The 144,179-nt window shown below is 45.4% G+C and overlaps 1 protein-coding gene across 1 annotated transcript; it reads left to right on the plus strand.

The window, feature by feature from the left end:
- The first annotated feature begins 14,715 nt into the window (after window positions 1-14,715).
- Window positions 14,716-82,058, plus strand: LOC142803317 (membrane metallo-endopeptidase-like 1). The gene is made up of 10 exons (XM_075888442.1): window positions 14,716-14,878; window positions 18,057-18,338; window positions 22,992-23,129; window positions 34,673-34,852; window positions 47,478-47,613; window positions 49,888-49,983; window positions 56,293-56,571; window positions 63,754-63,951; window positions 69,693-69,928; window positions 81,720-82,058. Exons 1-10 carry the CDS (start codon window positions 14,843-14,845, stop codon window positions 82,056-82,058), a joined length of 1,920 nt encoding a protein of 639 aa, XP_075744557.1. The 5' UTR covers window positions 14,716-14,842.
- The last annotated feature ends 62,121 nt before the right edge of the window (window positions 82,059-144,179 follow it).

A 144,179-nucleotide genomic window follows, 5' to 3' on the forward strand; every position in this document is an offset into this window, starting at 1 on the left:
AATACAGAATTAGAATTTAGTATAAGTAAATCTAGCGAAACGGCCACATGCGCATCATGAGCGTAGCATGTAGTCATGTCGTTACATCACACGCATATCATGCTTATCATGTTTGCACCAGTCTCATGCCTTCGTCATCTATTCACGTCCTGTTATACGAAATTTTGTATAAGCAAAACGAGCGAAACGGCTACCAGCGCATCACGAGCGTGGCATGTAGTCAAGTTGTTGCATGACACGCACGTCATGATTTTCATGGTAGGGCCGGTCCCTAGTGTTCGCTATGCAATAATTTTACACCATACCAATTTTGCTATATGTCATGTGAACGACACCACTCCAAGAGAAGCACGATCATGAAATGTAAGTCATGACATTCATTACATACATGTGATGATCGCATTTATTGAGAGTTCGTCAAACAGTCATGCTATGTTATACCAAATTGCGTATTGATACCATTATCCAAACGGCTGGGATATCTAAAAAAACTCAAGTGGCTAGATAGATTGATAGATCATCATCATCATCATCATCATCATCATCATCATCATCATCATCGTCATCATCATCATCATCATCATCATCATCTTCATCATCATCATCATCACCATCATCATCATCATCATCAACTTCATCATCATCATCATCATCATCATCATCGTCGTCGTCGTCATCGTCGTCGTCGTCGTCGTCATCCTGACTACGCCCACTGCAGAGCAAAAGCCTCTCATAATCCGCCAATCAACCTGGTCTTGAGCTTTCCATTGCTACGTTGTACCAGAAAACGTTTGAATCTCATCGGCCCACATAACTCTGTCTCCCTTTCGCGCGTTTGCCTTCTCTGGGAATCCAGTCAGTTACCCTTGATGACCATCAGTTATCCTGCCTACGTGCTACGTGGCTGGCCCATGTCCAGTTTTTTTCTTGATTTCAACTATGATATCCTTAACCGCGGTTCTTTTCCTGACGCACTCTTCTCTCTTCTTGTCTCTTATGGTTAAACCTATCATTTTTCTCTCCATCGCTCACTGTGTCGTCCTCAATTCAAGCTGAACCTTCTTTGTAAGCATCCGGGTTTCTGCTCGGTAGGGAAGTACTAGCAAGATGCAACAATTATATACCATCCTGTTGAGAGAGAGCGGTAATCTACCGGTCATGATTTGAGAGTGCTTGCCAAATATGCTCCACCTCATTCTTATTCTTCTGGTTACTTCAATCTCGTGGTTCGGCTCCGCGCTTATTACCTGTCCTAAGTAGGCATACTACTTAACAACTTTCAGCGCCTCTCCACGCATCACAAAGTGCTGTTTTCTGCCGAGATTGTTGCACATTACTTTAGTTTTGCGTATAATAAATTTCGAACCTACTTTTCTGCTTTCCGTGTGCAGTTTAGTAATCATGAACTGTAATTCGTCCCCTGACGTACTCGTCAAGGCAATGTCAAGGCATGAACTCTTATCCCTAACCCTTCCCAGTCAAGGGTCCTGAATACCTCTTATAAACACGTGGTGAATAGCATTGAAGAGATCTTGTCTCCCTGCCTTACACACTTCATTATTGAGATTATTTCCCTTTCTTTATGAGAAACTATGGTGGCTGTGGATTCTCTGCAGATTTCTTCAAGTATACTTATGTAGGGTCTTTCGATGCCCCGATTCCGTAGTGCCTGCATTTCTGCTGACGTCTCGACTGAGCCAAACCCCTTCTCGTAATCTATGAAAACTATGTATAGGGGTTGGTTGTATTCAGCCCATTTCTCTATTACCTTATTGATAGTGGGAATGTCGTCTATTGTAGAGTAGCCAGTACGAAACTGGTTGGTTCTTTGGCTGATTGAACTCTAATATCGTCTTATTCCTATTAACTATTGTTTTGTAAAGATTTTTTAGAGAACAAAGAGTAATCTGATTGGCCTGTAATTTTTCAAGTCCTTGACGTCTCCTTTCTTATGAATTAATATTATGTTGGCGTTCTTCCAAGATTCTGGTAACCTGCTCGTCAAGAGACTATTTGTATATAAGCTGACTAATTTTTGTAATATAATTTCTCCGTCATCTTTCAGGAGGTCCATTGTTACTTTATCCTTACCAGCTGCTTTGCCCCTTTTCATTCCTTCCAGGTCTTTTATTACTTCCCCTGTCGTTAGTGGTAGGATGTCGAATTCTCTTGAACTGTTATAGTTTCTCCCTATACCATCCTGGTTCTTTTGGCTTCTGTACAGCTCTCTGTAGAACTCCTCCGTTATCTCGACTCTCATATCCCTATTAATTATATCATTGCCTTCCTTCTTTCTCAATGCATACATTGAATTTTTTGCCTAAGCACAAGTCTGCTTTCGCAGCTTTTAAGCTTCTGCTGCTCTTTAGAGCCAGCTCAATTCTTTCAATGTTATACTCTTGATGTCGGCTACTTTACGCCTATTGATTACCTTCTAAAGCTCAACTAGCTCTATTTTGTCGTTTGCATTTGAGGCTTTCTTTCATTGTTTGACGTCTCTTAAAAAGAATTTTTCGTCTCCTGAGATTGTTTGCTAGTTCCCCGTCTTAGTGACTGCACTTCAAACTTCAATTGCTCACTCTATGATTGCATTAGCGATATTATCTTTCATTGTGTCAGCGCTAACGTCGGTTATCTCATTTAGTACCTTGAATCTATTTCGAAGCAAAACTTTGAATTCCTGCATTTGTCTTCTTACCGCCAGTTCATTCATTGGCTTCATGCGTATCAGTTTTTGTCTTTGCCTTTTTAAATCTAGTTGTATACGAGCTCTTCTCATTCTATGGTCACTGCATCTCATCTCACCAACTACTTCTACAACCTGTGAAATGTCTGAGTGTGCACCCAGAATGAAGTCAATTTCATTTTTAGTTTCCCCATTAAAACTTCGCCACGTCCAATTACGGTTAGCCCGTTTTTTGGAGAAGGTATTCATAATCCGTAAATAAATACGTTCTGTGAACTTTACTAATAACTCTCCTCTGGCATTACTGGAACCAATGCCATGTTCCCCCACTGCATGGTCTTCGGCCTGTTTCTTGCGTACTTTAGCATTAAAGTCGCCAATAATAATATAATACTGTGTCCTTATTTTATTATTGGCTGACTCTACATCTTCATAAAAGCGTTCGACCAAATGATCATCATGGCTCGATGTAGGCGCATAGGCCTGTACTATCTTCATATTGAACCTTTTGTTAAACTTAAATATGATATTTGCCACCCTCTCACTGATGCTATGGTATTCTTCTGTGTTGCCAGCGATATTCTTGTGTATGAGAAACCCCACTCCTAGTTCTTTTCTCTCAACTAATTCATGGTAGCATAGGACGTGTCCATTCTTCAGCACAGTATAAGACTCACGTGTCCTTCTAACATCGCCAAGCCCTAATACATCCTATTTAACACCCTCTAATTCCTCGAATAGCACAGTTAGACTAGCCTCAATAGATAGCGGTTTATTGTTGAAAGTAGCCCTGTTCAGATTCCAATGGCGGCCTGTCCATACCCAGAGATTTTTAGCACCCTCCACCGCGTCATAGGTCTGACCGCTGCCTAGTACAGTTACTTCGCAGCTGCTGGGGACGGAGAACCTAGGGTTAATTGCTGTGTTCTTGGAAGGTTGTAGCCAGGTACTGCACCAGGGTGGCCAATCCTGCTCTGGTGAGGTAGTGCATTACCATCAAATGGTTGCCAGTGAGGCCGCACCCAAAACCTTCTTCTTTTAACAATTCTTTGCTCATGCGTTTTAAGTAGATCTATATACAATGGTGAATGGTTCAACATTTCTATTCGAAACAAATTTTGTCATGTCATGCTTGGCTGCTGCGCTCTGTCTAAGTATATGGTCTGTTGCACTTTTCGTGTCATGTAGGGCAAATGCGCGACGTCGCTAGCGCTTCCGGTTGTGACATCATATTTTATCTATTTATTTATTGTTTTTTGTTGTTAGTTGTCTCCTTCTCACGTAGACGGCGATGGTAGCAACGGGCCGCCTAATACTGGTTCCATGACCTTCTATGGAATTTACGCTACCACTTTAAATATACCTTGCAGTTGTGGCAGACACTCAGACCTCCGGACCTGTTTTTTTGGGGTGAAGCTCCTTACACCGTAGGTCATGCGTCCGCGATGTTTGTAGTCATCGTCGTAGTAGTAGGTAGCCACTTCCACAGCCGGACTAGAAGAACAGCCAGACGCACTCTTTTGAATTCAAAAAGAATCCCGCGCAAGTTAACCATAAATAAAAAATATTTGTTTCTGATAAAGTAACCTACAGAGACGAGTACTGCTGGCTTAATCAGCAATAAAATTTGCCTCGAATTTGATGCCAACTGAAAAAAAAACTAGTAACAGAGCAACGCACTTTGAGCACAAAATGTTGTCACGTTTAACTCGTTCGGCGTAACCTTCTTGGTTTAGCAAGGTTTGGCGGGGGTTGGGCCAAACTGCCAGGAACTAACGGTGGTGAAAGGTGGGAACTAGATGCGAGGCGCAGGCCGTAAGAGAGTGCGTGCGTGCCGCTCCTCTAGTCCGGCCGTGCCACCTCCCGTTGAGTCCTTGGAATTTCCGCTGGATGGTGGTACTTTCATACGATGAATACATGATGAAAATATGCAAGATGATGGTATTTGGATTGTTCACTAGATGGTCGGACGGATGAACAGACGCACAGACGCACAGGCAGACAGATGCACGGACGCACAGCAAACAAACGGATGTGCGAACGGACAGGCGCAGAGATAGACGCACAGACGGACAAATTGGCAGATACACGGAAGGACGGATGGAAGGATGGACGGAACCAAGAACGAACGGACGGACAGAAGCACAGATTGACTGGCGGATGCTTCGCCTCACCCATCATCATGCACATCGTGGGTATGCTGTGGTTGTTTTTTATTGGCCCGGCGAATACCAGTTCCTCTATGTTTGCACTATCGGTGCTCTTCTAGAGTTGTGCGAGGCACATCGATGCGGAAAGTCTCGGGAGAAAATAATGCATGCGTGCTTGGTGCCACGTCTGCGACTAGGTAGTTGACGTCACTCACAACACAATGTATGGCACGCATGCTTGAGTACGACGCTGAGAATGGCGTAACTGATAGGTCAAAGAAGACCGCTCATGACACCACTGTGGGACAGTTTTTTGTTTCTTCTATCCATATGCAGCTTTTGCTAAAAGAGCAGCTGCATAAAATGGCTCTAGACAGCACGCAAAGAAAATTTGCTTTGCACCGAATAGTCCTCACTTATTTTTTTTGTTGGCTGATCCTAAAACATCAGTTCTTTTGCATTACTCCGGTGAAACCCTAAAATAATTTACAGCCGTTGTTCTCCATTTATCTCAATATTGGCAAAAATGTTAGGTGTTGTGCTGGCCAGACGTTGGGCGTTGTGTTGGGTGTTGGCAGGACAGTGCCTCGGCTTTGAGACAATCAATGCCAAACTGAAGCACTTGCCAGCGTTATTGCGGCTTGCGGTTAGTTCAGCGAAACCTTGAAAACGTCTTATTGATTTTTCCATCATTTTCATAAGGTGTACAGTATATATAAAGACGGCAGTACAAGTGAATAGTTCGAACACTGAAGATTGCAATATAAATCAAGAAAATTGTTTTGGAGTATTGACGGGCAAGGTTTTAATGTAGGTGAAAAACAACATTGGACTTACAAGGCAGCCTTGACGCACTGAACTCACAGTATAAATCAGGATACCGAAGTCTTGTTCATCAGTATTTTTGTACTACTTTTCCGGAGTGCCAAGACAACAACGTCCGCGATTGTCTCACCAATATTATTATGCTCCGATGCTGCAAACAACCCAAGTTCGCTGACATTACTTGAGTGATAACTGAAGTTGGCCAGTGTGTTTACCAAATACTCGATTTTCAATCAACCAGCTGTTTATTGTCAATAACAAATTAGTTCATAAAGAGCTTTGGGCCATTTTATTCCTCATGCAAGTGTACAAAGCTCGATATGCTGCAAGCAAGAGTCAGAATTTGTTTAAACAAGTTTGTAAAATGAAAGTAGTTTTGGTTGCAAAAAACATTTGATTCAAAGAAACACAGGAACAGTTTCTCTAGAGGACCAAGATTTTTTTTATGCCATGGCTATGCGACTTTATATTCCGTAACCAAGTAAAAACATTAAACCAAGGTTTTCTACGTTGTTTGGGGGTGGTTTGATTTAGACAGCAAAACCAATTGTTCGTCCAAATTACTTGTTTCCAAATTGCTTTATTGGTTTTTAAATCTTGCTGAAATTACCCGCTGTTCTTTATAAATCCGTAACTCTTTTTGTCAATATCTAATATATAGTTTTTCTTTTGATTCCTATAATTTGTTTAAAAGCCGTAAGCAATCAAATTAAAACTATTTCGATCTTTGTTTGTTTGTAGCCTCTAATCCCTGGCTCATACCAACTCTGGGGGATACTACCCACATCACCACCGCTTCTCCTTTTCCTTCTCCTTTTCCTTCCCCTCCTCCTCCTCCTCCTCCTCCTCCTTTTCCTTCCCCTCCTCCTCCTTCTCCTTCATCTTCTCCTTCTCCTTCTCCTTCTGCTTCTGCTTCTGCTTCTGCTTCTGCTTCTGCTTCTGCTTTTTCTTTTTCTTTTTCTTTTTCTTTTTCTTTTTCTTTTTCTTTTTCTTTTTCTTCTTCTTCTTCTTCTTCGCCTTCGTCTTCGTCTTCTTCTTCTTCTTCTTCTTCTTCTTCTTCTTCTTCTTCTTCTTCTTCTTCTTCTTCTTCTTCTTCTTCTTCTTCTTCTTCTTCTTCTTCTTCTTCTTCTTCTTCTCATCATCTCATTGTTCTTACCCCATGCAGGGGATTGGCCAAGTGTTAGGTGATTTTTTTTTGTTCATTCGCAATACTATTTGTATCTGCTAGATATTGTTACCCAACAAATATTACTGAAAACTAATATTTAAATGTTTAAAATAATGAAGAATTTAGCTCTATATTCTTTTAGTATGACTAATAAGTTCCTATATGGCACAGTAAACATCCCTGTGACTATAGCCCAGAGTAGCGGCGCCGAATTATAGAAAAACTGCTTCGGATATTTCCAGACCCAAGTTTCGAAAAGGTGGTGCTATGAATCTTCTTTTCAATGACGTGCACCGGCAACAGGATAGAAAGTAATGACTAATTGTTTCCTCGTCCTTACAGAAGTTACAGAGAGGAGACAACGCTTGACTTGCTTTATACAGGTAAAAGTTGAGAGAGGTAACCCGGCAGCGAAGTTTGGTTATGACCACTTACAATATTCTCGACCACGATAACTCATTCCGCCAGGGCAATAATAGGTGCTTATATTCCGGAAAAGCTGTCAAGACAATAAGGTCCGATGAGTATTTTTTGAAAGTTAAGGTGTGAAATTGTGCAATTATAATGTATGTTGTCAGGGGGAAAACCAGAATATTTGGCATCAAAGGCGCCGCGTTTGCTAAAGAATGAGTGCTTTTATTTAATAACAAATCCTTGTGCCCTGGTACCCAAATTAAGTGGAGAAATTGTAGGCGCGCTGGAACTATTATTCTGAAAATCTTTAGAAGAAGCGTTTCACCAGGAGCAGAGAGAGAAGAACACACAGATAATGAGTCCGGGATGATTGCTACTACTGTATTGAAACTGGGTAACTTTTGGGGAGCTAATATAATGACCATAAATTATGCTATAAAACTGGGATAAAATTCGGCAGTTGTAACGAAAAAGACCAGTCAAGTTGAGGGCAGAATATCCCTACGCCAGCTTTTTCCTCAGTTTGCGATGCCTCCGTTGCAATAACCACATTCGTTGGCAGATTATTTAGATGCTACTGTTATATTCAATTTAAAATTCGCTGAGGTAATAATTTCGCATGGTTCGGAAAAATATTGTGGTGGACAATGTCTGTGAATTTAAGTTCCATGGTCCAACGACGCACATAACAAGTTTGTACATTCAGGGAATTGAGTGTGTTTGTGCAAATATGATTTGTGGCTTGCAGAATCTATACCAGTGCTCGGAGAAAAATGCATCGGGATTGGAGATGAAAATTATTATAGTATGGTTAAACAGTGTTTGGTACAACCGCTAGAAAGTCTGCACCGTAAGTAGGTTAAATCGGTTTAACAGGGGTGGTGTTTTCGCTTCCAGGTAAGATACTGCAGTCGCCACATATTTTGGAAGGCCTAAGCACAGCTGTAAAGCCTCTCGCTCTAATAGGACTAGTGGCCGAAGCTGGTATGCTGGCACAGCAGAAAAAAGAACACAGCCGAATTCTAATACCAGTCGTACGTACATTTTTTAGACCATCAAAAGAGCTTTTCTTCTCATACCCGATCTGCGGCTGCTCAGCCAGGGCAATACACCCATTGCCCATACTCCTTTTGTTGTGATATAATTAATATGAGCTTGCCAGTTTAGTTGTTCATTATATGTGACTCTGAGGTATTTTAATGATTCCACTTGCAGGATATCCTGCAGCATGTAAGTCAGAGATATTCTCACCGGATCGTTAACCGGAAAAAACCAGAATAGCACACTTATTGGTATTAAGACTTAACTGCAGTCCATCTAGCCACTTCTCGAGTTCACTCAAGTACGGCTGTAAAGTTTTGTAAAGGCGATGTATGTCAGCAGCCATGCTAGAAAAAAGCAAGGTCGTCCGCATCAACATAAGTCTGCACCCCTGATTGAAAAAGAATAGTACACATCAAGATGTTGAATAGTGCTGGTGAAAGTACGGATTCCTGTGGCACGCCTCGGGTCTGCTTATGCTTGCAGGAAGAAAAGGCATCTTTAACGCAGTAAAGCTCTCTTTCCTTTAAAAATTCTGTCACCCATGCTATGATATTAGAAGGGACTCTATGGCACCGTTAACGAAATATTACACAGAATGTTTGACACTATCGTATGCTTTACTGATGTCTAAGGTAACTAACGCAGCGTACTGTTAATGCAGCGTATGTGAATCCGACTTTCGAGGTCTACGTGCGCATTCTAGATTGAATGTCCAGATCTTAATCCGATTTGGCTGGGGCTCAACAGCTCGTCATTTCCAAATCTTATATACAACCATGAAGGACACTTTCAATAAGATTCACTACATTTGATGTAAATGCTATTGGTCTTGTATTGTCGATATTATAATGAGCCCCTTGTTTTTCAAGCAGTGGTATGATTTTAGCAGTCTTTCACTCATCTACTATCCATGTCGTCTTAGAGAGTAGTTCCTTGAGGAGTTCCTGATATATTATTTTTACCATTGAGTCGTTTGTAATTGCATCAGTCCATGGTGCTAAGTTTGGCAACCTTAACATATTGTGAACTAATTCAGAAAATGATACTACTGTGTACTTAAAAATGGCTGGTTTATAAACCGATGGTGGGAGGCGCGTTGTGAATCTATTTTTTAACCCTTGAGCTAATTGCTTAGGTGCTTCCTGTACTTCCTGCGAGGTGTAAACCACTGAGTCCACATTTCCAGGCATCGGAGTTTTTTTTTTTACAACGTAAGAAATTGAACAGTGTTCCATTATTTTTTTTTAGTTTGGAAGGTAGTCAAAGTGATTATTAACATATCCCTCTTTCGCTCGTGATACTTTACGTTTAATTGTTGCTGCGATGAATTGATAACCTTTCCAATTTTGTGGGCTCTGATTTTTTATAAGATGTTTCTTTGCCGCTCTTCTCCTTCTGTAGTCCCGCGTACACTCACTGTCCCACCATCGGCTTGGTGGCGCACTCTTGGTTGATGCCGACGTAATCACAATTTCCGAAATGTTTTTTGATAACTCGAAAACAGAAAGAACGTTCTTACCGAGGTCTGCATTTCTATCACAGGATGCTACCTTAATGTTAACGAGAAAACAGCCTTTAAACTTTTTATAGTTCACCAGGGTTGTAGAATTTCTTTCAAACGATTTAATGAGACACCCTATTTCAAAGTATACCAGAAGCTGTCCATTTTTCGAAGGGAAATTGACTGTTCTCCAGGACTTCAGCGAAACATTTCTGCTACAGAACGTCAGATCTGATACAGATTGTGCTCGACCACAAACAAATGTAGGCTGGTTCAAGTTTCGGCAGGTAAAAGTTTTATGCGTAATCTAGTACCACAGAAGAATACCAGCAGAGTCTGTTCTAAAACCCCACGACACGTGATGGGAGTTGAAATTGCCAGTGACAATTATATCCTTTTTGCAGCTACTTAAAACGCAGTCCAATTGTTGTGTATTGTGTGCGCCTGAGGGCAAATATGCATTTATAACCAGAGAAAGGGCAGCATCCTGGCATTTTGATTTCATTTGCCAGAATTTTACAGTCAGAGGATATAAACTGAAAAGCCATACTCACTGTGTGGCAAAATTTGTTTGATATAACATAATTACACCACCCCCTATTGAAGGCCGATGTAACCGAAATATTGGAAAATTTTTGAAATTATATTTTTAGGCGTAAACCAGGTTTCTTGCAATGTTATTTTGTCGGGATTTATTGGATTAACTCTGCAAAATGATTCTGTTGAAGCGGAAAACAAACAACGACAGTTCCACTGCAGAACTTTTAAAGTATCTATGGTAATGCGTGAAAGACTTCGGCAACGACTCTTTCCAAAATACTTTCTTCAAGAATGCGGGCGGGATTCGAATCACCTTTCTTGGTTTTCGAATTGGGGCACGTAGATTTTAGAGGGGACCCAGTTCGCCTCTAGCGCCTGCTATCATGGCTAATTTCCATCTCATCCTGAAATTCTACTTCATTCGAGTTGGAAGGTTCCGGTACAGAAAGCTTTGGATTTGCCGGACGTACCTGCTGCGCTGCTGAATTAGACACATCTGCGGCAGCTGCTGTTGTTATGGAAGACGTCAGATTGGTCATCGATGCTACAACTTTAGAAAGTAGTTGTGTCATCTTTGAGATAACACTTGCGAGACACACTCAGTTACAGTAGTTATTATCTGATCTAACACCTTCGACATTGCTTTTTCAACTGATGACTCAACAAGTTGCAAAAGCTTGGCTTCATTTATTGACTTTTGCCTCGCAGCAACACCAGCATAACCGAAGGTCCAGTCTTTGACAACAGCAATGGCTTCTAGTCGTGAACATTTTCGCCTATCCAATATTTCTAGCAGTTTGATTTCGTTTGACCTTGCCTGACAATTTATGTAATCAGCTGTATGGTATCCTTCACATAGACAGCACATTTCCACAGTGCATTTATTGGGGGGAGGGTTAGCACCTCAGGGTCGGCATCGGGAACCTGATTTGCAACCCCATAGGCTGTGGCCAAAACGACAGCACTTCCGGCACTGAAGAGGACGAGAACCTAGGCCTTCCACACGAAAGATGAGTGGCCATATTTTCAATTCAGATGTGCGAAAAGTGCCTGCAAAGGTAACACTAACTAATTCTGTGGGAACTTCATCACCATTCACTACGCGGTTACACCGGTATACGGCTATGATGTCAGCATTCGACAGCTTCTATAGAGTCTCGGTTGGTGACAATCGAGAGTCAACTGCTCGAAAGATTCCCTTTGTACATGCCAAATGAGGCGGAATGAACGCACTCACCGGAACTGACACAAATGCCTTGCAATTTAGAAGGTCCGCTACAAATGATGGATCTGACGATCTAGATACCACACCACTTCTTCACGGTCGAACGTCCCTTATTAATTGAAAGTGCGATTTCATGGCATGGAGCTCCGCCTGAACAGCTTTTGGGTTGTTCAGCCTGATGAATTCTCCACTAGAAGAAGGCACCAGCGCAACAGGGATGCTGTTAACACGACTGCGAAGAAAGTATTCCAACGGCAGTTCATCATCAGGCAAAGAGGCTGATCAATTGATTGATTTGCGTGGTTTAACATCCCAAAACCACCAATTGATTACGAGAGACGCCGTAGTGGAGAGCTCCTGAAATTTCGACCACCTGGGGTTCTTTAACGTGCATCCAAATCTTAGTACACGGATCTACAACATTTCCGCCTCCATCGGAAATGTAGCCGCCACAGCCGGTACTTGATCCCGCGACCTGCGGGTTAGCAGCCGAGTACCTTAGCCACTAGACCACCGTGGCGGGGCCTGGAGGCTGATTGATTGATATGTGGGGTTTAACGTCCCAAAACCACTATATGATTATGAGAGACGCCGTAGTGGAGGGCTCCTGAAATTTAGACCACCTGGGGTTCTTTAACGTGCACCCAAATCTGAGCACACGGGCCTACAAGGGGCGTGGAGGCTGACCAAGGGTTGCGCCCTTGGCCAGGAGACGAGTTAGTCATTGGCATGGTTGTAATCGTCTAAATGATAGTAATCAATACCACTCAGAAATTAACACCAGTCAAATTCACCCAAGACTCGGACAAACCAGAGGTCAAAGTCCCAGCTCAGCAGTCTGATTCAGTTCAAAGCCTCGCTGCTGTGACTCTTCTTTTCCTACGACGAACAAGGAATCTACGAGGACTAGAAACAGCACTCCCTTGTTCTTGTTCTTCTTCTCTTGTGGCTCATATCCACTGTCTTGGCCGATCCCCCAGCGTAGGTGTTGATGATGACCTCAGATGGATGGCGCTCAACCACATAGGGGAATGGGCGAAGAACCGAGTTTCAGGATACTTAAATGAAGCTAAAACCAATCGAAAAAGTAGTGTACAGATGAAACTGCGAAAAAACAAATATTTTTGCTGACCAAGGGGTCAAACCATTTCTTGTTCCTGATAGACATAAATACGAACTATAAACTAAGGATCAGAAATGGTTAGGGTTGACTAGCATGATAATCTTTTTGTTTCCTTGATGTAGTCAAAAACAGCAGAGATTACATGCCGCAGTTTCTCGGCTGCTGTTTTCTTCTTCTACTCATGAAATGACGGCGGCCATCACTTACGCCATCACCAACGGCGTAACAAATCCTGCGTCCCCTAGCTTTAGGCGTGGTGAATAATGAGAGCTGGTGTGAAAATTATGTAAACTTGTTCTAAAAGTTGGTGCGAAGATATAAATAATTTGGTGTACAGTGAGTGAAAAGTAGCTGCACCAGTGCCAGAAGAAAGTGGGAGTAGCGAGGGGTGCTCGCCGAGTAGAGGACGTAATGCTAGGATAGTCGTCCACCCGATAATCAAATAACGTATTTTCCCTTAGCCAACCCTAAGTTCCCACTGAAAGAGCAGCGTCACGATGGGCTGCTTCTGGTAGTGGGTTATAATCATCCTCTAAGGCTGTTATCATCATCTAAATCATCCTCCCTGTTTTAAACCACGTCAGTGGTAGCTGGTGAGTGTTACTTTCTCTTTTTTTAAGAACGCTTGTTCTATTAGCGCCGAGAAAATACTTCGCCTCCTGATCATCGTTTTTTTTTCCTGGAAGCTCCACACGTACTCCCCTCAAGCATGGTGATGTGATCCATTTCTTGGCTGATTTGTGGAAAGCTTAATGAGCAAGCAGCACAGTATGTGCACAGTACTATGTAACAAAACTGGTATCGATAATTTTTATCCTATTGTGGTTCCAATGACAAACAGTGTGCTTTAACCAAAAAAATATCACTCACATACAATAAGCTCTAAGATAGGATACTTTATGCGTGTAACAAACCGAGAGGTTACGGTGTAAGGGCGTATTTAAGAAAGCAGCAAATTCTTGATATCATCGCACAAACTAACGCCTAACTAACCAAAGAACGTTGCTGCACACGTCTGTCTACGGCCGTCATGGCTGGCCTCTTGGAATTCACTGTCACCTATATATGCGGACTGACTACATTGTCAGGAAACGAACCTTGCGAATGTAGGTTTGATCAAAGTTCTTGCCTAATGTTTTCTTTAGGCGTGCGTCGTGCATTGTTAATGGAATGGCAGGTCAGTCGGGTGCACGTATGCATACTCAATACACACTGCCGCCATGCGCGTTTTAATTAGGTTATGCACGTCGAAAATGTGCATGAATAAACGCACTAGAATCCGGCACTGCTGCTGTGCATACAGATTCTCGTGGAAGCGGTTTGACAAAAGAGGATATTGTTTAGTTCAAGAGCAGTCGTCAACCTGCGAGAAAGACGGGATACGTGACATCACCAATTAGATCACGCATTGCGTAGAAGAATTTCCTGGACAACCTAAGTTTTTAACGTATTGCAAATTTTTTTTTTGCACTTCAGCGTGAGTTTGCAAAACAGTTTTTGCTTCTGTAGCTTGAGTTGGTTTTTTGTTACAACGAAACTGGGCCGAAGAAGTTGTGACATAATTGTTAGCTTTATGCCTATTATAGTAAGAACATTGCACTGTAAGAGCTTGCCGTCAAACTAAAGAGTGGGCCTCATCAAACTCAGCATCAATCAATTGCTTCGTAAACTGCACGTTTTGAGCTTAGGTTTTAATGACAAAATGACGCAATTGAACAGACTGTCTGGAACACTTATTCAGGTCTTAAACTCACGTTCAACTGGTTTCTACACCAGTAAAAAAATTTATTAAATTTACTAAAGTGCAGATTATGCAATACTACACAATACGATAGAAGAAGCAAAGTGAACTTTGCTCCTGTTTCTGTCTGTCTATGTTTGTTCCACCGTGCAACTTTAAAATAAAGTAAGTTATCAGCTCAGTATTCAGTTAGTCATGCATTTATGTTTCTTAGATGTGCGAGCGGTTGAGAACTATAGGAACATGCATGACGTATTTACAACAAGTGTTTACCCTTTGACATTAAAAACCAGGATCAGGGAGGACTCGTACTGAACCAGCGCCAACATCTTGAAGATGAAAATGAGAAGAGGAACGAGTGCTGCCTCATCGTATGCTTTTTTGTGGGATTGGGACTGTTTTGTTGCTTATTGTTGCTGGGAATAATGTTCTCCAACCAGTCCGAAGACGATACTAGCAAGGTAAGTGTTCTGGAAGCATTGACATTGGTTAGCGTTTTCCCCTCTAAGTAGGCGTATGGATTTAGCTTGTGAACATGCAAACATGTGTCTCGCGGAAATTTGACGTAATGATCTTGAACGGAAATTACACAGGTTAAAGCTTAACTGTCTCATCGTTATACTGGATTATTTGCTGTGATTTTGCCTATACGTACACAGAACAGTGTCGGTAACGCTGTTAGAGATCAATTACGTTATCATCACTGACATTGCGTGACCCGCCATCTTAAAATTGCATTGACAAGTTCCTGTCGTGTCGACATAACAAAATATTAAGTGGGCGTATCATTATAAACACTTATCTGGTACCTCATAATTTAATTTTATGTTGCGTCTTCAGCCTAGACAGTTCACCTTAAAAATATAGCCATAATTTCTTTACGCAACGTCACCAACGCTGATGAAACAGCATACCTGGTGGCTTTTCTTTGCTACTTGGGCTTCTCTTTCGTATAGTGAATTCTATTAGCAGGTGCCGGGCATTTACGGTGCCAGTTGTTCTCCTACATGCGGAATAAGTATGCTCCATAGACAAATATCGAGCGTTTCTTGTATGACTTATTGGCAGGTCCAGGGCAGCTCTTTCACCAAATACACTCCACCAAGCAGGTCTCTCTACTCCATGAACAGCGTTGGCGTCGAGCGGAAATTAGATGCAGCCCGCACCTTCCCAGAGCATGGCGTGCAATGCCACTGGCGGGGCGAGATGCCCGAACATGACCGTTCCCTCTCCATGTGCACGTGATCTCGAAAACTATAGAGTGACATAGTGAATATTGCGCGGAAAGCAAGAAACGCTAGGCGCTTACTGAGGAAAACGTGTGCTAGCCCACCCTACCATTTTTTTCTTGCAGGGTTACCTGTGTTATATTCGCAGATGTCCGTCAATTGCACTCTGCCAAAAAAGAGTGCTCCAGCGCATAGGTTGTTCGCCACTCTGAATTTTCAAATTGAATTCACCATTACAGTGCTGTATAAGCCCGGCTATATCGCGAAAAAAAAAAAAACGATGGCGATCTTCCTAAACAGCCATCGTTAAAACCCGAAAGTGAAACCTTTCTTAACAGAGGTAGTTAAGGGTTTATTGTGCACTGTTTCAGCAACAGCAACAAATCGCAAAGTTATCTCAAAGACGGCAAGCAGCTCGCGGCGCCGCACCTTTATGGCACCGCCGTCTCTCTCTCAGAACTGCGATGCCTGGCGTACGTGTGCTTCTCACTCTGTCTTCATTTGATCAGTCCACAATACCTGACGTTCTGCTCCTAGCATTCTCTTCAGTCGTTCACTATCCTCACTTGCTTGTACTGTGCTTTTTTTTCTCCCTTCCTTCTCTTAGCTATTACCATGCTGTGCTATATATGCATCCTCTCCCTGTATATGCTTAGCTCTCACCAGCTGCTCTATGTCCTTGCGTACGTAGGCAATGGTTCAACGTGTAAATCGAACAGCTCCGCTGCTTAAACATTATACCGCACTGTTATATAACTCAGTATCCACAAACACTGATAGGTTTTAAGTTTTCACTGTTGCTGCGTGCGTGGCAAGTCTTTGAGGCCTTTCACGACAGCACACGTCTTCACAAGAAGAAAACCAGCTTAGAAGCAGCGTGAGAAGGTGAAGCCGTGGGGTGCGAGGTGCTTCGTTTGTTGCTCTTGGCTGATGACCAGTTTCTTCGGATTGTTTGCATTTCAACGCGCATGGTCTTGAGGAGCCCATGTCCAAGCAATTCAAGACTCGTCTGTCACGCTGACCCTAAGCGAAAAAATATATCGATGTAGACAAAGAATAATGATCAAGGTTGGATGAAGCATTTATTCGATAAAGTACGTGTGGGAAAGCAGTATGGCACAACAAATAATTCATCCCATTGCTACAGCCTGCTTTGAAACATTCGCAATTAGGGCGTAAAAGTTAGTTTCTCTCTCTGTCTTGTGAAGCCATAAAGCCATCCGCACATGGAACGCTATGCGTGCAATAAGCAGCTCATTTGATCCTCCGCCCAAAAGAATGACTTGGTGCTTCAGTCGGCTACCGTACGACATGTTCGCCATGTACGCTTACGCTAACCAAACCTGTGTTACCGCCGGCAGCCCTTGTGACTCATGCTTTTTACAGCACCTCAAACTATACTGCGAGATCCCTTTAAAGATTTCTTTTTTTATGGTAGTGAAAATGTATTTCTTGTAGACGCTATTCTTCAGTGTCGTCCGCAGGCTTCACATTCTGCGATTATGCTTAAAGACGGTACTCACGCCGAGTCATCTCGCACTTTCACGTTCCATGCTAGCGCAAGTTCGCTCGAAAGCTGGTCTTGACTGAGGCTTTCTTTTTCCAGTTCAGGTACTAAGACGGGCTTTTTTGCTTAATCGTTCGACGAAACATACTTTGGTGCTTGCGTCGACGGAAAAAGAAAACAGTGTGATGACACACGAGAAACTTTGAACGTCAATGACAATTGCTCAGGCATAAAAGTATAGTTCTTCATTGGGTATAATTTTTGAAAGTGTGATAGTGTTTGTTTTCTGCTTTGCATGTGCGCATTCATCCGTTCATCCATCCATCCATTCATTCGTTCAACCGTCTGTCTTCTGGTACACTTCAATTCTAACACCCACTTACTACGTATCATACACTAGTATATTGATATGGTTGTTCGTAGGCATAAATATATGTAATCGCCACGATATAGATGCTTCATGCGTTAGAGGCAGAACGAATGTGTATAGGGGTATAGAGTCCTTCGGATATTTTCTCCAGCTGTCGGTAAGTGTACTTTGGCAACCATCCGCTGCACAGAAATGCACACGCACGTTCAAATTGGGGGCAAGATGCGGCAGCAATCTGGTCATGCTAAACTTGATATATGTACTGAGAGCAGCTTAATAGTAATAAAATTTTCTAATAGTGCATGCTAGAAAATACATGTTTCAAGATTCCCGCATATTCGTACGAGAACAGGAAGCTCGTTACCTGAGGTAATTTATGTTAAGAAGAGATTGCCAAATAAAAATTGCTTTTAGTTTTGTTCAGATTGAACTTAGTGTAATTGGTTCTGTCGGGGCAAGTACACTTTTACATAATAAGCAAGTGGAGAGTCTCCTTGTAACCGTAGTGCTCTGTTTCTGACCCTAACGAACAGGTTGACACACTGCCGTCCCTCTACGTTCCGGAAATTTCTGTTCCTCGAAGAACACGACCATCGGAACAGCCCGGACTGCCCGGAAGCAATGCCTCAGTGACATTACCAAAAGATTGGCGCCAAGTCCCATCGCCTCTCCCCTCAGTAAATGAATGTTCAACGTGTGGCTGTCGGACACTGGGACAGCAAATACGAGAGAAACTTGACTACAGTATGGATCCGTGCAATGACTTCTACAAGTTTGTCTGCAACTCTTTCAGAGGCCACAGCGAGTTTGAAAACGTAAGAAGAAAGACCACTTTCGTTCACCCGTTTACCTAAAACCAGAAGAGAAAAAAATCACCGACTAAGTGCTATGAGGTCAATAGATTATTCATATAGTTGATCAAATTATTTCTCCCCTTCTTTACAATTGGTTCGCGTTGAATATATTTTATGACGTAGGCATGAAGGCTAAGAAAGCGGCAGTGACAGCATTAAGTATTGAACAATTCGATGGGCATAAATGCTGCCAGTATGTTCAAGAGCACCAAAAAAAGACAGACTAGTAAGTGTGAGTGCATAGTTAAATTGACAACAACGATGTGCACTGTGCATGATATGGCGATTAGCCTAATCAGATCATAGAACACTAAATGAAAACACTAACAAAACTTCAATATGTTACTGACAATAAGAAGCAGCTTGTTTTTCGCGAAAGATAATCTTCGTAGTGGTGTTAGAAACATCATTGCGCGCTTCACGACACTCCTGCCCCACTCTCGACGTGAAAAACAAACGTCTCGGTGCTGCAACGATGGCATGAGACAGAATGAAATTTATTCTTTTTCTAGTCCGGGGATGTCAATGTCCAGAACCTGCTATGTCAGGGATCAGCAACCTACAACCCACGTACCATATGCGGCCGATGGCATGACGCCGTCAGAATCCTCCCTGCCCTTGTCACCTCTCGACTGTAAAGAGGCTTTTTGGCAATCACACTAAGCTGATTTTTATTACAGTTTAAGCGAACGTAATTTCCAACTCTTTCTGTGCCATGTCGTCAATACCACCAATTACTTCTCTTTAACTGCAAAGCACCACCTCCCCCTTTCCCGATTTGACATCCGGCCTCCAGCATTTCGACTTCACGCCAGTTGGCGCTTCACCTTGAAGGTTTTCCAGCATCTTTAGATATCCTTTTACACATGTGAGAATGGACAATTCTGGAGAAATTTGTTCCATCTGAGGTTTGTTATCGTGCACAGAAATCACGCAGTTTGCGGGCATGTAGCATTTTTAAAGTTTCAGTTGACCTGCTGCTAGGGCATTAAAATGATGGGTTATCGAAGAGTGCCTATTTTATAGGTTCAAATATAATTGTACAAACTCATTCTCAATTTGATCTATTTCAGTAGATTCTGTTCGACTTGTATTCGAATATTTGGGTAATAATTCGCACACCCTGACTACAATACTGTCACGCAAGCACCCTCCCAATTCTTCATTATTCTTGTGATACTAGAGAACATATTGTATATAATAAACGAAATCTTATACAAGCTTTCTATTGGGCGCCCTTTATTAGAAATAAGTAACGCGGAAGACTTTAGGTAGGTCACACGTACCATACGACCGCCCTACACGATCACGGGTCCGCGTCTTACAGTCACGCGTCTGCACCTAAAAGTCCTACTAGATATTGCGCTTGCTATAGCTTCATATCCACGATACTTCAAGGATTCTGATACTCGCCGCGACAATTGCATTTTTGATAGAGGCAAAATGCTTGAGGCCCGTGTCCTTAGATTTAGGCAGACGTTAAACTACCCCTGGTGGTCAAAATTTCCGGAGCCCTCCACTACAGCGTCACTCATAATCATGTGGCAACTTTGGGTTTTAATACCAAAATATTAAAGCATTTTTAGGCGCTATCTTGAACCTTATCACGCGGCACACTATGCATCTTCTGCTAGCTACATTATTAATCCTGTGACGCCATCTCAAGGCATGGAACATAGATAGCAACCGTGGAACGACCAATATCAGCCGAATAAAGTCGTACTATGACCCCTTATCTCTCGCTTTATGGCTCAACTGGCCATAGTGAACCCTCTTTTCGCGAAAATTTCATACAAAAAAAATAAACCATTTGCAGATAAAGGAGCAATGTGTAGATGTGAAGCAGTGGGTGCTAACGCTTACCTTGGCGGTGGTGTTGACACTGGCAGTCATCGCGGCGTTACGCAGAAGAAAAATCTGAGGAGTCACAAAAAGCGCAGTGATAGATTGGTGTTTTCTACTGGAACATGTCAGTCGCTGCTAATGGACAATGCGAGACGGAAGACTTCGATGGAACACAGAGAGCCGCAGTGTGCATTTAGATAACGCACACACTGCGAATTTCATTTGTTGACCAAGGCACATGAGAAATCTCCCAACGCCAATACTATGGAGGTCCAGATCCTGTGCCTATGTACACGAGGTGGTCAGGTAACAGTTGTGCAGCGCGAGCCTTCGGTCTTTTAGGGCAAGAAACTCACTAGTAGACGCTGCCTGCGTCGGCGTGTCGAGCAAAGAGAGGGGAGAGTGCAGAAGAGGACAGGGAGGAGACGAACAAGGGCATTGGTGGTGTAAGCGCCACGGGCAGGGATGCCTCGAGGAGAGGGAGTTGGAGCGAACGTCGGCTCGAAGCAACGCTCACAAAGGCAGTGCCTGCGAGGCACTGCCTTCGTCGGCGTTGCAAGCTGAGAGAGGGGCAGCGTAGAGAATAGAGGGGGAAGGGACGTGCTAGCGCAGTGACAAACGGCACGCGGCAACGGCGTTGCACGCAGAGGGTTGTCTAGAAGAGAGAGGAGGATCGTGCGTTGGTTGGCAGGCGCTGCCTGCGTCGGTGTGCGAGGCCAGAGAGGGGCGAGAGTAATAGAGAGTGTGGGGTAGGGGACGCACATGGGCAGTAAGTGTGGTTACGGCGCATAAACGCATTCAACTCTACCATACGGTTGCTTCGCATCAAGAAAGTGTATTGATAGTTGTTGCTATGCACGAGATTTTTATAAGTTTTATAACGCAGATTCACGGTGGCTTGATACTGCTGCATTTAGCGCTGTGCGTTGCTGAGCTCCGCTGAAGTTTTGTGTCTCACGCATCTCGAGGTACAGATCTCTTGCCTGTTGTGCAAAGGGGGGCTAGAGAGCAATCAGAGTGGGAACAGAACCTAAATAACTAAATTTTAATAAAGGTTGGCAACAAATCGAGAATACTGAAAGTAAGGTCACACAAGAAATAGCGTGAACACGCAGGGCTACGTTGAAGCAATGTGAGATAGATATAGCATACCACGTGTGAGATATCCACGTGACGGGCATCGCCACGGATTCGGTACTGTTCAGGCGCTCACACTTTATCATATGGCGACATACCCTTGCCCTTAAAGCCTAATGTTTTTATGTGTGTGTAATAAATGTTTGCCGCTAGGTGGGTGTTGTGTATCAAGTAAAGTAGTGTCTTGTAGAATGTGTTGTTATGTATCCCGCGGTCGTAACTGGTTGTGTCACTTGCATATGTTATTTCGAGCATTTTATTTATCTTAAAGTACGCTAACAAAACGTACGGTTGAAAAGTAAACTTACCGCGATGCAATACTTAAGAGTCTCCGAGTGAACCTCGAACAGAGTGTGTTCGTGAGCTCGAGATTGGCTGCGAGCCATCATGGCTTTTTTCTCACTCAGAATACTGCTCATTGCACTGCGGAAGCTTTCGGCACTTCGAATGGCTTCACAGCCTCCAAGATCGGAATGCGCTTTGGTCATGCGGTGACCTCGTGCGATTACATCATCGTGTGACATATGTGGCGTAATAGTAAAGTTACCATAGCCACAATTTTTGACTATAATCTCGTCGTGACGCCCTCGGTGAGCCGTGATTTCTGATCTAATAGTTTTTTGCGTCATTCGTGTTGATGCCAGTGGTCGCCTGTCTCTTTAATGACGAATTTAAGGGTTTCGTTTTCTTGTCACTATTAACTTGATAGAAAATATTCAATTTTACGCGAGTTTGACGAGACATATCTCGGATGTCATCTGGATAACAAAGAAGCACATTCTTGAGATCACTCTACCAGTTCAGCAACGGTCTCCCGCACCTCAAAATGGTTCAATAAACCCAATCATTAAAATTTTATTGGTTATTGTTGAAGCTATTTGAACTTTACCACAAGTGAACTCATATTGCGATATGGGCTATTATTAAGTCTAACTCTTAACGTCAGCCAAAACCATATATTGTTCTTTTCAAAAAGCTGTTTATTCCAATAAGCGGATGGGGAGCACCCAATTAGATGTACTTTGGAAGAGAAATCAGGGCATCTCCAGGAACTCGTGAAAACTGACAACAAAAACAGGGCGTCATACTTAACAGCCACTCATGCTTCTGATGCTTGGAACAGCAACGGGAATAAAAAACAAATGCGAATGCTGTAAAAAATGACCCAAAATTAAAAAAAACCTAAATAACAACTTTAAAAATGAGAAATATAAATACTGAAGGTCGCCTGTAACCATATGCATACCCAAGCGTGTTCCAAGCAATTTTTTTTTCCAAGTTATCACTGTGAATCACTATGAAATGATGCAGATCTCTCCACTATGGCTCTCTCATATTCATATAGTGGCTTTGGAAGGTCAAAACCTACATATCTATCAATCAATCAATCACCGTGAAATAAAAAGGCAGCGTTTTCCAGTGCTCATAGCATATTATTTTTCGGTAATTGTTTCGGTTAGCCCTACCTCAACTGCGGAAGGCAGCGGTGCCTGATAAAGAATTGACGTTCAACCTATGTAAATGTACCGTGTTCCGTACAGCCAGGTAAACGTCTCCGCTGAAAAATGCATATTTCAATTATTTCCATTTTTATTCGAATTTAGTGGCATGCTTTTTTGGTCTTCTCTACAGGCTCAAGAAGCCGTTTACTTGTACACCCAATTACGCCTCACCGTTCCGTTTATACCAGACACGAATCAACTGTCATGGCAGAAAGCAGCTGGCATGTACCACGCTTGTTTGAATTTCATGGCGGAGTACAAACCAGAGGTGAGTGTAACAACTGTAGAACATTTACTGCCAAATATTCTTATAAGTCGATAATTGAGTGGACAGTACATAGAAAGAACCTCCTCCTGGACTGCGCATGGCTGTAATCGAAAGACAACTCTAAAGGACTTCTACTGAGGAGGCGAAGCGGCTACGGCGCTCAGCTTCTGCTCTGCCAGTATTTTGTTCACATAGATGCAGGCAAAATTCTGATGGCCCATGTACTTTACGACATGAACGTTGGTAAAGACCAAATACCATTGAATTTATTTGCAGCCTTGCAAATATGCGAGAGCGAAAGGCAAACAATCATACTAGCGAAAACCCTGCTCCCATAAGGTGAGGTATATTTGTAAATAACTCGCGCACAAATCCCGCATTTCTACGAAGTTAATGATGATAAAAGTGCTTGCTCTAGAGGTTAAATTTGGTGAACCGTGAATCCTGTGTAAATAGGCTCAATTATTAACATATAAAGGCGTGACAAGAGAGTTGTTGGGGTGTGATTGTATATACACGTTATATACAGAATGTTTATTATTAAGATATCAATTTAATATATAGAGATACTTACACATTGATGAAATATATACAATTTGTTCAAGAGCTTGTTTACGGATCACATAAGCTCGGATGAAGGTTTTGCTTTTAGTTCAACGGTTTTGTGATCCGTAAAATACAAAGCCAGATGATTTGAATTATAGGATGTAGTTCAAAGTTCGAGAAGGATCCTGGTGACGATCCACACTGTAGCCTCATTCCGAGCCGTCCGCGCCGCCACCTTGCCTTCTGCGGTGTTCATAGTTGGTACCGGTATCGACGCGCACTGAGTGATGTCCGGCGAAAGAAAAATAAGCGCGCCAAAAGCGAGCAATACATGTCGGCGTGGTCATATAGTGATCTAGTGATCTCCTATCAAATTAGATCACGCGTCGAGAGCAGCACCCAGAGAGCGCTTGCGCCCAAGGAGGTTTGAAAGAATTGCTGGAGTGGAAACTCCGGCAATGCCTTGCCAGCAAAACTGAAGCGAGATTTTACCCTGCCAAGATTTCGGAAACATCCTCTTTTCTGGTAGTGCCCACTTAGAGATAAGGTGGGTTTGTTATGCTAGTTTATATGCTACCTTATATCTATATAAAATATAGTTGTTCCCGTCGAAACAACACACAGAACAATATGGGTGACTGACTTGCAATGAACTTTGCCTCTAATTAGAGGCGTTTACTAAGCAAAGCTTAACTCTAAGAAGTATTTGAAGCACTATGTGACCCGTAAAAGTTTCTACAATAAACTTGTTGGGCATGCGAGAGAAAAGGTCAGTTTTTAGTAGCTGAACGGTGGTAGATTATCATGCCCCTTGTAAGGTGGCCGCTGCAGCCACCATCTCGCGTATACGCACAGTATCACTCCTGGGCAATAATTTCCACTCCAGCCATTTTTCAAACCTCCTTGTCCGCGCTCAAGGGCACTGCTGCACCTCTAGCGGGAGCAATGAGCACTAGAGTTCACACCGGTGAAACGACGAGAGACAACCTCTCAGTAAAAGCAGCAAGCTCCTAATACTTCCCCATCTACAATACATTACAGCCTTAGAATAAAGACAACCACAGCCTCTCGAACTCAGGGGCGCATGCCACTCATCTGTTCAAGAAAGTCGTGGTAGGGCGTTTATGTTTACGTTTTTACTGCATTTTTGCCGCTAATGTAATTATCACGCATATTAATAAATTGAATGGTATTGACTATGCTCTGTTCACAACAAAAAGGAAGCAGAAGCTAGAGGGCCTGTGGCCTCACGAAGGCTTCTGCTCCTACGAAAGTTTGGCACGCAGGCCATACGAAGCACAAGTCAATAAAAAATAAACTTTAGATACATATACAACTGAATGGTCACAAAAATGAAACTGCATGCATATAAAGAAGTATAAAAGCGAGAAGAATAAATTGAAAGTTCCTTGTACCTTAAATAATAAGTTCGGCTGCAAGATGGTGTCTGAATCTTCGCTCCAAATTTATATGAAGTCATAGGTTCCAATTGAAATCCAGCAATACTAAAGTGTGTGTCTATCGAATATTCACCTACCCAAAATGCATGAACGGGATTTCACCTTATGTAAATGAGCAAATACGACTGAATTGAGCATGTGCGCAAATTCTTCGGTGGGTGAGCGACGGTGATGGTGGGGCTTACATTTATTCGTCGTTGTAACTGCTTATTCTAATGCCTCAAGTGGGGAATAAACATTCACGTCATTTATCACTATTATGACTGTATTTACCAATCAAATTTAGTAAGACGACACCGTTGAACAGATTATTTCGCTGAAATCCTGGCATCCCCATTGGTTTCAGCATATGTACTTGCTTTAGGCCGGAAAATTAGTGATGTCAGTGAGGGAAAAGTTGAGAAATAAGCAAACACAACAAGTGACAAAAACGTTTGATTTGAAAGAAAGTTGAAATCAGGTCTTTTGTGGGCTAAGCAGGTGTTCTACCGCAGAGTCACTTGATTACTTGAAGCTGGTACAAAAAGAAAAAAAAAAACTCTAAGATAGTTGTGGTAATAGGCATGTAATAGGCATGGTATGTAATAGGCTTGAGGCGTGTGCAGAGAATGAAACGAAGCTAGCAGCTGAAAAGGCAATGCGTGGGGCCTTTATTACGCGACTGCGTTGTACTCTTCTAGTTCTGGCGCCTTTCGACTTTTTCTTGAGCACCACACAAGAAGAGGAGGAGGATGGCGTGGCCACAACGTAATTCTAACTGAATTACAACTGATTATTTTAACATAATCTCCAAAAGACTTGAAACAAAACCGACACCTGCTGTAGGCACGCTATCCTCGCACTACCAAGCAAAATGGCAAACAACACTTAACAATGCTTTCTTTTCTCTCATGAACATGCTGAAGAACCACTGCATCGATCAAATTGAAGGATTTTTTAAAGAGTTACATAATATACTCCAATGAAAAAAAAATCTGGCACAGCTTGTCAAAAATCAAAAGAAAAAAACTAAAGCCGAAGCAAAACCACAAAATGATTTGAAATCAGGGAGCCCTCCTCCGAGCATCCACCCTCTTCCCACAAACAACTGACCGCACAAACAGAGAAGTACCAAGCACAGCTGACACCTCCATACAAATCGAACAGCAGTCCAATGTCGTAGACATTTCAAGAACGTTGGGTCAAAAGAAAACAGACAGCTTTAGTAAAAAGGGCCCAAACTTTTGTTCAACCAACAAAACAATACACGAATTCGAGCTTTTGTTCAACCAACAAAACAATAAACGAATTCGAGCTTCACAGAGACTTCACCAAATTCTTACGACGAATGCGCATTAGTTATCGTTTCGCCGAAAACGACGGAACAGGAAGAGGTACTACAACACTTAGGGCTCAATGTACATGGATCCCTGAATCAGAACAAGCAGTTTAACTTGACTTTTATCGTAAACCTAATACTACAGAAATAATAAACTAATGTAAAACAGCTAAACAACCTGAGAACTTGGCTGCTTCAGAAAGCTGCATTATTTCTAAGCTCAAGTCACGCGGAGACATTAAATTTAGGAAGGCTGATAAGGGAGGAAGCATAGTAATCTTTCCAATAGAGAAGAACAAGCACGAAGCTTACAGACAACTGAAAAACCCTGAACACAACCGTAAATTAGACAATGATCTTACAGAGCAATATACACTCAATTACCAACTGCTTTAGACATATTTTGGCGGATAAACTGATATCTCCATCACAATCTAAATTTTAAACCAAACAGCCAAGGAGCGGGGTGGTTCTATCTTCTTCCGAAAATTCGTCAAATACCATCCGCAGAATTATACAGTAACGATATTCCAGGGTGCCCCAATATTATCAAACAAGAACACCTCAACCGAGAACCTTTCCATATTTCCAAACCTTTTCTAGGTGTAATTACAAAGTCACTATTGTATTTGTCCAAAATATACACCACCTACTGAGAATAATAGATGAAATTTATAAGAACAACGCTCTACCACAAGAGGCCATTCTCGTCACACTAGATGTAACCACTTTATATACGAATATTCCTATCCCCCAGGGCTTAGCTGCAGTTGAGCTAACATTATCTTGACAGAGCGCGCAACATTGTGCTGAAGTACGTTGGACACTACTGGAATTAGTACTGTCAAATAACTACTTTGAATTTGAAGAAAACTACTATCTTCAAATACAGAGAATGAGAATGGGTACCCCATTAGCTCCAACCTACGCAACTATATGGATAGAAATTCTACAAATTGAAATCCCGTCTCACTATGAGAACAAACCTCACACATACCTTCAGTACATAGATTGCATTTTTATTATATGGGTACATGGGCAGCGAAACCTAGATAAATTCACTTCATGCCTAAACTCATTGCATACAAATATAAAGTTGACCCCTGATACCTTGAATCAGCGCATCAGATTTTTAGACATGGTCATTTATCTTGAAAATGGCGCACTAAAGAGAACTTTGTATAAAAGATCATTTCACTAGCTACAATACTTAGATTGCACAAGCCACTACCCGAGACACTCTAAACAGGGCATTTTAAAGAGTTCGGCAACAAGGTTACGCCGCTTATGCATAGAAAACGAGAATGATACGTAAACAGACTTACCGTCCGAAAAGGAACACTATCAAAAACAAACCATCCTAACGCATTCCTTTTCAAAGCCTACAGACGCACTGGAACGGGACCGCAATGAAGCACTCAAATCACGCCCTAAACCACAACAACAGCAACTACGCCTTTTCTCACTACGAAGTTTGCTAATGCACTTTCTAAGATAAGCAACATCCTCACAAAATACTATCCAATTTTAACAACCGACCGGAAACTCGAGAAAATCTTTCCCGAACCACCTAAGGTCACCTACAGGCGCAACGCTAACTTTAAGGACATGCCTGTTCATGCAAAACTTAAAACAAGGACTAGGACATAGTCTTGTCCCTGTGGCCGGCTCAGATGCTCCACCTGCAAACGTATACAACCAGCTACCAGCGTAAAAAAGCACAGCATCTGCTTACATTCACAAGTTGACATTGAGCTTCACCTGCACTTCAAACAGCCTAATATAATTCACTGTCTTGAGTGTTCCATGTGTAGAAAACAATATATAGGCGACAATGGGCCACCGTGCAGACACAAAGCCCAATTTACCAAAAGCGATAGCAGGTCACATCAATCAACAGGACCACCATTTAGACCAAGCAAAGCTTTATGTTCTACAAACTAATTTCTGGTCACGACGAGAGCGAAAATACATGGAATATTATTGGACACACAAATTGAAGTCGCCACACTCATTAGGAATCAATGTAACACGTGGCAATGTGGAATCGCTCAAAACCATAATAAAGATTCGGCAATATATAGAGACAAGATACGTTCACTCTTCTCATACACATAACCGGTATTACATAAAATCTCTCATATTATACACAATGTACTAGTAATATTCTCTTTCCATTTTTTTCAATTTTATCATAGATATGATTGTGTTTATATACAACTACAAAATTTTTATTACCTAGAACCTTTCAACCACTGCTTTCTGCCCTCTTTCCTCGCTTCTAAAACCAATCCGGATGCGCATCGTCAAGGTTAATGCCAACCTAAAAAGGTCTCTGCGTATACTTCTTTTTCATCTGTTAGGCCTAACGTCCCACCTACCTCCATCCCGCCTTATAGTTTCCCTTTCCTTTTCTTTCTTTTTGTGTTTTTCTCATCGTCGCTCATTTCCTTAGCATTCTCAATTTACATTTTTCTCAGCCAACAAGCTGCCGAATTCCTGCGACAATTCCACTGAGCGGGCGACCTACAAGGACACCGGAGGCATATTTTCTCCACTAACCTTCCCCATTGACCACATGTTCTTCCGAGCCATCCGTAATCGCTTATCTACGACATCTTGGCAATTAAAAAGTACACCGCCTGCTTCTCCCTTCTTTTTTGTAACCGTTTTCTTGTTATGCGTCGCACTCATAGTTATTCGAGAAACAGGCGTAAGCCACTATTGTCGGTAACGCTTTGTAGCGGCCGGACGCGCCGACCGTCTGCAGACTTCAAACTTTCAAGCCGTTTCCTTTTTTGTGTCTGTAGCGCAAATCGCTTTGAAGCGCAACCCTCCTACTTGCGTGTTCCCTCCTACAGAACGTGCTCGCGTTGTGCCGCGAAGTGGACGAGCTAATGACAGAGAGCGACAAGGTGGGCCACATACTCAAGGGCATCGCGGACGACGCTTTCAACTTGCTCGCGTACAACAACGTCACGACCGTCGATATCATATAAGAAATGCCGCCGCTTTGAAATGGCCAAAAACCGCCGAGTTCGACATCAATTTTCATGGCTCCCTAACACGGCTGTCACGTCAACCTGTACCGATCTCGTTGCCGCACCACCCTTGCACGAGAATGTCACACGCATCGTTCAGCGCGAGATTGAGGCAGCGCGTCTGGCGCCATTTCATGCACTTCCGCTCGACCAGGGCACCGTGCAAACACCTCCGGCGGTGTCAATTATTCAGGCAGTTGTGCGGCAAGAAATTGCTAACCTTGGTTTTCCTGTCACCTGCTTTGTCTGCCGACCGGACTACAGACCGATGCCAATAAATGCACCACGCCATGACCCATACACTCTGCCCAGATCCCGTAATCCGATGCAGTGGAGAACAACAGAGGAAAAGCCAATCTGCTTCCGCTGTCACCGAGTTGGCCATGTCTTCCGCTACTGCCGCAGCACTTGGACGCCCCCCCCCCCTCCCCGTTGGAGCCAATTTTCTTCTTCTCCTCAGCCACACGCGGACTCCCGTCGGTATTCGCCTAGTCATGAGTATCCTGCTTCCTAGCCGTGAGTCTCCTGCTTCCGACGCACCTAACAGCCGCTCTATCGTGCGTTCACCGTCACCGCAACGCCGCCGTTCTCCGTCGCCCCAACCCCGTCGCTATCCCTCGCCGACTAACTATGGATCTTCCCGGATGGAAAACTAGATTATGCAGCTCCTGGAGGTAGTGCTGCATCAAGTGCGACTGACCCAAATCCTCCGTTGACGCTACCTACTAATAAGAACTTGCTGGAATTGCATGTGGACGGTCTTTATTTGACGGCTTTAGTTGACACTGGCTCAGGTGTCTATAATGAGTGCTTGTCTGTGTCGCCTCCTGAAGAGAAGTACTCACGCCTGCCGCAACACAAGCCGTCCTTGTTGCCGATGGTGGACTGTAGCCCTCATTGGAATGTGTACCGCTCGTATTAGACTTGCCGGCCGTGGTGCTCCTGTTTTATTTACCGGGCTAGACAGTTGCCCTCATGGCGTCATTTCCGGGATGGACTTCTTATCGACGCATTCTGCCCTGATTGAGTGTGCCACCGGCACTCTCTATTTAAAACATCCTCTTCTCCTGAATTCTCATCCTGAACCCCCGAACAATCTGTGCACCACTGACTTCTTCCGGATACCGCCTAAAGCTCTCACATTCATCGAAGTGGCAACACCCTCTCCCGTGCTCAACGGTGATTATATCGTGACGCCGATTACTGATGTTCTACTGGCGCGTGACATTACTGTCCCACACTCCATCGTAACCATGGCCTCTAACCAAACACATTTACCTGTTATCAATTTTGGTTTTATAAAACAATTGCTACCTCAAGGAATATTCGTCGCCACGCTAAGACCCTTAATTATAGACCAGGTAACCTGCTTTGTGGAAGACCTATGTCCCGATCACCCGCGTCACTCGCAGGATGCCACGCGCCTGGATGCAACCTTACGCTTCATAATCGCCCCGGACCTCGAACCTGAGAAGTCAGCCACGGTTTGCCGCCTTATGGCTTTATACCACGACATATTCGACATAGACAGCCATCCACTCGGCCAGACTTCACTCGTCAAGCACCGCATTAACACAGGTGATTCCCATCCCATTCATCGGCGACCATACCGGGTGTCTGCCACCGAGCGTAAAATAATTCACCAAGAAGTCACCAAGATGTTAGCCAAGGGAATTATTGAACCCTCTTCGAGCCCATGGGCGTCCCCCGTTGTGCTCGTTAAAAAGAAAGATGGCACGTGGCGCTTCTGCGTGGATTACCGTCATCTGAATAGAATCACGAAAAAGGATGTTTACCCTTTAAAACCCCGCATCGATGACGCTCTCGATTGTCTCCACGGCGCCCGATACTTTTCCACAATAGACCTACGTTCCGGCTACTGGCAGATTGCTGTCGACGAAAAAGACCAAGAGAAGACTGCGTTTATAACTCAAGATTGCCTATATCAGTTCAAGGTTATGCCGTTCCGGCTATGCAACGCCCCAGCCACGTTTGAGCGCATGATGGACTCTCTGCTACAAGGGTTCAAATGGTCAACATGTGTTCGTTATCTTGACGAAATCGTTCTATAATCCCCAACGTTTGAGACCCACCTTCAGTGTTTCTCAGCTATTCTGGACATATTCTGTACCGCAGGCTTTCAATTAAACTCGTCGAAGTGCCACTTCAGACGCCAGCATACTGCGGTGTTGGGCCACCTTGTCGACGCATCTGGAGTGCAGCCGGACCAGGAGAAAATTCGTGCAGTCACCAGTTTTTTGTACCCCGGTCAGTCAACGACGTCCGGAGTTTTGCAGGACTTTCTTCCTATTTTAGAAGGTTTGTGAAAGGTTTCGCAACCATCGCTCGACCTCTCACTGAGCTTCTCAAGAAAGACATCACGTTTGCGTGGGGTACCGACCAAGCTGCTGCTTTTTCTCATCTAATCACGCTTTTGACGACTCCACCCATATTGGCTCACTTTCACCCATCCGTTCCGACAGAAGTCCGAGCCAATGCTAGTGGTCACGGGATTGGAACCGTCTTAGCCCAACGCCAACAGGGACACGACCGAGTTGTCGCCTACGCTAGCCGCCTCCTCACAGCTGCTGAGCACAACTATTCCACAACAGAGCGTGAATGTCTCGCTCTTGTTTGGGCAGTCTCAAAGCTCCGCTCATATTTATAAGGCAGAAATTTCTCTGTAATAACTGACCATCATGCGCTATGTTGGCTTACGTCACTGAAAGATCCTACTGGCCGGCTCAGGTGCTGGGCTCTGCGACTGCAAGAGTATACCTACACGGTGACGTACAAGTCCGGACGCCTACATCAGGACGCCGACTCTCTGTCCTACTACCCGGTTGCTGAGTCGAACACTATACTTGACACCGACACCGGCCCTTGCGTCTTTTCTCTTTCTCAAATGACATGCATCGGGGAAGAGCAGCGCCGTGATGCGTCTTTGCGTGTTATCATTGAGCGCCTCGAATCACCATCTTCCAATCTGTCCCATCGCTTATTCGTGCTCCGCGATGGTGTATTATCGCCAAAATTTGGAGCCAGATGGACCGGCCCTGCTGCTTGCTATTCCGAAACACCTTCGCTCGGAAGATCTAAATGAACTTCATGACCTTCCGACTGCTGGTCACCTTGGTGTCTCACGCACCTATGACCGAATACGCCGACGCTTCTTCTGGCCAGGGCTTGCACGCTGAGTCAGAAGATACGTTGCGGCTTGTGAGAAATGTCTGCGCCGCAAAACGCCATCGACACTTTCCACCGAACGCCTTCAACTACTTGACATTGCGTCAGAACCGTTCTTCCGCGTTGGCTTGGACCTACATGGCCCTTTCCTCTTGTCTTCCTCGGGTAACAAGTTGATAGCTGTAGACACCGACTGCGCCACGCGTTATGCCGTCACACGAGCTCTTCCAATAAGCTGCACCACAGACGTCGCCGACTTCTTCCTCAAGGACGTGATTTTGCAACACGGAGCCCCATGGCAGCTGCTTACAGACCATGGCCGCACCTTTTTGTCGAAGGTGATAGTCGACATCTTGCAGTCCTGTCAAACGAGACACAAGCTGACTACGTCATACCAGCCGCAAACCAATGGACTCACGGAGCGTGTAAATCGAACTCTTACAGACATGCTCGCTAAGTATGTTTCTCTTAACCACACCGACTGGGATCTTGCGTTGCTGTTTGTCACATTTGCCTATAATTCTTCGCGCCATGACACTGCCAGTTGCTCTCCATTTTTTCTGCTGTTTGGCTGAGAACCATTTTGCCTCTAGACACCGCCATACCGTCCCCTGCGGGACCGACCAGTGAATATGCCATGGACGCTATCACTCGGGCCGCTCACGCACGCGAAATCACCCGTACTCGCCTTCTAACCTCTCAAGAGAAGCAACGGCGTTTGTATGACCAACGACACTTCGACTTACACTTTCCGACCGGTTCTTTGGTCCTGCTCTGGTCTCCCACCCGTCAAGTTGGCTTCTCAGAAACACTGCTTACTCGCTACACAGGTTCATACCGAGTCCTTCGTGTGCTTACTCCTGTGACATATGAAATCGGTCCTGTCGCCCCATCGCCTTCATGTGCCCAACAGGCTACCGATATTGTACAAGTTGCGCGCTTGAAGCCCTACCACTCTTATAGTGACGTTGACATTTAGATGCGCCGAGACGGCCGCTCTGCCGCCGGGGATTTTGCTACATGCATGCAAATTGAGATTCTAGCGGGCGACGTGCGTTTGTGCCTGACGAGGACGACGAAGAGTGGTCTCCGCTCGGTGTCTGGTCTACCAGTTACGCCGCTGCTGCTTCTGGTTTGAAATACATTTCATCCACAGCCTAGTAGATACGGTGTCTCTCTTCCGTAACAATATGAAGAGGCAACGAACGTGAGAAAACTTGCTGCAGACAACATGTATCTTGACTTCAGTAACAAGCAGGAGGCCGATAATATTAGCGAGCATATCACAGATCGAGTTACAATCTCCAAAACAAGGTTCTGATTGCGTCGGGAGAACTCTCACGTGGTGGCTTGAAGCATTAAGGTCTTCGACAGTTTGAAAAAACAAAATGGTGGATGTTCTACGAACGATAATGGCTAGTTACTTGCTTTGCGCGCTTCTTCAGGTTTAGCAATAGTGCAGCGGTGGTATCTAGTGCGGTATTCAGGACCACACCAACCACTACGGAAGTACGAAGTTTTTCATGCTTACACTATGCTCCCTAAGCTCACTGAATAAGGTGCCAAAATTCTCTTTCAATACCCTCCAAATATCAAGAAATTCAAATGCCGCGGTCAGCCATCTCGCGTGTGCGGTGCTTGCGACGCGCGAGCGCCGCGTGCGCACCTAAATCTGGCCATAGCCAGCTTGGAATAGGACTTTAGAACGGCCTCAAGCAACAAGGTGATTTCGAGTAGTACGCGTGCCCAGAATTCTTTTATTCTGTGCGTTCGACATGAAGCGACTGCTCCTTTCTCACCTTCACATGTTTCAATGAGTCATGTGCACGTTTTCAAGAGATCATATTGAAAAGAAGGCTAAAATCGTGCCCCACCTTTGGTTTCTCAGATCACCCCATCATTTTACTTACATAAAAAACTTATGGACGGATCACAATATGCACCGTACTTACGAGTTTATTCTTATATTTAAACCTTTTTTTCTTATCGCAGACGCCATATCTCGTCCAGTGGCTAGTTTCACTGGGCCTGGACCTTCTAAATGAGACTAGACTGGCGAATGTCAACCCTGTGAAGATGATGGTGCGCGGCTCTCTCGACCTCGGAGTGCAAGTCGTGATCGCCATTTTTTTCAACGCGAAGTACTTTCTTAATGACAAGAGAGTGATGCAGGTACGTAAAGAATTCCTCCACTTACGTTCATGCGCAGTAAAGCAAGAAAATCAGTACATAAGGCTGCTACAGGTGGGGTGGCAGTTCGTATGAACATACGTTACAATCCGGAGAACGGAAATTCGGATTTCAGCATAAACATCACCACGTGTGCCCACTCTGCTTAAGTTATACTCATGATATAAGTATAACAATATCTAGTTTGGTCATTTGGTCCTTTGAATAGCGTTGACCCTTTTCAGGGACGTCGGAGACTTCTGGAGTGTTTATTGATCACTGAAGTTCCCACACAAACTCCGGCTTGAGTGGCTGGTTTTAGTACAGCAACATATGGTAAATTTCGTGCACTTTAGTCAACGATTTTGTCATCGAAGCTCTGCCCAACGCAACGTATTTATGAATGAATTTCAACCTTTTTGTCGGCTAATAGGAGTTTATTTACAATAGTCAGCAAAATGGACGATCTCCCCGAAGGGAACCATGATGGGATGCGAAGCAGCAGAGGTGCGCACGACGCGCACTCGGCTAAAACGGGCGTCGACGCAAGTGCTGTAAGAACGGTTTGCAGCTAAACACGGTGCAGCCTTTGTTCCAGTAAACGTGTCTTTGAAACGCAAAGACATGGGATGCGGATTTAGTATCGCGGAAGTTTTAACGCAGATAAACGAGCCAAAAGAGTGCTCCCACTCGACGTGTGGTCAAACGTTCCGGACAGTGAAGAGGGTGAAGCGAGAGAGAAGTGGGTTGCGAGCAGGCGGGGGAGCAACACCACCTTGATGTGTTAGGAGGAGCCGGCAGCTGCAGCAGGTGAGGGAGATAGTGACGTCAATGCACAGCTGCGACTTGACCTACTTGGTAGTGTTCCAACAACTGCGGCGGGGAGAACGCGGTGTGCCACGTTGGTACACAGAAACGGACGGACAGTGTTACACATGCTAGTCAAATTGCTGCTCCGTATCGAAAACGTAGTTATGACGCAAGCGGAAACCACGTAGCGCTGATTTTTTGCAAACTTGAACGGAAGGCAAGTTATGGTTGTTTGTGTGCAGCCTTCATATCTTCTTGGTTCCTGAGAACAGGTTCTTCTTGTCGTGAAAACTTAATGAGCAAGTGCTGGTAGCATAGCCCTTGCCCCCTCCCCTCTTGAAAACGTTTTCGCCATGACACACAAACCGCAAATGACTATATGTCAGCCTAGTCGAAATCTAAAAAGAACCTGAAATGGTTTTTACGACTTTGTACTAACATATTGGGCCGGTTGACTAAGTCATAACGGTCCTTTAGAGACTGATTTGAGCTCTCCGCGAAAAGTGCAATTTATTAGAACGCTTTGAGGCTGCAAATTGCTACAGATCGGTGGAGATTGCTACAACTTGGCAAAACACGTTTTTAATCGCTCATTATCAACAGAGTCACATGCTCTGCTCCATCAAACCACTGCGGCTGCTGATTTGATTGGCTCTCATGGGCTGTAGAATGCGCAGAAAATCGACTGGTAGGGTGGGGGCACATTTCGGTGCAGATATGAACACTTGGTGATCTTCGTTATGGTTGCCAGACAAGTGCGTGCTTCTGGGCGCACTGTGTGATGGCCTCCGAGACTGCGCGCAACTTGAGGGCGCGTGATCTCGAAAGTCTAGAGCGGCAAACTTTCAAATCGCAAAGCGCGCTCGTGAGAGTTCTGTGATCACCAGTGACGCCAGCGCACATCATGAATTGAGGAAGCCAAGATGAGGCAAGACGAGGGTATGATATTGCCACAGAGATTGCTCCTACTAATTATTTTACAAACAGGACCAACGGGACGCTATGTGAGCGTCTACAGTGCCTCGCAACTAACGAGACGCTATGTGAGCCTCTACAGTGCCTCGTAACCAATGAGACGCTATGTGGGCGTCTACTGTGTCTCACGCCTGCTCACGCATCTTGGGCAGAGCAGCTCTTGCCTAGGGTGGAGGAGCACGAGCCGGGAAGACTGACGGAGTTGTTCAGAAATGGACGCGTAGGTGGAACGCTTTTAGCGGACTCTTCTTTGTGACATAGCTACTTTTCTAGGCACAAGTTCGCCCTCAATAAATCATTGTGCGTGTTCGCCCTCTTGTATTACGTGACATTCTGGTGGAGGTGCGGGGTATGATTGGAAGTCCCCTCGGCGTAAGACAAAGAAGCCCTGACCCCCAGCGATTGGAGCCTGGCGAACTTACTCCGGTACACCAGCGTTCAAGTCGCCGCCTCCGAGGTGAGTCACCGGAATTCGGACCACTCCTCACTACTCCAGCAATATGGGCAGCGGTAACCGCCAATTACGGAGAAATGGCGAATCCAGCTTCAACATCTGATCTCATCGTGTCTCCCCCGTGCTTACCTGAACCCTTCCACGGTGACGCGCACGAAGATGTGGAAGACTGGCTGAAGCATTTCGAGCGGGTCGCAAGGACGAATACCTGGGATGAGGCGAGGAAATTGGGCCGCGTGTACTTTGCGTTGGAAGATGGAGCGAGAATATGGTTTGAGAACCACGAAGTGTCAATAGCGACGTGGGAAGACTTACGGCAGCAGTTGCTTGCTGCGTATGCCAGCACGGATCGCCGGGAAAAGGCTGAAAATGCCCTTCAATCAAGAAACCAACGCACGAACGAGAGTGTCAGTATGTATATTGAGAACATGTCCCGCCTCTTCAAACGAGCCGATCCAAACATGACCGAAGAAAAGAAAGTGCGCCATTTGATGCGTGGAGTCAAACAGGACTTATTTGCAGGCCTGGTTTGCAATCCTCCTCGTACCATTGCTGAATTTCGCACAGAAGCCACGACCAGAGAAAGAGCACTGCAGCAGCGTGCTCGTCACTACAATCGTAATGCCGGTAGTGAGCCCGTGGGCGTCCTTTTGGCAAATCGAGACAGCAGCAGCGAGACGCTGAGGAAGCTGGTGCGTTCCATCTTCAAAGAGGAGCTTCGTAACATTCTCCAACCGCAAGTAATGCCGACAGTTTCATCTCTCACATCCGTCATCCGTGATGAAGTTCGGCACGCCATTCTTCAGCCGGAACCAGAAGTGCAACCTCGTCGACTTCAACAATCCCTGCAGGAACGCCATGTATTAACGTACGCAGACGCTTTACGCCAACCTGCCGTCCATAATGCCTCGTTCGCGACTTCCCGCCAGTCAGCTTCGACCAGCCCACCTTTTCTTGGAGAGCAGAGACCACGGAAGAGCGATGTGTGGCGCACACCTGACAGGACACCGCTCTGTTTTCACTGCGGAGAAGCTGGACATCTTTACCGACACTGTCCATACCGAAGGGTTGGTCTGCGTGGGTTTTCTGTGTATGCTCCATGCCCGCGTAATGGTGAAAGGCCTATAGAAATAGAGGAGTACTTTTCAAGGCACGGATCTCTAGCCGCTAGCTTCCAGCACCAGCCAAGGTCACCAGCACCAAATCGTTATCGATCGCCAAGTCAGCGACGTTCAATGTCACCACCAAATTCACGAAACCATCGGTCAACAAGCCCGCGTCAGGAAAACTGAAGCCAGCGACCTGGGAAGCAAGGCCGCTGATGTCCGACAGAGCAAAGATCCTCCGTCAAGGCCCTAGCGAAGCAGTGACGAGCAGAAAATGACGACAAGTATAAGTAAAGAAAAAGCTTCTTCAGACTTGCGTGTTACTATGGACGGGCGGGAATATAACGCATTGGTTGATATTTGTGCCGAATATTCAGTCGTAAGCTATGCAATCGCAAAAAATTGAAGAAAGTTGACGCCTTGGAGTGGACGAAAAATACGCACGGCTGGGGGCCATGTGATAACACCTCTGGGAAGATGCACCGCCAGGATCGGCATTTAGGGTGCCACTTATGTCGCTGATTTCGTAGTTCTGCCAGAATGCTCGAGAGACGTAATAATCAGAATGAATTTCTTGCTAGATAATGGCGCCATAATAAACCTGCAGATTTCTAGTATTTCTTTTTCGAAAAAGCTGGCCATAGACGAGGAGACGGGAAGTTCTGCATTGCGTGTTATCGACGGCGACGTAACCGTGCCACCATGATGCAGCGTCCTGGTTGGCGTAAGGAATGATGCATTCGTCGACTCTGAAGGAATAGCGGATGGCAATGTCGAGCTGCTGCTAAAGAAAGGTATTTGCATAGCTCGAGGCATTATTCGCTTACGTGGTGGGCTTGCCAGCGTACTGCTCACTAATTTCGGAAATGAAATTCAGCATGTCGCAAAAGACACTGCCATCGCTTTTCTACACAGCTTTACTGTAGTTACCGACTTACGTGCCATTGCGTCAGAGCCGCCTACTTCGGAAACTACGCATGACCTTGGAACATCAGTTTCAATCAGCCGAAGTCTATCGCCAACCGAGAGGAAAATCCTGGAAGACCTGATAGATGAATTTGCAGAATGTTGTTCCACCTCATCAAAAGTACGTCGCACACAGATCATGAAGCACAGGATTATGACAGAGGAAACAACCAGGCCAGTGTATCAAAACCCTTACAGAGTTTCGCCGAAAGAACGAGAGGTTATAAAGAGCCAGGTGCAGGAGATGTTGCAGGATGATGTCAATCAGCCATCTAGCAGCCCGCGGGCGTCGCCGGTAGATCTCGTGAGAAAAAAAGACAACACGTTGAGATTCTGTGTAGACTACCGGAAACTAAGCAGCGTAACCAAGCGGGATGTATACCCCTTACCGCGTATTGATGACACATTGGATTGGCTACGGCACGCCAGATATTTCTCTTCGCTCGACTTAAAAAGCGGATATTGGCAAATCAAAGTGGATGAAAGAGACCGTGAAAAGACCGCTTTTGTAACCCCGGATGGCTTGTACGAATTTAAAGCACTACCTTTCGACCTCTGTTGTGCGCCAGCGACATTCCTGCGCGTGATGGACAGTGTATTCATGGGGCTGAAGTGGCAGTCATGCCTAGTCTACTTGGACGATGTTGTGGTATTTGCTGCGACGTTTGACCAACATGTAGAGACTGCGGTCAGTGTTCAGGCTCTCCAGTCGCCCGGCTTGACAATCAAACCAGAAAAGTGCCAGTTCGACTCCGACAAGCTTCGTTTTCTCGGACACTTAATCAGCGCTGAAGGTGTTGGCCCTGATCCTGACAAGATTGCGGCGGTCGCAGGATTCCGAAAGCCCAGAAAGAGGTGCGTCGACTTTTGGGATTATGCGCTTACTACAGACGATTTGTAGAAAATTTCTCGAAAATCGCCGAACCTCTAAACAAACTCACAAAAGACGAAGAATCATTCGCTTGGGGTGCAGAACTAGAAACAGCTTTCAACGAATTGAAGCAACGTTTGCAAAGCCTGCCGATTCTTGCCCACTTCGACGAGATCGCTGACACGGAACTCCATACAGACGCAAGCAATATTGGTCTCGGCGCAGTACTCGTACAATTGCAAAATGGAGAAGAAAAAGTGATAGCTTACGCCAGCCGAACCCTTTCAAAAGCCGAAAAAAACTATTCCGCGACAGAAAAAGAGTGTTTGGCAGTGGTATGGGCAATCAGCAAGTTCAGACCATACCTCTACGGAAGGCCGTTCCGTGCCGTCAGCGACCACCACTCACTTTGCTGGCCGGCGAACTTAAAAGACCCGTCAGGACGTCTTGCCAGATGGAGCCTCCGACTGCAAGAATACGACATTACTGTAGTATACCGGTCTGGGCGAAAACACACCGATGCCGATTCCTTATCACACTCGCCCTTTGACTCTACTCCTTCAGAAGAAGACGACTCGACACTTCTCTGTGTGATGGAAGCCTCAGATATTGCGGAGTATCAACGAGCTGACGCAGAACTGCTCCCATTGATCAAACACCTCGAAAGGCGTGCCGACCAGGTCCCACGTGTATTTAAGAGAACATTATTTTCATTCTGTCTCCGTGAAAAAGTACTATACAAAAGGAACTTCGGGCATAAAAAAGAGAAGTTCTTGCTCGTCGTTCCGTTAGCATTGAGACCCGAAATCCTAGAAGCTTGTCATGATGAACCATCGTCTGGTGACTTGGGCGTCAGCCGGACATTTGCCAGAATTCATCAGAAGTATTACTGGTCCGAGCTGCTGGCGTCAGTGCAGCAATATGTGAAGACATGTCGCGATTGTCAAAGGCACAAAAGACCACCACTGAAGACGGCCGGCCTGCTCCAGCCCATAGAACCACCTGCTACACCATTTGAACAAGTTAGAATGGATCTTCTTGGACCCTTCCCAATGTCATCATCAGGCAAGAGGTGAATCATAGTCGCCACCGACTACTTAACGCGGTATGCTGAAACCGGCTGGCTTGAGCGAGGAACGGCAGCTGAAGCAGCCAAGTTTTTCGTGCACAGCATAGTTCTTCGACATGGCACCCCAAGGTAGTAATCACCGACCAAGGAGCAGCCTTCACGTAAGAATTGATGCAATGTTTGATGATAATGACGAACACCAGCCATAGGAAAAGCACTGCGTACCATCCCCAAACGAAGGGTTAACGGAACGCCTAAATCGCATGATTGCTGACATGCTGTCGATGTACGTGGACTTGGAGCATAAAACGTGGGATGAAATCCTGCCTTACGCAACGTTCGCCTATAATACGGCCCTCCAAGAGACCACCCGCGTCATCACATTTCAGCTTGTCTATAGTCGCATAGTCAATTCAACTCTCGGCTCCATGCTCCCAGTCGACAATGACCACTAGGAGCCATCTGACGTTGACGAATTTCTGCAGAAAGCTGAAGAAGCGCGCCAGTTGGCAAGGCACCGAATACGTCAACAACAGTTCAAGGATGCGGACTAGTACAACCTGCGCCGCAGGAGAGTCAAGTACCAGCCAGGTGATCAAGTATGGATCTGGACACCAACACGACGCCGCGGCCTGTCAGAAAAGCTCCATCGACGGTACTTTGGTCCATACAAGGTCCTTCGCCGGCTAGGTGACCTAACCTATGAAGTAATCCCTGACGGATAAGAGCACTCGAAACGGCAAAACCATGAGGAGGTCGTCCACGTTGTCCGCATGAAGCCATACCACGAAAGAGAAGGAAACATCTACACCCTCGACTATTAACCTTCCGAATTCACGCATCGAGACGATGCGCATTTCGGAGGGGGAGTAATGCCACAGAGATTGCTCCTACTAAATATTTTACACAGAGGACTAACGGGACGCTATGTGAGCGTCTACAGTGCCTCGCAACTAACGAGACGCTATGTGAGCGTCTACAGTGCCTCGTAACCAACGAGACGCTATGTGGGCGTCTGCAGTGCCTCGCAACCAACGTAACGCTATGTGGGCGTCTACTGTGTCTCGCGCCTGCTCACGCATCTTGGGCAGAGTAGCTCTTGCCTCGGGTGGAGAAGCACGAGCCGGGAAGACTGACGGAGTTGTTCAGAAAGGGACACGTAGTCGTAATGCTTTTAGCGGACTCATCTTTGTGACATAGCTACTTTTCTGGCGACAAGTTCGCCCTCATTAAATCATTGTGTGTGTTCCCCCTCTTGTATTGCGTGACAATATAACTGTCCAAAGCGGCCTCGGTACAGACCAAAGGTCCCTAGATAAAAGAAGTTTCCAAGGTAGCGTCACTTCTTGTTTTGTGCACCGTCCTCCCAACTCTCGAGCCTACTCCTCTTTTTCTTCGTCTTCTGTGTCTGTGACTGGTGAATTCGTTGCACGCACCGTTGCCAGTGCATAGTGGTGACACTTATTATAAGGCAAAAGTTTGAAAATGAGCGCGCATGCGCGTATTGTTGCAATCAGATTCTTGGCGCGATGAAAGACGAAAGAGAAGTGTTTCACTTAGCATCAAGTAAGCCAACGGCCAAACTATCCTAGAAAGCTTCGTGGTGCATTTCACAAAAAGGCTTTCGTGCAACGCCGTCGACGTATGTTGACGCTGGTTTGCGAGGGGAACTAAACGCCTGGAGCCGCTCTAGTGCATGCCCGTTGTTACTAATCAATATCTGTGTCTATGCACGTACAATTCCATGCAGCGTGTTTGATGAATGCAAGTGTTTGATGAATGCACTCTGGGATACATTTCACGCCAGATCAGCGGAGCGCATGAGCCACTAGAACGCCGCATAAAAAAGCTGAAAGGCGATGCTTGTCGACCCCCTCGACGCCACAACTCTCAATTGATATTAACTTGCGTACAACCACAGTACGGTACCGCGGTATCTTCTTTAATCACCCAGAAAACACAACATGCAGCACGATTACCTACCATCGTGATTGCGTTAAGAAAAAACTGCTTCGCGGCGCTACTATTCATAACCTCAAGTATTTGTTCCAGTTTGGCCGCGTTTTTTCCTAGCGTGTGCACAAGCAAGCCATGATCACTTGTCACAAGGTCACCACAAAACTCTGCTCTTTGGCCACTGACAGTATCTAGCAGGAAGCGCGTTCAGTGTGCCACAGTATATGCACAAGCAAAACACACTCGGAGAACTCGATGAACTACGATCAAGGAGGTTAAATTAAGTTGCTCGAGTAGGGACTCTTGCCCACAAGTGAAGCCGTGCTAACTGTAGGATGGCGGCTGTAGCAGTCATCTTACTAGGGGCAGCATGAGTGTTGGCGTTTGGCAATCGAGAAGGAGCGTTTATCTCGCATGCCCAACGAGTTTAACGTGCCAACCTTTTCGGGTCAGCTTGCGCTCAAAGTGCGTCCTTGTGACACTAGTTTTCTTTACTAAGGCTTGAGTCCAAGGCAAATTATATTAGAGAATTATTTATCAATACTATTATCTGCGAAATATTTTTTTCGGAAACAACTATGTTTTAATTTATAATAAGAGTAGCCTTTAAACTAAGAAATTGAGCTGGTTGATGTCTAAGTTGGCACCACCAGAAAATAGCGTGTTTCTGAAATCTTGGTTTGGCAAAATCTGGCTTCACTAGTGCTGGCAAAGCATTGCGGGAGCTTCAAATCTAGCGTGTTTTTTTCGTAGCGTTAGCTACACTGGCCTCGCTGAGCCAATTTTGCGTGGCACTGGTCTGCCTATGCGCAATGATGCTCCACCGCCGCCGAGTGTGGTTCATCCCCTTTTCCTATCCCAACAAGAGAGGCTTGGGTGGAGCACCTGCTCGACAGCTCTACCTTGGCTGCACAACGCTCCTTGGTGGAGCGCGCACGGGCCGCTTCCAGCTCCACTGGCGTCCCGGAATAGGGTCTTGCCACTCTAGCACGCCGATGGGCCACGTCGGCACTCTCTAGTAGACTTTTTCTGAAATAAATGTTTTTTACCACCACCACCATCGCCGCTAGTGTGCGCGCAATTCGATGCGCTGCGCAGACGATCAGTGGTGTCACGCACCGGAGCCGGCACCTCTCTCGCACTCGGCTGCGGCCGCGCGCGACTCGCCGCCGCCGGTGTGGGCTTTCCAGAGGAGTGCCGTCATAGCCTTGGTAGACATATGGACGCCGACGCGCGCGCCTTCCCTGTGCAGTCACCATCTGACACTGCGCTTGAGCCGGTTGATAGCGCCTCTGACTGGCGTTTCCCACTGTGGTATAGCCATAGAGAAGGAGAGTGCAAATGCTGCTCAACGGTGCAGTAGAGCGGAGGAGCTTAACTCATCGGATCCCGCAGTAGTTGCCCGGCAAAATAAATATACATGTGCCACATAGTACGTATATTGTGTGTGTGTCATTAAAACAGCTGTCAGCATGATGTCTGGAAAGCTAAGAATAATCAGCTGAACTTTTGATAACGTTACGTATATCCTGGCATAGCTGAGGTAAGCCACTGACATTTTTTTTCAACCTCATTGGCTACGGCATACCGCGTGAGACGCCATGGGTAATGGTGTGACAACGTTGCCAGTTGAGTAACACAAATTCCGGTTTTTGTGTAGCACCGTTTCTATAACCATTTCTATAACTTTTGCACAATTTCTATAAGTAAACGTTTATTCTACGTCTCATTTCTTCTATTTGGATATATTTCCATCTGTTCGGCAATGCCACTGAATGAAAACATTCCCCTTTTATTGAAGTTGTGAACCTTCTAAGGGGCGCTCCAGGCAAGCAGGTGAGGAGAAAAAGGGAGGGTGTTGCTACTACGCAAATTTGTTTTATCTGGGGACCTTGGGTACACGGTGTGTTACTAAATTTGCGGAGTGTGTGGTTTGACGATGCGATGACCTAAGCGACTAAAAAACTTCAAAAAATTATTTCAGCGTTTCTTTAGGATCAAAACATCCCCCCTCCCCCAAACAAACAAAAAAAAGCTGAGCACACCCCTGGCTAGCTCGGTTAGCTCAGGTGTTCTACGTGAAAAGTGCGCACCACAAGTACTGCTTTGTTTGGATACCTTCAGAGCAGTCCTTCTTGTCCTGATATCGCAATAAAAATCTGTTGTTTGGCATGCATTCATTTTAGAGTCAGGGTTGCTTCCGGTCTAAAAAGCTTGATTTCATGGTATCCCTACTTGAGCGTGCACATTTGACATAACTTCACTCGACAGAAGTACAGCTCTCTCTCTCTAATTAGGACAATGGAAGAAGGCAGAAAAGGGTATGATTATTTCCTGTTAAGCTGGAACTTTGTGTCTACTCTGTAGTTGTTCCTGTGGTTATACGTTAATGGAAAAATGAAATTTTCTTCTATTCACTTGTATTTGAAGTGCACTACATAGAGCCTCATAGGCAGCGTCATTCTATTCGCTACAAGTTGAACTTTTCACGTTTACTTTTCATGCCCTCCATCCGATCGCCTGCGATGTATACGCTCAGCGTAACAACCACATAAACGCAGCCGATTACTTCGCGAAACAGAAGCGCACAACTTGTCAGTTTACAGGAAACGTCAAAGTAGGAATGCGACCTTTCGAAACCAGCAAAATTCCAATATTGCAGACAATTTATTTGAAGCAAACGGTGTGACAATTGAGCGAGACTGAAAGAAGCTAGTAGAAAATAGATGCCTGAGAAAAATGGTCATCAAAAGCGCTCATCCGACCTAAGCTGACAAGGTCAGAAGTTGAAAACCGCGCATGGGGAGATTGTTTTAAAAACAAAGGATTTTCAGAGAGTTAAGAAAATGTCACGCGACCTACGGGTCATGTGAAGTTGAGAGCTGCTAAGCGGTGAGGCGCTATTCTACAGTGCTATAAAAGTGCAACAGGTCACTCTACTTAGAGCTGGAGTAGCAGACTAGAATGCAATTCAGATGGTGGACCATTTACAATTGTATATTTACATAAAACGCGTGGTGAAAGATTCGTTCAAAAAGAAGATTAGGATGTGGTGTCACTGGCACTGTAATGAACTTTTTCACAAGAGCAGGATTCGCCACCCTGGTGTGGTACTTCTTACTTGGCCATTATATTCCTTGAGAATGCACTAACTAATCCTTGTTTCTCCGTCCCCAATGGTTGTGAAGGAACTCTCCAAGTTGGCGGTCAGGCCTGTGACGCAGAGAAGGGTGCTACAAATCTCTGAGTCTGGACAGGCTTCCTTTGAAATATGAACTTGGCTACGTTCAACTCCAGAATGCTCTCTAATGAGGCCAGTGTAGTTGGGCCATTCGAGGAATTAGAGGGTGTTAAATGGTATATATTAGGGCTCAGCGATGTTAGGAGGACACGACTTATACAGTGCTGAAGTACAGGCACATCTTATGCTACCGTGGTGTATCTAGTTGACAAAAAAGAATAAGGGGTGGGGCTTTTTCATGTACAGAAATATCCCTTGCAAAATGAACGAATATTATAGTATCAGTGAAACAGGACAAGCATCATAGGTTTAACAAAAAGGTACACAATGAAGTAGGTACAGACCTCCACGTATACATCGAGCCATGGTGATCATTTGTTTGAACGCTGCTCCGAAGGAGTAAAGTCCGTCATTAATAAAGTAATAACACAGTATACTATTCCTATGGGCGTCTTTAACGCCAAAATAGGTAAGAAACAGGCCGAAGAACACGCAGGAGGGGGGGGGGGGGTGAATATGGCATCGGCTATAAAAATGGCAGAAGGGAGTTATTAGAAGAGTTCACAGAACATAGTAATTGATGGATCTTAAGTATACCTTCTTCGGGATGCAAACTAGGCATAATTGAATGTGGCGAAGTCCTAATGGTGAAACCTAAAATATAACTATTTCTATGTGCAACCCCAGGCATGGCACAAATGTACAAGTAGTTGGCGTGATCTGATGCAGTCACCATAGTATGATAAGAACTCATATTCACCCAGATAAATAAAAAAAGCAAAGGCATGAACTGATACCAAGAAGCCAAATAATGAACTAGCAGAGCGAAGGAAAGACAGGAACAGAACACAGTTGGTTTGAGAACAAACTGGGGTTAGGGACATCGTAGTCAAATTCAAGACTAAAAAGTGAGCATGGGTCGAGAACGTAGTGCGTAGGCAGGACAACGGCTGGTTATTAAGAGTAACTGACTGGATTTCCAGAGAAGTCTAACGCACGAGAGGGATACAGAAAGTTAAGTGAGCCGATGAAAATAAAAAGTTTGCGGGTATAAAATGGCAGCAGCGCGCACAAGAGCGGGTTGATTGGCGGAGAATTGGAGAGGCGTTTTTCCTTCATCGCGCGTAGTCCAGATAATGATTATCATGACAAGCGTTCATTTCTTCTCGTTATTTTACAGCTTGATTCCGCTGAAGACCACTTGAAGTACTTTCAACGCAACATGGATCATTATACGAAGTTTGTGTTGCTGTATGGTGCGAAGCCGCCTCTTGACAAGCAACTCGCGGCGAAGATAAAAGAATACGACGACGAACGTGAGACGCATGCAGTTTTTTCCTACCGGGGCAGATTATCGTGAATGGTGCTGCTGCTACGTGCACATCGGCCATTCTGCATAAGCTAATGCTAATGCTCGTGCTGCCTGGTTACCCATAAGTTGTATAATTTTCTAGTTTATTTTGCCTGTGAGCTCATTTACAAACAAGAAACGCCTGTCGGTGAAAGTGGTACGAATGATAGAACACTTGCTCTTTCGCAACAAGAACAAGACCAGAAAATTGTTGCTCGTTCAATAATGCACCATGCCTGTGGAAATGGAGTTTAAGTTTACGCATGCTTGAGGAAATGTGGGCTTTCAAAATTTTCTTCTGTGAAATGTGTGGTTACAACACTGATTGTTGATAAGCCACTTGACACATAAAAAGCGTAGAACAGTAGGCCGAGGCCAGACAGAGAGTGAATTAAAAGCACACAAACGAAGCACACACAATCAGCCGAGCTCATTATCACTACACAGGCACAGGCAAACAGGCAAAACAGAAGTGATGTCACAGCCCAGCAAATTGAAACGACCTCACTTTCAGGTTCTTCACCGGTAAATCTGAACTTAGATCTCGAGAAAACAAAATGATTTTTGTGAAATAGATCTAGAAGAAGAGATCACACAATTCATGATTTCTTTTATGAATTTTAAAGGCTTCCCGAAGCTCTCCTCTAAGCCTAGCCCCATGCCCACTTATCACTCAGCGCTCTTTTAATGATGGTCGGCATACGCAGCCTGAAACATAAGCGGCAAGGGTGCTTCTAATGAAATTTCATACGTCGCAAGCGTGTTTTTTTAGATTATCATTGAGTCAATGTCTCATTTTTTCTGCATACCAAGGTTTGCATGATGAACGCATCTTAAACACCACCTCACCCTTACAGGCAACATAGCGCTTTGCGTGCTTCTTGGTGCCAATTTTTCGAGCGAATCAAGAACATGTAGGGTGATCTGGCACAGATGTACTTTTTCACCCCATGCAAACTAAGCAGCTTCTGCCGATAAATGAATTGTGGTCATCCTGGTCGACGTTTAGTGAACTTGTCGAAATTGGCAGATCCCACGTGCCGTGGCAACCGATGTTATGCGTAGCACGAATGGGGAAAGTTGATATGTCACTTTAATATCCACACACCGTTACGAGGTGGACTTGAATAATGCCGTAGATGACTTTTATGGCATGATTATCATGGTTGGATGTGTCAGTTACCTTCCTCGTCTATTCATGTCACGTGATACCAAATTTACTGTCACGTCACGCAGCTAGCAAGACATCCGTGAGCGCGCTATGAGGATAGCACGTGGCCACATTTTACATGACACGCATACCAAGATTATCATGTTTGGCCGTGTCATTTACTTTCGTCATTCATTCGCGTTGCGTAATGCCATATTTGGTATATTTGAAGCTAACGAAAGAGCCGTGAGCACATCATGCGCGTAGTAACTTGTCTTGTTCTCAGATGACATCCATCTAATGATTATCATGTTTTGCACTAGTCATGTATTTTTGTCATTTATTCATGTCTCGTAATACCAAATTGAGTAGCTGTGAAACCAAAGAAACGACCACAAGCGAACCATGAGCGTGGCGTGTAGCCACGACAAGTCATAACATAAAAATCATGACACACATGTCATGATTTCCACGTAAGGGTCTTTAATTTATGTTCGACAAGCGGTCATGTGCACCTTACCATTTTTGAAAAATTTTATGTGAATGATACTACCACAACAGCAGCAAGACCGTGATTTGTACATCATGACATTCATGGCATAAAACTTATGATTTTCAGGTTATGACTACTCAGTTATGTTTGTCATACAGTCATGATATGCCATACCAATATTGGTATCGATATCATAGTCGAGACAGCCAGGAGACATAGACGTCGTAGGTGGCTAGATAGATAGATAGATAGAAAAGCTCAATGTCACTGAAGTTCGCTAAGAAGTGCTTCGCATTTAAAAACAATATCAGCGACAAAGTAGCGCTGCATTGTGCAACTGCAACCAGATTTTGTTATAACTGAAACAAGACTAGCATTATCATAACTGCATATCAATTTTTTTGTATATTTGTAGAGAAAACAGTTTCAATGTTTAACGGTACTGCCGACCTTGTTATGGCATGAGCTCTCATTTTATACAAATGGGTAAACTCTTATGAAAAACTTCCCGTGGTGCGATGTGTGCTATCCATGAGAACGAAAGCGTTAGTTCTATTTTCTGTAATATCTAACTTTCTTTGTCACTTCTTCTGCAGTTGAACTCTTCGCATCCGACTCAAACAGTGATCAAAAATTCGTGTCCACTGACATTTGGAATCTCGGCACTCTCACCAAACCATACGCTACTTCAGGTAGGAGGATGTTTTTTATCTCTTTCAACTACTTTTAGTAATTTTGCGTTTCGTACACTCTGAACATGTCAATGCGCCCAATGGTAAATTTGGCGAGCCCCGCAATGGTGGTCTAGTGGCTAAGATACTCGGCAGCTGACCGCAGGTCGCGGGATTGAATCCCGGCTGCGGCGGCTGCATTTCCGATGGAGGCGGAAATGTTGCAGGCCCGTGTGCTCAGATTTGGGTGCACGTTAAAGAACCCCAGGTTGTCGAAATTTCCGGAGCCCTCCACTACAGCGTCTCTCATAATCATATGGTGGTTTTGGGGCGTTAAACCCCACATAGCAATCATCAATCAATCAAATTTGGCAAAACAGTTCGTTTAACAATATGAGGCAGGCTGGGAGAAAAACTTGAGAAGCATCTTCACAAAATTCGACCCCTGAATGTGTATTTTCGCGTGTTTACAACACACTAGTCTGCATCAATAGCTAGTTCAATGAGTATATCAGCAAAAAATAGGCACAAAAAACGTGCAGCAACAAGATAATTAGCAACAATTCAACTCTTTTTCATTTAAAATTTACCTTATAAAAACAAAGTAAAGCTCACGTTGCAAATAGTATTCGCCAGTCTGTAGATAGTCCAATGATACACTCTAAGCCAAAATTCGGCAAAGTTGGACTAACTGCAGTAGTTAAACCAACGGACGAACGGTTCATCCAACAGGGACTAAATGCGTGGCAGTGCGTGTCGTGCGCAAACGCCCGGCAATAAAGGGACCAACAGGGAGGGCAACTGCGCCGCGATCGCCTCCTGTCGATGCTGCACTGCAATGCTTGGCGTGGTCGGGGATCATGAAAACAAGTTATATAGGCTATATGCCACTGTGAAAGCGAAGCACTATCAAACGAATAGAAGATGTTGTGAGAGGCAAGTAGTACAACACGCAGTCAGTGCACACAACAAGCGCCCTCGCGTTTTCACCATGCCGGCACGCGCGGGCCGAAAGCAAGTGAAAATTGCCGAACACGTGCAATGTGGATAACTCGCTTAAATGTGCTGAATTAGTTCGAACTACGATGAACACTGACAACGCTAATAAAAGGAAGCTGTTCATCAGCGGTCGTGTACCCACACAGTGACCGCAACTTCAAAGTGATATGTAGAAAAAGTAGGCTTCGCACGTCATCGGTATCAAGCTGGCTGCCGGTGTGAGTGCAATGCAGGCACAAGCGAAGGAAACGTCGCGTACAAATTCACAGAAAATGTAGCTCAGACGAACTTATGTCTTTTTCTCAATGCGACAATCGTTATCAAAAATCCAGCGTGTAGGCGATCGTGGACACGACTAATCGTGCGGCCGGCGGTACACAGGGAGCGACTTACCAGCACTATGAAAGAACCGTGCCTGCGAACGGTCTCGTCGCTCTAAGTATACAGATATCTACATCACCCGGTAAGACACCGCGAACATGGGACACTTACCTATTGTTCATTTGTGACAACAAAATAACGACGACGAAAATTCCACGCGAGCCGCATGTTGCGATCGTCGGTGGTCGTTTAGCCGTACTCATTGTAAGCCTAGCGACGCCGTCGGCAAGCCGACACGGTGGCATCGGTGGGGCGCCTGGCTGCTTCGCCGGCTTTCCCGCACAAGCGCCGCTGCTATCTTTGTGTTTTCGGACTCGCGCACCAGCACTGCGAACGCTGTTTCGGCCGACATGATCGAATGCCAGCTGATAATTCGTAGTCTCGGGCTGAAGGCATGTTGAAGATTAGATGGATTCATATAAAAGATCGGTGCGCATCAGTGCTACGAATCAGCCCGTGTAAATTTTAGCGTTACGGTATCAATGTTTATTGTTTTTTTAAGCCGAGTAAAAGTTGCCCACTGGCACTAGATGGGAGGTCAAAATACTGTGCTATATATACCGGATAGTCTGTTCTCTGTAGTATAGCGTGGGTAGTCAGTGTTTGCGGTGTTTTACTTTGATATAATAGTGCGTATGTATGTGTGTGTGTGTTGCATGAATAACACGCTATGTTCCTCAATGCTGATTAAATTGAAGTAAACATGAAATATACTCCACAAAAGCAGTGTCGCCATTTTTTCTGCCATTGGTCCAGACGGTTCAACTGTTAGTCCCACTGGAGCATTTTACTGCGACCAACATTTAAACCAAGTGGAGTAAGTGCATGGGGTAACAGTTGAACCCTTGCAGTTACTCCCACAATTAGTCCAAAATTGGTTCAAAATCTGTGGCAGCGCAATTAGACCCCTAAAGGACCGATGGCATACCCCACTTTAGTCCTTTTCGGCTTAGAGTGTAAACTTGCACTGGCGGAAACAAAGGTAGACGCGTTAGGTTTTTGAAAAACCAATTCGGTGAGATCATAAAGAGTGCCACATATTGCATGAAAAGAATGTATCATAGCATTATTATAATCTAACTATCATGCTAATGAAAAAACGGCAATAAACAATTTGATAAAAACTACACACATCTTTACTAGATGATCGTTGCGACAGAATGGCCTGAGTTCTGCATAACTATAGGAATCCTGGTAGCTTGTGTCTTGATATTTGTCTACTGCAATTAGTGCGACAAATGCTACTTTTCAGGTTTCTTGATGGCGCATTGAATATTACTAAACTTTCCTTTCGAAGAATGCTAATTGAGCGAGGAAATGGCCTCATTCTGTAATTTTTTTTGTTTGCTTAGGAGAGGGTATAAGAAAACAGACCATTTGCAAACGTTTATGTTGGTGAACTTTTGTGGCTTTTGTGGCACAACAGCTTGAATAAGCGATATTTTTGCCATGTTGTCTGGCACAGGGGGCTGATGGGGGCTGATAAGTGGGGAGAGCCATGGAATCTAGCTTGTAGCCAACAATACTTGTGATGTTGGCAGAATTCATGAATGGACGCTGCGCCACATGATCTCCACAGGAAGAAGACGAAGCGATGTTTGGGAATCGAGTGAAGCTTTGAGTGAATCTTCTGCTTTTGGCTTTCTCAGCTAGGCCCTTCAATACAGTGTTGACCTTGCCTACCTCTGTTATGTCTTCGTCGGTCTTTCCCCACAAGGCAAGCACGTATTCAATATAGGTGACGTACGACTCATTAGAAGATTTAACTTGCGACGCGAGTTCTTGCCTGTTTGCCATTTGTCGAGCAACTGACCAGCCGAACAATTCGCGGAGCCTCTGGTTGCACCCGTCTTAGGTCGTCAGGTCTTCCTCATGCGTCTCGTACCAGGCGCGCGCGGTACCTCGTAGATCGAAAATGCCGATGGCCAGCAGAAACATATTATCCCGCCTGTATTGTTTTCTGATGCACTCGTACAAGACCAGCCGCTTGTCAACATCGGTTGTGTCATTGCCGCAAAATGTACCAGGATGGGCAGAGATCACAGGGGACGGAGCAGGCCTAAACTGGGTGGACTGCACGCTGTCTTCAGGCAACTTGGCTGTACGAAGGTGACGTCCGCTGCGAAGATCGAGAGTCGGAATGTTAGGATACTCGCAATCTGTACCTAGAATATGTAACGGGAAATATTTATTAAATTAACGACATTTGGGTTTACACTGCACACAGCGCACAGGAATGTAGGACAACAGGGCCGCTCTGGCTAAGCTCTACAACAATGTAGTCTTCATTCATTCTGCGTAGTTTCGGCACCGGTGCTTGAGGTACCTTTCTACACCCGTTAAAGTACGGTACCAAAGAAGTGGTGTTTGAAGGGTGAAAAGTAGACCAAATGCTCTTGTCACCTTTCAACGCATGATGGATTCTCTCATGCACGGCTTCAAAGTCTTGAACATGCTTGTGCAACTTGGATGATGTCACTGTTTGTTTACCAATATTCGGAAGTTAAGCTGAGTGAATCTTCACTCTCCACAAGTCTTGAGGTATTCCGCAGCGCTGGCCTACAGCTTACAACCTCCAAGAGCCGTTTTGACCGTCGTGAAATAACTGCACTTGGTCGCCCCGTTAACTCAAGTGGTGTACAGCCTGATCTCGTCAAAATTCACGCAGTGACACTAATTCACGTTTCTTGTTCAGCTAGAGAGACTGACATCTTCCTCAGATTGTGTTTGTAATTTTACAACTTCATTCGAAATAGTGGATATACTGCACGTTCTCCCACAGAACTGCTAAAAAAGGATGCGCTTTTACTCGAGGTACGCATCAAACTGTGCGTTTCCGGCACTCATTGATCCCCGAACAACATCTCAAGTAATAGCCCACTTCGATCCGTACTCCCGGGCAGAAGTCGAACCGACGCGATTGTCACTGATCATGAAATTTGTGACGTGCTCGCTCAGCGTCAACACGAACTTAATTTCTTCAACGCCCATTACAGCAACGCAGTTTCCTCAACGGATAATGACTGAATCACTGAGATTGAGTGTCTTGCTCTAGCTTAGGCTGTTAAGTTTCGGCCATGCCTTTTTCGCGTCAGATTGCTGTTGTACGATTTACTCGTGACTAACTATCATGCGCTTTACTGGATCTTTACGTTCAAAGATCCCACTGGCCGCCTTCGTCTTTCTGCCTCCAAGAATATATTTTCTTGATACTTTACAATTCCGGCCACCTTCACCAACACGCCGAATGTCTGTGACGGTATCCGGGGGATCCACCCGACGCTGCATAGAGAGCCACCGAGGCTTGCATATAGTTGATATCAGACTCCCGGGATATAAGCTTTACGTGCTGTCATCGGGAGTTCAACTTCTGCAACCCCGTGCACTTCTCACAACTTGTACTGCCTTGACAGCAGGGGGCTATAAGGCAACATTGTTGCCTTGACAGCGGGGTGCTATAAAGCAACCTTGTGTGCCAGATCGCCGTGATCACCTCCTACTTGTGCCCTACTACTTGCGGACGGATGTTCATTGTAAGGTTCATGACGAACCTAGCACCGTTCACCTTCGAATGGCACACACTTGTGATCGCGTCCGGCACGGTATCTTTCTGGCTAGACCTCCATTGCACAGTTTATGACGACACACGGCGCTCTTCATATGCGCACTCACGAGGTGCTTCGGCCATGTACAAAGAATCTGGTGTGCCTCCTTAACACTGGGAACCTCGGGTGAAGTATTTATGAGCATTTCAGTGGCAGTGGTATAGTTGGCAAAGAAAAAAATAAAACATCCGGTTCCTGCTGCCGTACAGCAAGAACCGGAAGCTCTGTCGGTCACTTGCGTATTCGCACCCGTCGCAATCATACAATCACTACTCTCTGGATTGTGGGATCGTCGATAAGCAGCGATCATTGGTATTGCTGTGGGATCATGTACACAGATCACCTGTATGCTTTTGTAGCGACGTTTTGTTATTGCACCTAATAGATGTATATAAACGTTTCTCGCATGACCGTACTCGTCTGTAGCAACCGAGGTATTCTGCTGCTAATCAATAGTGTGACAGCGCTACTCACATCTTCGGCAGTGAGAAATGGGCCTTGATATTGGTTGATATGGCAGTTTACAGTCCCCGAATCACCATAATAGTATGAGAGGAGCAAAAAATGTTTTAGCAAACATCATGAATCATATAGGCAGAAAGAAAATTACAAGGATGAACACGCACATGGCAAGCTTCACATAGCCCCATTTTTAATGAGGGGGGTTAGGGGCTCCTATTCTAATTAGAATACTTCCTCCATTCTGCGTAAGGGTTGTATTTGTGCTTTTTTAGGTTTTCTCCTAATAGCGAGACACTATTCTGTCCACGCAGAGGAAAGCAAGTGCGACAGCCATTAGAAAAGCGGCAATGCCTGTTTCCTAACGTAGAATAGGGCGAGCGAAATTCGCAAATCATTTAAATTCCTCCTCCCCTCCCCCCCCCTAAAAAAAATCTATTCATATCGGCAGCCGGTTTCCCTTGCATTGTTCTTGCTTTATTTTACATAAACATATGAACAAAATCAGTGTTTATTGTTTTGTTAGAAATAATCTTAGTTTTACCTAAAATTCTATTTTATATCTAATTTTATAATGACTCCTGAAAACATTCCTTCCATGGGATTGTACCGTTTAGCCGTTAGCTTTACTCCGTTTACCAGGTGCTCTTTCTTATATATAATCCTACTAAAACTAGAACATTTCAATCGCATTTGGTTTCCGAACAGTATAAATAACAATTATTGGAGATACTACGTAAATTATTAGATCACATGTATTCATGTTTGCTGCTCCGCTAAACTGTGACCTGCTTGATGATTTCAGGAGATACCGACCTGAAAATGATAGCGCTCCACTAGCCAAATAATGCCATGTTTTTGCTTTCTCTTGCACTATTGTTTCCAGGCGATTGGAGTGCCTACATATCGCAATACACGAACGGCACCTATACTTCTTCAGACTCCATTTTCTACCGACTTCATCCACTTGAAGTTCTCGGCAAACTATTTAACTCCATGGGTGAAAAAGGGCTACGGTACCTCGTCGCCTGGAAGTTTTTTTCGTACTTGGTTCAGTTCACTGAGCCTTACATGTTTCTTCACGGTTTGTCTCCCAGCGTGGCTTGTTACGATCACGTTCGAAAAGTCATGGATCTGGCGGTCCTAAGCCCCTACTTGGAGTCGGGTGAGTCAACTTTATTGTGCATCTTGGTTAGCGCCATCATTGTATCGTTGCCAAGAGAAGCAGATGTAATGTGAAATTTTTTGTCGTGCGCAAGCTGGGTAATGTTGCGCCATTTCGACTCACAGGTACGTCAGTCCGCGCCGCCATAATTTCATCGCTCGTCAACGCACTACCACAAGCGCAGCGAAGCGATCTTCCTTGGCTTTTTTACTTGGCGCGACTTGTCATATTTAAAGCAAAACTTCGTGAAATGCGTCGGGCGCAGCGCTCATGTACAGCTTTCTTTTTTATGCATGTGCATACTCATATTCAATATGGTTAGTCTACTCACACGTGAACAACTCAATCGTATCTCACCACAACGTCATCACTGTGTCTAGTTGTCACTGCGGTATCCAGTACAGCAGCTACGTACAATTTTTTCAATTGTTCAGATCCTGTAATGTGCACGCTCGCCGGGGCCACAATTCTCGTAATACAAAACAACTAACTGTAGGAAAGTGTGGCACTGTGTGGACACCGCATAATGCAGGTCACGCTGCACAGCCCCCCAAAAATTCATCTCGACAACATGTACCACGTAAATATTTGTGTGTAGTGTACAACTTTGTCAGTAGTTTTGCGGAAATTTGTTTTTCAGATGAGGATGTTCAGCTATACGTCCCATACAGAAACCGTGCTGTCACAGTACATTGTCCGAAGTGAAATTTATTCGTCTTTTTCGCAAGTGACGTCCACGAGCTTACTCTTTTAAACTTGGTACTCCCGAAACAAAGCTATGCCACCTTCTCTCCTACTGATCCTGTGAATGCTTGTAACCGCGCTCACAGGACTGCCAGAAAATGAGGTGCTCAAAATTGTGTTGCGTGTGCTACCTCTTCATTTGTACTTTCGTCTAAGACGCAAAGCACTGGCACTAGTACTGCGTTTAAGGCATGAAGACGTGGCCTTCCACTAGTACTTACTGCGTGCTCACAGAAGCTGTTGAAAGACTTACATTGGCAAAAGTTAGGCATACAAGTTACTGCCAACTCTCCGAGCTTTCCGTTCTGATTTGAAACTTTAGTTAATAGGGAGCGACTTAGTAACCTGTGATTGGCTGCCGGCATTTCATTGATTAGTAACTGAGGGGATGAATTGCGACTCATGACTATTTAACTGATCGAAAAAATTGGAGTATTTGTGACGAACACGGATATGCAGAAATATAAGCAAATGTGCAAATATCTAGAAAATAAAGGGGTTCGCTATGGGTAGTGGGTCATTGGAGGTGGCAAAAGAAAACGTCTACTAAAGGTTGGTAGTCACCGCGGACCCCAACCATGAAACTGAAGTAACTAGAAGAATAGGAGTAAGATAGAGCACACTCAGCAGGCATTCTCAAATAGTGCATGGTAGTTCACCACTCTCCCGCAAGAGAAAGGCTGATATCGATTGTGTCGAAGTGATTGACGTGACGTTAAGGTAAAAGAAGTGAGCAGGGTAGATGAAGTAACCACTATCACGTGCAGTTTGTTTCGTTAAAATTGACGTTTGTGCTCTCACTAATTGTCATTGTTTCGCGGGCCATAATGTAACCTTTGAAAGCCAGTGTAGTGCGCATGCCTGGTACGTCCGCTACATACACGTAAAATCCCAAAGTGCAAAGTGTACGAAGACGTCAGTGCAACACGCAAGGCTTGGGTCTAAGCAATAACAAAATGCAGTAGAAGCCGCCACTCGCGTAAAGGCTTTTATTGCCCTCAACCACCTTCCTCAATGTGCGAAATTCGCTGCAGTTTTTAAAGCTACTACATGCCAATACATGTCTCGAATGAGCTCTGCCATGTGTAACATATGTTTGGCAGGTATATTTTTTGCGCATGTGTAGTTAATTCAAAAGTTCATTAGCCTAAGGCATCAAATTGCTGAAATAGTAACTTCAGAAGGTATATTTTGCGAAGGAGTTAGAATGGTAGCTCACTTCAATTCTCCTTGGTGAGTGTAGTCTCAAAAGCACTATATTTAGCTAATGTATCACCTAAGTTGCAGCATTAACTACCAGTAGTTTTGCGGTCACTTATGTTGGGGTATCTCCCAACCACAAGCATTGAACGGCAGATGTTGAAACACCCCACATTGCAAAACATCATTGGATGTTTGTAGCTGCGGCGTGCGCGCTAACTGTTTTGCAGTTCTAGCTCACTCCAGCAATTAGCGTAACAACAAAAAATGGCGTAACAGGTTTTACGTATTCAGCTGCTGTGACAATGCAGATGATACGATGCAGCCAAAAGTGTTCCTGAAAATGAATTTAGCCGAAAGCGCAATAGAAGATTAACGCTAAGGCACTGAGAGAAATGTCGGTTCACTTCAGCTGCTTGAAATAATCACATTTAGAACAAATCTTAGCCTAATTTATACCAAAAAGAACGAGGCCTGCTCATTACGTCGGCCTATTCTAGCAAGCTGTCATGGAGATAAATGCTCTATTCTATGCCTGCAAATTCCTTTACTTTACCGTTTTTTCCTAGTGCCTTCCTCAACTGCATTTCTTATACTTGTACCCATTCTCTCACTCTCACCGATATCTGATGTAAGGACTCTCTGATTTCCGCATTCATTCTTTTTTCTTGGTGAAAAGAGGATGACAGGAGTCCATACTTGCTGCATGGTTTATTCACCTGTCACCGTATATCCAATGGAACGTCCATAGTTACCCGTTGCACTGCACACTGCATGGTACTTGACTTGATCTCTAGTGATCTTGTATACGTTCGCGTTTCGGATGTAAATGTTAGTGCTGGTAATAGTTTGTCATGTCTTTTTTTTACTTTTAGGAAGCCGTACACCTCTCAAAGAGTAGTGAAGCTTGCACATAGCAAGATGAACTCTTTAGGGGGCGTAGGTAGAAACGTCTTTTGGTTGAGGGATGGGTGGAACCTCTTTGATTTGAAGGGTTGTGTGTGTGTGGGGGGGGGGGGGGGGTAGGCACAAAGATGGAGTCTGGTGTCATTTTGGGCTCACTATGGTATCACAAAGAAATTCGGTATAGAAGGGGAAGAGCATGGGCCAGTTCGCCAATGCCTGGCCACGCCACTGGTACTCATGAATAGGCCAGGCAAGCAACATTCTGCTTGTGAATCTGTGAGAGCATAAAAACCATGTATGTGTCTCTTTGGCTGATTGATGTACAAAAAATGAAGAGAAAGTCCTTCATCTCTATGAACTGTTGTGAAATTTCACGCTCAACAGGGAATGAAGCATAGATGGCGTTGACACACTGTGGGTAATATTTGCCATAAGGACGCATCACTGGTTCAAAAGTAAAAAAAAACACCACTGCGTAGACAGCTCGCAATCTCTTAGAGCAAGGAAGCGTGGAACTAGTGTGATTACGCCACAAAGTTTCTTCTTTCATTTTTTTGCTTTTGAAGCTGAATTCCCTTCACAAATTGTCTAACACCATATTTTAAAGCCCCTTTCACGGAACAAAGAGCAAGAAGAAAAGAGAGAGTTTACAACGTGCCTAAATATTTATTTATTTCGTATATTTATTCGATTATTTTGATTACCCTCAGGGCATACAAGGCGTTACAGAGGGGGTAGGTGATACAACAAAAATGCACTAAAATAGAACATAAAAATGCAAGTCAGTGAGAATACATGTTCTAAAAACAAATAGTTATTCAAGGCATATAACGTAATCTGTCAGTCCAGCTTTGAATGATGATGCGTCTTCAATGCCGGATATGAAGAAAAGAAGACGGTTCCACTCTCGACTGGGTTTTGGCAGAAAAGAGTCGGAGAAAACATAAGTGCGACACAGACGAGGGAAAAAATTATGCTCATGATCAAGACGTGACGTTATGTATGACGGTTGCAACATGAGCTTCTGTTTAATTGAATTGTCCAAGTGAATTTTTTTTGAAAAGGCATAGACGAGACATTTTTCTTCTAAGCTGCAAATCAAGTTGTCCGAGATCTGATTTCACTAATAAAAGGCTAGCTGTGCGAAAATAGTTTGACCTAATGAAGCGTGCTGGTCGATTTTGAATGGAATCAATAATGGTTTTTAATATATTTGACTGGGGTCCCAAACAGAAGACGCATATTTGAGTTTAGGTCTTAGGAGTGTTTTGTAAAGTACCAATTTTAAGTGGCATGGGGCATTTGAAATATCTTCGTGTATGTACGCGAGTGATTTATTGGCATTGTTAGTGATGTATTGAGTGTGTGAATGCCAAGAAAGATTATTTGTCATGTGAATTCCGAAATATAGGAGGTTGCGTATTCGTGGTTGCTGTTATTGATAGCATAGCTGAGAGGACTGTATGCATCACAGCGACGGGAAACAGTCATAATCTTGTATTTCGGAGGATTTATTAGAATTAGCCATTGTGAGCACCACTTTGATATGTTAGCTAGATTGGACTGAAGAATGAGGTTATTATGCAGACTAGTTATTTCACGGTACACGAGGCAATCGTCAGCGAAAAGTTTATAGGAACTAATAATAACAGTAGGTAAGTCATTATTATATAAAAAAAACAGCAAGGGACCCAAAACAGAGCCTTGAGGATCGCCAGACTTAACGTCAAATTGGGAAGATACTGCATCATTAGCGTTTACAAATCGAGTACGGTTAGTTAGAAAACATTCTATCCACTTCAAGATGTTAGGTTCAATAATAAGAGCACTCAGTTTAAGAAGTAGTAAGCGGTGGGAGACCTTGTCAAACGCCTTAGCAGAATCTAAAAAAATACAGTCAATAACCTGTCCTTTATCTAATAAGGATGAAATGTTATGCATAAACGATTCAAGTTGCGTTTCGCAGGAATAGTTCTTGCGAAACCTATGCTGAACTGAAGTGAAAAATGCGTTGGATTCAAGAAATGAAACGAGGTTAGTAAATATGACATGTTCGAGGATTTTGCAAGGAATGCTAGTGAGCGAGATGGGTTTCTAATTGAGAGGAAAATGCGGGTCACCTGATTTAGGCAGTGGCACCACCTCCCCACTTTCCAATCTGCAGGCACAGTCGAGCACACAACAGGTTGGGTCAAAAGGTACATAAGATATACAGAGGAGTACACAGAAATAATTTTCGAGAACTTGAAATTAATTTTATCAGCGCCACAAGAAGACGATAATTTTAAACCATGAATTATTTCCAAATACGCGCAAGATCAACTACAAGTGGATTCATGGGGAAAAATCGTTTGTGCACAAGTGCGGCTCCGTGTCAATATAGCTATCAAAAAACGATTTCGCAAAGGTATCATTTAGCACAATGCAGCATTATTCGTTGCTCTTAGCGCAGCCATCAGAAGCTGTAAGAGATATGCTAGTCTTCTTTTTTATTTGAATAGTGCTCAAAATTTTGATGGATCAGTAGAAGGAAGTGATGATACATAAGTATTGAAAAATACGACTTTTGCTCTTTTAACGCGATGCGATATGCACGCAGTGCGTAAAAATAAGCATTCCAACGGATAGATATTTGAATGCTCCGCCGCGGAGGTCTAGTGGCTAAGGTACTCGGTTGCTGACCCGCAGGTCGCGAGATCGAATCCCGGCTGCGGCGGCTGCATTTCCGATGGAGGTTGGTGGTCATATGGTGGTTTACGGACGTTAAACGCCACATATCAATCAATCATAGGTGTTATACATGCGTTATGCAAAGTGAAAGAGGCATTTTTTCTTCTTTGATAATCTTTGTAGTGTCATTGAAAACCTAGGGGAATGTTTCTTTTCGGCAAGCCTGCGCAGTAGAATATATTTAGCAACCAGTGACGTGGCTTTATTTTCAAACAAATTCCATTTATATTCTACGGTACGGCTGAAAAATTTTGGCATGTACTCGGTAATGTACAGTGAAGCTCATTGTTAATTGCCATGTAATCACCTATCGCGTAATCTCTGATCAATTTTAGAGTGCTTTTCTCGCGTGTGACGTGGCCGTTTACAAAAAAATGTAAAAGATAGTGATCGCTTATTCAGGGTAAACAAGTGAATGAAAGTACTAAGTTATGGTTGTTGATGAGCACGAGGTCGAGAGTGTTTGACGAAGTAGCGTTAGTTCTAGGAGGTCCAGAAATAAGTTGCGTAAAATAAAATTTAAGCACAAGTTAATAAAACAGTCGCTTTCGGCGGGCGAACCAACAACAGAGAGTATTGCGAAGCCCAGTTTACTTTGGGAAAATTAAAATCACCCAGAAGAAGCAAAGGAGAGTGGGGAAATTCAGAGACTAGAAAATTAACAACGTCATGAAGTTATCGCAGAAAGCATTTGGTGGACGATAACAAGCACAGAGCAATATGTTCCGTTGATTTAAAACAGCCTGTATGCATACTAATTCTAAGGACGTCGTAAATGCAATCCTCGCAGGCACTATATTATCGACGACAGCAATCAGTACGCCACAAGCCGCTTTTATATCATGGTTGTGACGGTACGCAACACAATTCTTCTCGCACTGAAACAACTCCTCGCTCAAAATTTTATCCGTTAACCAGGTCTTCGTCAATGCAATCACGTCAGCAGCAATTGAATTAAGAATAGGGGCTAGAGCGTCGCATTTATTGATTAAACTGCACACATTTGACAACAAAAAGGATATCCCTTCGAAATACTGGCTGCGTGGCTCATGTCTGTGTCAGGAAAAAGAACCGCCGGACCGGCGTTTGCAGCAACCGACGATAGTTCAGTGTGACTTGGAGCATTGCCAAAATGCAATACACAGGCACTTCCGGTGTCGGGGGAGTAAACGTAACCCCTTTTGTTTATGTTTAACTTGTTGTACCTCACCGAGAAAACTTCGCCGCTTTTCTTGCCGAAATCGTACCGCTTTGTCCTGACAGTACTGGTTGCCTTATAAAAATCTTCGTTTGCGGAAACATCAATTGCTCTTAACTTACCTCTAGAAGACAGAATGGTTTCTCTTAGTTCACAAGATGAAAATCGAACAATGATAGGTCTGGGTATTTAGTGACGAAACCGCGAAGTCTGTGGGCCCGGGAAATTCCGTCATCGCTTTTTAGGTTCAGCTCTAATGCTGAATTTAAAATCGAGTTACTTTTTCTTATGATTGTGAGCCATGTAAGCTATGCCATGAATTATTAACTTAAGAGACTTTACTATACCGTATTCAATAGAGTTTCATCTAAAACAATCTGCTTGCGTGATTCTTTCCTGAACAGAGGTTCCAGAGAACGTGATAAAACAGGCAAAGGACATCGTCTACGAAATCCGCAATTCCTTCCTGAGGACCTTGAGATCTTCTACCTGGATAAGCAGTGATTTTCGTGAAGCGCTTATAAGGAAGATGAGGAAGATTGTGCCCTACGTGGGAAGTCCTGGACGTCGATTAAATTCTGCGTTCATCGAAGCATTTTACAGTCAGTATTCATAAGCATACGCATCCCTGGTACTGTAAATACGTAAGCGTGCGCACAGGGGGGTTGGCGGGAGGCCGTGTCACTCTTCCTAATGAAGTAAGCCAGCGCCGATCCTCTCTTCCAGCTCTGCACAATTTTGCCTCCAGCTTCAAATCCTAAAGTCATCATACATTTGTTTTGCGGCAATCGTGGTCGAAAAACTGGCATTCCATTACAAGAAGTCTTATTAAAAGCGAAGTATTTTCTTGCGTACTGCAGGCACTTATCTATCTATCTATCTATCTATCTATCTATCTATCTATCTATCTATCTATCTATCTATCTATCTATCTATCTATCTATCTATCTATCTATCTATCTATCTATCTATCTATCTATCTATCCAGCCTCATACGTCTGAATTCTCACGTGATCACCCCTTATTTTGGGATAGACCAAAATTAGTATAGGGGGGGGGGGGGATAAGATGGTTTGACAACTACGAATCGCTGGTCATCACTTGAGTAATGTCACAATCCCGTCCGGTACACAGTCGAACACGTTTCGCCAAACAGTCACACATACTCGCGAGTGGGTATGTGCCATATGTGATATAGACACTTTATGGCTACCTAGAACGGCGAGAACACGCAGGGGTAATTTCAACGCATGAGCGTTAAGAAAAAGCCGACATCGGCAGCGTTGACCCCACGAATGCAAAGAATAAAAGTGAGGGTTCGAGCAGGATTCGAGCCCTATCATTTTGTGTGGCACTGAAGTATTCTACCACGCAGCCACGTAGATCTCGGAACTACATTTGAAATAGATTATAATGATTCTGAAGCGTCAATTGTGGTTGCAGTGCTGGCCAATTTATGAACATTGCATATGTACTCCCTTTATACAGCAGTCACGACGGGATAACGTCAATAATAGTTAAGTGCCACGGTCTGAAGCTGATTTATGTGGCAGTGTTCTGGGCGACCATACTCCCGAGCACCAGCATTTGATATCAGCTTATAACCGCGTCTCATGTTGATACTATCTGTGTTGCTGCTGGCATCGTGACTGCCAGTGGCCACAACAGGTTATATAATACATATGCGTCTGATTAACGTGCGTCTTTGCGTGTATCTTTAGGGCTTCTTCGCATCTCTATAAGGCCACTTCGTGACATTTGGCTGGATACAAAACTACAACAAAATGACTTTCAATGCGCATGCTTCACTTGACTTCGACTCCCAAGGTATGCGGAATCTGCTAAATGTAATAATTATTTATTACTTGTTTATTAGCAGGAAAGTTTTTTATTGTGGAGTCCACCAACACTTCTCTAGCGTATTTCCGTCACTGATATGACGTTGTAAAAATGCACAAACACGATACAAATAAGGAAGGCACAAGTCGAAAGATATCCAAATTTGGAAAACCTGGAATCAAGCTCACGACCTCTCAAGTCTACGGCGTATAAAGCGGGCGTTTAACCGACAGCACACGGCCGGCGCATTTGAAAAATATCCTTGAGGTGGGTCTTAGGGCCGTTCCACGCGCTTCCTGCACAGCCGCAACGCACGTGCCGGGACCCCTACCGCACGCAAGCGGGGGACGAATAGCCCAATAGGCGACGCTGCGGAGGTTGAAGTAGCGTCGCCAATTGGCTCATTTTCCCCCTGATTGCGCGCGGGAGGGGTGCCGGCACGTGCGTTGCGGCTGTGCGGGAAGTGCGTGGAACGGCCCTATACGTTTCACATTCCTTCGCTCTGCGCCTGCGTTCTGCGTTGTCGGAGTGGATTGCCACCTAAAAGCGGATAATCTACAGCAATATGAGACTAACGCCGACAGCGAACGCTGTGGTAGTCTTAGCACTACGGCGCCTAGACATTGTCTATTGCAATAGGTCGCGAAAGCTCGGGCGAAAGGCAGTTGAAAAGTTATTCCCAGCGATATCAGCATGGGGAGTTATGGGTGCTGTGATTGAAGCACGACTATGTTTGGAGAGAACAAACACTAATAGTGATAAACGAAGTTCAGTTCAATGTCGTAGCAATCAATACGTTTCGCAATGGAGAATTGTTTTCGTCAACAATAATATGTAAATGTAATGAACAAAAAATCATTAAAATTTTTAGTTTACGGAAAATCTTTTTTTCTAGCGCCCTCTACTCACGCTATCATTACTCAGTAAAGCCCTCGCGCTACATAAGTTACATGGCAAATCCCGCCCGGGAAATTAGTGTGTAAAGACACGCCTCTCACGTGTTTTAGTGTTCTGCGCTTGCTTGCGTTCTCTGTTGTGTGCCAAATTGTCAGGTGCGTTTATCATTAGTGAACGTCTTCAGTGCAGTGTCCAATGGGCAGCGGAACGATGCGAATCACATTTAATTTCGAGTTCATTCGTCGTTAGCTGCGGAAGCGATGTGCTGTGCAAGGATGCAGTAGCAACAAACATATGCTTAGTGACCCATCTCTTCGAGATAAAAAACAAGGACAATGGTTCTGAATGCACTTCTCGCTGGACTTTCATCTATCAGTATTCCTGTAGCCCGGTTTCCTTCTTGAGCATGCAATGCCTACTATTCGTGTTATTGATGAGCAGATTGCCAAGGTATCCATCACGGTACAATTCGCATGTCTTCATTCGCATAGGTTGCGGTAGTTTATCGCGTAGGTTCGCGTAGGTTGTGCATTCGCGTAGGTTGCGCATAGGTTGCGGTAGTTTATTGGAGAATATTGCCCCCGAAAATGAAAAAAAACCATAGCGGAAAGAGTGTCCGCCGCTTTTTTGTTTTTATTACCGTTTTTGTAGTATAATAAATTTGAGTTATTGTTAGAATCGAATAAAACTAAAATGTCATCATTTTCGCGTGACTAAGCGTCATTTCTTCCTGATAAAACAGAAAACCACAAGCATTGTGCAAGCTAAAGAACCTGCCTATGTGTGAAACAAATAAGCCATGCTACAGATATGACAGGATATGACAGGACGCTTCTACGCAGTTGGTTGCTTTCACTCATTACCGGAAGACGCAACGAACGGCGAATAAAAGTCCGAAGAATCAGTTTCCTTGTAAAACCGAGACAAAGTGAATGGTAGTACACTTAAACGTCACTATTTATTCATGAGTCTTAAATAGATTAGCTGGCGTTGACTTGAAGAGCACTCGTGGATAACTCGCTGGCGATCGCCTTAGCGCGAGTCCTTAGTGATCAGGGGCCTATGAAAAGCAATTTGAATTCAAAGTTAGCGCTGGTGCACACACCAAAAAACGTGCTTTGTTCACCAGCTGTTGCGTCACATCCACTTAACTTCTTGTTCCACCACACGTGTTTTATCCTCACAGAGATGGCGTTAAGCCTCATGACAGCTGATCAACCGCCATTTTCTGAACGTATGGACTTCTATGAAGCCTTTGCTACCAGTCTATATACCTATTAGCCAGGATGCCACCATTCAGACAGGCCCTGGCATCAGAGTGCCTAGCTAACGCCGTGTAGGTGGCCTCGGCCCGACTTGAAATGGATAGTAGAGTGGCCTCGAGAGGTAGCTTCGACAAAATTTCCAGAGTTTATTTCGATGGTCACAAATGCAGGCTGCATTTCTGATGCACTGTAGGCTCTGGTTTGACTCTGTGACTACGCAGTAACGTGCTTTGTCTTACGAGTTGAATAGGTTTGAGTCAAGTGTAGGCTTCATCTTCTGCGTTCTGCTTGTATGTGCAGTTTAGCGCAGCTTTCATAAGCACCAATGGTGTATTTCTGCCATCTATTGATATGAGTGCGATAGCACCAGTTGTGATAACTGCTGCGCTAAGCGTCACTGAAAGACAACGGCGTTCACGGGAGAACGTCGTGCAAGTGAGTTTGGTGGTCCAAAAAACACGCCGCAGAGAAGCGGGAGGCCTTCGCACGTTCGCGACGCAAGTTGAAAACTCTACCTCTCGAGTTTGGGAAGTTGAGCGCATCGCAACCGAACTGGCTGCCACACAGACAATCGCATCTTAGTCTTTTTGTCGAAGCGACTTAGGAGCAGGTCGCTGGTCGCCGACCCGCCAATCATGCACTCCTCGCTGCAGTGGACCATGGGTTGAAAAACGAAGGAGCCAAAAACTATATATTCAGTTTCGTTAGTATGATTCGCGAACACCCGTGGTTCAAGTGTGCTAGCGTGATGATCAGGTGCGTTCGGTGCAGTGTCTCCGGAAAATATATGCTGGTTGCTAGTCATTGGTTGTGTTGGATAAGGTGTAGCACATGGCGACAACATGGGTTCATCAACATCTAAGGGTACTAGCGACTAAACACTAACAGACATATATTGTATATCAATACGCAATAAATATTGAACAACTTTTCATAATAAAAGTTGCATTTTTGTGGATTATAACGATATTCTTATCAAGAAGATTACCTACAATTTGCTCCGAATGCGCCCCTTTTCATTGCGATCTCTCACGAACATGTAGACAAGTCGTGGCCTCCGGCGGCGGGCCCAGTAATGACCGAGCGCCCAATGCTTATAGAAACAATGGTAGAAAATTTCAAAGGTGAGATAATGAGTGAGATCAATTGATTGCAGACATATGTAGACAACATCTACGAGATATGAAGGGCAAATATAACCTCGAACATAATAAAAAGCTTTAGGTCCAGCCGGGCGATTAGAATGATGTGTTGCTCCTCGCGGCGCCGACATCAATGCTGGATCAATCTATAGAAACCACCACCACGAGTTTGTTTTAGGTGTTGCTGGCACGTGCCTTGCGCTTGCGCTACCTGCGATTTTCTTCTCAGTGTTTGCGGCTTCAAGTGCGCTGGCTGTGCTGGCTGTAGTGCAGCGCGCGCTCATGCATATTCTCGCACTCGACATCCCAGTCACAGTTTTTCGGGGTGACGTGGCCAGCTGTGCTCTTCTTTACCCCGATACTGTTACTGCCTAGTTCCGTGCTCTTTTAAACCAAAACTCGCACTAGGCACACTGAAAACTTCTCTAAATAATTCACCATAGTGCACTCATGCAAACGAGGTTTCTCATCGTGATCAGTGGGTCATAAGATACGTATTGTAACAACAACGATAAAAAAAACATGGCGCGAAAACTTTGTGTGAGGGCTCCTTTAAATCAGCCAATGGCTGATACTCGGCATGAGATGCTGTGATTTTTGAACATGAAGCGTGGTTTGTCAAATAAAGAAAAATCCATTTTAAACTGACTATGAGAATTAATTGTACGCTCAGCTCCGTGCGCTGCGCTCTAAAATTGTGTTCGCGTGTTCTCGGAGCCCTCGACTTCTGATCAGCAGCATTTCCTTAATGAGCTCGAAAAATCCTTACATGTCCCTTATGAACGACAATGGTTAGAAGAATGGCTAATGAAGTAATAGTGCTTATTGTGTGCTTGTTGATACAACGTGTCCGCGGGATTCATGATACGTAGTTCTCACGTATTGGTTAACAACTTCAGTTAACAGAACATGTAAATCTTGATCGTGAGTGTTTTTACGAAAGGGAAATGTCTCTAGGTGTAAACGTGGTTGCGTACAGTACAGAACAGCAATAGTTGTACAAGCTCTCATAAACACAATACAATTAGCACTACTGCTGTGAAGACAGTTCTCACCTTCGTGCAGCTCCGAATCCTATATGACAGAGGGATCAGTGACGTTATTTTTTCTTTGTCCTGTCTCTTGAGTATGCAGGTCTACGAATCTTGTCTCGTTAGCGTTGCCTTGACTGACTGATTATTTATGGATCCTCTCACGCAGAACCATACCCGGATGCACCACTGGATGCACCCCTTTTCCCGACCTGGATAAAGGCTCTGGGTCTCTCTTCTCACTACATGTGGATCGACACGACGACACCGTTGTACGACGAAACTCGCTACAGCCCATTTTATTCAGAAAATCACAACGATTTTGCTATACCGACAATATCTATGTTTCGTCCATTCATGTATCCCAATGGTATTGCCTCACTGAACTATGGTGGCCTCGGACAGGTACGCCACATTTTTTAATTAGATTTCACGCGCCTATAACTAACTTAAACGTTATCATTTTTTCAGAACAATTTGTGGTAGATTGTAATAGCAGTACAAGAGTACTGCATATGCCAGAAACAAAACTTATAAATGGCTGTCTGGAGGGAACACATTTTTTACGTTATACATGAGCTATTTTTTGAGTAGTATCGTATGTTTTTTTTGCACGCGCACACACACACACACACACACACACACACACATATATATATATTTATATATATATATATATATATATATATATATATATATATATATATATATATATATATATATATATATATATATATATATATATATATCAGGGAAAGAAATGTATACGTAAGGGCTCGTTTTTCATGTTTACACAATATAATGCGATCTAACAGACAATAATGCCAAGGAAGGTATAGGGGAAGTTCTTAGGCCTATTTTAATGTAAATGAGAAGAAAGAAAAGTGGGTGAAAAGATAACTTGCCGTGGGCAGGATCCGAACCTGCGACCTTCGAATAACGCGTTCGATGCTCTACCACTGATCTACCACGACAGCTATCCCCCCAGCAACTTTATCGGGTATCTATGTCAATTTAAACGTGAAAGTGTCAGTCATTTGTTGGAGTGTCATTTGTAAGAGTGTCATTTGTTTCCCTTATTCATTAACGAGGGTCTCCTACTGGCAGACGTGGTGCCTTTAGGTTGTATACGAGGGACTATTTGGTCAGCTGCCAGTTAGTAATAAGTTCACGTTCTACGTGACGCCAAACAGGCTCATAAAGAATGTGCCACACTCGCCGCCATGGCTACTAGTGGCGCTGACTGACACTCCCACGTTTAAATTGACATAGATACCCGACAAAGTAGCTTGGGGGATAGCTGTCGTGGTAGCTCAGTGGTAGAGCATCGAACGCGTTATTGGAAGGTCGCAGGTTCGGATTCTGCCCACGGCAAGTTATTTTTTCACCCACTTTTCTTTCTTCTCATTTACATTACAATTGGCCTAAGAACTGCCCCTATACCTTCCTTGGCATTATTGTCTGTTAGATCTCATAATATTGTGTAAACATGAAAAACGAGCCCTTAAGTATACGTTTGTTGCCCTTATTCATTAACGAGGGTCTCGTACTGGCAGACTTGGTGCCTTTAGGTTGTATACGAGGGACTATTTGGTCAGCTGCCAGTGAGTAATAAGTTCACGTTCTACGTGACGCCAAACAGGCTCATAAAGAGTGTGCCACACTCGCCGCCATGGCTACTAGGGGCGCTGACTGACACTCCCACGTTTAAATTGACATAGATACCCGTTAAAGTGGCTGGGGGGATAGCTGTCGTGGTAGCTCAGTGGTAGAGAATCGAACGCGTTATTCGAAGGTCGCAGGTTCGGATTCTGCCCACGGCAAGTTATTTTTTCACCCACTTTTCTTTCTTCTCATTTACATTACAATTGGCCTAAGAACTGCCCCTATACCTTCCTTGGCATTATTGTCTGTTAGATCTCATAATATTGTGTAAACATGAAAAACGAGCCCTTAAGTATACGTTTGTTGCCCTTATTCATTAACGAGGGTCTCGTACTGGCAGACTTGGTGCCTTTAGGTTGTATACGAGGGACTATTTGGTCAGCTGCCAGTGAGTAATAAGTTCACGTTCTACGTGACGCCAAACAGGCTCATAAAGAGTGTGCCACACTCGCCGCCATGGCTACTAGGGGCGCTGACTGACACTCCCACGTTTAAATTGACATAGATACCCGTTAAAGTGGCTGGGGGGATAGCTGTCGTGGTAGCTCAGTGGTAGAGAATCGAACGCGTTATTCGAAGGTCGCAGGTTTGAATCCTGCCCACGGCAAGTTATCTTTTCACCCACTTTTCTTTCTTCTCATTTGCATTACAATTGACTTAAGAACTTTCCCTAAACCTTCCTTCGCATTATTGTCTGTTAGATCTCATTATATATATATATATATATATATATATATATATATATATATATATATATATATATATATACATATATATATATATATATATATATATATATATATATATATATATATATATATATATATATATATCCAGAGGTTGTGATAAGAATAACGCGAGATGCCTGTCCCTTTCATCAGAAAAACCTTTGGCCTAGGCACATAGGAAGCGTACCCTTGGGACTACGTCATACGATCGTACGCGCCAAACATAATTCAGAGTAAACAGAAAAACAGCGAGATTAAGCATTGCAAAAGGAGAGGCCACTTTACGTAGGCGAAATTTAAAGACAAGACGGCCTAGTACGATAACAAAGACGCCTTTTTCTTCATTGACATGAAGTACACCATCAGTGAAATTGCCGCGGTGACGATACAGTACATGGATACATGTGCTGAAAGTGCCTTGATAGTCATAGGCATTTTAAAACACAACAACTCTACCTGCAATAGCCACGACGGAGGCACCCTAACACCATTCCCCCTATTAGAACCAGAAGACCGAAGGCTCGTCTCGGGTGCAGTCACCGACTTTCACAGCGAGACAACGAATGTGACAAAAATGGAGAATCAATACTGGAGCAACTTCAGTGAATAAATCTGCAGTGCGGATCACTGCGACAGAATCGCATCACACCGAACGACTGTTACACGCTCCCAAAACGTTTTGTGGAGCGAGATACAATCAGCTTTCTGCCCTGCTTTCCGCTCTGTGCAGCACAATATCAGTAGTACTTACAGCATTGTGATTCTTCCGCTAGCACTTGCGCTCTTCAGATCCCGAGCGTCACCTTACAAGCAGACGCCCAATGGTCTGTCCACGTGCTACCTGCGGGGGGGGGGGTGCGGAGGGGGGGGGGGGAATGATCGAACTGCGATGCTCTTTCACCTGTGTTTGGGTTCAGCAAATGTTTTGTCGCGTGCGTTGCGGATGTGAGAGTAGCGCTTGGACAGGCCCCAACGGCGCAACCGTAAGAAGACTCGCGGTCTTCCGTGTACAACCGCGAGTAACTCAATATGTTTGCGATACCGCCCTCAACGAACACGGCACAAAGTGCTCTCTACACTGAACTCAACCCACGCCAGGGCATGTTTAATGACCGTGTGCTTTTTTTCATAATTTAGTGAAAATGCTCACGCACTCACTGAAATTTTAACTGAGCTTAGGACCTTGAGTATTATGCAGTGCTAATGTAGCAGACAGACACGCTGATGAATACGCTCCAACACCTCCTAAACAGTAAGCATGTTGCATATACGAGCTCATTTCGATACATGGTCGTTTTCTTAGTGGGCTGGTAAAGAAACGTGTTCTTTTTTGTTTTGTTAGTTTTTAAGTCGCGTTGCGTAACAAAAGGAGGACATGAGACTTTTGACTTCTCTGTACCGGCCATTTTTATGGGTATTAGCTTACCTTAACAGTGTTTATTTTTGGGCTACGTATGCAATCAGCCCAAGCAGGCGGCACTTCAACGCTTTCGAAAAATCGATAAATTGTTTTAAATAATTGTTTCCCGAAAAGCAGTTTTGGTGAATGCACTCTTCTGACAGCAGTGGTTACATGCTTTTTAATGTTTTAACAGTGAATAAATGCTTACTGAATGGACCTAGCAAGCAACGCTGTGGCTCTGTGCGTAGAGCAAAGCACTGTTTAGGGCCTGGTAACATATATTATTACGTTTCTATCATTTCGTCTTCAGTTCAGGTTATATTGGCGTGATTTCCAAAAATACGACAGCGAAAATAAGCGGCTGTTGATATGGCGTCAACGGTGTGATTCATACAGTCAAGATGTCCACGAGGTTACGCTATTTCCCGAAACAGTTTGATGCACCATGTGAGCCTTGGCGCGAACCCTGATATTCAGAAGTGCTTCGCCTATCAGGAAGATTAGCGTATGCGTGTTTTGGTATGTACTTGCATGAATGGCTGATTCTTTCTCTCCTTGTTTCCTTCGTAATTTCATTCTTTCTTTGTTCTTTTCATCTTCCTTTATTTCCTTCTTTCCTTCAGTCTCTCTTTTCCTTTCTTCATTTGCCTATGTGATTTCATTTCTTCATCTTTACTTTTTGGGTTCATCGCGGTGGTGTAGTGGTAACATTGATCAGCTGCTGACCCGAAGATAGCGCATTGAATCGTAGCCACGGCGGTCACATTTCCATTTCTTCTTAATGTCAGAAACCAGCACGCTATGTGATGTCAGCGCACGTCAAAAGCACCAAATGGTCGAAATTGCCGGAGTCTTAACACTACTCTATTAACCTTCACAATATTGTTGCTTTAGTAGGTTAAACTCAAAGTGTTAGTATTAGTAGATGTGAAAGCCCCGCTGCGGTGTTCTAGAGGCTAAGGTACTCGGCCGCTGACCCGCAGGTCGCGGGTTCGAATCCCGGCTGCGGCGGCTGCATTTCCGATGGAGGCGGAAATGTTGTAGGCCCGTGTGCTCAGATTTGGGTGAACGTTAAAGAACCCCAGGTGGTCGAAATTTCCGGAGCCATCCACTACTGCATCTCCCATAATCATATCGTGGTTTTGGGACGTTAAACCCCACATATCAATTAGTAGATGTGAAACAGCTCTTTGACTATTCTGTGTAACGATGTCCCTCCGTACGAAACGCCCCGTGCCGCAGGCGTTGGCGGGGTGCTAAGTAGGTTACGCCACTGATGGGCGTTGACGTTACGCTTCCCTAGCAGTGCTCGCTGACGTCCCTCTCTTCTTCGCCTGCCGTGAGCTTCCCGCGGCGCCCGCAGCTGCTCCTCGTTGGTTCGACCACAACACCAGCCACGACCGCCGTTCGCTAAACAGCCGACTTATTGGTTCAGACGGGATAAACCGGACGCGCCTAGTACGCACTGAAACACGTCTTGTCACCTACAAGACCTACACCATCCATCGCTTCAAATCAATCTTCCAGCGCTCACCACAGCACCCATTCATGCGCAGTTCAACCCGTCGTGCCACTCGCGCGCAACGCTACCCATCAGGGTTCTCTTAGGGGAAATGGTCCAACCTTTTTCATTTCTTCCGCATATTCTTTTTACCCGGCTTCCTTCTTTATTTATATTTTTTGCATAAGCTCGGTGATAATCATTGCTGAAAACTTTGCATAATATATATATATATATATATATATATATATATATATATATATATATATATATATATATATATATATATATATATATATATATTCTCTGACGAATGCCATGCCACGGTCGAAACGTAAATCTCTAAAGGAGCTGCTTGTTTTCTCGTACGCGCACTAGCTTTTTTTCTTATACGTACCAGTTCCACTGAAATTTGCCACTGAATATTGTGTGTGTGGGTGTGTATGTGTGTGTGCGCGCGTGCGCGCGTGCGCTCGCGCGCACAAACAACCATACGATACTACTCAAAAACTAGCTCATGTGTTACGTAAAAATTGTGTTCTTTCCAGACGTTTTTTCCGCGCATACCAGTAAATATTTTTACATGTGGAGCATGTAATACTAGGGTCTAGTCATGCGCCGTCGCCGTCCACAGCCTCCCCTCCTCCTCCGCCAGCCATCTGTGCATCGCTTTATCCTCTCAACACAGCGCGCTCTGCACTCGCTTGCCCCCTCCGCGCGCCGCGCGACCTTTAGTTTCACGTGCGCCAGGTGTATGCTAACACGCGCATGCGCAGGCTGGGGCCGGCGCTTGCTACAAATAACAGAGTGTCGGGGTGCGTCGCCCTTCGTCGGTTGGTTTGTGCGGTTGCTCCACGTCCGATGTCGCTGGGGAAAATGTATGCTTACCAATCCGCAAACACACTTATTGACGACCCTTCCAAAAGCATCAGCCAATGTGTTGGCGGAACCGCAAGCGATTCCGAAGACACTTCGTCGATGGACAAGGCCGCGCTGTGAAGAGCTTGCGATGCGGAACGCAAACGTTGGCGTCGAGTGGAAGATCCCCAGCTCCGAGAACGTGAAGCAGCTGCGAGAGTTCAGCGTCGAGCGGAGGATCTCCATCGCGAAGCAGCTGCGATACGCCAACGTCGAGCGGAAGATTCCCAGCTGCGAGAACGCGAAGCCGCTGCGAGGCGTAAGCATCGGCAAGAAAATCCGGACAGTGAAGCCGCGTGCAAGCGTCTACGCCGCGAGGCCGATCTCGATGCCACCCGCGAGCGCGCCGCGATTACGGCGTGGGGACCCAAGCAGTACGCCACGCACAACCCTTACTTCAAGCGCGACTTCCTCGACGGGAGGTTCGGCCACAGCTGCTAGGTGTGTGATCGAGTTTGGTTCGACAACAAGTTGACGTGGATCGGCAACATTCAGACGTTGAACGCCACCAATGACGTCGACGTTGCGAGATACGCTCCGGCCGCGTGCACACACGGGTTCCAACGACCTGCGAACGGCGTGGGAATTTACGTCAAGCGTGATGACGTCGACTCCGTCGAAGACCTCCAACTGCAGCCCGGCGCTCAACAACGCGCCAACGGCGAGAACTGTGTCGCTAGCGTCTGCGGAGTCGACGTCATGACGATTAACCTCGCGCCCAACCTATCGCGTGCCGCTGTGGAGAAGTACGTCGACGAAGTCGGGGAATAATACCTAAAACAACTATCACAATGAGGACATTTCGTGATAGTTGGCGACTTCAGCGTCGACGTCATCAAGGACGACTGGGTGGTCGACTACATGGAGTCATGGCACTCGCTGAAATGAGCAACGAATGACGACAAACATCATCCGACCACTGTTCACGGGACGTGCATCGACCACGTCTTTGCAAATTTCGACCTTCTACCGCTGCAACCAGACCCACTCAGCCTTCACTTTACGGACCATAAAGCCATCTTGCTCAAAATACCCAAAGCGTCTAGTCAATAAATTGTCTTTCGCAGCATACGTGCGTGCGCGTTCACTCGTGTTTACTCATAACACACACGCATGTCGCAAACTACAAACCACATTTATCGCAGTTCAACATACATGCTCCGCATGCTCGCTAGTGCTCTCACTCGCGAAACTGCGGTAATTTTTTGAGTGAATTCTCTTTATTTTTACACACACACACACACACACACACACACACACACACACACACACACACACACACACACACACACACACACACACACACACACACACACACACACACGCACACGCACACACACGCACGCACGCACACACACACACACACACACACACACACACAGAGAGAGAAAGGATGAGCGGTCAATATTAAGAAGCACATCTGACGCACTCCGGTGTCAGACAGCCGCGACATAATAAAAATACACTTCCCTGACGCGAACAAAGCTGCAAACTGGCCAAAGTCTTTATATGAAATTTTCTATGTAAATGAATCTTATATAAAATAATCTTATTTTGGTACCCTTGTAGACGGCATCAGCGATGCCTCTCCCAATGATTTCCTAATTTTATTAAATAATAATTTTGATAATTACAGCGGCATGTGCGTGCTCATCATCTTACTTCTAGCAAATGGGCCCTTAGAGATTGCATGTTGTGGCCTGTCTTTAAGGAAAGTCCAGCTTCATCCCCTTTCTAAAATAATTCTTGAGATAAGTTGGCATTGTTTTGTTTTTTTGATTTGTAATGCCCGCTCTCTTTTAAACTAAAAACTAACCCTAGTCGTTGTGAACATTTTTCAAAGTAGTTACTGTATGAGCATGTATTTCTTCAAGACGAACAGCTTCGAGCACAAAATAACGGAAAGTTCACTACAGCAGAGCGTGCTCATCCTTCCCCGATTCCTCCTAGCTGAGCACGTTTTTTTACGGTGTGAGTGTTGTGCTTTTTTTATTGAGAAGAAACTTTGTGCTTTGAACGTAGCTTGTACGCGCTCCTCCAGTGCGTCTTCCTTTCGTGCGTCATTTGTGCTTGAGCAACGCGCTTCAAGTTTAGGTCTGCTTGTCGTTCTTTGCATGTCATCCCAATAAGCTGCTATCACATTCATTGTATCCCTCTTGCAGCAAAACTGAGTTCTTTAAAAGTGTACTGCACAGCGTTTAACAAAGGAAAATAATTTTATGTGTTCAGAATTATTCTCGCAATCTCAGTACTTTGACTTTGATGCATTTAGGCCAAAACAACCATTTCATCCGCAAAATGTCATTGACTATTGCTACCTTCATGGTGGATGAAAAAGCAAGTCATTGCTGTTGCGCCCATACAAACATTCATAAAGCAAACTCGTATATCAATTGCGTCCAGCCACTTAAAATTATTGTTTATCAACAGCTGAATTACTTTTATCGTGTTGATAAAGATTTTTTATTACAGATGATTGGCCACGAGATTATGCACGCATTTGATGTAAGAGGCATACACCGCCTTGAAGGCTACGTACCAGATGATTCGGAGGAGGTCATAAAACTATACACAAAAAAGGCGTTGTGCTTACGGCAATCTCACAAGTCTGTTGTGAGTAGAGCAATCGAGCTCTCTTACCTCTACGAGTCTATCTATACATTCGTAGGCATTACTGTCTGTTAGATCTCATTAATATTGTGTTAAAACACAGAAAAACGAGCCCTTAGGTATACACTTCTTTCCCTTATACATATATATATATATATATATATATATATATATATATATATATATATATATATATATATATATATATATATATATATATACTTTTTTGCTAATATAGCAGTCATTATGTCTTTCAAAATTTTTGCCTTAAATCTCGCTCCTCACTGAGATGAAGCTACATGCCACCACCGGCGTTCATGTTATGGGCAACACGAGAACTCACCTGCTGAAACAGATTTCCGCGAGCGGGAATATTGAAACAAGAATGACATAGCGGTATCAGTTAGGAAGTGGTTGAGCGTCTCATTGTTTCTTTCCAGCACAGCCCGGCAGGCATATATAATCAATCACTTCCGAAGGGCAGTACACTTTTCGGGTGGGGAATGAGAACGTCGAATGCATCGCGGAAGCGCGCAGACAGACGTAAATTATATGTGGAATCTTTCACGGAAACTTTTATTAAATTCTATCACAGTTGTCAGCCGAAAATACACTAACTTTTGTATTGCTTCAAATGCTTCAAATGTATAGGTAGTGCATAGTTGTTTTACCACATTGAGGCACCTAATACAATCGGTGTTGTCGCGCCAAATAGTCAGTCGCACGTTGATCAACACACGATAAATCCTTAGAAGTTACACGACAGAATTGCACGAGTGAGACGAAACACAGCGAAAGTGAAACAAATGCCAGGTGTCGCCCCAGTTTGCGCCACGATAACTGCACGGTTATCGCAACATTTACCACATCATATTGAAAACATTTCTAAGATAATGTGTCTCAGACGCACCCAAACATACCGACATGTTACCTGCCACTATATCCTCTTTATCGAAACGTTTTGATTTTCCTTCATAATAACATTCTTCGAGTAACTTGCATAACGCAATATTTCGTTATCTTCTCAAATTTTCAATCCACCGACATGTGTTGCACATTCACTAGCAGACTAAATGTCCACATCTGCATTCTTAATACTTATTGCCAAGCTAAAGCTGCTGCTTGGACAAGTTGGTACACAAGACTGATTTACTAGTTCAAAGCAGTGAACAGTTGAACATTTAATATAATGTTTTTGAGCATCACCTTTAGTCTCTTCCCTAGGCTCTCGACACAAATATGGAACCTATTGAGTGACGCCTATTGCGCGTTTCAACGTACAATTTCACGTGAATTGTCTGGTAGCCTCTTGCCACATGGTCATCCTTTCCACTCATGCGGCACTATGAGAAGAATGCTGCGTGATGACGATGGAACGCCTATTTTATGCCAATTTGCATCATTATAGTGGGTCCACTTTCGCACAAGGAAGACCGAAAGTGGCCCCATTAGGGAGATTTAGCGGACCACTTGTGTATAGTGGCACACAGTTTGTTAAGGCATTATTTCGACACGCTTCTGTCGCGCGGTGTTCTCGGCAATCAACAAATTTTCGGAGCTGTTTATAAGCGTCAATACTAAGGTTTCTCAAACAGCAAGAGGCTGCATCAAAAACACGTTTGGATGGACGTAAAGTGTACAGCAGGCATCGTTAATAAAGTACAATTCAGAGGTGTCAGAGCGCCAGTACAGGTGGGTCACGATGCTGGCTAATGTGAAGGGAAGCACGCACTGCATAATGAGTGACGAGGGTTGAAATGTGCTCAGTACGCGGCCCTCGTCTCTTGTAAGTCAATCATTTTAAGATATTTGACTTAGCACAGAAGAACACAGACACACTGTAAAGCACAAATGAACAAAATGTTTGTTGTCCCTATGTACATTTTCTTGACTGTGCGTCATTCTACGCTAAACTAGAGCCATGCCAGAGTACGGACAATGTATTTCCAAGCACGCATACTTTTGAATCGCTTGCGAACCAGCTCTCCATTATTTTGACGTTGAGGAAGCGTCATAACCGTGTTGCATGCAATGTACTTACTCGACGCATTCTTGTAATAAAAGCATCAATAACTGTGAAGCACCTGATCGCCTGTATATATTTTGGAAAAATTTTCTGCGGGACGTTTTAACGGTTGTCATAGCAGCGTAATTATGATATGAGGTCACCATCACTGCCATATTAATCGGCATAAACACTTTATGTTATGCTCTCTAAGCCTTCTCTCTCTTGATTACTCGAGTTCTATTTCTCGTCAAATGTACTGTTTTTCTGGTGATATTTGATACAAATATTTAAACAGCCCAATTGGCAATAGAGGAAAACGGTAAAGAAATTTTATAATAAAGGTACGCGTACTTGCTGAATATACGGTGCACTATACTGGACAGTCGTGATGCAGACGTGTGTTTAAAAGCGCTTCCGCGCAGTACATGTGCTGTACCTCAGGAGTTTCATACCTCAGAAGATAGACATCTGCTTCAGCGTTTTCACCAGCTCATAGTTCACAATCAATTTTCGATTGATTTTTTGTGTTAGTTCTGATGCATGAACACGTATCGACGTCACTTTTTTTTGAAACTGCTGTCACCTAATGCAGATCTACTGTGATCACAACATCCCTCAAGAAAGAACGGATAGCAATGATGGGGCAATCTTGTTCCCCCAATAGAGGCATAACACGTTCGCACTGTAAAAACGGTTTTTCCTAATTATTATCAGATATTTCATCGCATGATAGAAAGTACCGTTCGAACAATTACATTTTTTTTGTTCTATATGTAAGTGTGTAAGGTGGCTATCTTGACTGACATTTTTCGCGCAATATTCCAACGCCTAAGTAAAGTAGTTTTCCTAATCACACTTATTATACTGCTCTGATATTTCGGCACCAGAAATATCTGTGCGAGTAAAAGCGAATTATTTGACGTTCAGTCACGGTGTACGCATTTTAACTTACTACATGCTTCTCTTAAAAAATAAACCTTTTTGTTTTTAAATGTGCTACTCGACAATTAGGTGTTAGTAGATGTAAAGGACCTGGTACGAATTCATAAGAGATTTCTGATCAAATACCTATGCATTAAATGTGGTAGAGAGAGTCCGCATGAAATAATTGCTAACCACTCGTGTCCGCACCTAGCGATGAAGTGCATCTTGCCATGGCTCAACTGTTCAATGTAAAAGCGTGTTTTTTTGCGCTATTGCATAGATCACCGAAAGCAAATCTCGTGCAAGTTATAATCGTCGAAGATGCAACTGTTTCACTGCTTATCCACATCTCTTAAAAAAACCATACTGTGTTGTCGAAATGGCTCTAATGTGAAATATTGGTGAAGTACATATTAAATAAAATGACCCCAATTTTCCAGCTCTTGTTAACTGGCCAGGAAGGAACACTAAACGATGAGCTAGACAGCGAGAACCTGGCTGACCTCGTGGGCACCAAGGTGGCTTATGACGCTTTCGCTTCCTTGGCGAGTGGATACAGGGACCAAAAGCTCGCAGGGCTGGACATGTCAGCGCAGCAGCTCTTCTTCGTCAACCACTGCGTGAAATGGTGCTCTGAGGACGACTACGTAGCGTCTCGCTACGCACCGCAGCGATCGCGTTGCATAGTGCCGCTCATCAACATGCCGGAGTTTTCTAGTGTTTTTAGCTGCGCTGAGGGGACACCGATGAACCCACAGGACAAATGCACTTTTTGGTAGCGAACGTGCCGCTCTAACTACATTGAAGCAATCCTTAGTCTTGTTTTTGTTTAAAATGTTAGATTTTATTATAAGTTCACAATACCGCATTTATGAGCTTCACGCAGGAGATTTCACTGCGTGTAAGGTGTTTCTGCACGCGAGGGCAGTGCGCCGTATGCTGCCCTTCAGCCGCGTGTTTGATACCCATGACCCAAGTGGATAGGCGGACGCGCGGATTGCTGTGTCGACCGTGAGAAGCCGGTTTCTCAGCACCGTTAGTACTCACTGTGAACCATGCCGCATCGCTTGCGCACAGAGATTGCATTCTCAAGTGAAATGACTCCCTTCATGTAACGCAGTTAGAGGACCATGAAACTGAGGACTCCAAGGCGGAGTGGATTTGTTCAAGTTCGTTCCTCGGAGAAATTCTTGCCTTTTATGGGCCTGTAGCAGGTGCGACTGTACCTCCTGGGCACACTGCTGTCCCGAAGAATCGAGTGTTGCGGCATTTAGGCAAAGAAGTGAATATTGTGCCAAAGTTAGGAATGAATACCGTTAAAATAGTGCCTTCTCGTTGTTTAGTGAAATCATTCGAAGAATCGACGCGGCAGTAATGCAAAAAAAAAATTTTCTCCAGGTTATGACGCGGTCTCAGCTGGCTTTTTGCCCCTTCGTAACACCGCCCCCCGCCCTCCCTTGTGTAGCTCCTATGTGAATCGTCACGATGAAAAAATAGAAAGCGCTCGAGACAAGAGAAAAAATCCTCGTGATTACATTCGTACAATGCGAACTTGAAGAACTTCAGTGACCATCGATTCATCAGGTGAAAACTCGGCAAATGTGATGCAATGCGGATATGAATGCCGAGATGTTATCCAAGCAATCAGCAAGTAGGTGCCTGCAAAACTGGCTTTGTTTTGCTAAGCTAAGAGTTGCGATGTGGATCGCACGTCTTCGTATAAAATATGTAATTGTTGGAATGCAGCTGCTTTACAACAACGTGTAACTAAAGGGCAGCTTACACACGGTGAACCATGTAGCTGCCAGCAAAACATGCTTTGTTTTGCAAGGCAAAGTGTTACGATCTGGATCACACGTTCTTGTGTACTATATGAAATTATGGGAATATTGCTTGTTTACGACCAACTTAGGCCACATTGTCGCCTGAAGGGCCGCTTACACTCTGAAGTGGCGTCAGCATCCACGTTATAACACAGGAGTCGGTTTCGGCGCATCGAGCAGGACCCCAGGAGAGATGATCTGATTATCAAAAGCAGTAGTCGTGGGCGTATTCTGATGGTGTTGAGCAGTAGTTGATTGCAAGCTCGGCCCCAGCTTGCGGAGTAATAGGAATAAATTTCCAATATTAAGTTTAATTGGAGCTGGTCAAAAAGAAACTTGGGCGACTTTTTGGTATTCACTGATTTGAAAAAAACTTTCAGCATACGTTCGCTTCGGTACCCTGATTATACGTGCAAAAGAATTGAAATGCATGTCGTTTAGTTCATTATGAAAAGAATTTTAATATTGACAGCAAATTCTGGAACCACGCATGTAAATGCAGGCCACCCTGGGCATGCAGCGCAACGTGCGTACTCTTTTCCAACCCCACCTCGCAGAGCTGGCTGGTGCAGAGTATACTTTTTTTTACGCTGTGATGATCACGCGATCCCGATTTGCTTTGGTCAGCTACATGGAGCGAGTCGGCTCTCAACAACAACGGGTGCCACAGTAAGGACACACAATATTGAGACATATGAAGATCGACGCAGGACCCATCGTGTGCTTTACGCACCAGGGGCCAGATTCCATGAATGGTGAAAAAACGGCGCACAGTATTAGGTGCAAACATCGCTCAACTGATCATCACTGTCAAGTTCAGACGTGCTGACACCGGCTGACTCCGCTTCGCACATTACTGTCAGCTTGCTTTTCTAGAGGTAGAAGAAGCACGTCTGCAATGTTTGCACCCTGGTCAGCCATGGAAGTGTGGAGCGTATTTCGTGACGTCATCACATATTCATCGCGATGCAGCTGCCTGTTTTGGTTTCAACTCGCTCCTTATTGCTTCATCAAAATTATGGGTCATTCTTTCAGTAAAATAAACCACACTAGCTGTTGCAGGACTTGTAATATTGTATGAAAATGGACCTATGCAGGACTGGTAATATCGTATGAAAATGGACCTATGCACCAAAGTTCCCTTTAAGGCAGCCTTTACTAAACTAGTGGCGAAGAAGAAATTGAGAGGGACCAGCACGCCATCTCCTCGAGGCCTCTTCACTTTTGTAGTTTTTGGCGTTTGCAGCGAGAGTGAGTAAAAGAATAATAAAAAGGTAGGTAAGCCTTCGCAAGGCCGCAGCGAGGTCATGCGCGCCAATTCCATGCTAAACACTACTGCACATGGCGGTTGTGCTGTGCAATCTTCGCTGGAATTTTTTATCCTAACAATCCCCTCACTTACCCAATCACTTGATTTCCTTTGCGTAGAAGGCTTAGATATATTTTGCCCTCTCTGTTTCTCCCTGATATCTACTTCTTCCTCCCTCTGCCTATTTCTTTCCATATATTTGTTTCTGTCTCTTCCCACATGTTACTCATGCATTTGTCATGCTATGTTTCTCTCGTTTCTCGGCCATAGTAACATGCTCATATGGTCTGTATGCTTCGGGCTCACTGAGACTTGAAAACGTTTGGTTACGAATAGGCAGAGAAGGCGGGGAGGGGTTCGTAAGCGGCCACCCATAAAAAAACTTTAGGAGAATTCTTTCCTACGGAATCCATTTGGCATTGGCCGAAGCTCTTGCCTGCTCCATCGAGGCTCGTTGGGCCATCACGCCAAAGCAGCTGAGCAAGAGTGCCTCACACGCCTACCGGGAGGTGTAGAGTAAAGTGGTTAGGTTTTGAGTTTGTATCGTGCCTGGTCTGCTGAAGGTAACCACAATCGATTGATTTACTGATAAGTGGGGTTTTAAATACCAAACCACCATATAATTATGCGAGACGCTGTAGTGGAGGGTCACGGAAATTCGCACCACCTGGAGTTTTTTAACATGCACCCAAACCTCAGCACATGGGCCTACTGCATTTTCACGTGCATCGAAAATTCAGCCGTTGCAGCCGGGTTTCAATTCCACGACCTGAAGTCGAGTGCCTTAGTCACTAGTCCACCGCTGTGGAGCGGGTAACCACGACCTCCTTTGAATCATTAGCACGCGGGTGTGAACTCCGCCTCACTGAAGAATTGTTTTCGCCAAGAAAATTTCGCTTCCTCTTTCTTTCTAGCTTTTACATTCGGTCTTTTTCTCTTTCTATATGTAATCTTCCTGCCGCCTGTTAGGCTCGCTGCATGGCATGCCGGACAATTTGGCGTTCTAAGAGCAAAGCAGAATATGAAGACATTTTAAGAGTGCAGGACACGCCAGCTACGCACTAAGCGCGTCCTGCGGGGCTGAAATAAAGTATTTTTCATTCCATTGGCTCATGACGGCGCTAATTTCTGTTCACGAGTAATTGGCTTCTCTCACCTTACACGACTCCGCTGTAAATATTTGGCGTGTTGGAAACTGGGAGAAAGACGAGTAACGACGGTGGGTGGACAGAGTGATAATGATCCTCAATGAGAAAGAAATCGGGAAAATAGCCTCTGAACCTACACTGGGTGTGAAGGAATGGTGATAATCAATGAGAAGGGAATCGGGAAAAGGACCAGTGAATCAATGGTGGGTAAACCAGGGTGATAAAGATGACCAATGAGGAGGAAGAAGGGAGTACCGCCAGTGAATCAATGGTGAATAAACGGGGTGGCCATTACAATAAAATGAAAATTTCGAAAAGTGCAAATTCGTTGTGAATAAGCAGGATGATGATTATCATAGATGAAAAAATGACATAGCCAGTGAATTAAGGTGGGTAGACAGGGTTATGGCGGTCATAAATGAGCAGACATTCGGTAGAAGTGCCTGTTATTTCATGGCGGGTAGAAGGTAGAAAGAGTGATGATGAATATCAATGAGAAGGGTATTACGAAATCGGACAGCAACTCAACAGAGGGTAGACGGGATAATGATGACCATCATCGGAAAGGTCATTGGGAGAATGAATGAATGAATGAATTAATAGGAAAATTAGCTGTGATTTAAAGGTGGGTAGAATCATCGAACAGAAGAAAATTGTGATTCAAGGGTTGCTTGCGATTCAACGGTTCTCACATATGACGATGATAACTAATGAGAAGCAAATTGCTTCAAAGCGGGGTAAACAGGTAGATAATGACGAACCATGAGAAGAAGTTTGGGAGAATAGTAAGTAAATCAAAGGTGTGTAGAAAAAGTTACCACAATAATTAGGTAGAAAACTTTAAAAAATGCTTTTGATTCGACGGTGCGTGGACAGGAAGATCACGTCTTCCCGGTGATTCTATTCGGAGTAGACAGGGAATCGATGAAAATTTCTCTTCGTGCCTAATGGTAATTTAGTGACCTAAATATAGCTCTGCTGCTAAAGATAAGACCATTCAGGAGGAAAAAATTAAATTAGAAAACCTAGTGAAACTTTAACATTCATGACTAACTTGCTGCGCATTAGATCCGCTGTATCTGTGCTATCGTGCCTCCAATGGTAGCTAGCCTATTTGTTCTTACATTGCTACTAGATCCGGTAGCCAATACTGCCACTACAATAAAAGTTGATGCAACATGTTTTTCACAAACATTATAAACCACTGGCATCGCTGTGTGGCAGAATGCTTCACTGACACGCAGAACGTCTTGCTGCGATTCCAGCTCGAGCCATCATTTTGATCCTTTGTGTTGCTCGGGAATTTGCGCTCCCACATAAGGTTGCCAACGCCGGCACTGAAATTCCCGCGATACGTCCTCCTGAAAGGCTTTCATGTTAAAGAGAGACTAAAGGGCAACAATGACTGCGCAGTGATTAAATAATGGTACTCTGAGAACCTTGATGTGGCTATTTCACCACCATGTGTTTTTAAATAAACGATAATAGGAAGGTCAATGTTTATTTCTTAAAGTGCGAGCTATACTCTCCGCTTGTGACGTCATCTATCTCAAATATTGTATTTTATATATTAGTGCCATTACTCTAATTAGGTATAATGAAACTTGCTACGTTATGTGTACGCCTTCCTCAGTAGACAATGTACTCCATTTTATTGGTAAGAAACTACTTGTGAACTACTATACGTCGTCAAGATATGTGATGTAACGGTGTTTTATGCAGGGTTAGAGGCAGACGTCACCACCCGCTGTTTTTTTTTTCTTTTGTTATCCCACTTATTAAAGGTCTTCCTGGAGCAAGAATGGTGTTTTTTGTCTAGAAAAAGTCACCAACAAGTACAAGAAAAACTGTTTTTATTTTCTTTAAAGTCAACAATCATTTGGAATTCAATCACACCGAATAACCTGTGCCGTGGAGCAGTTGTTCCACGTAAACCACTGGAACTCCATCCTCACTTGGACTCAGAAGCTTTTAAAATTTATATTTTTATTTGAATCTTATTTGTAAGTCATGGATAAGATTATTTTTCGTTCACAACTAGCTGGTACCCACGCCGACAACGACAGCGAAATTTCTGTTAAATTAGCTTTTTGACCTTATCGCTTTAAAATTCAATCTCTGAACAATGATGGATGGTAAACGTTGCCCGCACCGATATTCCAGTTTGCGTCAATGACGATAAAGTTGCCGATAATACTGTGACCTCTACAAATAGACTAAATTACCCGAAGTATAGGCACCCGGCAATGCAGTTTACGAGATCTGATGGTAGCGCCAGAACACACAGACTAGCGGGAGGCGCAGCAAAACCGAGTCTTCCAATACGTAGCCTAGCGAGTAGACGCACCAAAACCGAACTTGAACGTGCATATCATTTTCTCATGTCAGTATCCAGAGCTGACGGGTTAGGACACCATAGGGCCACTAAAAGCGTGTGTTGCTCAGTATAGCCATCTTCCTGAATGTATGTTTGCCTTGTTCAGCATAGATCAGTGTGGCTTCCATTCTCTGCAGGCAAAAGCTTTATGTTTTAGCTTTCCCGTACATGGCGCGCCAACCCAGTGAGTTGTTCCCAGTGAGTGAATCCAGGGAACCCAGTGAGTGTTCATGAAGCAACTTGTAATGTCGCTGAGCAAGTGGCGAGAGGGAGCGGTAGCAAGCGCTACGAACTCAAGTCAACAACTTCCCGAGCTTTGCCTGAAATGAAATTTCTAAAATTGACTGAAAATGACAAATAAAGAAGAATAGTTCTTTACAGCAATACCGAATTTCTTGTGAGGCCCATAAATGCGAACATACAAATCAAGCCCACTCCGGTCAACCAAATGTCCAGCAAGTGCTACGAGCGTGCATGTTCTTTGCAATGAGTTTCCCCGGCCTGCTTGAGCTTCGTCATGCTTTTTACCGTGTTGTTTTGTTCGTGATGCTCATTATATTTACCAACGAGATGCTCAACGAATTTATACTTGAGTTCACTTTATCCCAATAGTTACAAGGTTTGCGACGTACTTGACGCAACCGGCGCCAGTCATAGGCTGATGCAAATCAGCCTTTCACAGCCAATTGCAATGCCACGGAAGCGCTCATGCGTAGGAAAGAAAACAAAACATGTAGGAAACGGGAAACTAAAATCTAGTGTGTGCGCTCCATTGGAACAGTGGTCTTGGCTACTGGTCGTGGGTTCGACTTCGGCCGTGGCGGTCTTATTCTGTTGTAGACGACATAGTAGAGGCCCGTGTACTGCGTGATATCAGTACGCGTTAAAGAGAACCAGATAATCGAAATATGCCGAGCCCTTCGGCATCTCTCATAACCATATCGTAGTCATGGGACCTAAAACCTCAAATATTTGGAAAGGGAAAAAAGCAACCAACCGGGTGTTTGCCTTCTTTCCCATTTCTAATGACAGTTCACCATTTGAGTGATGGTAGATTCTAAAGGAACGGCTTTACCACGCAGCAAACGTTCCTTGAGGACAGCGCTTTTAGAGTTTAGTAGGACAGCGTTTACGAGGCTTACGTGCCCCAAATGGGATGATTCCACCTATCGGAGGGTTCATAAGTTAAAGGAATGATGCCATCAAATTTGTGGCATGCGTGTTCTTTGCTATAAGCGTTTCCTTCAGCTCCAGTAAACATGATACACACACCAAGATACGTGTATTTTCGCTAAATAATTTATTATTGCTCTACTAATGTGTACTTTTTTCAGTTTTGGTTTCGCGGTGCTGAATTTCGCAGTGACGTCGATGAATAGGCGGCTTGGTCACGTGAGTACACAAGGCTGTGACGCACATCGTATTGAGTTTCGTCTGTACTCATACACACGTGCCGCACCAAGCACAAGCATAACAAACGCGCTCACAGTCGCCATGGCCAGCTGCAGTAGCATCGAGGTGGTCGCAAGGCAAAAGGCAGCAAAAAGGGAACAAAGCGTTTATATTGCAATGCACCAGCCACATTTGAAAGAGTGATGGACTCATTGCTCCAAGGGTTGAAGTGGTCCACCTGCTTGCGGTACCTTAACGATGTTATTGTCTTTTCGCCCACATTGGACTCGCATCTTGACCGTTTGACAGCTATTCTGGACGTTTTCCGCCGAGCCGGACACCAGCTTAACGTCTCCAAGTGCCACTTCACTCGTCGTCATATTTCCGTGCTCGGTCACCTTGTCGATGCCAAAGGCGTGCGTCCAGACTCAGAGAAAATTCGCGCACTCACGAACTTTCCCGTTCCGAGGACCACAAAAGATGTCCGCAGCTTTGTGGGGTTGTGCTCATATTTCAGACGCTTTGTCAAGGACTTTGCGAGCATTGCACTCCTCCTCACAGCCCTCTTGAAGAAAGACGCCTCGATTATCTGGGGCCATGACCAAACGTCTTTGTTTTCGCAACTTACGACACTGCTTACAACGCCACCCATCTTGGCTCACTTTAATCCATCAGCCCCAACCGAGGTCAACACGGACGCCAGTGAACACGGCATAGGAGCTGTGCTATTGCAGCAACAACGGGGACACGACCGTGTTATAGCCTACGCAGGCCGACTGCTATCGTCAGCCGAGCGCAACTATTCCATCACGGAGCGCGAGTGCATCGCCCTTGTATGGGCAGTCGCCAAGTTTCGTCCATACTTGTACGGGCGCTCAATCCGTGTTGTCAAGGATCATCACGCGCTTCTGGCTAGCCTTCCTGAAGGACCCCACGGGACGTCTCGCTCATTGGGCTCTACGTATTCAAGAGTACACGTTCTCTGTAATGTACAAAACAGGGCGATTACATCAGGATGTGGATTGTTTATCCCGCTACCCTGTTGACGAAGCAACCAATACTGACGCTATCACGGACGTTTTTTCCGTGTCGCAGCCGTTGAACATTGGCGAAGAGCAACGTCGGGATGCTTTTTTACGAGCCATTATTGACAAGCTGGAGTCAACGCCTCGCGACCCGTCCCTACTAATGTTTTTGGTCAAAGACGGGATCTCATATTGCCATAACCATGATTCCTTCGGATCAAACTTATATCCTGTCATCCCAGCGCACCTGCGTTCCACTGTCCGGCATCAACTTTATGACGCTTCTATGACGGGCCATTTGGGCGTTTCTCGCACATACGATCGGTTACGACGTCGGTTTTTTCGGCCTGAACTTGCCCGCTCTGTTCGACGCTATGTCGCCGCTTGTGAGCCTTGTCAGCGTCGCAAAACACCGTCTGCCCTCTCAGCCGGCTGCTTTCAGCCGATTGGCGTTTTCAACGAGCCTTTCTTTCGAGTTGTTCTCGACCTGTTGGGCCCTTTTCCACTCTCCACAGCCGGAAATAAATGGATTGCTGTTGCCACAAACTACGCCACGCGGTACGCAATCACACGAGCACTCCCGACCAGCTGAGCTACCGACGTTGCGGACTTTCTGCTGTACGACATATTATTAGTGCACGGTGCTCCCCGTCAACTTCTCATCGACCGTGGCTGCACGCTATTATCAGCTGTCGTTCATGAAATCCTGAGGTCTTGCCATACCAAGCACAAATTTACTACTTCGTACCATCCCCAGTCAAATGGCCTCACGGAGCGCCTTAACAGGACCTAACTGATACGCTTGCCAAATACGTTGCGCCAGACCACCAGGATTGGCACATTTATTTGCCGTATGTGACGTTCGCCTACAATTCATCTCGTCACAGCACCGCCGGCTATTCGCCCTTCGATCTACTATATGGCCGGGACCCAACTCTACCCTTAGACACTTTACTACCTGCGGCCACTGAAAATGCTGGGGAAGCCATTGCCCGCGCCGACCACGCACGCCAAATCGCCCATAACCGTCTACAGGCTTCACAGGCGCGCCAACAACAGCTATACAATTCTCACCATAGGGACGTGCACTTTTCTCCGGGTTCCATCGTGCTCCTCTGGTCACCTACTCGGCCTGTGGGACTGTCTGAAAAACTGTTGTCGCCCTACACTGAACCATTCCGTATCGTTCATCAAGTGACAGACGTCACGTACGGGATTGTTCCAACCAACCCAGCATAGTCATCGTCAGCTCCAAGCGACACCGTTCAGGTGGCTCGGCTAAAGCCCTATTAAACCCCTTCAACATCATCTGCGTAAATTTAGCACCGCGACGGTGCTTCTACCACCGGGGTTTATGATACATAACAGCCGCTAAACACAGCTGCATGAAAGAGGAGGACGAAGTGAGTTTTCGTTTGATGCTGGCCTGGCGCCATCTTGCTCGTCGTGTTCCGTGCGCTGTAAATATATCATTAAACAAGTTACTCGTAACATTATTTACAACGTATATACAGAGCGTGGACTTAGAAGCCACCCGACGGGATGCGTTTACCTTTAATAAGCGCCGAGATGCTGCTGGCGGATGAGACAGCCTCACTGTTGGAGGTGCGCAGCGTCTCTGAACGACGCGTCGAGTGCCTTTTTGAAAGCACTCAGAGTCCGTGACAGACGCACACGGTGTCTTTGCAAGGGACGCCAGCACACTCGTAACAGCAGGCATGCTAGTTCTCTCTTTGCTCACAAAATGCGCTTCGGAGATGGTGGAGGTCACCCACCTCACTACAAATCTGGTGTGACGTCACGACAACTGCCGTAGCTTCTCTTATTCTGAAACGTCAGTGTTGCTGCGCAAGCTATTTGCCTAGACCATGAGAGTGAGCATTCAGCTACACTTTTAGAAGTGAGTTTGAAAAATTGGCCCCGTATTTGCATGGTACACTACAAATATCGTCGAAAGACAATAGTCTTGCATCTAGAGAGAGTGAACAAAACGTTTATTTGATGTTTTGTGCAAGAAAATCGCTGAATGGTATTCTGGAGGCGTTGCATTAGAGTACCTGGAGCATGCGGCGGAGGCGATTGAGTGCATCAAGTCACGTCACATGTGAGACATGAGCGCCATCTGGCAGTTGTCTTGGAAAACGAAGTCTCAGAGGTGACAAGATGTAGAACGCAGAGTGACAGATAGGTGCCACCACCGTGTCACCTTAGCGAAGCGTTTGAAACACGGGCCTTTCGCACAAGCGTTGCATGGCCCGAGCAACGTGATAAACGCTACGATCCCTAGAATTTCTTATGTATGCCTTGTCTAGTAAAAGATATACATATAAAATGTTGACGTGTTGTTGTGGTGCCTCAGATATGCGCAGTTATTGCCTTTAAATGGACAATCGCAAAAGTATAAACATTAAACCTTGAGCAATATTGGTGGGTGCTGCAGATGGTCGGCCGTTTGGAGTATCGGCCGGTCTCTCCGGTGGCTTTGAGGGTGCCGCTCAGGGTGAGCAAACAGACAACTGTACAGACAGACAGACCAAATTTTCTGCGTCGAAAGTCCTCAAGAGAGACAATCGTCTCTAATATATTTTACGCAGTTCTTGTGTCTCGCTCTTCGTGTGGTGAGTCCTTGCATACAAAGAAAACCCACAACAGGCTTAGAATAGCGTCGAAATTTGGTGTCACCATACCTTTGAAGAACAGTAAAAATGAAAATAAAAACAGAATGTTTGCCTGTGGTACGGCATGAGGCATTGTTACATATTTATTTTATATAACTGAGAGTAAATAAATAGGAACCACTCACCAAACGCGAAAACACTTATGTTGCTGATTTGTTACCATCTATCTTCCAGTTAGGTCTAGAGAAGTTCGAAATGGGAAGAAATCTCCAAAACACGTTAGCTTCCTCGTGATACTCGGTTATCGAAGCTAACTGAACGCAAGCGAAGCCATGTTAAGCCGTCGTTTGCTCCGATCAAGGTGAATCTTTCTACAACTACCCTATAATCACTTCGAAGTGGGCCTCCGAAAGCGCCACAATGATTGCTTACATCACGCTAAGACGGAAGCGTTAAATTCAAGAAATAGCGCGCGTACCGTAAGCAGTGTAGGTAGCGTACGTTTCTGCGCAGGCACACTTTGATCCCGTTGTCGCGGTATGCCCGCTATCCCGCTTAGCCCGGTAAACTATAATAATTTCCGCCTCTTAGCAGGTTCCCGCAGGACTCTTGGAAAACCTCAGATAATTGTACTAAGATGTTAACGCGAGCTTTTGCACGTTATTGGCGACATTTAAAAAAGGAAGTCGCAGTAATTTTTTTCTTCCTGCCTGACACATATATTTAAATTTCTAACTTTGTATCTCGTTTTCATGCACAGTGATAATAAATTATCGGCATGGTATAATATAATGCTAGTGTCATTCCTTATTGTATACTATGGCACTTTTGAACACGCAGCCTACAATCATAAGAAATAATAAAATAGCACTGCACAGCAGCATACAGCGCTTATAAATGAAGCGGGTTCAAGTTTTGGTTGATTTAGGAGCACTTCTTTTTGAAATATAGACACCGCATGCGGTGAAGATTGAAACGACGTGGGTCCGGCGTATCAGACGGTAGCACACCAGTCCAGAAGCGTCTGGGAAGCACACGTTTTCCGGGCACCCATTTAACATCAATATAATCTAAAGCGAGCTCCCCAGAGGAGACAGCAAACGAATAACTTGGTTTTACGTTGAAATAAAGTCAACAAGAAAAGCAAGGAATTGGGAGGTGGAACAGAACAAACAGTGTATTGCTATCGATGGACGCCTCCGTGGTGAAACAAACTAGCACAACTTGAAATTTATTTGACGTCTGCCAATTTTCCCACCAAGTGCATTCTTGTACCGCAAGCGCGGGTGCATGCACGCACGCATTTGTTTGCATTTTGAAAAAAAAGGGAGTGATATTGCGTCGGCAGTGTATGCTGGGCACGTGCTATGGACGTCCAGCATTACGTTACTTAGTAAAGGAAAATTTGGATTGCTGGTATAGTGCGGTAAAAACCTCTGCGTCGTATAAAGGTAGATGCACACTACCTGCACACTACAATCTGCCTTCATGAGTTTCAATTATAGGAGAAATACAGTGGATGCGTACTAGTGGTTATCATTATAGATCCCTGCTTGATTTCAAATTTCCCACACAGGCCTTTCTCGTTCCGCCAGCGTACGAACTCCCCTTGCTACCACCAGCAGAGAACGTTGAGGGAAATACCCAACAAGTGAACAACCGGGGAAGTACAAGCTGGTTCTGCATAGTATTCTGCCTGATCGCTGTGATGCCAGGGCTCTTGACCAGCGTGGTTCTGACCTCGTATTACCTGTCCGCTGATTCGGCATTCGAAACTACTCCCGAGGTAAGAGCTCCTTGTACCTTTCACATGCCAGACTTTCCGAACAACTAGCGTGCAGATCCAAAGTACAGATATTCAGTATATGCGAAGCAAATGCGTCAACTTATTACTGAGCAGCAGTTTATGGTCTTTTGTACCAGTACCTCATGATCGACTGTCGCGTTTTCCGGTACACGTTCAACTTTGAGCGTCCGCGCTATTTGTAGGCATCGCTTGACTTGCTTTTGCTGTTTCGAAAACAATAACTCTGTGTCAGTAAACCATCACAAATAATGTTCGCTGATGTACAGTTCAGGAGCTGTCTATATTTCGCAAAATATATATTTCCGACGTTCTTAAAGACTTTAATGTGACTGGTCAAAATTTGAAAATGTATTTCATATTGGCTAGCTACTCTAAGCTTGCCAGTGACTTGTGATAGGCTAATGTTCTATGCTGAGTTAAGTCAATCATCGCATAGTGGGAACTTTTAGCGGCACGTTTTTACTACTAGTGCAATTCGCAGAATTCACACGCAATAATCACCCGCATAGTAAGCCCAGTGTATCTGACTATGTAGCACAATGCGAAATATTGGTGTGTATAAAAAATAATTGGTTATGTATTGGGTATTTTGAGAGCTCTGAAAGGCCCTTTGGGCCGTCGATTGTATTTTTGCACAGGCTTGTGGGCACATATGACGTGAAACCGTTCAGTGAAAGCACTGGGAACGTTCGAACTTCTTCAGGAGAGATATGCAGAAAGAAGCAAGCACAAACATATCCTAGCCCCTATCATGCGCAATTGCGTTCACGTTGCCTTTCGAAAGAATGAAAACCTGCGAAAACTGCGTTGTTGTAAATTAGGTCGGATGCGAGACTGTGTTCCTGTTTTAAATAGCGAGAACAGTCATTCCTCTGAGATGTATTTGCTAAATGCTTTCGAAACTGTACAGTTGCATACACGTTGACTGCCAGAGGCCTCGAATGCAAGTGCTTAGAATAAATTGAAGAATAATATCAGATTTCCGCGTGACTGGCCAAAGTAAAGAGCTCAAATATGTGATTTAAAAATAAAAAAACTGCACTAAAATGCACCGTCAGTGTCGACGGACGAACGCTTCGCCCCACTCATTTTCAATCAGCCCGTTCGTATTCTGTGATTTTTCAATTAAAAAGCAGGTGAATAGTGCGTGAGCGAAACCTATATTGCACTTTAAAATGCCGAGTTTCTATTTCTTTCTCACCTGGTTTCAATTTTTTTGGTTGTTGTGGTGGTGCTCCTGTGGATGTTTGTTGATGTCTAAAAGTGTGAATGTTCCTTTATTAAGGCCGGACCGTGATTCGCGCTCGTCCTCGTATGTTCTGTCCCCTTTAGTTACGCTCTCACGCTGATTTCTAGATCAAAGCACCTACCCGTTCAACAATCAGCTCTTTTGAAGTTCCTCTCAAGTGTCGAGCAGGCCAGAGTATCTTGAGGTCAGCTAGCCTGTACCGCTGTGAAATTCTGTCATACGCTCACTTGTGCACGGCAATTTCGTCGTCAATATAACTACCCGATGAACCACTTGGGTAGGAACACATTTATCATTTTAACTCGGAGCTGTCTCTATCAAGGTGCGGAAGCAATATCGCACAACTCAGTGACACGTTCATGTTGGCCGCCATTGCCTTCAGAACAAGTGACTGCAGGCAGTGCCCCAAAGCAGGCAGACATGTTAAAGGAATTAGGCCATGCCGATTTCAAATCCGCTTGGCCAGTTCTGGCGGAGCTACTTTTCCTGCTCCGCGAAATGACTGCCACACTTGATACGCTCTCACTCACTCATTGGTTCCCGCTCTCTGTCATTGGAACGCAGTTGCTTCAGAACGAGCAGAAAAACTTCATTTACCTCTGCTCGCGAAACTCAGCACGAGAAAATAGCAAAATAAACCACGCTTACACGAATTATTTCAGCTTAAATAGCCTTTCGATACGCTATTCAAATTAGCACACTTATGCATGATATAAAAATATTCGTGACAGTCAAGCTTGTGTAATAACCACCCACGCACTCTCTGTTGACCAAATTCGCACATTAGGATCATTATTTGTGATTTACCTCTGCATAAAAAAATTCACTAGATCCCACGTACCAGGGAATCGACCTTGTGCGAAGAATTTGAGTGAAGGAGACTGTTGTACTTCTTCATTGAGTGCTCCAGCATGAAATGACGCTAAATATATGTACAAAGGTTGCACGCGCAAACATAAGTTGAAGAGTCACAGATGTTTGCATAACCAGTTCTTTGTACTTGAAAAACAAATATGTAAACTGGAACACGCGTATTAACAACACCAGAAGCTAATGTGAAGCGCTGATGCTCGCAAGGATTCATGATTGATTTATATGTGTGGTTTAACATTCCAAAACCACCATATGATTATCAGAAACGCCGTAGTGGACGACGCCAGAAATTTCAACCACCTAGGGTTCTTTAACGTGCCCGCCAATCTGAGCACACGGGCCTACAGCGTTTCCACCTTCATCGGAAATGCCGCCGCCGCAGCTAGGGCATTGGTCCCGCAGGTCTCGGGATTGATTCCTGATCCCGCAACCTGCGGGTCAGCAGCTCCTGAGGATGCTTGCCATCGACACTGCTGCATAAATCACCTTCAGCACATGCCAACTAACCCCAACTGACGTTAACCTGATGTGGCGGCTGTATAAAAGGAGTATATATGTAATGTTCATAAAATTGGGTAGGCACCACTGCTATCACTATTGATGTTCCACGAAGAATACTGTCTGTCGGAGAATTAGTTCGGAGACCTGGCATGGCTCTGTGATAAAATGCTTCATTCATGCATAATGCTTGGATTCTATTCCAGCTGGGGCCCTGACATTTATTCTTTGCATTTGTCGGGTTGATCCTACTGGTGTCGGGAATTTCTTAATGCTCGCGCGCTAAAATTGCCCATCTGTGGTTCTCGTAGTTCCTGGCTAGATACTGTCAATCACCTGTGGCACATACCAGTGGCACATACCCAGCCATGGGTATGTGCCACTCTCTGGCTGGAAGTGTTTGCTGACGTACAAGACGTGAGTGACATTCATGTTTTGACCAGCACGTGATATTCGGCAATTCACTTTACCCTCCACTGCTAATTTTAGTTCACGCCAAGTTAAGGGGGTGATCACGAGAGCATCGAAACGTAACTGGCTTGATAGATGGACAAATAGATACGCTTAATGTCGTCAAAGTTTGCTAAGAAATGCTTCGCATTTCAAATGCAGCGTGATTGAACGTGCTTTTTTCTTTTCTTCCATATACACCATAGAGCCTATACTATATAAGTCTACTACCTTATTTAGAGATCACAATTTTTGGTGACTATTATTTCACGTTTTTTATTGAACAGGATGAGCTGGGGTCAGGATCATCTGGCTCATCCGGAGGCGATATTGTTGTACCTGTGTTTAGAGTGCTAACGCCACCGCCACCATCGGTCACGAGCGAAGGACGGATAACAACGTTAGATACTACTGCCGGGCAGCCTGTCACTATCAGCCCTACCACAGTATCTCTTACGACGCTTGTGACGCCACCTGCAACGCCGCTTATACCTGTGGCTTCTACTGTACCGGTGACTACGGCATCCGTACTGGTGACTACGAGAACAGTACCAATAACGAAGACCTCTGTACCGGTGACCACAACCACTGTGCCAGTGACCACGACCACTGTGCCAGTGACCACGACCACTGTGCCAGTGACCACGACCACAGTGCCAGTGACCACGACCACAGTGCCGGTGACCACAACCACTGCGCCGGTGACCACGACCACTGCGCCGGTGAGCACGACCACTGTACCGGTGACTACGACCACTGTACCGGTGGTTACGACCACTATACCGGTGACTACGACGACTGTACCGGTGACAACGACTACTGTACCACTGACAACCACAACTGCATTGCTGACCAAAACAACAGTACCGGTGACTACTGCCACTGCACCAGCGACGACAGCCACTGCGCCTGTGACTGCGACAACTGTATTGGTGACCACGACAACTGTACCGGCAACTAGAACAACTGTCTCAATGACTACTACACCGATTCCATTTACTACGACGACCGAACCGGTGACTACGACGCCTGCTCCGCAGACTGCTTCACCATCTGGAGCCAATTCCAGCATTTGCTTGACCGAACAATGCCACTTAATGGCGCAGTGGCTCCGTCAGAAGCTGGACGCAAAAGTCGACCCTTGTAAAGATTTCTACAGCTACGTATGTGGCACGTTCAAGGGGTCGGCACCGAACGCTTTTTCTCAGGTAATTCACTACTTTTTACGGTTGCGTTCTGAAGAGCTGTTAGCGTGATACCCTATTTTTATGATATTGTGACTTAGAAAAAAGAAAGCAAATGGTTAAAAGGGCGCAGTCATTTTCAATACACGAGTCACCATTTACTGCGGTTATTTCTGCATTAGAGCTTCATTTTTGAAAGAAAAGCCAACGTCCTCTTTAATCTTCTTTTTCAGATTTTAATTGGGAATTTTAGGGCCCTGCAGCTGTCTCATGTAAATTTGTCCAACTGCTCATATTCTATGACTCCCAGTTTAGAGCAGCCGACAATATAACTTGTGCACAAAATTATGTAAAAACACTTTATTCGGCTTCCAATTCTTTCTCCTAACTGTCGTCTACTTTTTTAACACGCGGTATTTTTGTCGGAGGGCACATTTGCAGTAATATACTACATTTCCAACTTGGATTGTTGTACTTTGTATAACGGCCATCATTTCGCGACTAGTATACATTAATTTGTTTCTGCAGTCCTTGGTAGAATATGCGTACAGGAAAATAGAATATTTGCCATATTCCTATACACGCCGCATATATTAGACGTGAGCATGTTTCTTGCATAGTTGAAGTGGGATAACATTCTAACAGAAAATCATGCCTTGAATTTATTATTCACTTCCTAATGTAATCAATAGACTGACACGAATGAGAAAATGTAGCATGCTTTTTTATTCAAAACGTGGGTGTATATTTTTGCGTGATGCTAAAAGAAGCGCCCTAGTAACGGTGGTGTACTTCCAAAGTACTTTGTACTTCCAAAGTACATATACTAATACTTACTCTTAATACACGATACTTTAAATATTGATTATGCAGTTGCATGCACATTTTGACATGTGGGCTCTTAAGTCCTAGCATGCCGGAAAGTCTTGCGATATAACTGGAAGATTCTTGAGGACCGCGATATTGTTTGTCATTTTTTGTCTGTTTGTTTGTTGTTGCTTGCGAATGATACTAGTCGTTACACTAGCTGTTGGTAACCATAAGGAAAGGACAGCTCGAACGCCCTTGTGAATATTCTTTACACTTGGGTCTTGCTTAGCTAAAATATGGCCGACATATACAAGTGAGGAGAAGGTTTGTGTACACCACAATTGTTAGCATGCTCCACTGTGGAGTGGCCTTGTGCTATGTGGTTTCAATTACTGCCACACAAGTATAATTGACGCTATAAGAAAACAGCGTCATCATGGTAAGAATAAAATGCGTATTCATTACATCATTCCCTATTCATTGTTCGTGTCGGCAGGAACCCTAAGGTTAGGGACTTCTTCTCCAGTAATAGTAGACACGGTATTGCATGCCAAACCACCAATATTATTTGGACGCATGCCCTAGCGGGAAATTACGCAATAAATTTTACCACATATGGTTCTTCGGCGAAGACCACAGTCCAAAAAAACCGTAACTTCACTATTGCGTATGGTTCTTAGAATAATGTGTACTGCACAATTTCAGGTTCGAAGGTTTATGAAAAGCAGCATTATAGGGGCCGCCTATGCTGCACATATTCCAGCAACCGGTCAGAGCTCCTGGCAAAAAGCAGTTGGAATATTCCAGGCCTGCATCTCTCTCGCAGAAACAAAGCGCAGCGAGGTATGTCTTAACATTAGTTTCTAAGAAAATTAAGCAGGTTATTTTGAACTGACCACGATAATAATGAGATTTAGCAGCACTGTGGTAAGAGCATCCAACGCGTCATTCGAAGGTCGTAGGTTTGATTCCTGTTCACGGCAAGTTATTTTTTCACTAACTTTTCTTTCTTTTTATTTACATTACTTTGGTTCTAATAACTTCCCCTATACATTCTTTGGCAATATTGTCTTGTAGATCTCATTATTATCGTGTCAAAACACGGAAAAACGAGCCCTTAGGCATACACTTCTTTTCTTGTTCATTAACGAGGGTATCGTACTGGCAGACATGGTGCTGTTAGTTTGTATAGGAGGGACGATTGGTCAGCTGCCCATTAGTAATAAGTTCATGTTTTACGTGACGCCACAGAGGCTCATAAAAGGGTGTTCCACACTCGCCGCTATGGCTACAGATGGCGCTGATTGACACTCCCACGTTAAAATTCACATATAAAACCCAATAAAGTGGCTAGGGGGATAGCCACCGTAATAGCTCGATGGTTTGAGCTTCGAACTCGAAATTTGAAGGTCGTAGGTTCGATTCCCTTGCAGGAGAAGTTGTTTTTTCACCCACTTTTCTTTGTTTTTATTTACATTACCTTGGCTCTAGTAACTTCCCCTATACATTCATTTCTTGGCATTGTTTGTTAGATCAAATACATATATATATATATATATATATATATATATATATATATATATATATATATATATATATATATATATATATACATATATTGTGGCGAAGCCTTCGAACAGTGGGTCGTCCTCTTCAGCGCCTTCTAGTGGGTTGCCCTTTTTAGCAAAAAGAAGAGCAGCTCGTGCAGAGAGTCGGTACCCGCATTCACTGTCGCTGTCAAGCATCGTCGACAAGTGTCCGCCAATAAACGTCTCAACAATTTGGTGGAGAGTGCTGTGCCCTTCTAACAGCTTCGGTTAGCATTTGATGCCCCAGGAGCTTCGATCCCGCACCGTGCCTTCTACCATGCACCAAGACGCCGCACAGCAAACGCTTCCTCCTGCGCCGACGCCATGTTCCGGTGTCCCCCGCATCCGCGACCCTCCTGTCTTCACCGGCGCGGATGGCACCGACGTCGAGGACTGGCTTGCTATGTACGAACGCGTCAGCGTCCCCAATCATTGGGACGAGGCAGGTAAACTCGGCAACCTGGTTTTCTACCTCGCGGGTATGGCCGGCATGTGGTACAACAACCACGCATCCGATTTTCCCACTTGGTCCGCTTTTAAAACCGCCGTCGTCGACGTGTTCGGTCGTCCTGTCGTTCGTAAGCTCCAAGCCGAACAGCGGTTACGTGAACGAGCACAGCAGACTGGTGAGTCCTTCACAAGCTACATAGAGGACATCCTTGACTTGTGCAAGAAAGTGGACGCGAGCATGTCAGAGGCCGACAGAATTACCCATGTTCTAAAAGGCATCGCCGACGATGCCTTCACCATGTTCCTGGCCAAGAACCCTCGCACTGTGGCAGAGATCATTACACTTTGCCACAGTTACGAGGAGCTGCGACGGCAGCGCTCGATGACCCGTCGACCACCCTCACGTGACGCTGATCTCTCGGCCTTGTCAACACTTCCTGACCACACCGCCTTGCTTCCTGAAATCAAGTCATTCGTGCGTGAGGAAGTTGCCCGCCAGGTCTCTTTACTGGTCTTTGCTTCCCCGCGACGTGCTGAACAGTCGTCAAGCACACTTCTGCCTCTCCTCCAGCGAGCCATCCAGCAGGAAATCACGCAGGTCATTCCAGAATATCACCAGCCGCCTCCAGTATCTACACCACTAAGTTACGCCCAAGTTGTCGCCAGGCCACCCCCACCGATTCCTGTGACTGGCCCCCTTGGTTACACCGAAACCATCGCCAGACCCCAGGCCTTCGGAGAAACTGTGCCTCTTACATATACCGACGTCATCCACGTGCCCCGTGTGCCGCCCACTATGCAGTTATATCAGCAGCCGGCTCGCCCATCGCGTTCTTCGACATTGATGGGACCCGCGAACCGATGGCGCACTGCGGACAATCGCCCCATCTGCTTTGCTTGTGGTTGCGTCGGTCACGTAGCACCCTACTGCAATCGTGTGCAGCGACCTCAGGTCGCCTCCAATTTTACCAGCCAATCGAGCCGCTTTTATGACCAACCGCCACCTACGTCACCGTCGTCCCGCCCCGCTCCATCTACCCGCCGTTCACATTCTCCGCGACGTCGCTCACTGTCGCCGATGCGGCCACGTCCACTAGAGGCTGACCAGGAAAACTAGTCGTCGCAGTCCACGAGGCAAGGGCTGCGACGCTGTCGAACTGCGGAAGCCCTCAGCAAAGACCATCGAACGTGATAGACGTGCTTGTGGATGGTGTTCGTGCATCTGCCCTTGTAGATACTGGAGCCGCCGTATCCGTCATGGACGCAAAGCTTAGCCGATTACTGCGCAAAGTGACCACGCCACTTTCCGGGCTCTCCCTCCGTACAGTCAGCGCCCAAAGCATTCACCCTACAGCGATGTGTAAAGCCCGCCTCATGATTCAGGACGTTATGTATGCCGTCGAATTCATCATAATTCCTTTATGCTCTCACGACGTCATCCTAGGATGGGATTTTCTCTCCCGCCACGACGCCGTCATTCATTGCGCACCAGCAGGAATAGAACTCACGCAATTGTCTTCTTTGACGCCGGCCGACAGTCCATCTGCTGCAAGCAAGTTACTCGTCAGGGACGACACGCAAGTGCCTGCAAACTCGTCCGCGGCGGTGTCAGTCTACTGTGCAAGTTTTTCCGACACCGCTGCACTCCTCTCACCATCTCATGGTGATTTCACCAGAAAAGGTTTGCTGGTTCCTTTCGCGACCGTGCAAGTAACTCGCGGCAGCACCACCATTTTTGTTCTGAACTTATCCCCGTACAGTGTTACGTTGGTGCGAGGGGAATGTCTCAGCAGCGTGGAACCCATCGAAGACGCACAAGTCATGGATCAACCTGATGACACCCACTGCCGAAGCTTCAATACGCTTAGTGCTGTTTCTACATCTGTTTCATCATCCGCTGATGCATTCGGTCCTTCCATTGCCGACAACCTTACGCCGGTCCAGCGCTCCCAGCTTCTGGCCCTGTTGGAAAAATTCCGCTCTTCTTTCGATGTCGCTCAACTTTCTCTCGGCCGCACATCCACTGTTACGCATCGCATTGACACAGGCGCACAACAACCACTACGGCAACGTCCATATCGAGTATCTCCCACAGAACGCCGTGTAATCAACGAACAAGTGGACGACACGCTACGTCGCGATGTTATTCGACCCTCTAACAGCCCCTGGGCGTCTCCTGTCGTTCTCGTCGCGAAGAAGGACGGTTCTGTGCGATTCTATGTGGACTACCGACGTCTCAACAAGATCACTCGTAAGGACGTGTACCCATTACCGCGTGTGGATGACGCGATAGACAGCCTGCAAGGAGCCGAATTCTTTTCATCTCTAGATTTGCGCTCAGGGTACTGGCAAGTACCTATGGCTGACGACGCTCAACCGAAGACCGCTTTCGTCACTCCCGACGGCTTGTACGAATTCAACGTCATGCCGTTTGGGCTGTGCAATGCGCCCGCCACCTTTGAGTGCATGATGGATAGCGTTTTGCGTGACCTGAAATGGCACACGTGCCTGTGCTACCTCGATGACGTCGTCGTTTTCGCTCCGGACTTCTCCACGCATCTTTAACGCCTGCGGCATGTTTTAACGCGTCTGAGTGACGCCAGTCTGCAACTGAACCTAAAGAAGTGCCGATTTGCAGCTCGGCAGTTGACAATACTCGGCTACGTCGTGTCCAAGGACGGAATTCTCCCCGATCCAGCCAAGCTTCGGGCCGTGACCGAGTTCCCCAAGCCGACATCCGTCAAGGAACTGCGCAGTTTCATGGGACTGTGTTCCTACTTTCGGCGCTTCATCCGAAACTTCGCGTCTATCGTATCGCCGCTGACAAAGCTCCTCGGTAGTAACGGGCCTCTCCATTCGTGGTCATCACAGTGTGACGACGCATTCACAACGCTCCGTCGTTTGTTGACGTCGCCTCCCATACTCCGCCACTACGACCCTACTGCCCCTACAGAGGTACACACGGACGCCAGTGGTGTCGGTCTCGGCGCTGTCCTTGCGCAGTGCAAACCAGGGTTTCCGGAATATGTCGTGGCTTACGCAAGCCGTACGCTTACAAAAGCCGAGACTAATTACACCGTCACTGAGAAAGAATGTCTGGCAATCGTCTGGGCCCTTACCAAGTTCTGACCTTATTTATATGGTCACCCAATGATGTGTCACCGACCATCACGCACTATGCTGGTTGTCATCATTGAAAGATCCCTCAGGCCGTCTCGCCCGGTGGTCACTTCGCCTGCAAGACTACGACATCCGCGTGCTGTACCGCAACGGAAGGCAACATGCTGACGCCGACGCCTTGTCGCGCTCTCCCTTGCCTGACGACAATGCCCACGACTCAGCGTCTCACCTTGCCGTTTCTTCCATTAGCATTCATGCCGTTGCTACTGAGCAGCGCAAGGATCAATGGATTGCCTCACTGATAGACTTGCTGACTGATCCATCCACTCCATCCACTCGCGCGTTGCGTCGTCAAGCCCACCATTTCGCCGTTCGCGACGACCTTCTCTACCGACGCAATTACAACGGTGACGGCCGCCAGTGGCTACTAGTCATACCCCGCAGTCTGCGCTCTGACATATGCGAATTCTTTCATACTGATCCACAATGTGCGCACTCCGGGGTATCGAAGACTTACCAGCGCATTCGCCAACGGTACTTTTGGCGCGGCATGTACCGCTATGTGCAGAAATTCGTTCGCTCTTGCATAGAATGTCAGCGCCGCAAAACTTCAACGCACCTGTCGCCGGTAGTTCTGCAACCTCTACCTTGCCCTGCCAGGCCGTTTGGGCACGTTGGCATCGATTTGTATGGGCCACTTCCACTCACGCTTGGCCATTGTTGCTGTGGACCACCTCACGCGATACGCCGAAACTGCCGCTCTCCCCGCGGCTACAGCGAGCGATGTGGCCTCTTTCCTGCTCCAACGATTCATGCTGCAACACTGTCCACCTCAGGAACTGCTCAGTGATCGAGGCCGCGTCTTCCTGTCTGAAGTCGTCGAAGCCATTCTCAAAGAGTGCAACGTTGTTCGCCGTAAAACTGCTGCTTACCACCCGCAGACGAATGGCCTCACTGAACGCTTCAACCGTACTCTCGGCGACATGCTCTCCAAGTACGCAGCCGCCGATCACACAAATTGGGATTCCATTCTGCCCTTCATCACCTACGCATAGAACACCACCCTCAGAGCACTACTGGCTTTTCACCTTTCTTTTTATTATATGGAAGGCACCCGTCGCACACCATCGACACTATACTTCCATACAAGCCAGATCCGTGAGAGTGGGCGCCTATTTCTGCTACAGCCAAGCTTGCTGAAGAGTGTCGAGAGCTTGCAAGGAACTTTACAGCGCATGATCAAGAGCGGCAAAAAGGCATTCGCGCTGACACCAGAACTACTGCGCCCACGTTCCTCCCTGGAGCGCTCGTCTGGCTCTCGATCCCTTCCACTTCAACTGGCCTATCTTCAAAACTATTGCCCAAATACGAAGGTCCCTACCGTGTCGTCGAACGCACTTCCCCTGTAAATTACTTGATCGAACCCATCGAACCATCTTCGGACATGCGCCGTCGAGGGCGCGACATTGTCAACGTGGAGCGCCTCAAAGCCTACCACGACCCGCTCATAGTAACCAGCTGTTAGGTCGCCAGGCGGCTCCCTCTTCGTACCCGGAGTAGTTGTGGCGAAGCCTTCGAACAGTGGGTCGTCCTCTTCAGCGCCTTCTAGCGGGTTGCCCTTTTTAGCAAAAAGAAGAGCACCTCGTGCAGAGAGTCGGTACCCGCATTGACTGTCGCTGTCGAACATCGTCGACAAGTGTCCGCCAATAAACGTCTCAACAATATATATATATAATGAGATCTAACAGACAGTATTGCCAAGGAATGTATAGGGGAAGTTATTAGAACCAATAGATTTTAAATAGGAAGAATGAAAAGTGGGTGAAAAAGTGACCAGCCGTGAGCAGGAATCGAACCAATGACCTTCGAATAACGCGTTCGATGCTCTTCGAAGGTCGTTGGTTTTATTCCTGCTCACGGCTAGTCATTTTTTCACCCACTTTTTATTCTTCCTATTTACATTCCATTGGTTTTAATAACTTCCCCTATACATTCCTTGGGCAATACTGTCTGTTAGATCTCATTAATATTGTGTCAAAACACGGGAAAACGAGCCCTTAGGTGTACACTTATTTCCCCTATATATATATATATATATATATGTGTGTATATCGTCACTTTTTTTCTCTATAGGTTGTCATGTAATGTCAAACTCGATTGCAAGATGTGTGACGAAGCTGAACTTGAATATTGTTTAAATTGACCATTAGCGAATTCACGCTTTTTGCAGACGAAAGACCTTGTGGACTGGATGGTTTCGATAAATCTAGACCTGAAAAATTCGAAAGCACTGGACACTGTTAATCCAAAGGACATGATGGTGCGCTGCTCTCTCGATTTCGGAGTGCACGTCATAATTGCTATAATAGGTCTTGATGTAAATTTCTTCAGAAACAAACGAGCCCTCTCCGTAAGTCATTTATATCTGTTCTCGAACGGCTCTGTGTTATTATTGCATATGTATTTCATAGTTCTCGCAATAATCGTTATAAGTGTACACGACGTGTACTAGTGGCACAAGTGACAACTCATTGCAATTGTCAATCTTTTCCCTTTTATACCATGGTGCCTGTAATAAAGCGTCTAACTGCATAATACGCAAAACTTTTATAAGCTATGGCCCCTAAATGTATGCTCTAATTCCAGAACAACAGAAAATACAGCTTTCTCAAAATTTCCGCGTTGCGCAAATGTTTACTGCTATAGCGGTAATAAAAAATTCTCTTCGCGGAAATTCTGGCGTCGGTATCCGCATCGGCGGGAGCGTCGTCGGTTGTGAGCGAAAAACCAATTTTCGCGTGGTCTAAAAACGAAACAAATTATAAAAATTGCGTGTTCATCTTAGTATCAAACCCAGACAATTTGCGGGGCAAGCAGCTGTTGCACCACTCAGTGACGCATCTGCTTGGTAGTACCGATGAAAATTTTTCATCGGTATTACCAAGCAGATTAAATATATCGCTGCAACTAAAAATATCGTTCTTGAACTACGAACACATTCGGCCCGCACACAGCCTTCACAATACATGTAATACTGCAGTTACATGGCACGAGCGTACAACATAATCGGGCGTCAGAACGTGCGCTTATTATAATGACTTTATATTTTAAAGCAGGCCAGTCACTTAAAAACGCACACACGTTACTGCGATTATTTGCTTAGAACATGTAGTGGGTGAATAGCAAGTTCCATAAAATTTCATGCACATAATCTGTCCTGGTTTAAAGCATCCTGCTAGTCGCACAGAACACAGCCTCATGCGAAAGCTTCAGTGACACAAGCCACTTTCAACTTTTGACAGATCTGAAGAGAGCAATCGTGCTCGAAACTACGCACTCAGTTTCTGATCCACCCGAACACACCATATTTGCCACTAGAATTCAACATTAGAATAAGACGAAGAAACAATAAAATCTGAAAAAATGAGGATGCCAACAAGAACAGATTTACTAGGGTATGTAAAAAAGTAGAGATGGAAGCAGCTCTTGTGAACGCACCACTGTCATTGCCGTGTATATCACAGGATAGTACTTGTCGACTCTATAATACAGTGTCATTGATCACAAGACTGCAATAACACACTACACAAGACTACTTCTGTGACAGCTTGTGAGAAAGCTCCTTTAGAATCAGCTCTTTATTCAAACATTTCACGTCAATAGGAAGTAGTCCAGTCGAACTCGTTTTTTCTAAAAACGTATGCGCAAAATAGGTTCGGTATAGTACGAATGATTGGCCTCCCTCGCAGTGGCCCACGACAGTGACAAGCAGACGCAGCGCTTGTCGCCTGTGCTGCCGTAAGCGAAAAATCTGTCATTGCACAGCCTCCACCGTCGTCGCTGTCCTGTAGCCTTCGAGGCTGCTGGGGACGTGTGCGGAATCCACGTTCATTTGTAGGCGGAACGTTACGGACCACTGCAGATCCGTCGTCGAAGCGGGCAGGTTACGTGGCGAGTAATATATTTCGTTTTGCGGGCACCTTCGCGATTCCCCAAACAATGATACCAACGGATTTAATGTTTGAGACTATCTATATGGGCGTTTTTCAAACCGAACAGAACTTTCTCATTGGAATTCTTCGTAGTGGAGTGCATAATTTTAGAGACCACGGGAGCGCGTGCCGAGGCTTGTCGATGCGCCTTCTGGCGGCTGCACGGCTCTGTCCGGGAGCGCGTACTGCGCACGCTCGTCGCATATCACCCGGCAGCCTGCCCTTTCGCTCGTTTACACGGCGCGCATCTCAAAACGATGCGGACGGTGCAAGGTGTCACTTCTGTAGTCGCTGTGAAGACAATGAAAAAAGCCGAGCACTAATGTGACGACAGCACATCATTTGCGGGTTTCGGCGTGCTGCACACAGTGCACGTTACTCCTAGGCGATCCGGGGCGTGATAACATTTTGAATTTCGAGTTAGGCAATCAATAAGCTCAGCCAGCAGTGTTGCCTTTTGCGCTCTCATTCGCCAAACTAACGCACGTAGTAATACTCGGTCCAAATATCATGTGTCTATGAACATGCATGAAACCACCAAACGTCCAACAGTTGCAGAAAAAAGCCGAGGAAGAGAACAGAAAACAAACTCGGTATCTTAAGGATAAATTCTTTTTTAAGGCCGCTGTGGTGGTGCAGTGGTTTCGATGCTCGGCTGCTGACCCGAAAGACGCATCCTCAAGTCTAGTCGCGCATGCCGTATTTCGATAGAGGATAGATACTTGAAACTAGTATACTGAGTGGACGTTAAAGAACCCCTAATGAGCAAACATTCCCAAGACGTTACTTTGATGGAGCTCTATGTCATATCTATATAATAAAATTTATTTCTTTCTCTATATCGTGGTTCTGTAACGTCGAGAGCCCGCACTTTTTATTGGTAGGAGTCGAGCCTCGACCCAAGAGTTTCTAGGATTTGAATTTAAGATATTCATGTGTCGTCTTCTACTACTCGAACCATAAACCCTGATTGAAGTCAACCCATTCATTCGATGCTATATAGTAGAATAAGACAAGTAAGCGTGAATTAATGCGGATTGAGACGTGCAAGAGATGTCATAGGCTTTCAATTTCGAGTCTTTTCATGTCGGGGGGTATCTGGGAATGTTTTCTCCGGAAACCAGAGAAAATCACAAAGGTTGAAAGGGGCGTCACCGCTGCCAGTATTTCAATAGAACTCTACACATGATATATGCACGGAACATTCTCGAACGCGAAGTAGTCGGGAATTGAGACCGGCTCAATTAACATCCGTCACTCGAGCATCAGCGTGTATTCTGGTCACGTCGTTTTGTAAAATACGGCAGTGAATAACAGGCTAGCACATTCCAGTTCGAAGTGCTCAATTGTTGGAGGCCCCACAAGGAAACAAAAGTTAATTTCTTAAGCTGTTCGACCAAATACCTCGTACGGCGGCACACCACTCCTTTTGTACACATTACTCACTGCGTGGAAATGCGATTCTTTATTATAACTCTCTCAGAAAAATCGGGCACTCAGAAGGTTCACGCGTGCTTGCGATGCAGGCACAGAACCAGTTTGTCATTTTTGTCAGTTCTTTGAATTGTTTCGTGGTCTTTCGGGCTTGTTGACGATAAGAAATCATCTCGTACAGCAAATGTTGAATGGCAGCATATCGCGGCACAGCCCAGCTATTAGACAGCTATTGGACAGCGCCATTCTCGAAAGAGTATTAGATCAGAGGTTTCAAGGCCCCCACATTTGTCTTCAAAAATGCCGCCACGAGTACCAGCTAATGGAAGGAGACGCATCATAGAGTTAAGCATTCAAGGCTTTTCTCCTTGGGTCATCTGCCGGCTCCTTCAAAGGTCAAGAAATGCGGTGAGTCGTGCCATCCAAGCGTACCGACAAACAGGGGGGATCAGTGACAGAGACCGTGCTGGAAGGTCAAGATGCACAGATGACGAAGTGGACAGGCTGATTATCACCGCCGTAGTAGCTGATCTCCATATAACAGCGAAAGGCATAAAAGATGCTTTGCATCTCAACGCTGCCGTCTGGACTATTCATAGGAGGTTGGCAGAAGCAGGGCTTGTCAACTGCGTCGCGGCCCAGAAGCCCCACATCAGGGACAGGCAAAGATCCATGCGACTGCAGTTTGCGCGTTTTGTGCAGACATGGGGATCAGAAGAGAGGGGAGAAGTCGTGTTCAGTGATGAATCAACGTTTTCAAGTCGCTGCGATCAGGAACGGCGAGTATGGAGTCCAATAAACTCAAGGTAACATTTGCGATTTGTCTTCCACATTAATGTTATCCTTGTACTATTTACCATTGAATGTGTAGAAAGAGTAGTGCACAGGGTAATTACCCACAGCTGTTAAAAATTAATGGCAGGTAACCCACTACAGTGCGCCCTAATTACGTTGTGGTTAAGGCAAGTAAAGCACAGCAATTTATTGTCTTCGAACTTGCTGTAGGACGTTGCTTAGCTTTGATTCTCTTTAAGCTGTGTTACTTCTCATTGTGAGCAGCTCGCCAAACTTGAGCACCTTAGCCAATGTTTGCATATTGTACCTCATTACCTTAGAAAAATACAGTTGAGTTTGCGAGGCCTTCTAGAACGCACTGAGGGTGCGTTACCAACATGTCGAATATTTCGCACCATCTTGGCGATCTCGCATAATTAAAATTTCATTAAATGGATGTTGAAGTAAGACGAAATTGTTCGGGGATAAAGTGACTGTGCCATTGTCGTTTTTATAAATCCGTGTAACCAATACAGCATTTACTTCCTCGCCAGGTATTCACCACAATACACGCAATCAATCTTTGCCAGTGGCCGATGCTCTGTGAGTGTCTGGGCCGCCATGACCAGTAAAGGACTTGGACCACTGGTTCTAACCAATGGAAACCTTTCAGCTTCCACGTAATTCCTTATAATGGAGAGATAATTGCTTCCTTATGTCTTGAATGGGCCGTTCAAGGATGGTTGCTTCGTGTACCAGCATGACAGGAGCGCGATTCACACTGCTCGCAGTGTGAAATCTTTGCTTGATGGCCTTGTTACTCGCACATTGGAATGACCACCTGTAGGAGTGGTGCTGAACCCCATTGAAAACGTTTGGGGTCTTGAGAAACGCCAACTGGCGGCGCGGGATTTTGGAAGTTCTACGAAGGAGACTCTATTCGTGGCCATACAGGAGGAGTGGGAAGCACTTCGTTCACGCCCCGAGATCGTGGCCGCGTTTCACAATTCGATGCCATCTCGTGTGGCGCAAGTGATTGCCGCCGATGAGCGTTTCATTAAATACTGAAAGTAGTGATCTTTCCTGGATAGCAAGCAGTTACAGCTATCGTTTTCTTTTTTTTCTTGCTTATAATAACAAACAGTTTATTTATCGCATTTCCTGGCTATTCATTCTGGACGCACAATATTCAGTGGTTTACTGCATACCACTGCACACGCGATATTCGCACCAAGAAATGGAGCTGGCATAACGTCTCCGAGACAGAGCACAAAATTTATCACTGCACGATTAGCATATCATGCAACTCCGTTTGAGAAAAGATCAGAAACTGCATGTTTTCCTCGCTGCATCAAGAAAAAAGCGCATTTCATGGCGTGCTCAAACCATGCTATTACATCACAGGCATTTTCGCCGCTATATTACAGCTTGGGAGTACCGGTCCTTGCACAGCGACTGCAGAAGTGGCTCCTTGCGCCGTCCGCATCGTTTCGAGATGCGCGCCGTTGAAACGAGCGAAAGGGCAGGCTGCCGGGTGATATGAGACGAGCGTGCGCAGTACGCGCTCCCGGACAGAGCCGTGAAGCCGCCAGAAGGCGCAGCGACGCACCTCGGCACGCGCTCCCGTGGTCTCTAAAATTATGCACTCGACTGTACAGATTGTTTTGTTTTCTGAAGTGACGTGTTATTCATTTATGTCTCTTATTCATTAATTTAGCAGCATGAAGAAACTGCGGCTTCATGCCAAATGCTTTAGCTTCCAGCGAGCTTTCACTCATGTAACTGCTGTGAGAGGCAACCTTACGCAGCAAGACAAACATTCACCTCAAAGCAACCATGTTAAAAGCTTGCGAAATTGATCTCGTCACTGCAGACGGCAATGCAAGCAGACACATATTCCTGTTAGCAGCATGGCATGGGTGTGACAGCGTAGGGCGTCTTTTCATTTGCTCCCCGTGACTTCTTACGCAGTATGTTTGCACGTTAGTTGTTCTCAATTGTTCTTATCTAATGATGACCTCTGCTGCATTCGCACAATAAAAACAGTATGGAGTGACCGGCATGTTTAAGGCAGATCAACGTTTACGGCGTCAAGGCACGGTAGAAGCCGTTCACGTGACGATCTCACCCTGTATACACTGCCAGAGAATAATGGTTCAAGAAAATGAAGCTAGTGTTACAGAAACACAATACCGTCTTATGAAAGCCCGTCATTCACTTTTTCAAATGCATCACACGCGCAGAGGAAGCACAGATAGCAGCACGATTAATCTAAGAATTCGCGTCAGGCATTTACTCTTGCATACCTTCCCTGCTGTGCTAGCTCACCACTCGGGCACTCCTCGCTACATAAAATGCATCATTTATCATCTAAGTTACGGGATTTGAAAGGACTCTCAGACTCATAGAAGTGTGGTATCCGCTGCGACGAAAGTCTCATCGAAAGGCGCTTACTTGCGTTCTTGTCCTGACGAAGCTACGCTGGTTGGGGCCACGCCAACGCACAGCCGCTGGTGATGCCATGTCGAACAACGACCCGAGTGTACCAACGTGCGATGTTAACACGGGTCGGTTTAACGGCTATAATCATACGTAATACTGGCAAGCAGTCTGCAGGTGCTTTCAGAATAATTCGCAACGCCAAACACGCAGCCACTCGCTGGAAGAGTGCACCGGCGAATTACTACAGGCAAGGTCTGCGCATGAATGGACTACCTAGCGAGCACGTTTATCTCCCTAGTACACCTAGATTGGCACTGGCTTGCTCCAAAAGGGTGGCACTAACCAAGCGGCTTACAAAGAAGGTTCAGTTTAAACTGAGGACGACGCAGCCTGCGATGCAAAGGAAAATTATATACGTAACCTTAATAGACAAGAAAAGAGCAGAGCAGGGCAGTGAACAAATTAGGATTGAGGACATTAAAGTGGAAATCAAGTAGAATAAATGTACATGAGCCGGGTTCGTAGCACGTAGGCAGAATAATCGTTGCTCATTAAGGGTAACTGACTGGATTCCCAGAGAACGCAAACATGGCAGCAGAAAGCGCAAGACCAGGTTGATTGGCGTATCATGGGAGAGGTCTTTGTCCTGCAGTGGGCATAGTGAAGCTGATGATCATAATGATGATGAGGTGCCTGTAGCATACCGCGCTACATATTTTATGATTATGATGTCATGTTGATTCCTTGCGTGGTGTTCTCGGAATTATCTCCATCCAATCTACGAGACGACTTGCGGATTAGGTGGCATGACTACTACAGCACCACTGCCTTCTTTACACCGCATTAAGTTGTTTTCAGAAGTATTATTGATTGGATGAATTATTTCCCGATTTGTGTTTATACTAGCTTGGTTAATGAAGAACAATTTGTAGTGATACAGCACCTTTACCTTTGCTGGTGTTTCTGTGATAGCGCCAATAAAACATTTTAAAAAACTAAATACCTGAGTGGCATGTTTTCCACAGCAATTTTCACGCAGAGGGACTGATTTTGAACTTCCCGAGTGTTGACTGGCGCGTTCCCAGCCATGGCTCTGATAAAACTACATTGAACCCTCTCAATGAGATTGCCCTGATGTGTGATCTTGTACAGGTTGTTAATGAGTGCACCAGAGAGGCTGGAAAAGCCCTTTCTATACTCGACCTCATCTTTCTGGATTCCCATGTATGAAAATACACAATCTTTATTGAAGATGGCATTTGCGATCATAAAGCAGTGTTTTTTATCCTTTAGTATTGGCGAGAAAAGTACGACAGGGGACCAGACATCTATTAGGGATTACTCGAAGGTGGATTACCAGGTCATTTTGGATCATCTGTGGTTCTTAGGCGATAATTCTCTCAGAGATTGTGTCGACCACATGGGATCAAATAGAAACTGCCACATACTAACGCACTGATAAGTTTGTACCAAGCAAACTTGTTAGGAAAAACAGAAATAACCCATGAATTACGAGAGACAACATACACTTGCACCGCAAGCTAAAACGTCCTAAGAAGAATAAGAAAAACACTGCAGACTTATCTCTTTGAAGGCCCAGCTTGCACCTCGGCTGAATGAAGCTAGAGCGAGGTACTTCAACCATTCACTGCCTAACTTTTTTAAACTACCTCGGACAGATTCTGGTGGTACTTGAGTGATACGAACAAAGTGCCAACAGAGATATCAGTAAACGGGTGTATTGTTAACGATCCAACCAAAACTGCAAGCCAAGTCGATCATTGTTTTCGCTCTGTATTCACTGATGAAGATCATGCTGACACAAATAATAATTCTCGTTCTACCATATCGGCCGATTTCACTACCGTCGGAGGTGTCCTTTTGATTGTTACCTAATGTTAAGGCTGGATCGTCTGATGGTCCAGATGGTATACCAAACATATTTCTGCACCGTTACGCTGAACCTAATGCGCATTTTTGCACCCATCTTTTTTGTCTTTTTTTTCGTAATTCAATTCTTCCCAATGACTGGCGTACGGCACGGTTATTCCTGTATTTAAGAAAGGTTATCACCTGAATGTTGAAAACTACCGTGCTCTATCATTAACTTCCGGTCCATGTAAACTTCTTGAGCACATCCTCACGCATTACATGTATCATTTCTTAAAAAAACAATATTCGGACGCTTTTTCAGGTTGGTTTTAGGAAAGGCCTCTCGACTACAACCCAACTCGTCTCCACTATTTATGACTTCGCAATAACACTTCATATGGGCGACCAAATAGACGCAATAATTTAAACTTTAGAAAGGCGTTCGACTGTGTTTGTCACGATAAACTAATCACAAAACTTTCAAACATTCGCCTACATATTAACATAATTCAGTGAATTGGCTCTTACCTCACTAGCTGGAAGCAGTTTGTTCAGATCGAAGGCCGCAAATCTTGGATTTGGCCTGTAACCTCGGGAGTACTCCAGGGCAGTGTCTTAGGCCCTGCCTTGTTTCTCATCAATATCTATAATATCATTTCATCAGTTCATACCTCTGCTATAAGTCTTAAAGCTTTTACAGATTATTGTATTCTTAACAGGCCAATTAAAATTGAGAGGGATCAAGAGTGCTTGTAGAACAACCTAAAGTCTCTCTTCGATTGATGCAGTGCTTGGTCGATAGAGTTGAACATTAGTAAATCGGTATTTATGCGAAGTCGCGGTATACCCTAAGTATTAATCCTTCCATCGAAGTAAACAATGTTAAATACTTAGGAGTAAAGATTGCCAATCGACTGTAGTGAAGCAACTACACTGACGATGCCTGTTCTTCCGCCTCCAGAAAATAGGCTTTATAGGACACAAACTGCAAAAAGCACCATCACAAATTAAACGTCTTGAGTACGTATACAGTACACAGTACATGTTTTGAGTATACAGTACATTTATACGACCTGGTCCTGAGTACGCATGCGTGGTCTGGGACCCATATTTTCAAAAAAGACATTCAAAAACTTGAAATTGTCCAGAGAAGGGCGGTAAGATTCAAATATAATGCCTATCACAACCTTGATTCACCTTCATCACTTATGGCTACAAGCAACATTTAACTTTTGAAACAGCGTAGAGCAATCGCCAGGCTCAGATTTCTTTCCTGCGCGTAAATCGTCAGTTTAATAACAATCCTAATAAATACCTATCTCCGTCTTCTTCCAGGCAAACCAGGGTTAGTCACAATCATGATCTGACACGATACTTCGCACGTACTAACATTTTCAAGCCCTTCTTGTTTCAACGAATGTTTAGGGAATGGAATACATTGCATACATAGGCTTTTCCTCAACATGACATTCCAGACTGAAAAATTCGAGCATCCTTTTGCTCAGCCAACAATGTCGATACCATGCTAGATAACGTCATCTGATGAGCTCAGTTGTGTAGAGTTTCAAGTAATTAGTGCCTTTTTTATTTTTAAAAAAAGTTTTCATGTAGTGTATATTTAATTCACTCTTTTTAGTGTGTACTTGTTTTCCAGTTATTGCGTGGGATAGTAATAAACTTTTGCAGTACAAATTGATTGATATGTAGGGTGTAATGTCTCAAAACCACCATATGATTATGAGAGACGCCGTAGTGGAGGGATCCGGACATTTCAACCACCTGGGGTTTTCTAACGTGCACCCAAATGTGAGCACACAACATGTCCGCCTCCATCGGAAATGCAGCCGCCACAGCCGGGATTCGATCCCGCAACCTGCGGGTCGGCAGCCGAGTACCTAAGCCATTTGACCAGCACGGCGGGGCTTGCAGTACAAACGTGTTTCCTTCGTTTTCATTGTGTTCCCTTTCTTCGCCCCTTCTGCTTGGTCTATGGACTGCAGTGTGTACTAAATAAATTAAAAAAATAAATAATTTACTAATTTACGTACTCCAATAAGCTCCACACGACACCACAGAGTTCTACTTCGTGCACCAGATTTCGTGGTTTGAATACATTTGTACACTTGGTAACGAGTATCTTTACATTTCTAACGCGTGTCATTTTATCTTGGCAAAGGCAGAGCTCAGAGATAGCACATAATGCTATTCTACGGTTATGTCAGGTAAATCCAAGAGAAGCAGAATCACTGTAAAGACATATGTATGACAGGAAGAACACTCGGTCTGTTTTCACGTACAAACAAAGAGTAGAAATGTAACTGTATTTCGCTAATGTACTGGTGGTTGCATTAGACGAGAACGCCGCCCCTTGCCAGTGCTAGTAAGCAGGCACCACGAAAAATTATGCTCTAACGCGATGCATGCGCACACGCAGCTTTGATAACTACTCCCCCTCCCCTCACCCCCTAATAAAAGTGCTAAGAAGTAGCTAGCGCTTTCGTTTAGTAGCAACACAGGACTGTTTCACACTTAAGGGAAATCTTTTTGCGCGTCGCAACGCGATGCAGCCAGCGCAGCAGCCACGCGCTGGGAGCAACTCGTCCGTGCGCAGGCGTTTCAGGGGCAGAGCGTTGAACGGCTGAACAGCGTCGTCGGCTACGGTGGTGTGCGGGCCGCATTGTCGAACAGCGGGCGAATTTCATCGTTACTGCGGGAGCTCATCCCATGGCCCTCATCGCGTACTGTACGCCTCACTACCGTCTAAAACGAGCGACGTCATCGCTGCTGCTGGCCACATGACAAATTATTAGGTTGAAAGCTTTTTGCTTGCATTTCAGCGGCGTCTAGCGAGTTACGCCTGATTCAATAAAATTTCGTGCAGACGAAAAACGTGGAGGTCGTTGAGTATTCCTGATTTCGTTTTCATTTGTGTTATTATATTGAACCTGCATGCCTGTACGACAATCGCTTTAACGTGCCTCGTTTCTCTTTAGACAGGATGTGGTATGCACACATGGTGCCTGCTCGTTACGGTCTTCCCTGTCGCAGCGTAATGTGGTGCAGAAAGAAGAAATAGACGTGAACGCACTCAGTACCACTGCATTTCGAAAGAGCTAACAACGTATATGGTCAAATACTCTTTCTAGAACTCCATTATAACCAATAAAGGCTGAGAGGTTGGCATCGCACAACATTTAGTACAGAATATCGGCCTAGTTCTCGCAGCAAAAATGAAAGCAGCGGGATGCCCGACAATGTGGCCATCGCATCAACGTCACAGACGATATGGTTAAACATCAAGATCCTTAAACGTCTCCACATGCGCAAGATGCTGTCGGCGCGTGACTGGCCGCACGGCCATGGCATGCTCTCCGAGATTTCCCTTAAGTGTGAAACGGACTGTAGCCGCGCTAGGGAACAACGCTTGTTTTCTAGGAAGAGCGCGCACGTGCTCGTAATACTTTTCTGCGGGCCCACTCCACAGGAGGGCGGCTGCCTGCCCGGTGTTCCGAAATATTCTTATAGCTCCTGTACAAATGCCTGCACGAAACAAAACAAAAAAACTAAGGTAGCAGTGAAAGCACTCCTTCAACGTGACTTAAGCAGCCTGAAAATCGAAGTCTTCGCACCAAGGTATATCTTAACTGGTAGCGTAAATTCCATAGAAGCCCCTGTAACCAGTAGTCTGCGGCTAGTTGCCATCATCGTCACCTACGTATAGAACAGAAAACTAACAGCAAACAAATTATGACGTCACAAGTCGAAGTGGTATTGACTTCGTGCATTATTCCTGCCAGTGTCGAAATTGAAAATTTTCTTAACTGCTGACCTTTTACAAGGCTTTTCATAAATACACTGTTTTGTTGCACATTTAACGCTTACCGACTGCGCGCGCGAGAGGAAAGGAAGACCAATAGTAGAAATTGAGGAAGCAAGGTTGTCTGAATAGCCAAATATTGTACTTGAAACATGAAACAAAAACTTTGCAGACGAAGAAGTTGTGATATCATGAGCATTATGTTGCCACAGTTATACCATCGCAGAAGATGCGTGCAACAATTCGCGTTCATAAAAGCCGCCACACAAGTAGCAAGAAAGCTGCGCCTTGAAACGCCATCCTGCAAGCGCCAAGATGCTATGCCACGAGACCGGCACGAGACTCCAGGAGCAGAGGAAGAGATCGACGAAGTGGGAGTGAGTTTTTAGTTTTGAGTTTACGGGCACAGGTTCGCCCTAAATAAATGGTTTATATAGTACCAGGTGCTATATTTATTGGTAACAATCTGGTGGAGGTGCTGGGTATGATTCCAAGCCCACCACAATTAAGGGAGAGAAGCCCAGATCCCAGAAGATTGGAGCCAGCAGAATTAGCACCTGTGCACCAACGCACGAGTCGCCGACTACGTGGTGAGCAGCCTGAGTTTGGCCCCCTAATTGACTCATCAAGAGCTGTCGAGACATCAAGCACAAGCGTCACTGCGATTGCCACCCAGTCGAGTCGATGCCATCTCAATCTCACCTCACCGTGGATTCCCCACGTACACCCGACGTCTTCCACGGTGAGACCTTTGAAGACTCCGAGGACTGGCTTGAAGGCTTCGAGCACGTTGCACGTTTGAATGGTTGGGACGAAGCCCGAAAACTTTGTTACGTTTATGTCGCCCTGCAAGATTCGGCACTTACGTGGTTTGAGAACCACGAAGCGTCCTTGCTGTCCAACGGACGACTTCCGACGAGAGCTATTCGCAACCTATCCTAACATTGACCGCAAAGAGAAGGCATAGGCTGCTCTTCAGACGAGGAACCAACGGAATAACGAGAGCGTGGCCATGTACATAGAAGACATGTCGTGGCTCTTCCGCCGAGCCGACCAAAACATGGCTGAGGAGAAGAAGTTGCGGCACCTAATGCGCAGAGTAAAAGAAGAAATTTTTGCAGGCTTGGTGCGTAATCCACCGCGAACAGTGGCGGAGTTCCGGTCCGAGACAGCAACCATGGAAAGGACACTATAACAACGTGCGCGACTGTACAACAGAGACTTTAGCGTCTCTTCAGTCAGGGTGGAGTCAACAACTCTCCCCACCAACGTTGACGTCCTCCGGGAAATGATGAGGGCGATCGTTAAGGAGGAGCTCCAGAAACTGCAACTCAACCAAAGTCCTCCAGCAATGCCCTAAATCGCGGACGTTGTACGTGAAGAAGTGCGGCAAGCAATTATTCAACCACAGCCTCAGGTGCTCCACCACGCGCCACCGGAACCTCAGTCACAGCTGTCGTACGCGCAAGTAGTACGGCAAGACATCAGACGCCCGAACTTTGAACAAGCTCACGTTATGCCATCGACCTTTCCTCGCAGTACGCCACCGCCGCTGTCAGACCCCGCAAAAGTGATGTATGGCGCACTGCACACCGGCGGCCCCTCTGCTACCAGGTCATCTTTATCGAACATGTCACTACTGTCGGGTCCGTCTACGTGGCTGCCCAGTGAATGCACACTGCCCTCGTAACGGTGAGCGCCCTTACGAGATCGAAGAATTTTTATCTTGCCGCTATGCCTCTCCAAGCACTCAGCGTCATGAATCGCGGTCGATTGCACCAATGCGCAATAGGACGCTGAGTCCACACCCATCATCTACTCTCCCGAGGCGTCGTTCATCAAGCCCGCGACGGGAAAACTAGAACCAGTGACCTGTGGAGGCATGACCACTGAATTTCGAAAAACTGAAAACCCACCATCGTTAACCGGATCGGAAGACGACACTGACACAATGACAGACAAGCGCAGTAATGGTGACGTGGCATCCGAGCTACAATTCAGAATCGACGACTTCGAAACCATAGCGTTAATAGACACTGGTGCAGACTACTCAGTAATAAGTAGCATGCTCGCGAAGAAGCTGAAGAAAGTGCTCACTCATTGGACCGGACCGCAGATACGCACCGCCGGAGGGCACTTAGTCAGCCCCGTAGAATTGTGCACAGCGAAAGTGGGAATAAGAGGCCTTGTGTACGTCTGCAGTTTTATTGTTCTCCCCGAGTGTTGCGTGAGGCAATTCTGGGCATACACTTCCTGCAAGCAAAACAGTGCCATCATCGACTTGCAGAAATCCCAAGTTTCTTTCTCTACAGAGAATGCTCTTGCCGTGTGTCATGCGGAGCAACCAATTGTTTCGTCTCTTCGTATTGTGGATGAAAGTGTGGCAGTGCCGCCACGTAGCAGCGTGACAGTTTGTGTGAAAAGCGACGTTTTTCGTGAATATCCCGAACTAGCTGATGGAAATATAGAACTGTTACTCACAAAGGGGATACGCGTGGCGAGAGGTCTAGTGAACCTGCGGAACGGATATACTGACGTGCTATTGACTAACTTTACCAACGAGGTACAGCATGTGGCGAAGGGAGTAGCCATAGCATCACTTCATGACTACGTACAAGTCTCAGATGTTTGCACCATAGTAAAAGTACCACAACGCCCTCAGCAGTGGACAGTGTCCTCGTGAAAATAGATAGTGACCGAGAGCTTTCATCTCAGCAGAAAGACCAGATTGTGGAGTTGATCAAAGAATTCGCAGAGTGTTTTTTCCTGTTCGTCGAAAGGCGGACGTACTCCTGTAGCAAAGCACCGCATTGTAATTGAAGGGCATGTTAGACCAGTATGTCAGCATCCATACCAAGTAGATTCGAAAGAAAGGGAGGCGATAAAGAAGCAAGTACAGGATATGCTCGACGACGCTGTCATACAGCCCTCCTAAAACCCATGGGCATCGCCGGTAGTACTTGTGAAGAAGAAGGACAACACCATGTGGTTCTGTGTTGATTACAGAAAACTCAACCTCGTCCCGAAGGAGGACGTGTACCCACTCCCACGAGTCAACGATACGTTGGATAAACTGCACAATGCTCACTTTTTTCATCGTTGGACCTAAAGAGCGGGTACTGGCAAATAGAAGTCGACGAGCGAAATCGTGAGAAGATGGCGTTTGTGACACCCGACGGACTCTACGAGTTCAAAGTACTCCCATTTGATTTGTGTTCTGCTCCCACTACCTTCCAGAGGATGATGGACACTGTGCTCTCCGACCTCAAATGGCAGTCATGTCTTGTCTATCTTGATGAAGTAGTATTTTTTTCCACTACGTTCGAGCAGCATGTACAGAGATTGAGAACGGTACTAAACGCTATTCGCATAGCTGCACTTACGATCAAACCCGAAAAGTGTCACTTTAGATTCCGGGAGCTACGGTTCCTCGGGCACATTGTCAGTTCTCACGGTGTCCGCGCAGACCCGGATAGGATCGCTGTGGTTGAAAATTTCTCAAGGCCAAGAGACAAAAAGGCTATGCGACGTTTCCGGGGGCTTTGTCCTTATTATAGGCGCTTCGTTGAAAACTTTTCCATTATTGTGGAACCACTGACACGGCTTACGAAGGAAGGCGTGCCATTCATCTGGCACCAAGAGCAAGAAGATGCCTTCTCTGAGTTACGACGGCGTTTGCAGTCACTTCCCATACGTGCTCATTTTGATGAAGATGCCAAAACAGACATTCATACGGACGCCAGCAACGTTGGCCTCGGTGCTATTCTTGTTCAGTGGCAGTACGGGGAAGAAAAAGTTATTGCTTACGTAAGCCACACTCTGTCGAAGGCTGAGTATAAATATTCAGCTACAGAAAAGGAATGTCTCGCAGTTATATGGGCCATCAGTAAGTTCCGTCCATACTTATATGGTAGACCATTCCGAGCCATCAGTGACCATCATTCATTGTGTTGCCTTGCAAACCTCAGGGATTCTTCCGGAAGACTTGCTAGATGGAGCCTGCGTCTACAGGAATATGACATCACCTTAGTCTACAAGGAAGGAGGAATAAATGAGGAAAGACAGGGAGGTTAGCCAGTTCTCAGACCGGCTGGCTACCCTGTACTGGGGAAGGGGGTAAGGGGAATAAAGGGTGAGAGAAAAGAGACGTTGTAAAAAAAGGAGAGAGAAGGTCATCAGACGATCCACGACGCTGTTTACAGTCTGTCTTAAGACCACTTGCCCGCAGAAAGCGCAACAACGCTCTCAATGCCTTGCGTGACGAGGGCGGTCTCGGCCAGTGTCCTAATACCCTTTCTTCCAACAATTGGCGATTGTCTATTCTATCTAAAGCTTTCGACAGTTCTTTTCTTGGCACTCTGAAGCGAGGACACTCGCAAAGAAGATGGGAGAAAGTCTCTGCGCAGCCACAGTTGTCACATGTTGGGCTGCTGGCCATTCCGATTCGAAACGAATAAGCATTCGTAAAGGCCACCCCAATCCACAGACGGCACAAAAGTGTCTCCTCTGCTCTGGTTATTCCTGATGGAAGATGGAGCTGTAACTGTGGGTCCAAATTATGAAGGCGGACGTTGGTGAATGCCGGTGAATTCCACTGAGCGAGTGTCAGTTCTCGTGCAAGTGATCGAAGCCTTGTAGCGGCGTCCGTTCTTGATAATGGTATAGCTACACAAGGGGCACCATCATGAGCAGTTCGGGCTGCTTCATCTGCACGGTCGTTTCCATCAATGCTGCAGTGGCCTGGTATCCATTTATACGCTATGTCATGTTGTTTCTCTATAGCCCGGTGATGAAGCAGTCGTAATTCAGCAATTAGCTGTTCATTTGGTCTATGACGATATGGCGAGGCAATGTCCTTGAGAGCTGCTTTGGAGTCGGAGAATATTGATCATGTCTGTTGCGGTTCTTCAACAAGGAACTCCAGGACGGCACGAATGGCTGCGAGTTCTGCCGCTGTGGATGATCTACAAATCTGGCCACAAGCACAATGACGTGGATTGCTTGTCACGAGCACCAGTCCAGACTTCGTCTCCTGAGCATGAACAAGACTCTGCATTTCTTGGGCTGTGAATGTCTCGGAGATGGCTCATGATCAGCAAATGGACCATGAATTACTTTTTCTCATTCAATACTTACAGGGGCCAGCAAGTCGAAGTACCACAAAATTTCGTCCGTGGACTACGTTCCTATGTCCTCCGCAACGACGTTTTCTACAAGAGAAACTTTCAACACACCGGTGAAACGTTCCTACTGCTGATACCATCATCACTGCGAGCGGAAGTTTTAGAAGCGTGTCCTGATGACCCATCGGCAGGTCACTTGGGCATTAGTAGGAATTTAGCAAGAATCCGCTAGAGATATTACTGGCCAAAATTGATGGATTCAGTAAAGCATTATGTCAGATCATGCCGAGTATACCAAAGACGCAAAGTACCACCCCTAAAGCCATCAGGTCTTTTGAAACTGATAGAGCCACCGAAAGTCCCATTTCAGCAGGTCGGAATGGATTTGCTAGGACCATTTCCTATGTCATCGTTCGGGAAGCGCTTGATAGCTTTAGCTACCGACTACGTGACCCGGTATGCTGAGACGTCATCTCTCACAAAAGGAATGGCAAATGAAGTAGCTCAGTTTTTTGTGACCCAGATGGTGCTGCGACTTGGCGCACCTCAAGTCCTTAAAACGGACAAAAGAACTGCGTTCACTGCCAGGCTAGTAGAATCTGTCATAAAACTAACGCACACCGACCACCGAAGAACTACCACGTACCTTCCGCAAACTAACGGGTTAACTGAAAGGCTGAACAGGACGCTTGCTGACATGATCGCGATGTATGTGGACGTCGAGCATCGGACTTGAGACACCATATTACCGTATGCTACATTTGCATACAATACCGCAGTACAAGAGACAACCCACTTCACGCCTATTCAACTTGTTTATGGTCAGACAGTAATAACGACATTAGACGCGATGCTGCCTGTTAACAGCACGAATGCAGAGGACCCCGACATCAGCGAATACGTAGAAAGGGCAGAAGAGGCACGACAACTAGCACGGAACCGCATCATTCAACAGCAGGAAGTCGACGCGCACCGTTACAATCTAAGACGAAGGGACCTTCAGTACTTCCCTGGAGACCAAGTGTGGATCTGGACGCCTCTACGTGCACGTGGCCTATCAGAAAGCTTATGTGGCACTATTGTAGCCCTTACAGGGTTCTTCTTCAGCAAGGCTCATTAAACTACGAAGTGATCCCTGCACGTCAAGTATGCACAACACGAAGTAGGAATCTCCCGGAAGTTGTACATGTAGTATGGATGAAACCGTACTACGACAGGAACTGAACAAGCGAAACGACTCACGTCGTCTAATACAAGGAAAAGTCCTATAGTTTACAAACTGTCAGCCGGCTCTACGCATCGAGGCGATGCATGCTAGGAGGGGGACTAATGCCACATTAGACCATCGCAGAAGACGCATGCAACAATTCGCGTTCGCACACACACACACACACACACACACACACACACACACACACACACACACACACACACACACACACACACACACACACACACACACACACACACACACACACACACACACACACACACACACACACACACACACACACACACACACACACACACACACACTCACACACACACACACACACACACACACACACACACACACACACACACACACACATGCAGACGCACACGTACGCACAGATATGCAGATAGACGTTCAACTAATGCTGGGCACAGGCTGCGTCAGAATGTGAAGGGAGCCTTAGATTGCTTTAAACGTTTTTGATAAGATAAGTTCGTTTTCGTGACGCACGCAACTTGACCGCCCTTGAACTTAGCGAGCACATTTGATGATGACAGGAATATATCCGCTTTCACTTGTACTAAGTCCGCTAATAACAATCATCAGAACGTTTTGACCGACGAGTTCAACTGCATAAAAATTTTACGTTGAATAAGGTAGTTTTTCTCCTGAATGCGATGTTATCCGTTGAGAAATTCCGTTTTTACTCACTTGAGTTTGACGCTCTTTGCCCTCAAAGCCACGATGCAAGATTGTGGCACTTCTGCGACGAAAGGGACATCCATGATGTATTCTTTGTGTTCATAAAGTGTCGGCTGTGTTGTGCTGTAGAAAGTTTTGCCTGTTCGTTATTCCAATTATGTAGCAGAACTTTAGCCGATTTGGCACCACGCATGCCCGAATCTTGGGGGACACAGAAATCGTAGCCTAAATTTCATTCTTTTGATGTTGTGTCCAGTACGTTTGCTGTCTCGTAGATATTTATACCTTACACGTTCGCAAGGAAAAAAAAAACAAGGAGTATTTATATTACGTAGGCTTCATGGTTTTGCCACCTCTTTATTGAATTATAGAGATAGTGAGGTCCTGATGTGGAAGTCCTATTTGACTAGGAGCAAAAACAAATGACAGATACCAGCCAGATAAATAGCTCTATCTGTACGAGGAGGAATCTGATGTAGTCAGTATTTGTCCAGATTACATGGTGGGTCAATTTTTATAATTAGTCTGTTATTATAGTTATGTAGCTTATAAGAGCGAGGAATGATTGTGTGTGTAGTATTTTTAGTTAAAGACGACGTGCATTTGGTTGCCTTCAAGAACAAAAAAAAAGACACAGGGAAAGCGCTGTGAAGTTGATTTGCTAGTAAGTGCTTTGTTTAAATTTACCATTGTAAGTTTACAACTTTCAATAAGAGAAAAGTGATTTTAAATATTCTTGCGATTCACCGTTACAAACGGGGGCATGTATTACAAGAGGCACCAAGCATCATTTTATCAAAAACGCTAATGGTGAATGGAACACAGGATGTGGTATGTCCGTTAGAACGAGACGAATATATGTTGCTTTCTCCAGCTTGAGCGTAATACACGATCCTCATCAAAATGTACACCTTCGCTGTCGCTGGATCCGAGTGGCGTTCAGAGTTTCTTATTCTTCTTTTCATTCTTTTAGACACTATTGCAGTGAGATGTTTCCTGTGTGGCCGATTTGGTGGTTTCGGTTTTAACTAGCATGGCTGGACTAAAGCAGTGGCATCCGCGCACTGCGCGCGCATCGCTTCTCTAGTACGGACGGGACACTAACTTGCGTATATAATGGTAATGTTCCCCGGACAAAATAAATTGCACTGTCGATGGGGAACGTAAGTGCGGGGAGTGGACTAATAGGTTGCTGACGTTATACACTAGACAGCGGGAAGTGGGTACCGATTGTGATTTAGCTGGACTTTAGCGTTCCACATGCACGATTCAATGGGAGAGGTGCCTTTGCGGAGGGTCCCCAAATTCATAGCAATCTCACTTTCTTTATGAGAGCTGAGTTACATCAATATTACCTGTCCTCTTGCAGATGGGTTTGAGCGAAAATGACGAAAAATGGCTGTCCTCACATAGGTATATTCCGCCGGAACGGAGCTTGGCCGTTTACGCAGCCATACTGCGTTTGTACGGCTTTGATCACCCTGGTGCTACCACTCTTGCCGCTACTCTCAGCCAAGTCGAGAGAGGACGTGAGAAATTTACCTCTGCTTGTAGAAGCTATTGCTACGGTAAAGCAAGGATAGTACTTCTGACACAATTGAAGCGAGGCCAATGTTTGAGTGCAAAGTGTACACGCAATGTACGTGCTGTAGCTGAGCGTTGTGCGCGGTAAAATGAATGGTAAATGTATACGCAGGCCAAAGTAATTTCGATTGTGATGAGGGTGGTTACCTACGCTGGTATTTGGTATTCTAGCCCACAAAACGGAATGTACTCCGTTAGATGGCGACCAATGTCGAGCATTTGTGTGCATTTGTTCGCCAGGGACGCACCTGAAATGTATACTGCCAGCCCGCTCTATCATACCATCTATTCTTAGTGTTTTTTCATCAAAGCGTTTTATTTTGAAAATAGTCGTCTGCTCTCACACTTCGCAAAGAGCAGACGTTCCTTTTGCGCTTATGAAGTGGCGACTGCAGCTGCTGCAACTTGCGTTCCCTTTCGGTGTAGACAGTAAATCAGCGTGCACCCTTCATGGGCTTTTGCCGTGCCTCTAACTCACGCCTCTGAACTTGAAATAAAGAATCTTTTCACGTATCAAAACATATATTTCAATGGGTGCCATTGGATCGTTATTATGTGATGTTTACAGTGGCCTAAACACCCTTAACCCTAAAAGAACTTAACAATAAGACACACCAGTTAGGCATCGTACATTTGCAGATGACATCACTGTAGAAGATGCACCCATGTGCCAAACCGTATGCACTCCACAGCGTTTTGTAAAATAGCTCAAGTACAAAGCCTTACACAAAACTTTGCACAATTCTAAAGCGACCATCTGTTATATATAGAAACCACCTTTCAGTACCGGTGGGGATGTTCCCCTTACATATAAAAAAACAATAAGCAATAACAAAAAGACAAAATTACAGCATATCTAGGGGGTGAATGACGAAGAGTGAAGCGAAGCATCCGTCCGTTCATTTGTTCTTGTTTCCGTCCGTCCGTGGGTCTGTCTGTGTGACCATCCGTGCGTTCATCCGCCCATCAGGTCTTGCGTCTGTTCGTGCGTCCGCACGTCCATACGTGCGTCCGCTCCTGCGTTCGTCCATGCGTCCATCCGTCCATGCAGCCATCCATGCGTCCTTCCGTGCATCTGTCTCTGTGTCCATTCGTCACTCTAGTCAACACTCCAAGTACCACCATCTCGGATCTTTTCATCATATATGCGTTTGTCTGTGTGACAGTCCGTGCGTCCATGCGCCCGTCCGTGCGTGCGTCTTTTCATGCGTCCACACGTCCATCCGTGCGTCCATTCCTACGTTCATCCATGCATCCGACACTGCGTCCGTTCATGCGTCAATCCGTCTGTGCAGCCATCCGTGCGTCCGTCTATGCATCTGTCTGTGTGTCTGTTCGTCCATCTAGTCCGCACTCCAAGTACCACCATCTCGCATCTTTTCATGATATATTCTGCATATAGAAGCACCGCCATCCAGCGGATATTCCAAGGACTAAACGGATGTGGCACACGCACACTTTCTTACGGCTTGCACTGCGTGTCTACTTCCCACCTTTAACCACCTCGAGCTCATTGTGTATACTAGTTCACTGCATTCATGGCACTGCGGCCCAACGCTCACTAAACTTTTCTAAAACCAAAGAGGTTACGCCCAGCGAGTATGAACAAGCAACCCTTTTTTGTCAGATAGAATGCGCATGCGTTCTATCTGACATTCTATCTGGCTGCTGATTGGGAATGAGAGACAGGAGAATGCGGCTTTTCATTAACGGGCACCTTGCAAATTTTTTATTGTTCAACAACGCACAGGAGAAATCTCCCACCGGCACCACCTTGCAGGTCAAAGCGTAAGACTGGTTACGCACAACCACTACGACGAGAGACGAACGGGTGCCGCTTTAAGGAGATTCTTTCCTAAAAAGTGACAGCTTAGCTACAAAGGCGAAGCGATTAACGCGATAGCAACAAATTGGAAGGTCACGCACAGAATGGCAAGCAGAATGAAATGTGCCCCGCGTTTCTGATTGATTGATTGATTAAAACGTTATTTTTGTCCTGAGAAGACGCAGGGGAGACCCCGCACCACCCGGCTAATCCCACGTTGGGACCGTCAAGCCGAGCTTGGCGGCCCGTTCACGGGCACTCTGGACGGCCAAGGTTTGATCCCTAAGTTTGGGGCTGCGTAAGAGCGCAGCCCACCTGTCCTCGCTGAGGGCGGACCGATGGCTTCACATTCCCACAACACATGATTAAATGTGGCTAATAGTCCACAAGTGGGGCGATCCGCACTTGGATACCGTTCAGGGTAGATGGCATGAAAAACCGCATGGTTAGGATACGCATAGGCTTGCAATAGCCTTAGGGTTACTGCGTGCGCCCTGCACAAGGCCGGGTGTGGGAGAGGGAATACCCTTCTTGACATATAGAAGTGCTTTGTGATTTCGCTGAACGTAAGTAAGGGTTCCCAGCGAGGCAGAGGGACTCTGGAGGCGGCGCGGTCAGTGAGTCCTCGCGCGGCCACGTGTGTGCCCTCGTTTGGGTTAGAGGTAGAGCGCTCAATTGACCCCAAGTGTGTGGGAAATCAAGTTATAGAATAGAGCGTGATACTCTTGACGCTTTGTAGAATGCCGAGGGCTTGAGGGGCTACCATCCCGGTTTTGTAGGCTTTGATAGCCGCCTTGGTGTCGCTGTATATTGACTCTCTGCGACTATCTAGCATAGCCAGCGCGATTTCAACCTGTTCGGCGATCACAGGCTTCGATGTGCGTACTGTGGCGGAGCAAGTGAGCCTGGAATTTGAGTCGACGATGAAAACAGCGAATGCCTCTTGTTGGACTTTGGTGCAGCATGCACAAAGCTTGCATCAGTGGGGTTATACGGACGTGCTCGAGCAGAGCTCTACTCTTAGACCTACGTCGACCAACGTTGTGCGCTGGGTGCATATTGCGCGGAATGTGTGCGATGCACAGTTGAGACCTGATGTTTCTGGGAATCTGCATAGAATCGGGGCACTGGCCAATAGAGTTGAGGTCCAAATCATCGAGTATCTTGCGGCCCGATTTGGTTCCGGAAAGCCTGAGCGGCTGTGAGCGCTCTTGTGCCTCGATTATCTCTTCGAGTGTATTGTGAACACCGAGCTTGAAAAAGCTTTCAGTGCGAGTGCTTACAAGCAAGCCAAGCGAGAGCTTGAAGACCTTTATTATGAGGGAATTGAGCTTACTTCTCTCTGCAACATGCCAATTATACATGGCCGCCGAGTACGAAAGGTGGCAGAGCACAAACGCATCTGTGATGCGGATGAGATTGTCTTCCTTCATTCCCCGGTGTCTGTTGGTGGTCCGCCGGATGAGGCTGAGAGCGCTTTCCGTCTTGGTAGTGATCTGTCTGAGTGCAGCTCCATTAGCACCGTTAGACTCGATATACATTCCCAATATTCGGAGCGAATCCACTCTGGGCACTGACGACCCGTCACCAGTAAAAAGCCGTATTTCACTTTGAGACGCAGGTTTCCAGTCATGGTGGCCGCCACCTCAGGGTCTTTTCTTGTAGAGCAGAAGTTCAGGTTTCGATGTGGAGCTCCTGAGACCGGTGGGACGTAGGAAACGTTCGGTCACGTCGATTGTGCGCTGCATGGCTTCCTCAACGTGACCATCGCTCCCGCCGGTGCACCAGATGGTTATATCATCTGCGTAGAAGGTATGATTGATTCTTGAATCTTCGCGAGTTCCTTGGAGAGCCCGATCATCACGATGTTAAATAGTGTTGGTGAAATGACTGAGCCCTGAGGCGTGCCGCGTGAAACGAGGTTGATCTCTCGTGAGAAGTACCCTTCGATCTTGAGCTTGAGAGTTCTCTGGTAAAGAAAGGATCTCACAAAGTCGTAGACCCTCTTCCCAAGCCCTAGGCTGGCAATAGACTGGAGAATGAATTTGTGAGAAACGTTTTCAAAAGCCTTCTTCAGGTATAATTCAAGGATGGCTCTGGTATAATTTGTGCTCCGGTCAATGATCGGATGCTTTATCAGCTTCTTGGCATCCTGTGTCGAGAGACCAGCTCTGAAACTAATCATATTGTGGGTGTACATGTCATTGGTCTCGAGGTGCACCTTGAGTCGGTTCAGAAGGGCGTGCTCTGCGACCTTACCGACACAGGAACTTAAGGAAATTGGTCTTAGATTATCTATTCCTGGTGCTTTACTAGGTTTTGGGAATAGAACCGTGTAAGCCTTCTTTCACTGTGTGGGGACCTTCCCACTGCGCCGCACCTCATTAATCGTTTGCGTAAGGAATTCGATGGAGTGATCATCAAGGTTCTTGCGCATCTTAATGGCCATGCCATCAGGGCCAGGAGCGCATTTGGCATTTAGTGAAAAGAGAGCCTGTCGGATCTCGGCCACAGTATAGTCCTGGTCCAACTCCGGCACGTCGCACCCCGCGTAGTGCGGAAACTGTGTGGGCGCAGAGCTATCCGCGACTCGCAGATACCTGTCTATAGTCTTGTTGACAACCAATTCGTCCGGGGTAGAGTCAGTAGCAAGATGAATGGCTCGCGCGAGGGATCACCTATGGCTGGACCTGGTGCTGCGCTGATCGAGAAGGTGTTTGAGAAGACTGCAGCTCTTCCCAGATCTGAGCTGACCCTCGATACTCTCACAGAGCTCATGCCATTGTTGTTTACACAAGGTTTTGCAGTGCTCCTCGATTTCCCTGTTAACCTCGGAAACCTTCTAGCGGAGCCTCCTGTTATGCTTCTGTCCCTTCCAACTCGTCAGTAGGGCTTGCTTAGTTTCTAGTAGGTGGGCCAACCTGCTGCCCATGTTTTCAACATCGAGGTCAGTGACGACTTCCTTGGTCGCTGTCATGGCGTCATCTCTGATTCTTTTGTACCGTCCTTCAAAGTCTGTCCCAGCCATCGGTGTTCTCTCAGCTCTGATTTTGCGGAAAACGTCCCAGTCGACCACCTTAAATTTTTTCGTCCTAAAGCGGGCAATCGCGAAAGATACCTCGATGACGTAGTGGTCACTTCCGAAGTCTAGAGCCATGTTGACCCACTTGACCTCACCTATATTCTTCACAAAAGTGAGGTCCGGGGTGGTATCCCGGCATGTGGATTTACCTCTCCCAGTGGGGAAATCCTTCTCAGTGATTAGCATCAAGTCGGCTTCTGTCGCAGTCTGCCATAACTCGCGTCCCTTGGTGGTATCATACGTGTATCCCCAAACGCTTTGTGGGGCGTTGAAATCCTCGACGACAACAAGGGGGTAACTACTGGCCATGCTCACAGCCCTTTTGAGGAGAAAGTTTGCTCTCACCCTGCAATAACTGGGACTGCAGTATACGTTGAGAATTAAAGGGCTATTTCTTCCAAGACTTCTCTTGGGTGAGTTCATTATGATTTCTGTCATTACGTACTCAATGCTATCGGCAACTGCAGCGAGGTCACGCGATAGGTAATTGTACCTTTTGCTGATAATTGTGGCAACTCTCCTACCTGCTGAGTGTGATGACGCTACTAGGTAACCCTGGAGTTAGATGCGGGTGCCAGACACAACTTCCTGAATAGCGATGATTTGGGGCTTAACATCAAGAGTTCTTAAATATTGCTGTATAATGGGCTTTTTGTGAGTAAATCCGCCACAGTTACATTGCCAGATTCATAAGTTTTCGTCCACGCTATCCATGTTTAGGCTGAGGGGATGGTAGAGCAGCTATAGCGGCCCGGAGGATCACGCCCTCAGTCGGTGGCGCTAGTATATTGCGTTGTGCTGAGACTTGCAAAGGAGTCGGACTGGGGTCTCTCCTCGCATCGACCTCTCCTAACTTGCTTATGCGTTTACTCAGTGCTCCTAATCCCATCTTGGAGTGTGCCACGGCTTCTTGAATTTTCACTAAGGTAGCCTGCATGTTCACAAAGCAAACCTTGAGTTCCGACAGTAAGTTTACTGCCTCTTCTTCTTGTGTGTTCTCAACCGCTTGGCGCTTGGTTCCGATAGGCCTGCGAAGTGCCTCAGACGTATCCATGGTGACCGGGGTTGGGGCGGACTGTGCCGAAGGAGGTGAGGACGCGAGCTTTCTAATCTCCGCCATCTCCGCTGCTAGCCTGCTCAATTCTTGCTTAAGCTGCGCGTTTTCTTTCCTCAGCTGCTCGTAAGCTCGTCGCATCTTGTCGAGCTCAATCGCGTGGGGAGAACCGCGATTCGATTCGTCACCTCTAGGAGACTCACGTCTTCCTCGGGCCTTGTCGGCCCAGGAGAGCGTCGGCTTCTTGCTGTAAGAGGTGGTGGGCGTGCGGGAGCAGGACATGCTCGGCCCCGACGAAACGTGCCCCGGCCTTGAGTTGGAGCGAGGCTCAGAAGTGGAACTTCGCCGGACACGTTCTGCCGACCTGGAGCGCGAGCCGGAACATCCCTTGGAGGCACCACGGCGCCTGGATCCGGAGCGGCCTCCCGAGCGTCCCCTGGAACTAGGGCGTCCTCTGCGCTGAGCATCCGTGGTGGGTGACGAAGACTGGAACTCGTCCGCAGTGTCGAGGTGACGTGGCGTTGCGGGGATGGTGACGCAGCACCAGCCATTCTGGCACGCTCACTGCGACGATGGCGCACAATGTACGGGATCTTGAACCTTTGAGCACAGTCTTTGCTAGCCGTGAGATGCTGGCCATCACAGAGTTTGCACTTGGGTGGACACACATGTAGGTTGTCGGGGCTTGCGGCACAACAGCCTCGGCAAATCGTGTCACCGGGAGTGGGGCACACGTCAGCGCGATGACCAAGACGGCGGCACGCATAACACACGTCAATTTGCTTGCGGTAGAGTGAGCGCTGCATCAGCACTGGTCCATACCTGACAACGTTCGGTACACGATACCCGTCGAAAGTGATGATGACCACGCCACTTTGGGCTATTTTCTTGGCTGCTAAGGTGAGTGGATTATTTGTGTTTACAATCTTCGCATCGATGACGTCAAGGCCATCTTGAAGTGGGACGTTGCGAATCACTCCTTTGCAAGTGGAGTGTAGGGCAGTCTCATAGGCGCTTAGCTCGTGCACCTAGCCCGAAATGAGTATTTGCTTCATCCGAACGTATCGGTCTGCGTTTTCGCGCTTGGGAGTACTGGCAACCTTAATATTTTGCTGCAGACTAGGGCATAGAGTATCCTGGCACAAATCTTCCTGGCTTATGCCAGCGGCAACTAGTATTGCGTCTGCCACCGTAGCTGCGCCAATTTTCAAGATATTAAGTCCACCTCTCGGCCGGATCACAATCTTGATGTCATCTTGAAGAAAAGAAGGCATCTTTCCCGCCCGTATTACATTGGACTTCAGCGCACGCCACTCGATTTGCCGCGGCGTGCACCCGGCTGCGGCGATAGCGCGTTAGAGTCAGCAGTGCGTGTTTTGGTGCCAGCTCTTCTGGCCCCAGCGGACTGCCAACCTTTATCTTGAGTAAACTCTTCTTCTGAAATATCCCCTCCGTGCACTTCATACTCCATCGTGAGCAAATAATTCCGCGCACCAGGCCTCCGAAGGGCCGGCCGCAGGTGAGAACAAGCACAGCAAAACCGCGGTCTCCCAAGCAACTCGTTAGGGTGAAAGAGGGCACCACTCCACAGGAAAAGAAATTGTTCCTAACTTGACAAAATTTCACTCACTGTGGTCAAATATGGTATCGGTATGATCCTGATGGCTTTTTGGAACCGATGCGAGCAACAGTTTTGAACACTTGAAGAAAATTACTCTAGAAACACAGATTCGGTTGCACGAGCACAGGAGCCGTACGAACGCAGCCTCCCATTCCGCGTCTCTCCGCACGTGCTTTCCCGCGTTTCTCACTTACAAATGACGCACGAAACGTACTCACAGATAAAGATTAACGCAAATAAGCGCCTCAGTTGTTACCTCGCTGTGTCTGAAAAGCGCCCCCCTTTCGCAAACGAAGGCTGTGCAATGATTGCAGTGACCTTTGCAAGCCCCGTAACTACTACAAAATTGTTCCAGTGCAAGCCTAACACCCACCAAGTTCTATTATCCTCCCAACTGGAAGAAAAAGAGTGCAAGAGATCTCTGTCTACCCTCCTCTCTGCGGGCCAAAGTACGCGTGAGAGATGAGAGCCGCAGAGTGCTCAATGCATCATCTTGCTGAAAATGCAAAAAACGCTATAGCTCCCCCCTTTCCCAAGATGCCCGCTAACAGCGATAAGTGGTAGATATAGATAGCTTCCCGTTTGACCGTTGAAGGAGGTACCCCTCGGTAACTCAGTGTTTAACGCGTAGTATTCATTACGTGGAGGTCCCTCTTTCGATTCCGCGCACCGGAGTCTTTCTTCTGGATTTTTTTTTCTTTCTTGCGTTTTTATATATGTAGATACGTATGCATATATGGTTCATGACCCCGACGCTGGCGGTGAAATCCAGCTGAAAGTGTCTATCGCAATAAAGCTTCAGTTTATGGTATAATATGTTTCAGTTATTTTTCAGCGTATATTTTTTCAGTTATGGTATAATAATAGGGACGCATCTTCTAGGCTCAGGTTACCTAAGATTCAACGACGTTTTAAACAGCCCGTGCCAGTTACTATCTGACGCGCTGTTGTATGTCTGTTGGTCTTTCGATAACTCACCAAAAATATTAACTCGTTAAGGGTATTTTATGTAATGTATCACCGTTTAAAGGTAATTTGTGAAAGGAAAAAGCTGTGCATTTCTATTATTGCTAATTTTTGCTGTAAGAAATGGTGCTTTGCTTGCTTGAAACCTTTGAAGCCCTATGTGGCTTACAGTGTATAATTTGTATTCACAGAAAAAAGCGGGAATGGGGAACTACATGGATAACTAAAAACCGAAAAAATATTTTTTCTCAGAATTCCTAATCTTCGGAACGGCTTGAAACTTCGACTTTAACAGTTATGTACTCTAAGCATCCAGAAGTATAACTACGAGTCAGTTGCGTGGCCAGGCGACAGCATACCGTGCTCGGTCAACCCTCTCCTCCCCCCCCCCCCCCCCCCGAAAAGTTTTTTTTCGCCATGGCATACTGATCGACACAACGAACTGATCCTTAGTATGAGACTTACACGCGATAATTTGTCAAGAGCACACGTTCTGCTGACGCTGTTCCTCACAAACAGCTGAGAAATAACGCATGTATCCTCAGAGATAAACAATCATTGTGCTTGCCTGCTTAACTATATAAAGTGCGATATGCACACGTCTTTGATATACAAGTGGCATTTTCTTGCTTATCGCAGTTGACAGCTTCATTTGGAATGAAAACCCGTCCCACTCCACGGTTGTAGTTGGATCCATATGGGGCATGGGACGAAAAACGGAACCGCATATCACGGGAGGTATGTACGAGCATCTTTGGAATATTATTGAGAACTACCATGCATTGATGGCAAAGAAAGCATAGAGGATGTTGTTAGAAAATTTTTTAAGTAATTGTGAAAAAGAAAAGTGGACGAAAAGATAACCTAATGCTGGCAGGCAACGAACCTGTGACCTTCGAATGCATTCGGTGCAAACGCTGTTTCGTTATTTTGTCCGTTATTATAAAGTCGCAGGTTCGCTCTTAGCCAGCGTCAAGCTGTTATTTCGTCCACTTTATTTGTTCATATTTAGATAAAAATTACTTCTAATAACATCCACTCTATTTTCCTCGGCATTCTCGCTGTTATGTCTCTTCATTCTAGTCTAACCAAAAAAGCCCTTAAATTTACATTCACCTTTTTTTTTTCTACCTGGTAAGTTCACGCCACACCCATGCATACCAATGGCAAAAGCCAGAGCAGCTGTTATACTGCAGGGATGCTTCTTTTCGCGCTGCTTTCAGATGAGTGGGCCTCGGCTTTTGCGAGAAACACCCAGCACAACTACAACGGTGACAATGTCATATTGTATACGGAGAGCTTACTCGCCATTGTCGCACGACTTGTCGGCACTGTCAACACGAGATGGATGACCACCCTGATTGCTTGGAGCCTATTCAGGCAGCTGTCGGTGTACACGGATGTGAGGCTCTTATTGGCCACAGCAAAAGCGAACGATGCTTGCTTCACTCACGTCGATAATGTCATGAAGTTGGCATTTGCCGCCGCGTACCTACACTATGGTTTGTATTTTCTTTTTATTTTGTTCGTTGTACTAATTCTTTGTAGACGTGAATTTGCTAAATTGGATGCCGAAAAGGAAATTACCCTAACAAACAGTAGAAGCTATAAGCAGCAACTGCAGAATCGCCGAAAACTAACTGTTTCTAAAATTTCTTTTGTTCAATCAAGACCAAAAACAATTAAATATATATCCAGTCCTGAGGCGTAGGTATTGCAGAATATTTGGCAGCAAACACAGCAACAATTCTGCTAACTTACCAACGTGTCGGTTAGTATCAGGCTCGTAGCAAAGGCTGCGTCATTAGTGATAACTCTCTAAAATTTTCATACCCAATTGCTTAGTTTTCAATGTAATATATTGTATAGTTGATAAGGACTTGTACAAATTCCGCATGACGTGGCAAAAGATGATGCAATGTTGATACAAACATAGTCACAAGTAAAAACTTCTCGGTACTAAGACTGCACCACTGAAAAAAAGTCTTTTTTTTTCCAAAAAGTCCCGGCTCTTATAAACAAACGCTGAAAGATGACAAATTCAATAAACTAAACGGTTGTATCAAAATTGGTAGTACAGATTTGCGTACTCCTAAATTTCTGAAGCCTCTAAGATTAAGTGAACTGAAGTTATCAGACCGAGATGACTTTCAATATGATCTGCAAGCATCCACCGTTAAAGTAATGCACTATAGACGATGTCGTTCCCCTACAACTAAAAAAAAAATGTTTTCCCCCATCAAAGCCCCGACACAGCCGTTAAGGCTCGGACATAGATTCACAATGCCCAGACTGTTCAGAAGTTTACTGTTCACTCGAACACCTGCTCCGGCAATGTACCACGTTACCTCGAGGACTTCTCACCAGTAAGTCCGACTAGGAGTAGGCACTCAAGAACCGCGATATCCGAAACCAACAAGAGGCAGTCCAGACGGCCCAAGAACTGGTGGAACGCCACCATGTTCCGGCATTGGCTCGGGCGTCACCTACAGTAGCGGCACTGGGATCTCCCTCGTGGACACCCTGGTGGCTTAAACTCCTCATGGTCGTTTGACAAAGTTATTGACTGACTGACTAACTTATCACGAAGACGCAGCTGAGCACTCGTGCAGTAGTCAGTCATGTTCGTTAACTCGTTTTGCGAAAATGACTTGACACACGGCCCCACTTCTGAGGGCTTCGTGAAAAGTTTTTATCCTTCAAGCCAAGACAAATTTGGACACGCGAATATTGAACTGTGGTGTTCTGTAGCCTATAAAACAATGGTGCCTAACTTGGTACCCCGGGAGCAAGGATGATAAAGGGCTATATTTATCATGGCCCTAAGAGTTTGGAGATCGAGTTACAGAATTATATTCGTAATTGCTGTGCCAAAATCTCCGCAAATGTGGTCTTTCATCCTCATGCTTATATAACCGCTTGATAGCTTTTGATCTCTGGCTAATAGAAAATATTATTTTCCACTCTGGTGATCGAAGTTGAACTTTTGTCCAATACTATACAGCTAGCTATTCGACTATTCAGAACGAATGCCACCAAAGTTGCAAGTATAATCTACGTGGGCATCACACAGTAAGTGTTATACATGCAGCAGTGAAAAGATCTGGTTGCTTAAATATCTATCCTCACTCGCTAGGTGATGCACAACACACACCTGGAAGTGTGTGCTTTCAAGAAGCCTATTGGTTGAAAGAGGCTTCATTTTCTTGGTTTTGCTCCGTATTCCATACAACCTGCAGTCTATAAAGTGTACGTTAATCGTTCAGATAGTCCACTATTTCCCGAAACTAATAATAAAAACTCAAGAAGTCATGAATTACTTGCTTAGAATTTGCGTAGCACTTGTTCTTTTGAAGTATATTCCACAAATAATTGATAACTCCACAAAAAAGCAATCGGATGTGCGCAAGATATTTTGAAAAATCTTCACGTCGTAGCGTCATGAGTGCGTCAACTGCTGCAGCAAGGTCTCCGTTTGATTGTAGGGCCATATTCCATGCCAAACATACCAGCCCTTTCCGCGATCATCTCTTCTGTATTAAAAATAAATTGCCCCCTTTTGCTACGTTGAAGGCAGAGAGTCGCTGGAATATTTTCAACAGGAAAAATATCTCGGGAGTGCGGGATCCTTTCGAATTTCTCAGAATGTCCTCTTACTGTTGTTTGGCTGAAGTGTCATTCGTAAAGTATTGTTCCTCGTTTCATAGCACAATTTGGTTCAAATATCAAGGGAATCCACAAGTAAAAAATGTTTCGAAACTCGTTATTATCAGTGCATATTTTTTGCCAAATTCACCTTAATATCGCGCAAATATTCAATGTTCACGGTGTTCTTTTATAATAGTTTGCTATGTGTAAATACATGCTTAAATATTTTCTACTCTATAAAAAGGAGACTTTGTGTCTAAAAAAATGTCAGACCTTTGATAGTTTCAGATAAACTAATTAAAGTCACGGATTTCAGAGAAGCTTCATTTTTGTGGACAGTGAGAAGCAATTCATACCATGTATTGCTCCAACCAAAAGTTAGGTTTCGGCCTTAGTGAAAAGCGAAAGCCTAGATTTGATGCGGAAGGTTTTGTCATACAACTTTTGTTTTGAGGAAGAAAACAGTTTTTAGGGTTCCCATTGACGGCAAGTGGGACCTTAACACGGAAACTGCTATATGACAAAATGGTAAGAATACACTCATTGGAGAACTTCAAAATTAATTTTCTTTAAAACAAAGATCCAAATAAAAGTTGTCATCTACGAAGAAATATTTTATAGCTTGATTTAGGCATAAAGCTATTTTTTTGTTTTAGCACCACGTGGCATGAACTGCGTCACGATGTCAGCCAAATGACGATATTTTTTCAAATTAGTGATTTTTTGTGTAAAGTTTGGCAACCTCAATTAGCCGAACATCATTAGGCTGAGAAGAAAAGTTGTGGTCAAAAAGTATTCGTCTCGCAAATATTCGTACATAGCACAAACTTCTAAAATCAAACGAATACCAAATCTAAAAATTAGAAAAATTCTTGAAGGCGTATAAAGCAGAAAATTCCGAAGCAGTGTACTGCATTTATTCATCAGCACCTACTTGGTGGATATCCTTGGATTTTCTTCGTACACCCTACGAGTTTATTGCGGGTGAGATTTCGAGAGAAGTAGCAGTCGACGTGCGCCGCTGTGTGACAAGTTTCCTTATCCGAAAGCCTAGGCATATTTTAAAATAGGGAGGTTAGTTTTCAGGTACCAGTTTCCACAAAAGTCAGTTTTGCCACAAGACTGAAGTGATGACTGCAATTTAAACAAAGCAAATCGGTATGCAAAATAGCTTCACCAGTTGAATATTGTAGCATGCTACGAGGCCTCATTAATAGGCTGGACGAGAAAAAAAATCACAGCATATCCACAGAGTGAATGATGATGAGTGGGGGGAAGCTCCGGAGGTTTTTATCGGCAAACCGTGCATCCTCCGTCCATCCGTTCGTCCGTCTACCTTTCTGTCTATCTGTCTGTCAGCGAGTCCGTACGTGCGTCTGTCTGTCTGTCTGTCTGTCTGTCTGTCTGTCTGTCTGTCTGTCTGTCTGTCCATCCGTCCGTCTTCCTGTCTGTCTGTCAATGAGTCCGTACGTGCGTTCTGTCTGTCTGCCTGCCGGCCTGCCTGCCTGCCTGTCTGTCTGTCTGCTTGCCTGCCTGCCTGCCTGCCTGCCTGCCTGCCTGCCTGCCTGCCTGCCTGCCTATCTGTCTGTCTGTCTGTCTGCCTGCCTGCCTGCCTGCCTGCCTGCCTGCCTGCCTGCCTGCCTGTCTGTCTGTCTGTCTGTCTGTCTGTCTGTCTGTCTGTCTGTCTGTCTGTCTGTCAGTGCGTCTGGCTGCCCGTCCTAATTGTAATTTTTCGTAACTCACAGCGCAAGGACGAAGACGCAAATAAGGATGACACAACGCGAGCCTCTATCGTTCGTTTGCGTCTTCGTCCTTCTTGTTCTTTTAGTTATCGAAAAATGAACTATTACCAACTAGCCCAGATTTCCATACTTGGTAAACCAAGTGTAAGTCAGGCGTAACTGACCGCAGCTGTAATAAAATACCCGGCAGTGGCTAGTGAAGAGAACATCGTGGTGTCTATTACTGTATTGCAGTTTGGATGCACAGAACAACACGTACCACTGGTGTAGCAAGGTAGAGGGTCGTGTTGGGCGATTAAACATCCTCCTCTCCTGGAGCTTGTTATGTGTCATAAAAATTAGCTTTTAAGAAGCATGCTAATTAAGTAGCCAGCTACCAAGCTGTAGGAACCTACAAATAGGCTCTGACCTGCATGTTTACATGGGTGCAAGTTGTGTTTGCCACTTCTAGCGTGAAATTATTGTCTAGCTGAGTACACTGTAAGCAAAAACTATCCGAGTTTGGGGTTTTTGCGGCTCATGACCTCTGAAAACTCTCTTGCGTTTAAAATTACTGCCTCGTGTAGGAGTAAAAGATGGTACATGACATAGTTTTACCACCACCTCCCAGGCAAGTGGTAAAAGGATGTCAAAATCCAGTTTTACCACTTAGGGAGTTTTCTATCACGGGATTTTCATCCTGCGTTTCAGAGTTTATTACCACGTGACTGCAAGGTGCAGCAGCTTCCGTGGCTTTTGCCCCATATCCCCATTGTGACGCTCTCCTGAAGGTACGCGAGGACCACAGGTTTTTTTTTGGCATTGCCGTGCCTCGGGACTGACCTCGAGTGAACGCACTTTCACTGGAACTGGAGGCAGCATAAGCACAACAAGCGAGAACAGCATTCTGTGGCCGAAAAAGAAAAAACACGGGGGGGGGGGGGGAGAGGTGATCTCAAAAGAACAAAAAAAAAAGAAAGAAAACCTGCTCAGGAAATTAGTCCTGCATATTTTCACAAATTGTTGGCTTTTGCTCGGCGTTGACCGGTGACCTTGGAGACAGACGGTGCAAGAAGCTCGGTACCTGTGTGTCTGGTTGGGCTGATGGATCTCACTTGTTTCCTACATCGTCAAACGACCGTGTGCTTCCGAGCGCCTCCAAACCTGCACGTCGCGGATATCTCGCTTCCGAGCCGAATCGCGAATATCTGCCAGTCGTAAAAAAATCAATCTGGTGTCATCGTCCGTGCTTGCCTACTGGAGAAGCAATAACCAAAATGCTTCACTCTGTCGTCGGCACCGAGCCGCGGCCGGTGTCGCCGGGGCATGTGAAAGAAGCATCGCATATATTTTGTTCCACAGTAGGCGATGTCTGCATGAGTAAAGTGCTGCCCGAACAGCCCACCTCATTCACCATCTGCTCTCAAACATGTAGCACGAAGCCTATACGAGGCAGACGGAACCAACAAGCGGCTGCCGGTGAGCACGAAGAAAACCCGGACGGTGGTCTTTTGTTGGCAGTCACACCGCCCCGTCCCCGTAAGATAGCGGTCACGTGTTCATTTGTGTCGGAAATGACGAATACATCGGATAGCCGTGCTCCTCAAAAAGGCCTAGTGCGCCGTCGGTAAGAAGCTTGTGTGCAGGCGTACCACTCCTCTACGCCCGTTTTGATAAATACGCGCTGCTACTGTGTTTGTGCACCGTCGCTCAATGAGAATCATTGAGCTACCATGGTTTGTGCGTACTTAGGTATATTTTATGGACTTGTGCATCAGCAGTGCTAACACGCGTGGGGCCATGAGCCCGGGGTGCAAAGTAATTATTGGATACACAAAAAGGTGAGATTGGGTAGATTTACAATAAAAGGTCGGTGTGACATTTAGTGCCCTGCAGCCCACCTTAAGCTTACGCTTGCACCTTCAACCGTTCTTGTTTATCGATGCAAAAAAAGAGCTCGCCTAATGGTCCTACAGGGCAGGTCAAAAAGTCATGCCTATATATACCGGAATGTCAAAGTGTAGTTGAGCAACGCGTGCAGTCTGTTCGAGTGGCGTTTTATTCTACATTTGTTGTGTGTGGGTGTCTGTCTGTATGTGAATCTATGTGTCACCAATACTGCCGTTTAATAAATTCAATCAATTCTGCTGTCTAATAAATTTGTCGACTCTGGGCGAATGCACCCGTCAATTTCTATTTTTTTTACCACCGGAAATAAGTCTCTGAAATCCCCTCAAAAACCTTGTGAAGGCAGTAAAAATTTACTCTCTCTATACTCGCTCAAAACCTCACTGGGGTAAATAAT

Source organism: Rhipicephalus microplus, chromosome 3, assembly GCF_043290135.1.
Source record: "Rhipicephalus microplus isolate Deutch F79 chromosome 3, USDA_Rmic, whole genome shotgun sequence".
NCBI lineage: Eukaryota > Metazoa > Arthropoda > Arachnida > Ixodida > Ixodidae > Rhipicephalus > Rhipicephalus microplus.

Excerpts from the sequence above, each read along its gene's own strand:
- LOC142803317 (XM_075888442.1), top strand. The coding sequence starts at position 14,843 with ATGTTCTCCAACCAGTCCGAAGACGATACTAGCAAG. Across the intron at positions 14,879-18,056 it reads CCGAAGACGATACTAGCAAG|GTTGACACACTGCCGTCCCT; the intron begins GTAAGTGTTCTG and ends CCTAACGAACAG. Across the intron at positions 18,339-22,991 it reads GCCACAGCGAGTTTGAAAAC|GCTCAAGAAGCCGTTTACTT; the intron begins GTAAGAAGAAAG and ends TCTTCTCTACAG.